This window comes from Copadichromis virginalis, linkage group LG5 (genome assembly GCF_057382275.1).
Source record: "Copadichromis virginalis isolate Kocher_CV1m ecotype Utaka linkage group LG5, C_Virginalis_male_GT1.1, whole genome shotgun sequence".
Taxonomy (NCBI): Eukaryota; Metazoa; Chordata; class Actinopteri; order Cichliformes; family Cichlidae; genus Copadichromis; species Copadichromis virginalis.
Window position 1 is genome coordinate 18,163,117 of NC_140622.1, and position 144,179 is coordinate 18,307,295.

Consider the following 144,179-nt stretch of genomic DNA (forward strand, 5'->3'; position numbering starts at 1 on the left):
AGAATAGGGTCTCTACCAAAACCAAATGTCACAGGGATTTAAGCGTCAAGAGTGAGTTTTCTCCCAGCTGACTAACACAGAAGTTCAATAAAAGCACAAGATTAAACAAAGTTTCAACTTTCCAAAAAAACATCCATCCAGTTTCCATTTTTTCTCCCTGTGGCAACATATCCATGATGCAGAGCTGAGGTTTAAAGAGAAGCTGTAGGGCATGCTGCAAACCTGTGAGGGAGACAGACACGGGTAAAGAGCGGGAAGTAAAAACTGAGAAGGCGGGCAAGCTAAAAGTACAGAAAGGTTAAAAAAAGAAGAAGCATTTTTTATACATCATCAATGCTATAAACCCTAATGAGACTTCAGTCACCTGTATTCATGACGTTCCCACTGCCACACACAGTGCAGATCGTTCACTCAGTGTTTGTTCCACACTCTCTGGCCCACTCTGTTGGTCAGAACGTGTTAATGGACCCCAGTAATGTTTGTTGCTGGGTTTGTGTTTATGAGTTGCAGCTTGTGTTGTCTGGTTTGTTTACTCCTCCTGGTGGCCACTCTCTGTATCACATTTTGAACTGTCTAAAGGCCTTCCATATGGTTCAGCTTCCAACTCGGGACAGGATTAAGATTGTTTAACGATTATGTGACATTAGTCTAGGGTTGCATTTTTGCTACACAAAGACATTAATTTTCTTCATAAAGACACTAAAATAAAACCTGCCAATCGCAAAGGATTAATATGGAAGTGGCAACACGGCGCTCATTTCAATTGAGAGGATCTTGATTGTATTTCAGACGGATAAGATCAGTTTTGAAAAAATGTTTTCATGCAAATATACAGTATAAGAGCTTTCATGTGTGTGTTTGCGTGTGCAGGGTAAACAGTAGAAGAAACTCCATTACATAGTTCAATATTAGTAAAAAAGTTTGGCCAGTTTCTGATCAAATCTGTAGACTTATCTTTTTATGTATAAATCTATCAGTTAGATTTAGCTTGTTTAAATAGTTGGATGCTTTTTTTTAATAAAACATCTGTTATCAGCCTTTCAGCAGTGATGATTTGGTTCAGTTAAACCCTGAGAGACCGAAGAGGTGCCCAACTAACCCATAACATTTCCGATCTAACTCTTATGCATCATCCATACTGTCCAGCCCATCGATATTTTAAGATAACTCAACAGCACTAGAGAAGAAACAAGGATGCAGAATAGGACATTGTAATAAGTATTTTATTGCATTTTATAATGCCATTGTCAATAATTAGTACAGATTACATGCAACTAGACCTACTGTACAGTTTTTTATTGTCTGCATGGACAGACACAAGAAGATTCAGGTTACAAATACACAGATATATGTGTGTGTTTTATACAGCATGAAGGAAAGGGCAGTGACTGGCATTACATGGCTACCCGGGGTGGAGGGTCAGAGGTCTGGGCTCCACTGTCTGTCTAAAGCCACCATCCAGTCCCTGTTCCCACCTCTTCCTCGGGTCACACTTTCAAATAACAAGAAACATTAAAACAAATAAAACAAATAAAACAAAAACAAAGGATAAAGAGAGGTAAACAGGTAAACTGAACTAAGAAACAATACAAAGAGTCACTGCTGAAAATGTACACACATTCCTAAGGTTTAACCAGAGGAGAGCTGAAGTGGTAGTTCCATCAGATTCTGGCTGTCTACTTGATAATACCGTCAGGCAAATGCTCCACTTTGAAAGTCCCTTCCCCTTCGTATGACACCTCAGAACTGTCCAATCACACATTACGATTTGATCTCCCCATGTCCTTTGAGCTAGTCACCAGTCAACCGGATGTGGGCTGCTCCTACAACACCATTACGTGGATGTATGCGAGATAACAGCTATCAGTAAAGGTGATCAGTGAAGTCGATGGAGAGTTTTGGAAGTAGCTTGGTCTTTGTTTGGTTAAAGTTGTGGCATTGGTTTGGTTACAGTTTGGTTAGAGTTCAAGAGTTTGGACTAAGCAATGTTTTGCTTGCAATGCCTTTGGTAGTCAGAGGATGAGCTGCATCTCTGAGAGTCATTCCACATTTTGGTATTGAGACTGCGCAAGAGGACGAGTATCAAAAATGCAACAGTGTCAGTCTTTGATCTGCCTTTGTGGGACTGGGAGATGAGGTTTCTGGCTGGTCACCACCTGCCAGGTGTTTGACTCAGTGACACCCCCACGGCACCTGCAGATGATTGACAGCTCTGCGGGTCGGAGTTCAACACAGGAATGACAGGGGTCAGGGGTCAGAGGGAGGGGGTCAAGGGGAGTAGGGACACATATTGGCACCTGAAAGGACCAACAGCAATACCTTTCTAGAGCTCCGCAGTTTTTAAAGCAAGAGAGGGGCTACATATTCGTAAATTTTTTTTCCTCTTTCTCTTTTTCTTTTCAGAGGTTTTGGTCCTGTCTTTGCGGAAAAAAAGTCCTTCTGAGGTATCAATACATAATGAAGAAACTTTTTAGTTTGTTTTCCATATGTTGTTGTTTTTTTCTTTCCTTAAAAATGCATAAATGCAGTACAGAGACAAAAAAGTATCAAAATAGACCTAGCTAAGATAAATATACAAACAGGTGTTACCTAAACCACTGATCTAACTTTAGTTCTTTTCATTTTTTTCTTTTTTTTAAAGAGATAATACATTTTTAAAAAAAAATCAGCGTCCCAGACGTTTTATGAAGAACCGAAAACAAACAAACCTAAAAAACATTGGAAAAAACCCCAAACTATTAAACCAAGATACCTGCAGCACTTAATATGATAAATACATATACTTCTGCATTAGCAGTACAGTATAGGAATCAGAGCTGAAAGCTTTACAATAGCTAAACAGGTTCAGGAAAAGAAAAAGAAAAGAGAAAGAAATCCCAACAGAGAAAAATCAAAGGACAAAATGGGAAAGAATGCCCTGGAGAGATAAGCCAAGCATCAATATACAAGAATACATCATGTTATGCCAAGGTGGAGAAAGAACAGAAGTGTTACATGGTGACCTGTGAACAATCTACATCTTTATAAAACAGCTTTGTTTACAGGTGTACCTTAAAGCACAAGTCAGAGATCATCTATGTACTGTATGCAGCAGTTCCTCTTAGTTTGGATATTACTAGTAGTGATGTGTTAGTCCTCTCAGTGTCTCTGTGAGTGTTTTGGTGAAAGGGGGTGCTGCAGTGTTGTGGGTCTTTGGATATCTGGATGGTCAGAGCCTCCGTTTGCACTAACCCCTAGCCCTGTTTCTACACTTCTATTATACCCCTCTGTGTGTGCATGTGTGTGTCTATTTGTGTGTGTGGCACTAATATATTCAGCCCATCACTACATCTGACAGCCAGCTCCCTGCAACAACACGCAGCCATTAATGACCAGCTTCTCATTGGCCGAGAGCTGCGCCTGATGATGAATATGCACACGTACAGTCAAAGCACACAGTTGAGAGGCTGTTCACATAGCTCGATGCTAATCGGGTACAGGAGTATGGTCAGTTTGAAGCAGCTGATAGAAAACTGTTCATAGATAATGAGCACTTTACAGCACATTTGGAGACGTAGAGAGTGCTTCAGATGTGGTTTAAGGAGAGGTAGTCATTTTTAAATCTATGGAAAGTGAAACGCCTCTATGTTTTATTTTGTTTTTTTGGGCTCAAGCAGATGTATTAGGGAGTCCAGATCACCAAATACTTTTTTTGTTGCCACTTTTAAAGTAAGCGTTAAAACAATTTTGGCTTTTTTTTTAAGTCATCATTGAGGATGAATGGAGAAAACAATGTTTAAGAGATTTCAGTCTCCCGTTGGCTATGTGTTGAACTGTTTTGAAAAGGAGGTAGTGTTATTTTTGGTTTTTAATCTCACTTCAAGATTTCTGTCTGCCACTTTGTACTTTGTAATAAATCAGTCTCTAATGTGACAGGAAACAGTCCTGTGTGAACGCAAACTCGTCGGAAATGTGATTTTTTTTTTCGTTAAATAACAAAACCCATCTGAAGTGCAAGAGATAGTTTGACATAATAATAATAAAAACAAAACATTAAAATAGGAACCAATCTTTAAAATTACTTAACGTCCCTTGGTTGTTTTCCTCTTACATTGGTATATTTTTGCTGTTTTCCATTGTTCCCTCTTTATTGTATAATCAATAGATATTTGGAATAACTCCTCCCTGCCCAAAGATATCACTTTTTTTTAAAGCAGATTACAGTACACAACTTCTTCCTGTGAATGCTGAACATTTATGTGTAAAGAGCTTTCTCTTATGGATTTAAAACTTCAACAGTATCAATATAAAGTACCTATATAACAGCAGCTGTTTCAAAGATTTTTTTTCCATTTCACCTTTTGTTTTAAATCTCAGACAGAAAGGTAATTGTTGTGTTCAAATGCCTTGTGAGTGTTTATATTATTTTTTATTTTTAGGCCTGCTCACACTGTAGTCGGGCCACTCCCAGGATTGTGTTTGGAACACAGCTGAGCCTGAGTATGAGAGAGAGAGAGAGAGACGGGGCTTCATCTCTAAGTGCTTTTCTCTTTCTTCTGTGTTTCTGAGGAACTGTGCGAGGTTTGTTAATACTAGTTTTTGGCCTCATAAGTAATGTGGGTCATTCCTAACTGTCTCCAAATTGTAGTTTGCTTTACACACTTTGGTTTTTGGAATGGTCAGCACTGTAAGTCAGGTATAATTTTTCAACACAATAGTTATATGAATACAACAATAAGAATTCAAACTCCTGGTTTGTTGACTTTTGGACAGTTCTTAAAAAAATTAAATAAAAGAATTTTAAAAAAAAAACAAAGGGAAAAATGAACTACAGGGTTTTTGGTTTTCTACATATTTCTTTGGTTACCTGTAACAAAAATAAAAACGGGAATAGGCAGATAATAGATTCAAAATAAATGTTAAATTTGGTATGGCACTGTAGAGAACAGTAATGCTTTTCTGCTAATGGAAACAAAGAAATCTCACGTGCTATTCCTTTAACATAAACTCACACAGTGAATTGCAGCTAGCTTCTACACAGTAACTATTACAACCACAGAGCTTTGAATCGAAGCTGAGCAGAGTTGCCACATTTGGTGTCCCCCAGAAAGAATCCCCCCTTATTTCTTTAACGATTTGGACACAGTTCCAGGCAGAACCTCTGTGGGATGAGGTATTCTCTGACTGCAATAATAATATATCTATATATAGTTTTAAAGCATCATGGATATTTCCCAACTAAATACACAACCAAAAACAAGTGAGTGAGAGATAATTAGAAGAAGAAAAAAAAAGATTCAGCTGTTAAATAATCTGTCTGGACAACGGCAACTTTAAGTGCTATCTCCCAATTTCTTGCCTGCTACGCTGGGGACAGAAAGGGAAAGGGGCGGGATTAAAGGATCAGGTAAATTGGGACAATACTGAGCTTTTTTTTGTGTTTTTTGTTTTTTGCCAATACTCATTTGGAATGGTGTGAACAACCAGAGTAAACTAAACAACTTACAATACAAAAAACATAAACAGCATCCATAGAAAAGGTACGTCAAAACGCCACCTTGGAAATATTGATCCTCAAAAATAAACAATGATAACAACAACAAATTAAAAAAAAAAGGAAATGACAAAAAGCTACCACACATTTTTTTTTCTTGTTATATTCCATAATCATGAACAGTTTCATTTTTTTTTTAGTCACAATATTCTGGTAGACACTTTCTCCATCGTTTCTTACAGATTCCCCTCTTTTTTCTTCTCTTTCTCAAACGTGTTCCGTGCACATCACTCCATCTGCAGATGGACGAGAGAAGAAGAACAGCACCAAACGGTCCTATTCCTGCAGTCTTCTGGGGGTGGGGATGTGGAATGGGAGAGGATGCAGGAGGGGCAGGGATGTGTGTTCTTTTTTTCCCCACATAGAATCAAAGAGTTTTAAAGAAGTCCCTCACTAAGTGTCTTGCTGCTGGCAGAAGTTTGGGCAGGGACCAGGGCCGGTCACACGCAGATGTGGATGCGGGTGCCTGCTCTGCAGAAGTGTTAAAGTACTGTTGGAGGTAATCTTTGTAAGTATTCTTCCTTCCTCCTCATCGAGAAGCCCAACAGTTTTAGTCTAATCGGATCAAAGGAAATGGAAAAAGCAAGTGACTGGACTAGGGCGAAGAAGGAGAGGTATACTGCACAGCCCCTGATGACCGCTCCCATCTATATACACATGATCCTCTGCGTGTGTGTGTGTGTGTACGTGTGTGTTCTTTCTAACACACACATCTAGGTGTCCTCTCAACTCACGTAGAGATAAAATGGCTAGCCAGGCAGCCCGAGACAACAGAGAGGAGTGTGTATGCAGGGTGGTAGGCCGAGGAGGAGAGAGTGTGTGCGCGCGCGTGTTTGTGTCTATGTCCACTCCTCTAGAGGTTCTCTACATAGAGGGCAATTTTTCCAGGGAGAATGACAAGACATGGTGTGACAAGTGAATGAGTGTGTGTGCGTGTTTGCGTGAGTGTGTATGCATTAAGTGGTGTCATACCTTTGAGCCAAGTGTTGAGAAAGCAACACATGGAGGTAAAGCAGTGCTCCACAGTCTTATTTTTGTGTCTGAAAGTAACGAAGGTCATCTAACCCTGTTGGTTTTTTTTGTTGTTTTTTTGAAGTTACTCAATGTCATCCTTAGTTGCTTGAATTTTCTTAAAAACAAAAGAACATTCTCTTATTTTTCTCTCTTATCTGTTTTCTCATAAGTGTACTGTTGGTAATTTTTTTCCTCTTCACACGGGCGAGAAGGGCTCGGGGATTGGTCTCAAAAAGTCCCGTCCCTCCGGCTTGTCTGAGATCTGTCCTACTCCAGCTCCTCTGTGGGAAGATCCTCCTCCAGGTCACGCTCATCGCTTGGCAATGGCAGGCTGTGTGTGACACCAGCCAGGAGCGATACTGACCGGCTGTCCTCCTCCACCACTTCAGTGGGCTCTTCCTTCACATGCACTGGGTGGCTGGAAGAGAGAGCGGAAGAACAAATCATCAGATGCTGTCTTTCAGACTTTTTAAGTTTTTGAAATGCTGAAAAGAAGAAAAAATAATCTTTAAATATGCCACAAGGATTTCCTGTTTCCAGAAGTCTTGCCATGGTTTACGATAGCTTCTGGTTGCATTTATACAATTTTATTTAATGAGCTGCAATATTCCTGATACAACAACTTGCACACATTAGCACTGGGAAATGGGATATTTTGTTGCTGCTGGCTGATGTATCCTGTAAAATGTAACCAGTAGATTAGTTACTTCTGTGATTGAGGTCTCGGGAAATTTGCTTAGGTTATAATAGAACTTAAACTCTTCAGTGACACCTGTTCATTTACTTAAAGTCTACTTTTTACTTAAACCCAGGGGACAAGGTTCTCTTTAATATTGCCACTTTAAAAAATTTTTTTTTTATAATTTTAAAATTTAGGCATCTACATAAAGCTCTCCCATACTAAACCAAAAATATATCTGTGTCGATACGCTTAGCATATGGACATAATATTATGGGCATCCTGTTTTTCCTGGCAGCACCTGTATGTTCTGCATGTGGGAGTTTACACGTGCGCCTTTATGTACCACATACCTGTACTGTTGAGGGCTGAGCGTGGGGCTGCAACTGCCATTGCTGTTGACCTGCTCCACAGTGGAGCTGACATCATCGTGGCCCACATGCAGCATGTTGAGGCTGTGCGCAGACTGAGGGGTCACCAGGGATGGGCTGTTCAGCAGGGACAGACTGCTTTCTGCCAGAGCCGCCTGGAAACAAGCGAGCCGTGTGGTCACTTTAAATATACAAGTTATCATGTTTGGAGAAAAAATATGTGGAGTTATAAAAGAAATGTGACAAATAGAAACATCTCTACTGATATATTTAATCTTTAATGATATTAGAGTGTTTTTATAAACCGAGCTGACATGGAGGTCTGCCTAAAATATGTAATTGGATGATAAGGAAGATTTTCCTTTCTGTACCTCTTAAAGCTCTTCTATACAGAGTGCCAGTGAGCACGACAAACCACTAGGGGGCACTTACATACAGTGCTTTCCATATCAAGGTCTGTGCTTTTACATTTAAGTCCCTGTCATAAGTGCGTGTGTGTGTTGACACAAAAGTCTCAGCAGTGTTGTTAAGAGAGACTGAGCTACAACCTCAATCTAAACACACACCGCGCAGCTTCCGCATCTGCAGGAGAGAGAATAGAACTAAAGAGAGCTGCCTCGGCCGCTATTCTAAATCCAGATGTTTGAAGACACAGGTTGGGGCCCTGCTTGGTATACTTACCCCACCTTCCCCTCTCACCAGAAGAAGGGGGGGAAAAAGACAAAAGGAATTCTCAGTGGCTCAGAGGTGAGTTTTCTAGGGCAGGCGATAATTTTATGCAGTAACCTTAATTGACAACTACTTGCTGCTATAAATCATCTCGGTCTCCAAAACCGCACATGCGCATATGTGTGTGTGTCTGTGTGTGTGTGCATTTTTGATTTGTACATCTGCACTAAAACAAGGAGAAGAGGTGGGTCCGGTGTGTGTTTGCATACTTGTGGCGCGCACGCGGTGATGAAGGTGGCGCGTGTGTGAAAAAGCGAGGTGGGAGGTGAGACTGTGTGTTAATGTGGGAGGAAGAAGAGGGGAGGTGGTGTGAACGTCGTTAGGGAATTGGCTAATTATAAGAGGGAATTGATATTAGTGTCCTTGATTATGACTGGCTACTAGGTGTGTGTGTGTGTGTGTGAGTGTGTGTGAAAGAGAGAGTGAAAGGTGGAGACAGAAAAAGAGATTGAGAGAAGTGGGGTGGTAGGGGGAAGGAGCCTTACCTGGTAGCTGGCATTTAGGGATCCAAAGCCGAGTCCTGAAATCATGTTTTTCACCAGAGTGGGACTTCTACAAATAAAGCGCGCGCGCGCACGCACACACACACACACACACACACACACACACACACACACACACACACACACACACACACACAAGCACAAACAAGGAGAAAAAGGAGGTTGAGGATCACAGATTGCATACACATGTGAGAAAGATGTCACATCACCAAAAGCGTTGCAACAAATTCCACAAATGTGTTTGTTACTGAAATATCCACAGACCGTAAACAGACGCTAAAAACATGCACATGAAAGTCTCTGATATCTGGTGTGCAGGTGTGTGTGCATAATTATCCCTGGATTCTCTGGTGGTTGGAAAGAACATCTGTTTACACGTGCTAACAAGGTTTTTTCCTGTCTTGCATCTCACACAGCTGCTTACTAATGGAGTCGACAAACAGGGAAAAACGCACACACACACACACAGTATGTACATTAATGGCCAGCAGCCCCTACTTTGTTTTTTCTTGATTCCCGAGTTGGCCTCTCGGTAATAATAGTGGGTCCATTTAAGCAATCATAGTGCCAGCACCGATAAGCTCACACTCACATCAGCCTCAACCGTGCATCAAGAAAGCAAACGTGCGTGCGCATGTGACAGCGTGTTCACTTGACTCTGTGTATGTGTGTGGTGCTTACCCGGTCATCTTTGGTGGTCTCCTCTTTTGGTATTCAACTTCATCCACAGTCCACACGGCCCCCTTCACATTCTCAACACGAACAAAACACTTGTGCAGACTCAGGTTGTGGCGCACGGCATTCTGAGGAGACGAAGAGTGAAAAGAGGCAAAAAGAGTCACCGAGGATCAATCAGCTACTATTGCATTTTCATTGTTTAATATTTAACTTGACGCTGAGATTTCAGGTTTTATTTTGCTTTAACTTTCCTTGGACTCTCTTTGCAGAAACAATTATTCTTTTTTTTTTTTAATTTAGCATTAAAATTAGTCGGCCTCCTTTCTTGCCTCATAAATGTTCCAAAAGGGATGAAGAACCTCATTTTGCATTAATGCACAGGCTTATTGAAATAACTGTAAAACACTTTCTCAACTTATCCCGCAAAGTGATGAATTTAATAAGTACTACTACTGGTTTAGTAGTACTAATGTTTCCTGATGACTGCTGTTAATTTCATAAGATTTCATCCGTGGTCTTCGGTTTTACCTAAAGTGTAATGCAAAAGTTGTAACAGGAAGTGAAAAGCGTAACCACACTTTTCTACCCTTGCACTAAGTCTGTCACCCAGTTGGAGGCAAGAATACGAGCTTTCCATCAAAAGTTAATAAGTAATGCGACTTTAAGGATAGGAGCCGCAACTTCTTCAGCCATCGCTTTGCACCTCAATGTAGCTCCCTGTGCAGCGCTAACACAAGGCAGCGGTTCTCTAGTACTGTTATTTTATCACAGAATGCTTCTAATCAGTCATCATCAGCACACACACTCTCACAGAAACACACACATCCACAAGCTCTCAGACAGCCAAGCAGGCGGGCACACCGCTATCTTCGTCTCAACCCCCCAGGGACAGGCCTCCCTTTTCATCTGCTATTTGTAGTTTGTTCATGCCCAATTTCATTACCAATTTTAATTCGTCTATAATTAAATCCTGCATATTCTCTCTGACACGCTGTTCTAAGCCGAGAGGGAGGGACAGGCCAGGCATGCATCACTCCTTGCCGTAATTACACACGCAGATACACACATGCGCGCACACACACATACAAACACACAGACACGTAATTACACAAGCCATAATCAGTGGAGGAACCCTTTCTCTCCCCCGCATCCCCTCAACCCCCGAGCCGTGATGCTAAGTTTTGTAAATGAGTCTGACCCCAATCTCTGCCCGCCACCCTGACAGCGCAAACACACACACAAGCACACAGACACACTCCAGACGCCAGTGCTATTGCAGTGCGATTTGCATTCGTCTCCGTGATGAAAGCCTAATTCTCCCAGTTAAAACATTAGCAGTCATTTACAGTGGGTCACACATGTGCCACTCATCTCCACTCCCTTCGGCTGGGAGAAGTGTGTGCGTGTGTGTGTGTGCGTGTGTGTGTGTGTGTGTGTGTGTGTGGGGGGGGGGGGGGGGGGGTTGAAATTTTGGAAGAAAGATCCAATTGTGTACCTCACAAATGAGAGAAAATAAGCATTGAAGGTTCACAGATGTTAATCCGAGTCCTATTGCTATTATATTGCTAATATTTGAACACGTTGATGTTTCTGACTTGATGCATTCAGGGCCAGGCTACCTGCATGTGATGCTACATAAAGTAGATGTAGTGAACAAACAAGCAAGTGCCAGTACAGCCTCTAATTTGGCCCTGATTGCATTTCTTCAACATAAATTTCATTTTTTAAATTTAATAATAAAAGAAAAACACCTACAAAAAAAAGATTATTACTATGAGAATCTACATTAAAAAATAACAGACCCCAGCCCATCGTGCAGCACCTTGAAAAAACACTTAGCACTTATTTCCTCTCTTCTCTCAATCATCTTTTTCTTTCTCTCTCCCATCTCTTCTTCATTTTCTGCCCCTCTCTTTCTCTGATCAATGACTTCCACTCCCTGACACCGCTGCTCTGCTCATGAAATATAACGGCTTATTAAAGGACATATATCTCTACGGCCCCATTTGACTCACTGGGCTGCTATATAAATACATAAGGCCATGCAGAGCTATATTTAAAGGTCTTCTAGGCCAGCGGCACAGGAAGCAGACGCCAGACATTAATAGTTAAAATTCATAAAAGTCAGATGAGGAGGTAAAGATATTCCTGGCTAGCCTGTGTTAACCATTTGCACAACTCTCCCTCTGTCTTCATCTCATTCTTCCCTCCTTGGTTTGGGCTATTAGAAGAAGCCCGTGGTCGTCCCCTTCTCACTCCTTCGCTCCTTTCCTCACATTCCCTCTTTCTGACACCCAAATTAGTGTGAGGTTTCAGTAAAAATGGGTCACCTACAATGGTGAGATCAGGCCAGGTGTGTGTCTGTGTGTGTGTATTAGAGAGAAGGATGAAGAGGGAGAAATGGGCAATATAGTGTGCGATCATGAGCAGTGTGTGTTAGCTCTGTATGTGTTTCTCTGTAATGAGGCTGCATAACAGCTAGAAGTGTCTTTGCTTGACTAAGTGGGGTCGACAATCCATGTGCCGCGTTGCAGGTGAGAAAATTGTTTAGTCCTAAGAAGGAGAGAGAGGGAGCGATAAAGAAAGAGGAATGGAAAGCGTGAAAGAAAGAGAGCAGAGGAAAACTGTCTCATAAAGGACAGAAACAGCCAATAACTGTCAAATCAGTCATATTGGTGGGTGCTGAGCAAAGTCAGCCTAAGAATCTGCGTATGCAGGGGTGTTCAGACCGTGACTGTTATTGTACTCGTATCACTACGTAAGTGTTCAGGTTAGGCCTTTAAACTGACACAGTTGACTGCAAAGTACAGTCATTTTTTTCAGTGTTTCAAATACATCTAATAAGTTTGCATCTTCTTGGGTTAGGGGCTTCAGCAGAGAGCACAGACGAAATTTACATGTGCAATAATCAGCTTTAAACCCAGCCCAGTTGTTGTTTTAGCCAAAATATTATGCTGAATTCCAGACTTTCATTTACTAGATATGGCCCAGCTTGTTTTGCTCTATCATCTAAACAGCTCTAAACTAGTTTGTTAATTGGCTCGTTTTACTTCTGCTCTCGTTTATTTTAGATTCACTGAATACCGTGTTGTACCAAAACCAGAGATTAGTATAACTGCAATACGGAGGGGATTCAAAAGCCATACAAATGGGAAAGTGCAAAGGCGCATGCGGTGTGCCTTTACCTTCCACGTGGCTGTGTTTCTCCTGAAATAGGCAAACTTCCGTGTAAACCAATTGTAAATCTCGTTGAGAGTCAACTGTCTGTCTGGGGACTCCAAAATGGCCTAAAAGAAAGGAGAAATGGAACAAAAAGGTTAGAGGAGGACACAGACGGAGAGATGCTGATAAGAATCATTAGAGAGACTCACATGACGTATAAGAGAGGCGTAGGTAAAGGGAGGCCTGACATCAGCATTCTTGTAGAACTCACAGTTCTGGGCGAGCTCTGAAAGACAGAAGACATTTCAAATGAGCTCATGTGAGCTTATGCAGAGTTTCTGAACTAATAAAACTAACACTATAATATTTTTCAGGTACATGAAATCACTGAGATGCGAGGAAATGCCCTCTTTTTTGGCTTTGGCAAAATAAAATGCAAAAATATATAAATGTAAAGCAGCAGTCAACACCTCAGGTCTTTCTGGACTCCAGAAAGACTATGTTGCATCACTAACAAGTAATGGTATTCTCAGTAAAGTACTGTGAGCATCAGGCGATGGTGAAGATGGATATTTCAGTCTACCTGAGGCGATCGGGGTGCAGTACTTGTCGGAGTTGCGCCTGCGTATGGGCCCAACAGCGTGCGTGTGTGAGTGGGAGTGTGTGTGCAGGCTGGAGGAGCTGATGACTGAAGGCCCCTGGCGCAGTGGGGTGATGGGGGTGGCAGCCGAGGTGGGGGGGTGGGGAAGACCCTCTGGGTAGGCCTCGCTATCCCGCTTTAAGAGAGAGCCGCTGGAAGCCAGGTTCAGCTAGAAAACGATACACACAGAACGGGCAAATTGTTTCAAAGCACAAAAAAAGAGAAAAAGATCCTTTTCATGGTCCTTTCCATGAAGACTGTTATTTAGGTTGGGCTTATAAAACTTCATTGTCTAACTTTATTGTTTATGTACTTAGTGTGTTGAACTTTTTAGTTCTGGAACGTCAAATAGGTTTTCTATTTAATTAAGGCGGACCTTATGTTTACCTTAACCCTTTGTCATCTGTCAAGGTCTGGAGCTGGTTACAAAGAAAGATTATCTTTCTTTCTTTAAAATCATGGCAAGGAGGAGGTGAAAAGACACCTCACCTCAGGCATTTCACCCAGAAAATTCATAATGTTTCAGCTCAGAAGCGGAATACTATTATTAAGTTCCCCTGCTATGCTGTACATAGAGGACAGAAATGCAAACACACACACCGGCAGGCCCACTTCCTTCCTGATGACTGAAAATTATACCAACCATTAATTTGACATTATTTAACCTATCATAATAGGCTGCTTTATTCAGGGGCCACTACTAATGTTAACTCATAAGAAAAGAAAGGCCTTCAACACTCCCTGTGAAAATGTGGTCCTATCATTTGTGCAGAACCGCACACACTCATACACACTTGAGCGCTTGAACACACATGTATACTTATACACACACTGCACTGGCTGCAATTAACCCTGATCTTACAAAAACAAAACCACACGACAGCATGTTTTTAAGAAGGGAACACACACATGCGCTTTGCGGTGGCGAAGTCTTCACGGACCAATTCGGCCCAATTAGGCAGAGCCTTGCACAGATACACACTTGAACGCACACGCGCACACACACACACACACACACACACACAGAACCACTACATCCAGTCTCTCTGGGAGAGCTGTTGTAAGGCTGCTAGTTTAGGACTAATTAAAACCACTAAGTGTGTGTGCATGTGTGTGTTGTCTAGATGTATGCAAAATGTGTTGAATCGCCTCCTCTTTACTCTGCCCCCTCTCTGTACCATTTAAGCTGACTGGAGAGGGCGGGGCTGTTTAACAGGTACTTCATTAAAGCTGCAACCCTGCCCCATCACCACGGCAACAGTCGAACACTGTTAATTGAGGCCAAGCTTTGTTTCCATTCCTGATGCTCCTCCTCTGCCCCTCCTTCTCCAATCCCTGACCCTGAGGCTCTTCTCCAGTGGTGACAGAACACGCCTCTTCCTGATTTCCCATTAGATGAAAATGGCAGCTGATCCCCCTGCGATCAACACATCATCCAGGCAGGCGCACAAGTACGCGCGAGCACACGCGCACACACATTGCCACTCGGCTGCACCCATTTATATCCTCAAATTAAGACACTCTACCTCTAATTGACAATTAATTTCAACATCTTCATATTTTAATAAGACTCCTCGTCAATCTGAATAATGAAATATTCATTAGATACCTAATAACAACCTCGCCAACCAGTGTGGACACACACAGACGCACGCGCCATGTCAAATTTCTATCCTATGTTGTTGGCACACACTGACAATATTGTGAGAGGCTGTTTTAACTGCTCTCTCTCATAGACAGGCTGGGAAATCTTAATTCTCAAATGCAGGATTTGTTTAGAAAAATGAAAGGAAACTCTGACACAGTTTGAATGTGGGGATTTGTTGCAATCTCTAACTTTGCATGTGGAATTAAAACATTGTGAAAGCCTACTCTTCTGGGAAATTCGATGCACTGTATCATTGCAAGTTAAAGACAGAGAAAAGGAGAGTGAGGAAAGAGATGAAAAAAGTGTGGAAATGTGTAGCAAAGTATAAGGAAAATTAAAAAGTAGGCCTTTATGATTCATGAAAAACACATTAACTCTCATTGGTCAATAGGGGGCGTCGATACCAAACTGAACAGTAACAGAGGAAGGTTACTGTACCCAGAAGGGTAGAAATAAAGAAAGTGAGCTATTAAAAGAAGATTGTGGGTGAATAAGAAGGAAGAGCGTTAGGTTTGGGGTCACATGTCATGTGACTGGACTTTGGGTGTGTACTCACAGGTTGGTTAAAAGGCTTTGGCTCTGAGGGGCGCATATGCAGGTGGGTCATCATGGCCTGGAGTCGCTCGCTCTCTTTCGCCAGCTGAAAGACACGAGCGTGGACAGGATTACTTTGATATACATTTAATTTCACAACCCTTTCATTTATAGTGTGGTATTGGCACATCCTACAATTCCAAAACCGGTCAAGCACCACGAAGAACATGAGCGTGAGCCACCTCAGCACCAGGCACCCTCTCGGACGCTCACACGAGTCTGCAGACACAACTGTCCTCATTTGACTTTGATAACCGCTGTTTAAAGGGTGATGTTACAGTCTGAGCTGAATCCCGTGTGTGTGTGTTTGTGCTGGAGTAGCAGCGTACACAAGTGTCGCCTCTAGAAAAACAAAAAAACGGATCCACGCCAAGGCGAACGCGGCGATGTGTGTCCGAATGCAAATATGAGAAATTTAAAACACGCTTCACGCATGTGTGTGTGCGCCGTGTGCGTGTTCGTGCACGCGAGGGGCAGAGCGGTGGGATGCCGATGAAGTGACATGTCGAAGGAGAGAGAGACGGCTGTCCTGATGTGATGTGACACCAGCTGCCTCTCTGTCACTTTGTGTTCCCTGGTGGTGGCTTCAGGGGCTGAGCTAAACGCTGTTTACCACTACTGCCAAACACAAAAGCTAACCCTAATTCTGGACCCCCCACCCCCCCACCAGACACACACAAACACACACAGGGACGTGGCCGCTGTGTTCAGTAAACCGAATGTCCCAATGCGCGCCAAAAGACTCGTCTTTGTATTTGAACTTTGTTTGGAACTTTCTCACATTCGGCGCCGTTTAAGAACAGCATTTCACTTCTCGTTATTTTGCTTCTGCGGGACCATTCAGATGTTTCAAGAGGGTTTGCGTGCATGAACCACTCTGAGAACAAGAGACTCCTTGCAGCCTGGCCCTCCACTCTCTAGCTTCTGTCTCACTCTCTCTTTTCTTTTCCTTTTTCTTTTCTCTTCCCTCCCTCCTCCCCTCCTCTCAGCCTCACTCTCTCTTGCTGGTGACCAGAGAAGCTTTATAATTGGAGCAGCAATGGCAGCTTCCCTGCTGACTGCTCCTTTTAAATTACAAGCTCCACTGCTCTCCATAAACTCTGCCCTGCCTCAGACGAGTTGCGGCCATTGACAGGCTGAAACAGTCTTCATGACTTTGTTTGTGAGCAAACGAAAATGAGGTGTTCTTGCTCACCTGTATCTCCAGCTGCTGAACCACCTGCATCTGGACTCGGCACTGAGCAGTGCTGCGGTCATCTAGGGCATGCTCGTTGTTCAAGTGCCTAGAGGGGATGAGAGAGTATCAGTAATTTACTCATTTTCTGGGAAGTGATTTGATATCTGCTTGCAAATTAAAAAAATTTTTTTAAAGCGCCAAGATCAAAGAGCTGCTAGTCCCCACTCAATTAAGATTTTTAAGTCAATAGGATTATTGTTGAATCAGCTTGCAGGTCCTGGATGATGAAGTAACAAAACTCGGCTCTTTTACATTTATTTAAACTGAGATCTAAGCTGCTTCAGTGCTAGAAAAATAAATCACAATCTTGGAAGTTTATTTTGTCTACTGAAGGACGCGGCAGCTGTATTTTGTGTGTGTGTGTGTGTGTGTGTGTGTGTGTGTGTGTGTGTGTGTATACTTCATTGGTGCTTAGTGAACCATGATCCAAGACAACCACCTGGATATGAGCTCATGTGTTATTGCAACAAAGCCTTATCTTAAGACTTTCTGTTAAACTCCTCTCCACATATTAACGCTGGTGTGCATCTGTGTGGTGTGTGTGTATGTGTATCGGAATGGTGGCGCTATTTGTTTCCTCAAATGTGGGAGGACCTGGGACCTTCTGATCTTTCCCAGATCACCCCTCCCTGTCTCCCTTCCACCTTCCCTTTCTCTCTCTCTCTCTCTCTCTGCACTGTCATCGCCAAGGTTATTCCCAGGTTGCTGCTGTCTGTGCATGAGATTGCGCGGTCATATATATGTCGTTGTGTGAGGGTAGTTAAGCCAGGCTGACTCATTAGATGTCCTGCTGTGTTAACTTTTAATGTTCATAAAGTCACTTGCTTGTTGTGAAAGTGCGGAAAAGTGCGGAAATGCACGTTTGCACGGCACGTACGGCATTGCGCGTCTAGCAGAAAGTAGAAAGTTGGGCAACATCAGGCGAAGACTAGAAATGAAAGAAAAACAATGATGTCATGGCGGGGCTAATCTAGGCAGATAGATGGCTCAACACAAGTGCACGATAATAATAACAAAAACATGATCTCACCCCTCTCACTCGCTCTCTCTCTCCCTGTCCGTCACTTATACTTTTGTCGACTCTCCCCTTCCCACTCCTCTTCCCCCGCAACTCCCCAAATGCCTATGATTCACACTCATTCCAACTGAATCTGCCCCCCAAACCCTCCCCTCTCTCTATAGCTGGGCCATAAACAGTAGCGGGTTTTTTTTTTCTTTCTCGATGTGTCCCGACAATGAGGCTCTGTTTACTCCTCTGAGTGCAGGCAGACAAGGCTTTAACCCACATTACACCCAGCTCCACCAGCCACAGCCAGAGTATTATACCAGAGGACAGGGAGGAGGAGGGAGGGAGGGAAGGTGGGCAGAGACAAGAGGAGAGAAGAAAGACTTGAAATAGTGAAGTGTCTCCTTCCTCTGTTCTTTTGCTCTACCCTTTTCCCTCCTGGGGCGATGACTAAGGCTCGCTGGAAGGGAGCGCACGGTTAGACTGATGGCACTGTGTGTCGCTGCCTCTATTTTTTCATCTTCCTCCCTCTCTCGCTCTCTCTCTTACATACACACACAAACACACTCTTTCACTCTCCTTCCATCTGCCCTGGGGCTACATGAAATGAGACACCAAACAACAGCTTTCCTCTCCAAACTTTCCCAGCCTGCCTGCTAGCTTTGATCTGACTGTCCGATGCCATCACAATCACTATTCACAGTTCTGTGATGGTGTGTGTGCGTGTGTGTGTGTACGAATACGTATTTCATCACCCAGGCTTATTAATATCTCCACTGTCCAAATAGCTAAGAGTTTCACATAGATAATGAGTGTGAGTTTGTTTAAGGCTTCATTAGAGGCTTGTGAAGCCTTCATTATCAGCCACGGTGCCATGGGGAAGTCCACAGTGCTACGTGTGACAGGAGGTGGTAGGAGAATGTCAAGGCCGAATACTGCATCAACATCGCACAGTGTATCCAAACTGGTAAATAACAGAGGGAGGAGTGAAAGTTAAGTAGAAGGACGCAGAGCGAAAAGAAGTGAGAGAGGGGTTTCTTGCTCTCACAGAGACCAAAAATCATAAAAGCCTACCAAATTAAAGAATGGCTTACAGACCAATATTTTTAAAGCACATCAGTGATAATTCTACATAGCTAGACCAGTTGTCTGCCTCTACTCAAGCAACAATGTGATGTATAAAAATGCACGTGCAAACATGGAATTATGGAGATGGAGGATTCTGTTCTTCAAGGAAGACAAAGACTCAGAGAAAAACGAAGTGAATCTGTGTACCAACGTGTGTTTGTACATGTATGCATGCATGTGCCTGGGAGCTAATGTGATGTAACATATTGCAACAAATGAATTAGCCAGGAAACGCAGAAGTGATGTGTACGATTGACATGTACATTATTAGCATTATTAGCTTTTCTTTGTTTTGCCTCACCTTTAGTTCATACAGGTAATCTAAATCAGACATTGTGAGTTTTATTGGCTTAAATTTTAAAAAATGGTTGTTTTGTACTGGTGGTAAAAAAAAAAAAAGAAAGAACTTTTAATGTTTGAATCAAACCTGAACTTTGGTCGAGGATTGCAGAAATATTTAACGTTTACAGTTTTACAGTTTCATTGCCATTTGAAACTGTAAATAATGCCAACTAATTACTGAACAGACTTTGATTATCTTTAACTGTGTGATTTCTTTTTAACAGAGAATTTGAACGCATCTAGAAATATTACTATTATGACCTCTCCAAGGGAAATATATGCATGTCCCTATAACAAACTCTTTAACAACAACAACAATCTTTATTTATAGAGCACATTTAAAAGCCTTGGGCATACCAAAGTGCTTTACATAAAACAATAAAAATAAAACAGTTCACACATAACAGCTGTAAAGGGGATGGAAATGGAAAATGGACAATAACAGAAGTGGGGTCAAAACAGAATCCTTTCCACTTTGACTTTTCTTCTACTTGCACTATTAAATATATACTAGGCATGTGATGTAAGTGGCAATCATAGTACAGCTCAGATTAACAGATATGTCAATCAAATGTAGTGTAGGGTTGTCTGATTTTACGCTGTGGGCCACAATTTGATCTTAAATTCGCCAGACTCCACTTTCTGTCAGTTTAAAGAAGTTAAAGTAAACATTTAATCCCTGAGATACCTTAATAAAAAATTTATACTTTTAAAAGTGTGTCTCGGAAAGAAATTTTATATTTTTCTATTGTACTCTTAGTGGAAAAACCCCCACCCCCGCCCCATATATTTCTTTAGTAGTTTTCTGTCATTTAATCTTTTGTCAGTCACGTATTTGCTTTGGTGTAGTTTGACTGGCCATGGGGGAGGTCATAATAAGTAAGAAAATCTTTAAAACTTATGAAGACACAGTTAAAATTCCAAATTTCCTGCCCTCCTTCACTTGTTCTAACGTCATTCATTGAGCCCAATTTGAGTCTTTGCTGAGCCAATTCTGGCCCCCAGGCCTTCTGTTTGAAACCCCCAGTGCAGTGCAAATATCTTTATTGATTTTTCTGAGTGCTTATTTTTTCAGTGGCTGGTGACTTACTTGATGAACTGTCCTATGTCCTCACACAGTGCTTCACAGCCAGGCCACTTACACTCTCCATGGCCATAGAGGGGATGGGAGCCAGTGTGCTCCTCATGACTGTGGAGAGAAAGACACACACAAACAGAGACAACAGTGACATTATATATTTGTTATCCTCATGAAACAGTAGATAAAGTCAAAGTAAGTGCTTAGAATATTAAGAAGAAAAGCATTAACATGTCACACTTTCACATACATACACATGCAAAAACAAAGAAAACAAAAACCGTGTAGCAGCAATAGCAGCAGCAGCATCAATACAGCCATCTGAGTTTGGTTAGCAGTCATTAGTACAGTTCACGAAGCCAAGTGCAGAGACAGGAGGAACAGAACAGAGTGGGGTCAGTCACAGAAGCCAGGCAAACAGGGGAATTGGTCCAGCAACCTCACATTCTGGAGTCCATGACCTGTGTTTCTGTTCCTGGCGTGTGCTTTGCATGTGTGTGTTGGTTTTGGTGTATGTTCTAATGTTTCAGGAGCTGACACAGAGCCGGCACGGGACCAACCAGCCATGACTGATTGGTGGCGGTTGCCGTCATGTGCTGGTTGTTCTTTTGTGGTGAGCTTATGTGTGTGTTTTTTGAGTGCGTATCTCTTCATATTTATGACAGTGTGTGTATTTATATGTGTGTCTGATGATGAAAGACTAGGCCAGGTTTGGTTTGGACCCAGGGTAAAATAACTGTATCCGTGCATGTGTGTGTGGCAGGTCCAGTAGCAGATGTGGTTCAGACTTGGACCTCTGCCGGCGACTGCTGTCTCCACATATATTTACATGACTGTGTATGTGCGTGTTTGTATGAGTGTGTGCGTGTGCATGTGCGCGTGCGTGCGTGCGAGTGTGTACATATGTGTGTGCGTGGACTGGAATGGGGATTCTCCCAAATCAACATCATAAGGTTGTCTAACAAAAACCATTTGTCTTGCAGATGGAAACATGTCTCTCTCCCTCTCTTTGCTTTTCACCTCTTCCTGATCATATGTGGAGGCTGAGGTTGGAGTGTATGTTGTGTGTATGTGTGTTGGCTGTGGTTGAGTCAACTCAGAAGCAGCTCAGACAGCAGACATGACAAACTGCTGGCAACCGCATTCTCCTCCACATCAGCCATGCATTAGCTTAGCAGGCTAATGCTATCCCCTTTGTGATCTTCTAAGCCAACTCTGTCGGAGTACTGCCAGCACACTGTAGCTTCAGCATGACCATGTGTGATATATTTGATTAACTAATAGAACCTCTCTTAATTAACACTTGTCCAGCCACCCTTACCCCCCTCTGAAATGAAGTCAGGAGTCAGGATCAACAATGCCACTGGTACAAGCAGTAAATCAGTGCTGAAGGACACTTCAAACCACCCACCTCTAGTGTATCTTCTTGTCTTAGACTTGCCCACTTGTGACTGTGTGTGTACGTGCATGTGCTACTCACTGGCTGCTGGGGGGTTGGCTGCCTTTGGAGTAAAGAGGGATATGGTCATCTCCGCTGTCTGCCTTGGTGAAGGAGGATATCCACTCAAACAGTCTGGCTCTTAAAGACGGAGACAAGCCCATGAGCAGCCAACACAGCCATGGGACAACACAGCCCTTACACAGTGTGTGTTAGTGCATCCCCCAGCACATGCATCCCTGGAAATGATCACGCTCGACTGCGGAATTTATCTACTTGAGTAGAATTTATCTACTTCCTGCTACTACCCCTCTCCCGAATCCACTATCGTCTTGTCTTCTTTCCTAACTTTGTGTCCACACCATACTGACATGTGGCTGACACACCTCCTATCAAATGAGCTGAGCGAAGTTTACGCCACACTGATGTGTGATATGCTGAATGTGCATGTTTTATATCTGTTTTTTTCTGTGTGTCCAAAAGAAGGTTCAAATTTAAGAAAAAAATGACACAGTGAGAATGACTAAATAAGAGAGACCGGAAGAGAGTCACACAGAGAACAGACTGTGATAGCCACATTACCTGTGGCTATCATCAGGAAGTCATACTTGTTTCCACACATCACTATACCTGTCTCTCTTTGGGGTGTGGCTCTGTCCATTGGGCAGGCTGTGCAGTGGAAGGTGAGCACTGGCAGCTTTGGGGAAGGCTGAGGTAGAATTGGAGCTGTTGGTGCTCAAGTCAAGGCCCTCGGCCTGTTTCAGGGCCTCCTCGCTGCTCGGCACCCCCGACACATCCTTCCACAGTTGCTGTAGGTCTGACGGACACATCGCTGCAGGCAAGGACACAGATTTAACTTAGCAACTGGTCCCACTTAACCCGTCCATCAACTTCAAATGTTCATGCACAAATGTGATGATAGGATATTTAAGGTAAGCTGATTCTAATAAATGGAAGAAGAAATACGGTTAACTATAAACCAGATAATTGTACCGACGTGCAGACACACACAGAGAAGCAGCGATAGCTGAAACTAATCTTAAATGATAGCAGACATAAAACACACACGTGCTACTTTAACTGTCCCTGTGTTTAAGAGCGGTTTAGAGTGGAAAACAGAACATCTTAAAAACGGACCTTTTTATTGTCCCCCCAGAAAGCCAGTATTCTTAATTAAGTAGCTAAACTTTGTTGCAACTGCTACTGTCCAGCAGCTCCACTGCTCCCGTTGCCACCACTATTTGTGTGAAATGGGTGGGTGCACACTTTAAGCTTTCGAGTCATAGCTTTGTTATTTCTGCTCCAATTTCACAGCGAGAGAGACGCCTAAAACGCCACAGCCCACTCCGGTGGATCTTGTAGCATGCACACACGCGGATACACACACACACATCGACACAAACTCATACGGAGACTTTGCAGCAATCCAAATATTATGTCTGCTTTGTCTGCATTCTTCTGCGGTCCCGCCAAAACAAAAGTTCTCACTCTGGAAGAATGAGGTGCCGTGTGCGTCAATGTCTTTGTATGGGTACGCACATATATGTATTATTGGGACAGCTCCACACAAAAAGCATGGACGTGCTCACAGAGCGAAAGTGTGAGGTAGGTGAAGACCGCTATAGAAAGCGGCTCACAGCACAATCCAGTCACAAAATCGGAATTTGAGAGGAAAATGTAGGCGATTTCTTGGCAAAAGTCTGTGGTTTATTGATGAGCGACAAGGAAATAAAGGAAGGTTAAAAAAACAAACATGAAATGAGATGAAAACTGCTGTTGTAAGTTCCTCCAGCTAGAGCTTAAAGATGCAAAATATTTGAGGAGATCAGAGTGCTCTTGCTAAAAGTTTCTGCCAAACGTGCGCGCCCATATTTGGTCATGAGGGTTCATTTTTCTTTCACATTAATAACCGTAGACAAACACATGCTGGGGAGTTCTAAAATTAAACTGGGCGAATTCAAAATAAGTAACTGATTTGTCTGAAAGTTTCAAAAGCTGCTGAAACGGTTCCTTGCACACTGTTTGGTCTGTCTTATTGCAGTTAAAATTTATTTAGTGCTCTTTCTTCTTCTTCTTCTTTATTTCCTTTTTGGCATGAACTTATTAGGCTTTGTCATAAGGCAGTTATGAGAGGTCTACGCAGCACCTCCATCCTACTGCGGTCAGAGAAATAAACTGAAACCAAAGCAGGACCCCTAATGCCACCACCTTCACAATGAACACAACAGCCCTTTGAGGCGGGGCAATAGTGTGTGCATTTGTGTGTAAAGGTGCGAGTGTTTATGCTCGAGTGTTTGTGTGTTTGCGTGGCATGGCTGGTCAGAGGAATGCTTCTGGCTCACGCCTGGCTGAGCCGTCACAATGGACCAGCTCTTTCACACTGCAGGGAAATTCCAGTCTGATACGGAAGGAGAAAGAAAGAAAAAAGGAGATGCCAAAGCCAAATGTTTGAAACTGCCTGAAAAATTACACTTCTAACAGAAACGTAGCCCCTGTCTTTTTCATTTGCACCTAGTAAGTATCCATTGGCTTTTTCCACTCTGTGTAAACTGGCATATCTATTTGTCCTCACCTCACACAAACAAACACCCTGTCCTCTAGCACATAAAGCACACATGTATACACACGCTTTTTGAGCAATTTGTCCAGTATTAAATTGATTTGAATTTCACTTTTGATTAGTTAAACACAGTTTCTTTGTTGTATGTGAGTGTGTGCGTGTGAGACTGCATGTGACTGTGCATGAGAGAAAAAGAGAGATCAGGGATCAGACAGCCAGAGGGAAGGAAATCGGTCTGTTTGGTCAACTCAGTCAGCGCTTTAGCAATGTTACGGCCACTTTAGAGCCTCTAAAGCATTCTCCGTGAGTGAGATAGTGTGTATGTGTGTGTCGAGGGCTGCTGTGCTAAGAGCACGGAAAACAAATGGACACAGATACACACACAGGACACATATACTCAGGGCGGGCCAGTCACCAGTCAACATTTATCATTCTAAAACTCTGCTGACAAAATGAAGGGACTGTGGGAGAAGTTACACGTAAGAATACACAAAAAAAACCCCACAATCCAGTGGGCACAGCAATAGCAAAACGATGATGTTCTTGTATCTGGCTAATCTCAAGTACACACACATGCGTGCAAACATTCGCCCAAGCACATGCACACATTTCTCTAAGCAGGAGGGCTTAGTGCCATATTTTACCTATTACCCAAATGAGTACTTTCCACAAACCCACCAATCACGTTTCCTTTTATCTTTTATAGGCTGATTAACTTAACGGGCTTCACAGGCAGCACTGGGTACAGGCCCGCCTGTGTGTACGCCCATGTGTGTGCACACGCTTGTTAAGATGTGTTTGTGTCACCGGAGTGCTACAGAGTTACAGTTCTTTTCATGAATGTGTGTGCATGTGCATATACCTTGCTGCAGAGTCTGCATGGCGGCGGTGGGCTGCAGTGGAACCAGGCCCTGTCTCTGGAGGTTGAGGATGTGCTGCTGCTGAAGCTGCTGCATCTGGATCAGCTGCTGCTGGAAGGCCAGCTGCTTACTGCCTAACTGCTGTAAGCCACAAGATAAAAGGCAGAGGGTAAAGCAGTTAGGAAACTCAGTGCTCAGTTTAACTAAGTTGGTGAAGAAGTTTATTCATTCTTATTTTATGCTGTCTCAATTTTTTTATGATCCATATGGAAAGAAGTCACGCCAGCCAAAATTGCCTTATACAATGTCATACTGTAAATGTACTGTGAGCTCTACTAGACAAAAATCTGCTTGTAACTATAATTTACAACAACAAAAAACAACAAATTTGTAAAGGTATCACTCTCAAAATGAATTTTTAAACTATGCTGAATGGCCAAAAAATGTAGTTAAATGAGTTCATTTGGTATACATATCCTATTCCAACATTCAGATAAGATAATAAGATATTTAAAATCACCACACAGAATAAATAAAAGCATGAAGCAAGTAACCCATAAGGGATCGCAAGCTGTGAAGGATGTAGAGAAGGGGTGAAATGTTTGAGGGGAGAGTGCAGGAGACTGCATGTCATTTAGCAATAATGTTAGTGTGTGTTATGGTGATAAATGTCCCCTTTCCTCCTCTCCCAGTTCGGTGCAGACCTATGTTGCAACCCCTGAGAGAGATGGACTTTATCTCCCACAGATAAGTAGTGGAGAAAAAATAAATAAATACAACTCCTCATTGTGTGAGAATGTATGTGTGTGAAAGTGTGTGTGAAAAAGAGTGGCAGTCTGGACCTCTTTGAACAGAAAAGAACTCACAGGAAGGGCAAACAGGTCATTTCCTTTCAGACTTGGTGTCTGGGGAGAAGTAGTGTGGTGGTGGTGTGTGGAGTCTGATGGGGGAGTATATGCATGTGTGTGTGCGTGTGGGCAGGGGAGCATAAGAGAGTAGTTACAATTACCCTTTACATTGATTACACTGATTTAAAAAAAGGAGGAAATACATCTTTCAATGAAACGGTTCAATGGAACTGTATCATATGATGTGCTGAACATCAGAGGCCCGGCTTGACAAACACCACTTGTAAGTGACGTTTAGACACAGATGGTGTCATATCTCACAAATGGCTGCTGTTCTCATGTGTTCAAATGTGTCACTTAGCATGAAAGGGAAATTATTTCATCTTTCAAATCCCTGTGTGCATGTTCAGCAAAATCCGCCACTGATTCCAATTAATTAATGTAAATACATAGTACTCCATTCTAAGGGAATAAATCTATGAAAAACAAAAAAATAACCAATCAAAAAACAAGTGGAGACCTGAGAAACGTATCGATGCTAATTGTGTCTGATTTTTGTGTGTGTGCGTTTATGTCTGTTTATTTGGTAACTACAGACACAAATATAAGTAGTTCAATTATTTGTGACCACAGCTTCCTACACCTTATTTTCTGCTACACCTTCCTCACATTATAATTGTATAGTTTGTTAAAGATGGCACTCGATTGTTGTACTGTACTGCAACTGCAGTGTAACTGTGAAACTAAGCTTTCTCATACACAAGAGGTGTTGTAGTGCCGACAAAGCCTGTGCCATACTTTCATAGTCTGTTTCTTTGAAGCGGATTGCCAAGTTCTCATTAGTTGCAATAAATGGTTTATCAAAATCAGAGTGTCCTGACTGAACTGCCTCCTCCCTCTCTTTCGCTCTCTTTTGACCTCAGTGCCCCCCCTTCTCTACTTGTCTGTCCATTTTCTTTCTTCCAGTCCCTCCTCTATCTCTCATTCTCTCCTGAGATATGGCTATGGTTTTTTTAAAACACACATTGTGTGTGCGTGTGTGTGCGCCTGCGTTCTGTTTACATTAGCTGTGGCTGAGTGGCCAAAGCTAGCGCAGTAACAGGCTGTCAATGTGATTTATGAGCACATCACACACTGTCTGAGCCTGCCAGTCACACCGACATGCACACACACGCACACACACACGAAAAAGGCCATTCAGTAGATGCACACTAGCACTGTGGATGGACACACACAAAGTACGCATGTCTAGTGATGGTCAGAGTCACTTCATTAAGCTGACTCCTGACCAGTCCCCAAATACTCCAGCCGGTGCAAAACACTAGCTTTACACATACGTATGTACACACTCTTTCAATGCATCATTTCCACCGTGAGGAAATTGAAAAGAGGATTGCAGAGAAGATGGAAAGGGGCAAAAAGTCAGTCAAATACACTAGTCCACAAACACTTCAGGCTTCCTTTCTCTATATATAGGCGGCTCAAATTTACAGCCTGGCTAGTTTTATATGTCCGGAAGAAATATGAACTGTTACGGCTACCTGGAAACTTCCAAACAATATGATACTCACAATGGAAAACAGTGACTGTCTCAATACTGTGCACTTATTTTACAGGACAATTGAGGGGAAAACACTTGGTGTTTTGGTTGTGAATGATGCCTTGTAGCACCTGAAATATACAGACTGCCGCAAGTGGCCTATAAGTCACATGAGTTGTATGAATCCCTGTAGGGAGGCATAGTCCCTCAGGTGTGTGTGTGCACGCGTGTGTTTGTGCTTTGAACCGTGACACATCAAGTCTTCCTCTCTCTCTCTGCGTGTCTGTGTCACTGTATGACCAGTGTTGGCACTTGTCTAGTTGTTACAGGACAACAAACCTGAAAACTGGGACAGCAGCAGAGCGGAGGGAGAAAGGGAAAGCGTTTCAGACACCATCGCAACATGCGACTCAACCACAACTGGTTTGCTTTTGTCACGGTCGAGTTGGTTGACCGTGGTTGGTATACCCGCTGGGAGAGGGGGAGAAATCTAGGATGTGTCTCCTCATGCGTTTATCAGAAAAGTCTCATGGGGTTCTTCTCCTTAAGTCTGCCTCCTGCATTGTCCTGGGCATCTTTGGAAGCTTTTTGGCTAATGATCATTCATACAGTACAGTCAAATACAAATAGGCACGCACGCACACCCATAGGTTATGACAGTAATCGTGTCTCATCGATTTCGATTCGCTTTGTTTTGCCGTGATGTGATCCCAGTTGATCCTCTGTTATCCTACTGTAACACAGCTGTGGTTAAACCCGGTACAGTGTGTGTGTTTGTGCAAATCTCTGTGTGTGAGACAGAGTGCGAGAGAAAGAGAGTGAAATGAAGGCAGACTCTTAGTGTTGGTGGGGTTAATTGACAATTAAAGTGTGGCAGACCCCTCCTACAGAGAGATTTCCCTTCAGTCTTAGAGCAGAAGGCATGCAAATGAATACTTTGGCAGGGTAGCAGTTGGTTTAGCACAGCACTCCTTTACTGCCTCAACATAGCATGCGGATGTGAAAAAAGAATGAAAACCCATATTTACTAATTCTTAAGAAAGACAAATATGTGCATGCATCCCTGAAGTTGACAACTGGATGAAAAGGAGAGTGAAAGAAAACAGGAAGGAGAGAGCTATATGTGTCCTGCAGTCTATACATCAGATCCTCCATGTGACTTTTTTTCTTCCCCTTATGGTTTTCTCCCATGTCACCCACTTTTACTGCTTTTAAGAGTACTTGTGTACTTTAGAGTGTACTTGAGCTGAGTGAGTGTGCGCTTGGTTAAGTTCACCTCTTTTGCTGCTTGCTTCCCGGCCTGCTGCTGCTGCTGCTGCTGCTGTTGCTGTTGCTGCTGCTGCTGCTGCTGCTGCTGCTGAGTCAGAAGCTGGAGATGTAACTGCTCCTGCTGCTTCTTATAATACTCCTGTAACTGGAGACAGATGCAGAAAGGGAGGTGGGGTGGGTGGATGGGTGGGGAGAGAAATGTGAAGCAAGTCGGTCACAACACACTTTGTAAAAGCTTCAACAATGCTACAGGTTTCCAACAGTGAAATGACCCAATATCGCCAAAATGCACTAACGTGAATGGCAGTCGCAAGGAATGCAGTTGCTTTGATTCCTCTCCTTGCAGCGAAGGCCGCAGTTTATTGTTGTGGTGGTGTGTGGTTTATTGACAAACCACATGCAACAAGCAAACACAGGCCCGACAAAGCCCACTGAAGTACTGCACTGAGCTGTTAGTATGTGTCAAGCTGTGTAGCGAGGTAATTGTATATGTCAAAGCTAACCGCCGGTGCTGGATTATTCACAGGGTTCAAGTTCGGTTATAGAAAGATCCGACTGACTGACCGTGCAACCAGATACAAGAGCAATGGAACAGAAACACACCTGAATATTGTAAATATAATGCACTAGACATGCATTATACTGCAGTGCAGAAATAAATCAAAAGGTCTGAAATGGCAGTTGGCACACACTAAGACACACACACACACACCAGCACTGCAAGACTGAACAGGACTGTTCTAAACCTGCAGAGAAAAAATGCACAAGCAGATATACTTTGATATACTTTGAGGCAGCACTTAGTCTATTTGGTGATGTGCTGTCATAAAACACCTGCTAGGTTCGTGTGAATACCTACACTGTTCTGCTAAGGGTTATGAGTCACCGAATCTTACATACCCTGTTTTTAGACTGCATGCAGATAGGAGGTATGGCCCTTAGGATACATGTGGTTATTTAAAATGTGTCCATCCATTGCTACTGAGGTTTCTACGAGTCTCCTTCATACTGCAGATTTAAGTGATTGCTCCCCTTTAATACCTTTAGATTTAGTGTGCTGCCTTTGATACAGTCACTCATAGTATCCTCTTACATCACTTACAGACTTTGGTAGGAAACAAAGGCTCGACTTTTAGCTTACCAGTCTCAAACCTCTACAACATAGCTTTTTCTTTCACTCTGGCTAACTTAAATGTCTTCAGTGGCCCCATTGAGTTATGGAGTCCCTCAAGGCTCCGTTCTTTGCCCCCTTCTCTTTTCCACAGGCATGCTGCCTCCTGGCAAGGTTACTCAAAGTCATAATGTGCATTAGCATTTCTACAGCTAAATAGATTGATAAAAAAACAACCCACATGTCCTAGGAGCCTAGCAAACCTCACTACTTGATTCTCTGATATGAAATCCCATTTGTTCTGAAATTTCTTCAGATTTAATATTTTTTATTCTGTCTAGTCGTCCAAATGCCATCAGCTCTACTGGGGATAACCTCTGTAAAATAATATGAAATGGGCTGGGCTCGGACTCTTATTTGTAGTGCCAGCTTTATTAAAAAAAAAGTTGTTTAGTCTAGGTTCTGTCAGCTTAAAATTATCTTTGTAAGTAGGTCATTTCTTAAATTGCTGGCATACAAAAAGGTTTACATGCTTGTACATATGCAAGCTGTTCTCAGCTTGATGAATGGAACTTTGCTGGGACATGAGCAAAACCTCCATTCAGCATTTGCACCAAAGAACAGCACTTCATGTTGGAGCCCCCACACCACTGAACCTTCTGTCGACTGAACTCAGATACAGTTAAGCTGTTTTTATGCATTAACTCTGGACAAATGTAGCACACAACGGGAGATAGTCTGTTTATCGCGTGCTCTTCTTGCTTGAAATCTTCCATTTGGTTTAGGTGAGCAGGGCGTACAGGAGGGACGACACAGGACTATTTCCTGCTCTGTTCGCACATTGGCACTATCAGACATCGCACTCACTTTGTAGCTGTCTGATCCGACTGCTTTGGACAGATCTGTTCTCAAACGCACCTCTGTTGGGAAAGGTTCAGATCCTCTTAAAGCTCCTCTTTTTGTGAAAGCCTTTAAAAAATGTTTGATAGCTTTTTGTTCATACTTTTTCATTTCTATTTGTTTGCTTTTACTCGTTTCACTGTCTATACTTCCCATGTACTCTTTTGTTTCATTCTTTTTTGTAAAGTACTAAGCCCCCTCCCCCCCATACACATACAGAGGATCTGACCGGCCACAGCTTGTCTGTTTGTTTGAGTTTGTAATCATTAATTTACCCAGGAAGCTCCATTAAGATTATAATCTTGCTGAGAGTAGAGCAAGGCTGACAGGAAAACTCACACTGGCCACAGTGTGTGTGAGTCTTTGTTAGTCTGTGTGTGGGTTATCCTCCTGAGAACAGCTTGTACATGTGTCCGTCTGCAGTTTGTCTTTGTTTCATGGTGCATCAAATGTTCAAAGAGGCTTTTCAGCAGAGAATGACTTCACAGCACAGCAGTTGCTTCGGTCTCTCATCCGTCTGACCCTACAGTGAACAGACTACACACCACTGCCCATCCTCACCACACACACTATGAAATGTAATGCTCCTTTTGTGCAAAGCTGTTTTACATTTTCCAGTTTCAATCTTATCCCAGACGTAGCTTCATTTTAGCATAATTTACTGTGCTTGCTACCACGATGTTCCTTCTTGTCCTTAATTTATTTTAAATGCGGGGCTCATTCCTTCTTGCTACTCTCTTTTTTTCTTTTCCATCTGTCTTTCTTCTCTTTTATCGCTCCTTAGGCGGACTTAATCTCTCTTTTCCGCGTCACTAGCCCTGATCGCCTCATAATCACACAGACAAATGCATATGCAAGCGCACGCACGCACGCACGCACACACACACACACACACACACACACACACACACACACACACACACACACTTAGCTGGAGAGTGGTGAGTTGAGGGAATAATTAAGTGATAATTAAGGTCTTTTTAATGATTTGATTCAGTGGCTCTGTACATTAAGTGTATGTGTAAGTGAGGCACTCACCTCTCCAGCCTATTACCATGACCTTGACTTTAGTGAACACACACTAAAGAAAAGCAGAACAACTGTAGCATAAGTAAAGTAAAGGTTGGAGGAAACTTAAAGGTTAAAACACACACACACACAAACACACATAAACATACACGCAAGATCCACAAGTCAGTGCCTGTGCAAACACACAACTGCTGTGTAGCAGTGGGCTGTAAAACTTACTTACACACTCTTACACAATGTACTATTGCCATGGGGATATGAAATTTAATGCTCCAGTGAGTGATATGTTGGTTGACTGTTCTGTGTGTGTGTGTGTGTGCGTGTGTGTGTGTGTGTGTGTGTGTGTGTGTGTGTGTGTGTGTGTAATAGTGCCTGATTTGCAGATATACACTAAGTGCGTAGTCCATACTGTGGTTAATTAAGTGGGAGAGCAATGTTAAACTCAGTGGTTTTATTATTGATGCTGTGAGTGAGTGTGCATTATCAACCCCCCGTCCCACCGCCTCCTTTTTCCTCGTTATAGAAAAGAAAAGAGGAAAAAAAGAGCTGGTGAAGAGGTTCTTAGCCATCTGCATGTCTGTTTATAGAAAGCCACCACATTTCCCATTTCCATTATGATACATGTTGTCAGATCTTCCCGCTGCAATTTATACACGCCTAAAGCTACCACTTCTTATTAAATCTTCTGTCTGCTCTGGCTTTGCCCAAGCCGTGTTTTCTCGATATCCCCTACTAAGCAATTACTTCTGTGTCCCCGCACTGTTAGTGGTCATGTTTGCAGCCTTTAAGAGCGTTTGCCTGTGCAGGTAGCAGGTCATGGGGGTTGGTGTGGCTAAGCATTTGACAAATGTGTTGCAGATGAAGAGTGTTTATTGGTTTGTGTGTCGACATGGCAACTCCTCTATCACCTGCCGGGCATCAACACACTTCTTAATCACCGTGATTCACAGGGCGATGCCAAAAAGCACGTGCGTGCGCGTGCATAGGTGTGTTCGTGTGTTCCCGCGGGCAGAAGCGTGCCCTGTCTCCTAACAACAATGCTAAAGAAGAGGCAGTTGAAATGACAATGTGTGTATGAGTGGAAATGTGGACGTGTGTTTATCTTCAAAGATCTCAGAGCGTTGAATGAGATACAATCGCACCCATTGTGTGTCAGCGGCTACTAAAACAGACACATCCGAACATGTCAGGCTGGGACTGGGTCCAGATAAAGCGTGTGTGTGTGTGTGTGTGTGTGTTGTGTGTGTGTGAGAATCCGCGTCTTACCTGCTGCAGCATGAGAGCCTGCTGTTGCTGCAGCAAGGCCTGAAGCTGAGGAGGGGACAGGATCTGTTGCATCTGCTGTGGAGTGATCATCTGTGGACTCATCATAGCCATAGACACCGGGACCTAAAGACAGAACAGGGGAGCACATACATTATAAATTATTAACACACCTAGATATTGTCAAGCAAAAGTAGGATAAGTCAGCCACTTAAGCTAAGTTAAGCTTTGTGTCAAAAGGCAGAGCCAGCGCAGCAAGCTTTAAGCATGACTGTGCCTGCACCTGAATGCCCCATTGAAAGGAGGTTGTACAGTATGACGGTGCAGACGAGTAAGCTGGAGAGTTATCTTGTCTCTTGTTCTTTGCTTTCAGATACTGTTAAGAAATGCTGGCAACATTAGACAAAAATAGGCATGCTATAAAACATATTGTTGACAAGTTCCTACACAAAGCTGCCACTATTAAAAACTATTTCTGTGGCAAAATCCCAAGATAAAAGGACAGATATGCAATAGGCTTATAAAAAAATAAAAATAAAATCTTATCTGGTTTTATAAACACATGATTACGACTGCCTGCGATTCTCTTTTCCTCACAGTCAAGCCCGGCTAAGAAGAAAGGAAAAACAAAGTGGATATCTGATGAGATGAATATCTCACGAGATAGCGCTGCAGGCTGCTAAAGAAAGTGAAAGTGAGAGGGGGGGGGGTTACAGGGAGAGCGGCATGGTGATTTTTTGTAGATGGCGTTGTGCAAGCAGCTCTTAATGCATATGCACTGTACACAGAGACGTGCAGATACTAATCTGATGACAACTGAAGACAAACTTACCACATAAAATCAGAAACTGAGACAAACATGCACATGCATAAATGCAGACACAACATCTGAAAAACCACTCTGGCAAAATCCTGCTGACAAAGCAATTTTGCATTTATTCACTGTGGCAACAACTACAGTTAATTAGCGCAGCTAATAGATGAGAAACTAAGAGATATTTACGGAGGTGGGAGGAGGGCTATATGGGGTGGGGGTGGGGGCGGTTGTGTTTGAGAACTCTTTTTCTCTGGTTATAGACTGAGTGATAACAACCTCTTCCTTCTCTCCACATAAATAATAAAGTTTGTATTGAGCTGTTTTAATATCTCTGCTCACATATTATGGCTATTTCACAGGAAAATGAAGTAATTGCCCATCTCCCGATTTTCACTTTTTGATATATAAATTATTAATCCATCTCTTGATCAACTGTATGCGTGTGCATGCATTTGTGTGCTAATGTGTGTGTCGTCCCCCCCACCCCACCCTTAGGCTCTTTCCACTCACCACCTAAGTTCAGGTATGGAGGGTGGCAGCAGGTCAGCTGTTAGCGGTACATGAAATTTGTATAGAGTTGATTTGACCTTGTAAACAAGATTGGCCATAAAGAAAAAACAAACCAAAAAACAACACTTCCATGCCATCTGTCCTCTTGCTCTTTTTCTTCTACTCAGTGCTAACAGTGTCCCCAGACTTTGTCTATCCCTTTATGAAACCAGGCTTACCTAATTAAGGACACTTTGAACCACACACAATGATGAAAGGATGGAGGAGGGGTAGGAAGAGGGCAGGGCACAGGTGAATCTGGGTTATGGAAGTAGAAGAGGATTGAGTTGCGATATAAATGTGCTGTTGTGTAAGGGCGGGTGGGTGTGTGAGCTGAGAGGAAGGGAGGAGAAGAAGAAGAAGAAAAGACAGAGTCAGAAGGGGATGAGCAAGGAAAATGGTGGTGTTGTGGCAGTTGGTAAAGGAATAGGCAAAGGAGATGGGGGAGGTGGTGGAACAGCGAGCAAGATGGGGGCGGTGATGGGTGCCGCTTGGCGTCATGCCAGCTTGCCCCCGCCGCTGGGCCTTGTCATTCTAAGCTGCCAAATGAAAAGCTGTAATTAATTGCTCTTGTGCATCCCATTCTTCCTTCCTGACAACTCATACACTCTATTTTATACACACCGCCATCGACATTTTCAAGTCGCAGGCGTAATAATTACTGGAGATATAGCACCTTTCTGTGTGTTGGCTGACGTTCTGACGCCAGAGCCGAATGTGCGTTCCTGTGTACAAGTGCAGATATACTGTACTGTATGTGTGCGTGCAAATGTGGGTGAAGGTGTGTGTGAGTGTGTGTGTGTGCGAACGTGCATGCATTTAAAGCTGAACGTGTGTGTGGCAGGCTGAATGCTGAGTAGTTAAGGTTTGACGCCATTAATTGCCCCTATAATCTAATATCACAAAGCGTGGTGATTATGGGGCATGCGTTGCCACCGCCATACGACACCGCCAGCCTGAGAGCGCCGCCACAAAACAAAAGCCTCGCCATTAGCGATTTGACGGGCCAGGACAAAAGCGCCTCACAATGCAGAATTATATTTTCATTCGGCTTTGTCTCTCCTGGTGAATGATTTCTCCCCTTTCATTGGACTGTGAATAGGGAGAGTCTGAAAAGCCAGGCGATTTGAAGTCAGCCATTTATTAAATGCATTTAATTTTTTTTCCCGTTGTCGTCCATTTTTTTTTCACGTTGCATGTTAATTTAAAAGAGAGAGATGCGCGGCAGATTAGTCGGCGAGAGGTGATTCTGAGGGGAAGTGAGCGGAGGGGCGAGAAGAGAAAGTGGAGGAGGACGGATACCATCCACAAAAGCAAGAAATGGAAGAAGATAGGGAGGAATGAAAAAAGAAGTGGATTATAATGGGTGGAGATGAGAGATGTGTGTGAGGAAGGAACACGACCGGGGAGGTTTGCTTAAAGAGGAAAGTGCGGCCTCGAGCTTCAAGCAGCGACGACGCGTGTGCACGAACGTGCTCACGCGCACACATTTAAAAGTCTGACAGTGAACAATGCCACGATTTCAAAAATCTAAGCTGTCTCTCCTATCATTTCCATGTAAGAATCAGTCATTAGTAGACGCACATGCATGCACGCACGCACCAAGACGCACGCTGTCGAGAGGGCCAGCGGCTGACAGAGGTCAACCCTTGCCATGGATAGAGGGAGCCCGGGGAGATGGGGATCGAGCGAAGAGGAGAGAAACAGGAGACAGCCCTGTCGTTTACAGAGAGTGGAGGAGTAATTAGAGGGGTTGTTTGAAGAGGGAGTTTAACTGATTAACAAAGGAAGAGAGGGAGCAAGGGAGCGCCTGAAAGATGGGAAGGAGAATGGGGAGAAAGGCATAAAGTCCCAAAGGAGTGAAGAGAGAGAAATAGGGGAATGTAACTTGCATTTCAATGAGGCTCCATCCCTCTCTCCTCTCCTCCCTTGATGACTTTTCATTCTAACAAGGAGGAAAGCCTTTCACCGCTTTCCATGATGAAACCTTTAGAAGATGCGAAGGATGGCGATCTGATATTAAACCAGCGTGCAGCCAGAGGGAATAGGCTCTGTGCAGCTCGCTATTATGTTTACACAGAAGAATGCTAGGTAAACGAATGCATCGCCGCTAATTTGGAAGTGAACTTTGGACTTTAGACTTCACCTTCCCAGCTGAGACAGCTGACTGCAATAAATACGGTCAATGCACAGCCTCCTGAGCCATCATATATATTTCTAAAGTATGTTTACGCACCAGAATGATCATCTTTGAAATACACAAATGCAGTCTTTCTGGGCCGTGACACAACTCCTTATTTTCAGAGAAACAAAAAGATCATGTTGACAATTTATAAAAGAATTACTGTGCCCTCAGCACAACACCCCCTCCTGGAGCTTCACAATGAGATAAAAGTACTTCTACAGTTCTCCACCTCATGCTGGCTCAAATATGTGAAGCCACAACATGTATCTAAGTGTGCGAGTGATGGCAGTGAGTGGCGAGAAGAAAGGAGGCTATAATCAGAATCTAAACAGGCTCTCGCTCTAAATGATGCAGCCCCTGCCTCTGGGTCTATGGGGACACACAGGAGAGAAGGATAATTGAAAAAATGACAAGGAGAGAGCAGGAGGAAAGGAGAGAGAGGCTGACACAGACCTCCTCTCCTCCTCCTCTTCACCCCGCCTGTTGGTGGGAGCAAACCCCAGTGCTGTTTATCCTTGTCACTGAGCATTACCACCTCACCCCGCAAAGTGTGTGTGTGTGTGTGTGACATGCACACACACAAACGCACTTATACACACACACCCACACAGATGCAGGTGCATATAGCTTCTGGAATCTGGTTTGTGTGACCGCAACCACACAAAACTTCATAAATAGCAAATAGAAATATGAGAAATATGAGTATGAGAGAGAATAGAACTCACTGAAGCAAATAAAAAAAGATAGCGAATCATTTCAGAAACCAAACTTTTTGTTTGAGGTTCCAACACTGTGCAGCCATTGTTACCAACTTGGTGAGTTTGTCAGCGGCCTTCGTGACTTTTAAGCACCTTTAAAAAGAAAGAAGTAGATCTCTATATAGTTTAGCTTGTCCCAAGCTGAAGGAAAATGTGACTTTGGTTGAGAAAGTTTCTCTTGAGAAAGTAAAAGTCATGCAGTTTCAGGTGATCCTGCAAAAACCCTCCATTGGTCCCCCTCTCTATTGTTCTCCCTCGTGTCACTCTCCCCGAGGCTTTGGCGTAGATCTCCCAAGACGCTCAGTCTGCATCAACACCTCAGGGGCCGGCGGCTGTCCTTGCGAGACGGGCTTCATGGACCCTATAGTCTGGGCCGAACTGTGTCACCCACCACCTTCATTTCAAGTATTTCCACTGTTAAAAGGTGACGTTTAAAAAGGTTCTATGAATGCAGAATGTTTCTAAAGTTAGCGAGTAATCAGGATTGAAAATGGATTTGTAGGGAACGCTCATCGTCCAGCTGTAATTGGCCGCATTCCATTTCTGTTCTTATACTCGTGCTGTTGTCCAACCAGCTTTAAAGATAGGCCTATGGACAGTTGTTTTTTTTCTGTTGATATTTATTTTTGTTTCATTCTGAGTTACTTGAAAAAGTGTTTTTCAATCATTATTCCATGGACACAGGTCGCAAAGAAGTTTGCAAATCACATGACAAAGCATTGTTGTCTTTTTTTTCTTCTTCTGGCACCGGTCAACTGCGTTTGGTTGTGTGTGTTTCAGCACCGTGCAGCGTCCTTACACGTAAAGGTTTTAACAGTGTGAGGCGAGCGCTCTCGTTTCTTGCTGGTTTAGGATTTGTTTATCCTCCAGCTATCATCTCTATTGCTCCCTCCATCTTTCAGCCCCTCCAGGTAAACAGCCTGTCTGTCCTCATCATGCCAAGGACTGAGAGGAGAGCTTGGGGTTGGTGGGGGAGTGGGTGTGTGGGGATTTGCAGGGGTAAGAGGGGAAAAGAGAGAAGCAGAAGAGAAAAGCATTTGAGTGAAGAGAGAAGGAGTGCCTACTGTGCTGAGAGTGTTGTTTGGAACTCAGGGCCAGGGCCTTCACTGAAAGTAAAAGGGCCCCATTGTGTGTGGTGAGTACCCCTCCTCCAGCTAATCTGCAGTGGGGCTAGGGGCCACATTATTCTGAAGGAAACTGATGAGCGAAGCCAGGTGAGGCTGGGGATGATATGGACATGCTCCGTATTTCAAACCTTTTTTTTTTTTGCTGAGTAACGCTTCTGTCGTTGTCTCGATGAACAATGAACATATTTGTTTAAGCGGCTTGTTAAGAAACAGTAAAATGACTTTAACTGGGGACAAAACGTTCTGGATTAAACTAAATAATAAATAGTGTTTTACATACTTGTAAAATGCTATAAAATATTTTAGTTCAAAAAGTGTGTGAATATAATTATTAAGAACGGGTCTTTTAGAGCAAAAAGGGAAGAATTGAAGGGATCTTGAAGCTGGTCCCGTGCTCGCTGGCCATGCACGCTTTGACTCTTATACTCATATACAAACAGTATGTACTGTATGTGGAGGCGTATAAAACATAGCTTTCTCTGACAGGGGCTCGACAAATGAAAAAGAGAGAAAAAAAAGAAAACTTGAGAGAGGACAGTGAAAGACCAGTAAGTTCAAGTGGATAACCCCCCCTTCCACCAAGCTCTCCTCCTCCGCTGCCTCCCTCCATCTAACGCCCCAGTGCTCCAGAATAAAAATGACAACACATTTCCAGAAACACACACACAGACACACACACACACTCCGGGCCCTTCATTGGGAAGTGTGAGAGGCCGTTATCGACCATATTTCATTACTGATTTCACTCATGTTTCAAATCACAAAATAAGAGTTTCACACTTCAGTGGCCAGACCCAAACCTTTCCTTTCCATCCTTCTCGTCTGTCTGTCCACCCCTCTGACCAGAGCCAAGCCCAATCTACTGGCTGCTCAGCCTCCTCTCATACACCCTTCGCAAACTGTCAGGATCCCATACTACCCCCCAAAACACACACACACGCTAAACTGCACACAAATACGTGCACACACAGCCACAATTCCCTCCACATCAAATAAGAGAAACTGCCAACTAAGCACTTTCATTGAGTGGACAAAAGAAGTGCTTTGGGAAAAACACTTTGAAAGGAAATAAAAGAGAATGAAAGAAGGAACTGCTTCAATTCTGCAGACTCTAGGGGGCAAAACACTCATCTTTCCAAGTACTTTTGTTGATTAGTTAAAAGACTTCGAACACCCCCCACCCCTCAATCCTTATGTTTAGTTTTCAACATTTCAACAATATATACGTGGTAGTTTAAAAAAGGCAAGTGGAGGAAATCACTTAGCAATACAAAGACAAACACGGCAGATATTAATATTTTAAAACGGATTAAAAAAAAAAAAAAATCCCGACGTGACGAGCGGCATGACTCAGTTTTCGCCTCGTGCGCCTCCTTCTCTTCCTCATCCCACTGCGCTGGTGTCAGACCTCTCCAGAGAGCAGAGAGCCAAGCTAATTAACATATCTCTAATGAGTCTTTTCGTTTTTTTCCTAATTAAACGAGCTCCTCAATAATACATGAAAACGGGACACCGCACTATTCAATTACATACGTATGGGCCACAGCCAAGCACGTGCGTTAATCTGTATGTGTGCATGCCAAGTACCAGTTTGCTAAGTGTGCCAGGCGCGTGTCTGCCAAAACGGTGCATATGCTTCTGCCCGTGCCCACCCTGGAGTGCAAGTGTCTGCCAAGTGAGTCCATTGTAGAGAAGGTGTGGCAGGTCACGGACGCATCGTATCATGCTGGGTAATCCGCCAATTCCAACACCGTCTGCCAACTTTGCTCACCAATTCTCTCAGTAGCACTTCTGCTGCTCCCAATTAAGGTAACTGTGGTCAATTATGTCCAACGCCAACGACAAACACACATTTAAAGTGTGAAATGAACCAGCTGCCTTTGTGGCAAGATCATAAACACAACTTCCCCAATCTATTTGTCCAATTGTCAGACTGTAATCTAAAGAGCGACAATTCCCAGCCATCGTTATTAAGTATCACTTGTGTTCATTTCTTGAACCAGTTGTTAATACACTGCTATCTAATAAATAATCAATTGTTAAAATATTTTCTTCTTTTTAGTCACTGCCGCTGCAATTGTGTCGCACACAATCGATTTCTTCTTCAATTGCTTGTCTCGAGACTCGAGCTATTGTCGGGTTTTTCCTGAACGTGACATGACAGTGACACACACACGTGTGAGCGCACAGACGCACACACACACACACACACACACACAAAGTGCACTGATACCATCTCGCACATCCAGCCAAACACAGAGACCATCTCTGAGCAACCAATCAAAAGGCAGATACAATCTGAGAGTTTCTTTTGCTCTCTGCTCAGATCCTCCCCTCTATTATAAATAAAGAAAAGAATAGAAATATGATGGGGAAGGCGTGGGGGCATAGGATATGGTGGGTGGGTACGGGAGAGGGGGTGGGTGGCTTGTCAAGCGCAGACCGAGGCTTCTCCAGAGAAGTCAAGACACGAAAGGAAGTCTTCCCGCTCACCCTGTCTGCCTCTGCGGTTCTCCCTCGGAGAGAAGGGAAAAATCTAATTATCGAGCTCCTAAAGATCTCATTATTGTCTCAGGCTCATTTGCATGTGTGAGAGCGAGCCCAGCAGGAGCCAACCTGAGGACAGCCATTTTGTGCCTGATGTGGAGCCACCGTGCCACCGCACAGTCGCTTTCTGCCACCTTTACAAATGACCAGATTAAATGTCTACCTTCGCTCACGCCACCGTTCACGTCACCCTCTGTGGCCAATGGATGATTGCTTCAATTAAAGAAACCGAGCGCAGTCGCCGAGATTTAAAGGCGATCATAGAGCTGGAAATTACAGTAATTAAGAGATGTCTACCTGCCACCCTTACCAGCCTGATTTATTGTAAACAACTTCAGTGCTGAAGCGACACACAGGAACACACAGGAACAACAACCGGCGTATACTTTGTGCTGCTGTGTTTGTGTCTGGAAGGACTCAGGAGCAAACACACACAGACGCAAATGTAAATCCAAGTGTATCTGTGTGTGTGTTGGCAGGATGTGTGGGGCGATGTGAGCTGACAGCTCAGACAACAGAGATGTAGCATTGATGCCCCGGAGAGTAGAGAGGTTAGGCAGGCCACACAGCAACAAACAAGACAAACAAGACAGAGATGGAGAGTCAGGAGAGGAGCAGGGCGGCACAGAGAGAGAGGAAGGAGCAGGCAGTGGAAGGTTACACTTCTTTCTTATAAGTGATGCGCATTTGAAGCAGGTCAAGTGAACGCGCGTTCGACCTGCACTTTATCCCATTCATGTGAAAATGAATGTCAACATTCTCGTCACTCTTCAATGGCTAACATCAGAATTACACTGCGTGTTAACTCCCAGTTTCACTTCCCCCTACATGCTTACGTTCTCTTACTCCCTCCCCACCCCCTCCTCCTATCTCTTTTAGTTCTCTTTTAAGATGAGCCAGGAAGTGAAGAGTTGTAATGTAGCATTTAATTAAATTTCTATCCTTTAAGTAAACTCCTGTTCGCCAAAGCAAAGTTGAGCCCAACACGGATTGACCGCCAGCCTGGATTAAAGCCTCGGAGGTCATTCTGCAAGCCAGAGACCGAGCAACGAACAGTCGAAATAGTAGGAGAAACTAAGAGTTTCAAAACCCAGATATGGTATAAAACAGTATTTATTTTATTTGCTTATGTCATAAAACCTCATTTCTACACCTGCCAGGTTCTATCCAAAGTAAATAGCGACTCAGGCTTTGATTAAAGCGTAAGCTGTAAAATCCCATTTTTGGAATCTTTTTTTTTTCTTTTTTTTGACATCTTGAGTAATAAGCAGTCATTAATTCAGTGGCATTTTTTGCACTTCTCAGAGGTCACTTGGCAATTAAACCGCGTGGCCGACAGTTCAAATTCTTTACTTTTGGGCTTTCTCTTGATGATGCTGTTTCTGATCAGCCACGGAAGATTCTGCTATTCACAGTAAAACACACAGCTCCGAACATCCCTGTGCTGCTGCTGAAAAGCTTTGACATTTAGATGTATTTTCTATATATTTAGGAGTTGAAATGAAAATGCTTTAACAGGAATGTTGCTGCATATATAGATGAAAATTGCAGATCTTTATGCAGAGTGTTATTACCTTGCTTTATAAATCAGTAAGCCCTATTTTCCCCCCCAAAAGTGCCTTACCGGGTTTAGACACCACACAGTAAATCTTACCTCATGCTCGTTTCTGACTCACATCTGTCTTTCTCTCTCTTCCCCTTTTCTGCGTTTCCCATATTGTGATGGTGCGGCCGTGTGTTTATAATGTGGCATGCTAATGAGAAGAGCAGTGCAATAACCGGACTGCTTGCTGCTCTAATAGACCCACGATCCCGCTTTATGGATATGCGACACAGCTACAAATCACGCTTTTGCATGTGGCCTGCATATTATAACCGAAAAGAATTACCAAGAGGAATGTCTTGTGTGATATCTATCAACATACACTGCTAGCTATAAAGCATGTGTTGTAACTCTGTGTGTGTATCTATATCCTCCTCAAGCTGGAGTGCAGGGATCCTGCACTCCAGCTAACCCCGCTCTCTCCACTTACTGCTGAATTCAACTCTGAAAAGAAAAAAGAAAAAACACCGACTCGCTACCCAATCACTACAAAGGCCTCATTCAATCACTCACTAACAATCACGCACACACACACACACTCACTGAAATCGAGGGAGAGATACACACAGATAGAGAGTGAAAAAGGGAAACAAAAGTATGCACCTATATCATTGACTGCAGGTGACGTGGCAGTTGGTGAAAACAAAGTTGCGGCTGGCAGAGGCTTAGTATCATGCAGATTGTGACAAAGCAGCAACTATGTGTGTGCTAGTGTGTGTGAGTGCGTGTGTGTGTGTGCTCTGACCTGCACTGGGCTCTGTTTGACCTCGTTGCTGCCAGGGGAGTTGAGTCCAGAGGCCTGCTGGAGGAGGAATTGTCTGGCTGCCTGGAGGGCCTGCAAGAGAGAATTGGAGATGATCAGATGTTTATCGTGCACGCACAGTCGTACAGTGCAGTATTTTCTGTGTTAAGCAACTCGAAAAAGTCACGCACTTTCAAAGTAATGCTTAACATTTACAAAAAAAAGAAAAGAAAAAAGCCCAATGTGTGCAGTTTCATATCACCATGCACCCATAGCGTCTGAGCGTGCACACTTTCAGTACCTGCTCTCTTCTCCAAATCTGATTTCCTCAATCTGAGGTATGCACCTGGCTGTCAGCCTGCTTGAGTTTTTATATCTGTTGGTGTGTCTGAGTTCTTTCTCAACTCATTCAAAACGTCCTCTTGACTTAAAAAAAAATCTCCGACCGTCTCCTCTGCCCATTCCCTTTTTTTCACCGATGCCCTTTCTTTCCCCCCTCTGTTCACTTTCTTTCTCCTCCTCAGGGGAAAGTGTAAAAGTGTAGAGCGGGTTTTCCACATCCTGTGAGGCAGAAGTGTGTCAGCAACATCTTCATGTGTGTCTTTTGAATGGTGGGTGTTTTGTGTGTGTGTGTGTGTGTGTGTGTGTGTGTGTGTGTGTGTGTGTGTGTCAGAGTGATGTAAGGAACCGTTTGGCTTGGTATTCCCTGAAAAGCTGTGACTAACCCCCACCTAGCTCTTCACTCTCCCTTCTCTTCCCATTTCTATCGTGTCTGCCCTCCAGTGCTGTCCATCTAAACCAGTGTCACCATTGCTCACTAGCTGTTTCCATTCTTTCACTCTGCTTGAGTTTTACTGATTAATCTGGAATCTGCCTCAGCCATCTCTCCTGCCCTCTCAACATAAGGCACCTTTTCTCAATGTCTTTTATCGCCTTTAACTGTATTAATTATATTTGTTTCGTTTTGGTTTTTTTTTTATGTTTTTCTTTCCTTTGTTGTGTTTTTTGTCACAGTGCTAAAGAGCAAAACTCTCTATCACCGAGACAAATCAGTCCCTGAGGAAACAGGCATTTTTGTTGGAATGTTTGAACTACTCAGAAAACAAAACAAGAAAACACCCATCTCAAAACAGAGCCGCCTTGCACTTACCGTAAGCGCACAGACCCACACATACACACACAAACACACATGCAACCACGCACAAGAGCTCATGACAGAGAGTTAGAGAGGGGAGACAGCAGGATGCACATTTGCTTCCTCTGACTCAAAGGGGAAAGGTTCCTTAGTAAATATTGATTTATGAAAGTCCCTGTGTGTGTGTGTGTGTGTGTGTGTGTGTGTGTGTGTGTGTGTGTGTGTGTGTGTGCGCCACAAATTAACGGCCAGAATGAGGGATGTTCTTTACCCTGGAAGCTCTTACTCAACTGCAGCGCACAAGAAATCTAGTGCATCATTTCACAACACACAATACAGTGAAACGTGCAGCACATGCTTACTTTACACTCGTGCTTATTTAATGAATTGTCGAATTAGAAGCTTGGGTGCATTAGGCAACGTTTAATTACAAAAGCAGAGAGGAGAGATTAAACCGAGGCTGAAAAGAAAGAGAAGTTCTCTGTGCAGTCAGAGTGATGAAAACCATCTGTATCGAGCACACTTGCTACTTTTGCTGAGACCGCAATTAAAACGCACACACGGACACGGCTGAGGACGTGCCTGTATACACACACACACACGCACACACGAATTTTAACACTTTGACAAAAATCTTGGGAACCCCCCTCCCATTTACTGGTTTGACCTCAGCTTTTAAGCAGCACAGACACACACACTCATACACACACATAGACACACCAAAAAAAACACAACCGCCCAGTTTGTTGGCATGTGGTGTGAATTACTCCTTGAACACCCTGTCTGCCCAGGAGTGAGTATGTGTGTTTGTCTGTGTGGGTGTGTGTGTGTGTGTATGTGTGTGCATATGGCTGTATGTTGGCAGGAGCTGGGGAGGCATGTCTGGCAACAATAAGGGACAATTCCACCCAAATTACCACCCTGATTACCACTATATTAAAGAGCCATTTATGGCTTTCATAAACGCTACAACCAAGCAGAGGTGATGCCTGTCTCCACTCGTGTGCCTGCATCCATGCATGTGTGAGTGTCTGAGACACAAGAATTAAGTTAAAAATGCAGATATTTATATACATATAAATAATCTGCAAGTTCTGCTGGACAGCAAAGAGGAAAAAATTCCCAGCTAGCTACCATTAGGGCATCTGTGTACACCATAAATACAAAAAATGTTTACCGACTAGAACAGATGGTAATACAAGGCGGCTTAGCGTCGGGTATTTTTTCATTATTGATATTTACAGAATCTATTCTATATCGTCAACATCCAACAAAACCTTTCAGCCTTCCCTAATGTCTAAAGCTGTCTGTTTTTAATTACAACAATCTTGGTAACATTTATTTAAACTTAAACCGTAACAAAAGATGACCGTAATACCATGCTGCTATTCCACTGAAACTCACCGAACAATATTATTAAATTGTTTCCTCTCCCTCGGGTACCTGGACTCACTAAAAGGCAGTCAATCATAAATTTCCTGTATTTTTCCTCATCTTGCTCGGTACAGCAACTAACCATAAGTTTGGAGAGGAAGCTCAAGAAGTAGCTGATTATGTAAACATTACTTCATTCTTCCGTTACAAAGATTGCGGTTCAAGAGTGACAACACAAATCGAGATGTTGGGATTTAGAAAATAATGACCTTAGTAAGTTTAAAAAAAACCCTCCTCCTCTTCTTGTGTATTGTCACTTGGAAGCTTGTCTTTAGTACTATTGGCACCATATGTAATTGTCACTCCTTGCTTCCACCACATGTATGGCTTATATTGTGAGGTTTTACTCACACTGTAATAATTCCCATTACCTTGTGGATGAATAAACGGAACCTTGAACTTTCAACTTTGAACAACACTAGAAAGAGGGCCGCAGGCTTAGTGCGCACGCACACAAATGCCACCAGCAACCGCAGCCAAAGCCTCTCAGGTCTACTTTGTCAAGAAGCACTTCTCTTCTCTGACCCTTCTCTTTCATTTCTACTCTTTATGCTCACTCCTTGCCTTTTTCTCTGTGTGACCTGGGCGAGCTGTAGCATTACAAAGCATGCCTCCTGCCCCCTTAACCCACCCACACACTTACACCAGCTCCTCTAAGACTCCCCCCGCTCCCCCTGTGGCATTCTTGGGGGCGCACTGCACCTTTAAAGAAAATATGAGGGAGGCCTAAGAGGGAGGCCCAACAACAGAGTCTTTGTGCTGCCGCTGAGCACTCACACACACACACAAACGCACACGCGCACGCACACACATATACACACATCAGTGGTGTCAGACAGGTTTTATTAGAGTGAGAGAGGGAGGGAGGGAGGGAGGAGGAGGAAGGGGAAGGAGGGGTGAGGAGGTCACTGCTCAGCTTGGAGGCTCGAGAGCACACTGAGTGCGCAAGTGTGTATGTCAGTTTGGTGTGTGAGTTCTTATGACTTGTCATCGCTCCCCTCTGTAAATCATCGCCTCTGACACAGCCTTTAATAACAGTGCATTTTTTAATTCAGCAGGGTCACACACACACACACACACACGGCTACTTTCGCTCAGATTTCCAAAAAATGCCCAACAACTACGCGTTTAATTGAAATCTGAAAACGACTAGAAGAAAGGAGACGAGAATGGTGATTTTTTTGCTGCAGGTATCTTTACTGCAGTATCTTTATGAACATGTGCACATCTGTATGTCTGAAAATAGCTTCTTCTTCACCTACAGCTGGGATGTCACGAATTAAATGTTAGATGCAAACTAGAAGGTCTCAACAAACATGTAGCAAATCCGAGCCTCCTAAAGTAGACCTGTGTGTGTCTGTATGTGCGCACCCGTGCCTGGCTCAGGTTGCTAAAGCAAACAGGTCTCTGTGTGTGTGATGAATCTGGCCTCTAATCCGCCCAGTGTGTTTGGGTGACAGAGAGAAAGAGAACGCAGGAATAAGCAAAGAAATCTAAACAGAGAGACACAGTGAAGGAAAAAGGGTGGGGGGGGCAGACGCAGGGGAGGGCGAGAGAGAAAGAGACAGGTGGGTACCATATGTTGGAGTAATCCGTCAGCACTGACTGAGGTCCATTGTTGACGGCCGAAACGAAACAAAATCGTCCCCCTTTTACCCTCTCCTCCCCGCATCCCCCCATAGATAAACAGCCCCCGGGGCAGACAGTGGGCTGTCCTTGGGGGAGAAGGAGGAGGAGGAGGAGGAGGAGGAGGCGAGGGAGTTAGGAAGGGCAAGGGGGAGGCAGGTGGTATCAGATTTCTTTGCTCTTAGACCAAGAAGAAGAGTGTACAAAGAAAAGGAGCACAAGTGAGCGCGAGGGAAAAGCTTATTGTTGCATTTAGTGACAAGGGAGCTAAACTAGGCTCTAGCAGCTGGTGATTCACATGTCTGTGCAGCGTCTGAGGCAGTAGATAACTTCAACACCAAACAAATATCCCCAGTCTGCCCCTACTAGCTCAACAGCCTGGGAATGGTGGCTCGTAATGCACCTCGTCTCCAGTGCTCTATCCGCTCCCTTCTCCGGGAAAGAGCAATAGATGGAGACACGGGCAGATAGATTCAGGGTGAAGATGCAGAAAAGAGCATGTCACACCCTGCTGCTTCTCTAAGGTCTGCATGCCTTCTGATTTTGGATCAGCAGGAGAGGCTGGGTTCAGAAAGAAGTGGACCCCCCCCCCCCCCCCCCCCCCCCAAACTCTTCCCTCTCTCTTGCTATCTCCTTTCTGGAGGGCTGTTATTGAAGCTGAAAGCCAAGCTAAAGCTGTGTGGATGCTGCCATCCTCCTGGGTCATCCAGTGATCCCTTGTATCCATGTGCGCTGCTTCTCCTCACTTTGGCACCAAAAACACCCTCAAACTCCACTAAAATCCCCCCTCGACTTTAATTTACTCCCTCTTTCTCTTTGGCTCGTTCTGTGCTACTCCACTAGTTTTCCTGGCTCTAATCTCTCTTATCTTTGATTCCTTCTCTTTCTCTTGCTACTCAGAGGGAATCATGATCAGAGAGAAGATGAAACAAGACTGAACAGATGTAATACAATCTACAAAGCATGTAAATTTGTTAAAAGGATGATGATACACAGTATAGTATCAGCTCACCTGCCTACAGAGATAGGCCCAGTATTTACACACACACACTGTACACAAAGTGAGATTCCTGAAGAGGTGACAGTTAGTGAGATTGCTCTGACTTTGGGGCATATATGAGTGAGGGCTTGGTTACAGCCACAGTGAAATCTCATGTATCAAATGCATCACTGTCAGTCACCACATAAACCAGATTGCTTTCCCAGATCACTTTATTTCTCTCCGTCTACATCACCTGATCTGTCTCCCACCTTCACTCTACCTCGCCATATAATGCACACAAATATTTGCTTGGCACTCCTCCAAGTATTCTGTCTTTCTGAACCCCTGGCCTCTCATCTCTAGAAATCTGTTATCCATACCCTTCTTCACAACAGCAAATTCTGACAGCAGGTACGGGTTAGGCGCAGGCCTAAAATAGATCGTCTGGGTCTTCCAATGGAAGCAAAGTCTTGTGAATGCAGCTGTTGGGCTTAAGAGGGGACCCTCGCCTTCCGCCTTTGACTGACAGACAAAAAACGGCTATAGTGACGACTGAATGAACGGCATTCTCGTGTAAAGTATTTAAAAGTTGTTGTAACAGATATGTATTAACCATTTTGCACAGTTTTATATTGGTAAAGAGCTTTTATGGAACTGTCGTCATCAAGGCTGCAGTCAGGAAGTTTTTATTCCAACCAAACATTACAGCAGCTGATTTCACTGATGCTCATTTTTTCCAGCAGACATTAAATTTAATGGGAATTTTGCAGGATTTTGCAAGGACACAAATATAGGCTCCTTTGTAGCACAGAAAGGAGGAAAAACAGTCTGCTGAGCCACTGCGACGGCGGTGTCTACAGAAGGAATCATCGCGGAGAAAATAAAGGAGTTTTAGGTAGTGTTATTCACCATGCCAGTCATGGCCTTATTGATTTAGCGTACATACAACAATGCGACAAAGGAAACAGGCAATGGCGAGTATATTTAAGACAGATCAGGGGTTTCCACGGGGTAAACATATATGCAGAAGGAATTTGCAGCTTGAACCAAAGCCTTCTAAAGCCTGTCAATTTCACGGTGGGTTACAAATAAACTACCCTCTGCCAAGCCTTCAACCCTTTCCTCCGACTCCTCATCGTGCACGCCTTCTCTTTTTCTGGTATTAATCAGGTCTTTCCGCCCTCCCCTTCACCAGCTTTCCTGTCATTTGTTTTCGCTCCCTCAAACGTGGATTTCAGACCAGTTGTCCACCAATTTAGCGGAGCTTAAGCAACACCGAATGCCTCAGTCTAAACTATCTGGGACACCTTCGGAACCACCGGCCAGCGGCAGGCCCGTTCAGCTATTTAATGTAATGTTTCCGCAATATAAAGGCACCGTTTGAGTGCTGAGGTTTTTTAAATGGCTGAAGCAAGCTTCTCTGGGCCCCAGACTGACCATTAAAGAGAGGAAAGACCGTATTCAAGAGCCAATGCTATAAAAACTCACAAACTCCAAAAGAACTTCAAAATACGTCGTAGTGTTTGAAAACCCTGGCTGATTTTAGATTTTTTTTTTTCACATACTATTTTTCACAGAAGGGACCTGTTCTAAACTCCGGGGACCCTGCCGACTTCCAGATGGTTCTCTTCAGTTCAAAACTGTTTTGTGAAACGAGAAAACCTCTCCCCTTCAACTATGTCCCGACACTCATCTAATGTTTCTATTGATTCACGGGGGTATACCCATGGTCATAAAAAAAAGAGCTGAACGAATACCCAGAACTGTTTTATATCATGACACAATTCATCATCATATACACACATCTTAAATCCAACACGAGAGCTTTTCGGCTATTTTCTGTTAAGTGAAGGGAAAAGGGCACGGAGAAATAGACAATTAAAGATAATGATGAGGTGAGGAGGGACAAAAAGAAAGAGGAACTCCCTTCCTAGGGAATATAAAAGCAGCTCCCTCTGTACTGTAGGCCTCAGCTCAGTCCAGGCGGCTAATTGATGGCAAATAGCTCTACAGCAGTTTCCTTACACACACACGCGCGTGCGCACACTCACACACAAATACACGTCATATATTATATACACATATGCAGTTTCTCTGCGGTTTTCAACACAGCTCGTTTGGCAGGAGAGGAAGGTCTCGCTCCAGACAGACCCAACCCATAGAGGAAAACACACACACACACACACACACACACACACACACACACACACACACACACACACACACTTATAATATTTAGCACTCATCTCGTATAAGGTAGGACAGTTTAGTAGTCGGGTCATGCTCCTGGGAAGATAAGGCCACATAGGTGCAGGTCTTAGCTGGGTGACGTTTCAGCCATTTCTCCTGCCCAAACCATGATGAGGATAGCACTAGCCTGGCAACCAGGCCTCACATATGGAAACCGTTTAACTCTTATTATTAATAACCGAAAAAAAAAAAAACGTGGGGGGAAAAAAAAGCAAACTAATAACACATGCAAGACACTGCCAAGACCCAGCGCGCGAGACAGAGGAAAAACACATACATACATACACAAACAAAGACTGTCTGCCATGTGCACATGCATGCACAAACACGTACACACAAAGAGAAATGCGCACACTCAGAAGTCTATTGGTTAAACAGAAAAGCGCAGTCCTAGTCAGTGGCCTGTAAAAGCATTAGCCCGCCTGCCTGCTTCGATGGAAATAAAACTCTTTCATGTTTTTGGTTCAGAGGGTTTTTACACCTGGTTGTGGCTGTAGAGATCGAGATAGACACACCCTAACACCCACCCTTACCACACACACACACACACACACACACACACACACACACACACACACACACACAGAGCGGAAGTGGGCAGTACAACAAAGGCTGGCTGCTGTACAATAAGTTTAACTAAACAAGCACAAAATCTTTAACTTCCCCAAATGAGGAGCAGGGTTGGGGTGTGCTATTAAAAAAGGGGAAATGGGGAACTATGTGTGCACGCTAGACTGTGTGATTTAGTAAGAAATGTAGTGAGGCACATTTTTAGGTTAAAATAATACAAAACCAGAAACCAGCCAGAAATAAAAGGAAATTTCAGCATGAAAAGTCTGCTCATGGCAGTTTTTATGGCTTTCTTTAGTCTTCATCATTCACAAAACATCTGCTTTAATCCATTTCCCTGCTTAACATATTACTTTTTACTAGATTACACAATTTTTATACTTTTCACTTGCAACACTTACAACTATGGCTATTTGTCATGTGTTTCAGTTATGGAAAACTTAACTAGCAAGACAACAAAGGCATTCTTTCTATCAGGTGAAAGGAGGGTGCCGTGCACGGTTCCAGAGCTCAAGAAGAAGGCAAAAAAAGAAAGGGAAAGAGAAGAGCTACATTCCTCTCGTCCTCCCTGTTGACTCTAATCTCTCCTTTAAAATGGCTCGCACAAAGGACCAGCACAGACTAGCTAATTAGCAACACTTTAGGCCTCTGCAGCTTTTGTGTGTGTAGTGTGTATATGTGTGTGTTCATTGTGTGCATCCTGGGCTCTCAACTGTTTCCAGGGTAACTGCTTGCCCGGCAGCCTTGCAAGCGTTGCACATTTTGTCTTTACTTTCCTGTTGTTCCCCTCTCAGTGTCCATCTAGTTCTGTAGATTTAAGTAGTAAGAAGTAACAGCACAGACCGGGCACTTGGACCGGGATAGGAAATGGTAAATGGCCTTTATTTGTATAGTGCTTTACTAGTCCCTAAGGACCCCAAAGCGCTTTACAAATGCAGTCATCCACCCATTCACACACATATTGGTGATGGCAAGCTACATTGTAGCCACAGCCACCCTGGGGCGCACTGACAGAGGCGAGGCTGCCGGACACTGGCGCCACCGGGCCCTCTGACCACCACCAGTATGTAACGGGTGAAGTGTCTTGCCCAAGGACACAACGACGAGACTGTCCAAACCGGGGGCTCAAACCGGCAACCTTCCGATTACAAGGCGAACTCCCAACTCTTGACCCTTCATCGCCGCGATAGGAGGACCTTATAACACAAGAAGTTCTCCTAGAAGCAAGTCTCATCCTTAGGTACACATCTGGATAGATTATTTTTAGCTAACAAGACCAATCCTGCAACTAAAGACACGGGTTAAGAGTTAACATTTTAATGACTGCACGCATAGCATCAGCAGTCAAATTTGATCAAACTGGAGCAAAACATTTTGTGAATATGCACGACTAAAAGGGTTAAAAAGCTGCTTTCTTTACCAATTACCCTTCTACATATGCAGGCAAGAACTTTTATGATCGTGCAGATTTATTTGCGGCTCAATCCAGAGTGTGGGAGTATCAGTTTTTTGGGATTGTCCCACCAAAGTGCTTGTACAAAATGCCATGCTAAGCCAGGTTATGGATACAGTAACCCAAGAAAAACAATACACATTGCCACATTATTTCTATGATACTAAGTAGATTTGTCTGCCGCCACACACGTGAAACATTCATGAACCTTAACTGTGCGCGGCCACCTGTGCAACAACATATTTAACTTACACGTTTCCTTGTTTGGGTAAATGAGTGGAGTGCATGGTTGCAGACTAAAGCTGTCCTGTCTTGGTGCCTTATTCCAGATGAACTCTGCAACAGAGCACCTGATCTCAAGTCAGTTAAAACCAATTATGTCTGGAGAAGCATCCCCAGACACACGCACACACAAGCTGTTACTAATAATAATGAGGTCTTTCAGCTTTGTTTTGTGACCTGTGACCTTATAACAGCCTTCAGTCACCATGGTGACAGGTTGAGGAGTGGAAGTCCTATTTCACTCAACTTTTTAACCTCCATAAACTGTGTCTGCTGCAGCCCATTCCTCGACGTGTCTTGTGTGCATGTGTGTGTTATTTACCTGACAACACCGCCAGGCCTACCCAGTGTGAGTGCTTTCAAACACTCCCATGGCAACCAAACCCAACCTAACCCCTACAGGTGCCCAGGTATGTGTGAGTATAACACTGTCTCCACAACAGAGACAGGACAAACACACACAAACACACATTTTTTTTGTGTGTTCGTGCTGTCTATTTTCATCTCTGGGTCCCTTGACCGGTTGGATCAATCAACCATGACTATGTCCATGCTAGCTCATCTGGTCTGCTGAACCATGTCTACTCTCCGTCTTTTGCTATAGTCCTGTAGCATACTTATGTGGAAGACCGTATTAAGGAGTTTACAGTTTTACAGTACTGCTCAAGTTGATGTGAAAACTGTGGTGAATATTTCTGCTATAATTTCAGAAATGTGCTAAACTATGGTGGATTTTTCCTCTTTAGCTAGAGAATGAGCATGTATTATGAGGAGGTCACGGGGGAGAAATGCAAAAGAACTGAGAGAACAAAAGTGCGAACAAAAAAACAAACTCCGCATTTCAATAGCTTGGCTGGAGAAAGCATTAAAAATTCTTTTATTGACACAAAAAAATACTATTAGAATTAGGTATGTGGGAAAAAAAGAGAAATTTGAGGAGGGGGGGTCAATTGAACACCTTTGAACACTAAAGCTATATTTTGGGTATTGATGCATATTTGTTCTTTAGGTAGATGTTTGTATGCTAATAAGCAAGCACCCAGAAGCTTTAAAGATTTGCAGTAGAGTGCTTCCGTATATCCGGATCTCAAAAGATAGTCAGTGTCAGGGTCCCTGTGCCTACCCGGTCGGCTCAGTACGGCTACATATGTTTTGTATTCCTTTTTTTATTTTTTTCCTGCTCTCTCCTTTCCCCTCTTTCCCTCCTCCCTCTGCCTGGGCGGAGCTCACCTGCGGGCTCCTGCCCTTGGCCCACGCACCTGTGGCTCATCACGAGTGATCCAGCTCCTTTATAAGACGGCAGCCCTGTGTTTCTCGTCGCTGGACCGTTGCCGACCCTCGTCAGTGTAACCCCAGCTCAATGACTTCAGAAGTGTTTCATAGCGATTTACCTAACTACCCATTCGTGTCTCTGTGTACAGATTCCCTGGACCTACCCCTGTGTTACCCGAGTGAGTGGAGTGTGAGGAGTGGACGGAGAGTGTGCGAGTGTGAAGAGGAGTGGACGGAGAGTATGCGTGTCTTTCCCGTTCGTGTGTGGACCCCCGGAGCCCGGCTTTCCCCTCACTTTTGTAAATAATCACCTGGTGCATCATAATAAAGACTCTTGTGCTTTCAAGACCTAGAGCCTGCGCGTGAGTCCGTTCAGTCCCGTTGTGACAGTCAGGGTAGCCGATTATATTTGTTGTGTGTTCATGTCTTAAATCATCCTGATTATTAAGTATGAAGTACTGGTTAAGACAAAGATTGATTTTCTGAGATCCCAACGAGTAAAGAAAAAGTAAAGAAGTCAAATTCAAGGAAGACACAAAAAGGGTACTGCTATTCCTTTTAAGACTCCTAGAGGAAGTAGTTGCTCTATAGGTCTCTTTGTATCAATGCGGTAATAGCAGTGGGTGTTCTGTGATGGTAGGCAACCCTATTTGCCCCTCCTCTGTCTCAGCATGACCTCTGGTGACCTGTGAACCATACTGACCTCCCACATAAAGACGAAGGCCTGGGCAAGACCGAGGGAAAGCTTTTAGGAGGTGACAGCACTCAGGGAGAAGAGTGGGACTGATTTAGTGACCAGAACACATGACAGACAAACAGTTATGGGTTTATGCATGCATGCATGCAGACAGGCAAGAAAAATGCATTGGTATATAAACTGTTGTGCAGATGCACTAAAAAGGAGCTGAATTTGATTATTCCTAATAATCCAGAAACAGTAACTGAAATGCTCTTTTCCCATCTACCTTCTCTTTTCAAGTCACCCCTTCACCTCAATCTGCTCTGCACTCCTGACCTGAAATTGAACTCTGTTGAGTGCTGGAGGTCAAACAAGACACAACAGTCCCAGTGACCAACATTCACCTTCCATAATTCAGCAAAGCCTTTTCAGCCAAAGCTAGCGAATCCCATATGGCTCAAAACCTCCCCACCTCCATTCATACGGGCCATAATTACCGAGTCTAGCCAATCTAACAGGAAGCCATACGTTATATGAATCATCCAGCATCTCTCATCATCTGTTAACATGCTCACACACACAGCATTCTCATACATCTGTCCGCAAAGCACTCCCAGCATCAAACCCAAATGTTCACTCTTGAACGTGCACACACACACAATGCACACACACACACACACACACACACACAAAACAGCTATCTTTCATCAGTGTTTGTGTATATCTGAGATCTGTATCGGTTCCCCCTGATCTCCAGTCATCACTGCGGCTCCTTAATTACACCCTTCATTAACTCACATCAGCTCTGTGCACGTGTGTAACTTCCTATATGTGTCTGTGTGAGCGTATACGAAAAAGCGAGCGTGACAAAGATCGCTAGTATCCGAGTGTGTGCGAGCGTGCACACGTGCGCAACACGAGGGAAGCACTGAGGAAAAAATAGAACATGACAAATGGGAGTGGGGATCGAAGCTCCAAACCAATTTCTAAAACTGCCTTTTTCTCAACCAATGTTCCTTTTAAACCCTTGGGGGATGGAGACCACTGCTACAGTCTGCTTCTCACTTTCTATTTGCGCGTAAGAGTGAGTTAAGCACAAGAGAGAGGGGAAAAACTCCTGTCTGGCTGGTTTAGGCAACTGATGAGTAGCCCTGCCAAGAGGAAATGGCACCTTTTTGTCACCATCTCACTCTCTTTCCTACTTTCTTCTCCTCTCTTCCTCTCATCACCAGAAGCGATTAATTGACAGCAATGGGAGGGGGGGGGAGACAGAAATGGGTGAGAAGAGAGAGGGGGTGGCAGCAACGTACAGCATAGACTTAAAATCTGCCAAAAACAAGGAAAAAGGTGGTAGGAGAGACTTAAACGGAAGGAGAGAATAGGAGACACCTGGTTCTCGTCAGTGAACCCTCCACCCAGCCACACATACACACACACTTTGAGGTTTGTTAGGATTTATCCTGCTTACATTTCTCTTCTGCTATGCATCATTTCACGTCCACACCCGGCACCTCAACAAACTGCCATACACTCTCCACCGCACTCTCACTTTTCCACCTCGCTCTCCTCTCGCTCTGTAACTCGGCTCATTGTTTTCCCTCCTTGCCCTCCCTTCATCTCTCTCCACGATGATGGGGCAAAACTGGTCTTCACCCCCTTTTCACTTTCTTCCCTCTTTCCTGCTCTGTTCTTTCTGGGGAGGCAGACAGGCCACATTCCACAGGGAGGCCCAGGCGCCCTTTTCTGACACGTCTCAGCATTACACCCCTCCCTCATCCCTCTATTTCTTCTTTCCAGCCCACAAATGCCCCCCACCCCCACCCCCCTTCTCCGTCCCAGTGCTGCCTCTTCACCCGTCCTTTTACCTTCATTCCTGCTGACTGGTAGTCCCATCTTCCAATTTCTCTTCTCTGTTTATCCCTCATCATTTACTTTCCTATCTTTCTGATTTTCTCTACCTATGACAGACAAAAATAAAAAATAAAAAAATTAGACTCCAAAGACAGAGGCCAGTTTAGAGGTTTGATGGCTGGAGATGGCTGTGATTTCTCTCAGGTTCCCAAGAGGCCCAAGGAAAAGATGGCTTTGTGTTCTGACAACACTGAGCTGTCAGGATCCCAGTATGTCAGTGTGTATATCTTTTCTGCTCCAGTGCGCATTGGCAACGCTGGTCTACACTATAGCTTCAGGTGAGAGACTCAAGCGTGGAGATAAAAGGAGGATAGGGAGCAGGAGGTATGTCCATGAGATTTAGGTAGCGTCTTAAGTTAAAAAAAAATGTATGCATGTATATATATATATATATATATATATATATATATATATATATATATATATATATATATATATATATATATATATATATATATATATATATATACACCATTATTTTACAATCAAGTCTGAATATGAAAGGACGAAAATCAAAAGACCAGTACAGACTAAAAAGTTAGAAATCCTAAATTGAAATCTAAAGCTAAGACATTTTCCTTCTAGTTTTTAAAGACTGACTATGAAATAAATAAATCTAATAAAACTTAGTAAAGTCGTATGAAAATGTCTTAAAATAAGTATAATGTTCTCTTTTAACCTCCTAAGACCCAAACTCTTCCACGGCATGCATTTTTAATTTCTCTTTGATATTTGGGCATATTTGGGGCAGATGAATGTAAAAACAAAGAATTACCAGATTATTTTTTTTACCTTATTTTTGTTTTTAAGAAAAATAAGAGCCACATATGAGGATATTCATTTAAAATTTTGATAGAACGGTAGCAGTATAATGTCCTCGTAAGTGGATATCAGGCCCATGTAGAGCAAAATTGAGTATTTTGGTCTAAATGCCCCAAAATGTGATGTCCGCATATGTAGATGGCAGGTCCTAGGAGGTTAAATAACAAAATTCACTCTTAATAAAAGTTAGGATACAACAACAAAAATAACATCTTAACTCCTGCTGCATTTAAACTACATATAGTATATTTTAATATTTTCTAAGATCTTTCATTTAAACATGGATAAAATATTAATAATAACAAAGTTTAAAAAATAAAACAGATGAAAGATAAAAGATAAACTTAAAAAACTCAGCTCCTATCAAAGAAATAAACACTCCAAGGTGCTTTAATCTTATCCAGGGAGTGAGGCAACGAGAGCGGAGAGTTTGGGAGGTGTGTGAAGGGAAACAAAGGCTTGTGATATTTCGAAGGGCTGAAGGTGGCACGCAAGCTTGTAAATGTACGCGTGAATCTTAAGTCAGTGAAAAGACACGGTACAGGTGATTCTAATAGCATTTTAAGCAGACACATGTTTAAGAGTCCTCAACATAATCGCATGTATGCAAAAACTACGCCTCACAATCCAAAATGCATTGCTGTGAAACACCCTTAAATCAAGTAAAAAAGAACACAATGGTTCCAGACGAAAAAAACACAAACATGTATAGCACAGGAAGACCACACCTTTAACTCTTAACAAGTCAACTTCGCGAGAATCGAGTTAAACTAAAAAAAAAAAAGCTGTTCATAAAGAACTACCACAATGCAAATTTACAGTCACATATGTGGATGTAACATTTTTGTGAGGTGAGTGTTGGGATCTGGAGGAAAGGTTGTGCTTGTCTTTCATGGTCCATAGTGGCTGGGGTGGGGGGGTGGGGGGTTAGTACAGCAAAAGAGAGGAAGAGAAAAAGATGGAAAGAGAGAGGGAGCTATGTTTGTGGTTGGTAACCCGCTCGAGAGAGGAAATACCAGGGTTCACGCACACATACACACACCTATATACACACACACACAGGTGCAAAAACATAGAGAGCATAGACACGTCCAAGAGAATAAAGACCTGCTTTGTATGAGCTACAGGTTTGGTGTTTAAATGTGTGCATTTGTGCGTGGCAGTGTGTGTCTCTGTGTGTGTGTGTGTCCTCGGCTGAAGGTTGCTGAGGAAGCAGGGTGAGGATGCAGTCATGGGAAGGAGGAGGGAGGGCAGGACAGGAGTGAAGGGCTTCGAGTGTTCTTCATTCACCTAACGCTCCATCATTATAATTAGGGGGGAATCATTTTAGCAGCAGGGAGGAAACCCTGATTTTTTTGCCCCCCCTGGGTTTCCTCACTAGAAAGAACCCAGAAACCCACACTGACCCTCTGTGACGGGCAAACATACAAAGCATGCATAAAAAAAATAAACAGGAGGACAAAAATGTGTTCTATCTATTAATCTACTCAATAAAGAAAACGCCTCAACATTTACTGAAAAATGTGAATCACTAAGTTTCCACCATTAGATCATTAGACGACAGCATGGCGGACATTTTTGTGTATTTACGGACAAATGACTAGTGTAGAGACCTTTATATGAAAAAAAAGTTGTGAAATTCTGTGTGTGTGTGTGTGTGTTTGTAAGTTTGTAGTACGTGTAAAGGTCCAGGGTCCTTCAGACAATAATCAGTAGAGAGTTATGTGGATTCTGAGGGGAATGAGAAATAAAATTTTCATCCAAGAAGTTCCGGGAAAAGTTTGGAAATTCCATTTGACGCAGTGGCCAGTGTGTGTGTGTGTGTGTGTGTGTGTGTGTGTGTGTGTGTGTGTGTCTGTGTGTGAGAGAGAGAGAGAGAGAGAGAGAGAAAGACAGAAGAAGAATAGCATAACTCCAGACGTTATGGACACACATCCGAGTGCTATATGGAGTGTGTCATAAAAATAAGAATCTGAAATGTACACACACACAGAGCTTACCTACAATAGCTCATTCTTCCCTGTTTTCTTCTTCAGAATTGTGAGGACTGTGTAAATATCCATCACTGGGAATCTCACGAGTAGGAATTAATGCGGGGAACTGTGTCCCAGTGGAATTATTTGGCACATTACGAAGAGTGGCTAATTAAAGCAACGACCAGCCAACCTGTCAGAGCTTTTCACTGTTCGCACACACAAAGCTAACTATTACTGTGTGGCCACTCGAGTGCTGTCACATCTGTACGTTATGCAATGACCTCACGTGTACATGCTGCTCCATACGATGTGCCATATATACAATCACGAGTTGCACAAGGGTTGCAAAACAAGTCTCATGAGTACATATAGACAAATGGAAACAGTGCAAAAAGCATGCATTACACCCATAGGGAGACCCCACAAAGGCCTAAAAACAACATGCGCACACTTATATGCAACACTAAAGCACACACCTGTTGCTGTTGCAGGTGGAGTAAGTCAACTGGGCTGATCTCTCCATTGGTGTCTCCGTTGGACCCACCCTCTCTACCGCCCCCTCCATCCGACTGGCTACTGAGGCTGCTGACTCCGTTCTGGTTGGACGGCGTCGTACGAATGGTCTCAGAGGCTGATTCCACCATCATCACTGGCACCTGAGGACAGAAGGGCGTGTCACAGGTTGAACAAAACTGACCTGGGCAGTTTCAGCTCTTATCTGATAGAACGGATCAAGTTGGGAAACTAAAGTTATGCTGAAGGAGAGAGAGAGAGAACAGTGTGCGTATACGTGCATATACACTTTCCTTTCTAAAAAGGGCTCGCGGTCATGCACAAACCTGCCCAAGAGGCCACAAAGCAACACCTAAAGCAGACACTTTTTTTGTGTGCGTCTCCATGTAAATGTGTGTGTCTCTGAGCATACACAATGGATTAGGATCACATGTGCAGCAAATCTAAACTGACAAGTCTGTTAATACTCTGCTATATAGTTAAATAACACACACATTTCTCCAATAATCAGAGGTGGCATGTGTGCGCTGTGTGTGAGTCATGAGCTGGTTGCTCTTTGAGAAAGATCTGTTTGATGCACCTTCAGAGGGCCTCTCTAATTAGAGCGTGTTCCTTCCACAAAACCCGACAAAACGAGCCGTTCCTGGATGTGTTGTTGTTTTTGAGAAACAACGCCTCGCAAACACACAGGCGCATTTGCCATCGTTAGGAGCTCGAGCGTGGGAGAGAGGAGACACAGAGACACACACTCTGCGTGCGCCGAACACACACAAGCTCAGCTAATACAAAACAAAACAAACCTTCACACAAGCACGCAGGCTGTGAACTCCTAATGACAAGCTCAATCTCGTCTTTCTGCCTCATCCAGTTTTAGAAATTAACACACACAGACACACACAAACATGCAAGTGCACACTTTAAAAGGGGAAAGTTCTCTTTGCTTTTACTTCAGCATTCCGGAGTGGGTACACAAAACGCCATCGAGGCATTCTACCTGCCGTCTGCGTCTGTGTGCGCGCGTGTAACGCATGTGTGTGTTGTTTCAGAGGCGTACAACCCATGCCTTCTGGGGAAACAATAAAAGCTATTTCATGGGAGAATCTAACTTTTCTTTTCCTCTGAGGCAAGAGTAGGTGAACATGAGTGTGTGTGTGCATATTTTTTTTCTCTCTGACAGCAGGTGAGGGTGAGAAATCGCTGGTGGCTTTGTTAATGGAATGCTGCCAAATGTTTGCTGGGGGACAGGGACCTTAGCATGTTTGTGTGCATGTAGGGGGAGGTTACAAGTGTGTGCAGGTGGATGGGCTTGTTAAATGGTCAGTTCTCTCAAATCATACTCCCCCCCCAAAAAAACAAAACAAAACAGGTTTTCTCATTGATGAGGTCTCCAGCCCTGCTGATAGTCTGATTCCACTTTTAAAGGTTTTGCAAAACCCGGATATAAATTTTCCGCTCTTTTGTGTCAGTTCCACTCTATATCACTTTTTTTTCTGGGGATAGAATCAAAAGTATTGGAGGCAAGCGTCTCAAGGCCTTAGAACGTGGAAATAAATCCATGCAAGCTATCAGTGCCACTTAAGCGCACCGGGCGAACGTGGATCATCGAGGAATTCTATGAGAAGGATTCAGAATGTCTTCGTTTATATGAAAACCTCTCTCCGGTTTCAGTCCCAGACGAGCTACTGTTTGGCCACTGTGGCGAGACCATTTTTTGCCATACATATTATTATTTTTTAAAATATTGCGAGCTAAACCTTTAAAAGTACAAGGTGCTTACTGACATATTTCACCAGTTCGAGACTCTTCCCTAACAAGCAGCGCCATTCGAGAGCCACAAATCACACTGCAGTATTTTTCCTCCCCATTAACTCTCCCCTGTCTCCCTCCTGGCACCCATCCGCCTGTGAAGTTAAGAGTGAGAAGTAGAGCGTTATTGTGACATTTAAAGCTAGTCACTTAATCTCCAACCTCACTCCTCTCCTCAGTGTGCTCTCTCGCTCTCTTTTTCATTGTCCCACCCCCACCCCAACCCTCATCTCCTCCCGCCTTCATCCAGACCCCTGCTAGGTCAAACTACTCCCTGAGGTAATATTATGAAGCAAGGCATAGTGCTGAGTGATCAACACATCTCGCCGCACAGTCCACTGACTTTGCACTGCGGTAGAAAACTCCTCACATCATCACACATTTCACTACGCATGAATCACCGGTCTGCTATCTATCCCACACTATATTGTGCCATGCCGTAATGTACTGTAGACCCATCTGCTTTTTACTCTTTCTCATTGACCTTATTAGCAATGAGGGGAAGAGAGATAAAGACAGACAGAGAGATGGAGCTTGCAGGTGGACAAGGACCTAATGGGAAAGTGGGAAGTGTTTAAAGCTGCAAGCACATGCCTTGTCTTTTATACACACACACACACACACACAGGCCAGTGTGATGGTATGCCCATCTAAAGGGTGTGTACTCTGTCATATCCTGTAATGGGTGTATATAAGTTGGTGTAATGGAGGTCGGGAAAAAGGCAGGGGCATAAATCTACCCTGAAGTCTTTGATTAGGGTTATGATACACACACACACAGACACACACGATTTTTACATTTAAGTGTTTCTGGCAGCGAAGAGGAGCTGCCCGTGCAAAGGCCTGCCTCAGCCCGCTACCCCGCTCTCAATCTGCGCCTCTTTCTTGCTCTCTCAATCTCGCTACATGCTCAGACCCTCTCTTGCTGAACCCCTGACCTGAGAGTGTGTGGGGAGAGACATTCCCACTACCCCGAGGGGACTGAGCAAGGGAGGGCGGAGTGCAGATCAGAGAGATAAAGAATGTGTTTGGAAGAGAGGGAAATAAAAGGCCTCTTTTGCCTTTTAATTGGGATGGAGAAGAGAAGGAGGGTAATGGGACTCAACATGTTTCTGATGACTCTGGCGTATACGTGAGTGTTTGTGTGTGTTTGTCTAAGAGGCTGACACCTACCTTTGTACTGTAATGGATTAGCTCACTGCGAACGCTTGGTGCATGTGTTTATGTGTGCGTCTGGTGAGATTGATGAGCCGAGAGGCGTTGGGACGAGTCTTGTTGCAACACGTACTGTAGCTTGTTCAGATGTTCCCAAAAACACAGCATTAATAATAATGATCAGAACAAAAAACTCTCACTCTGTTTCCTCCCATTGCTCTGGGTGTGTGAAGTTCAAACAAGCCGAGCCAAATGCCCAGTAAGCTGGCTCACCGCGGCTGACTCCCAGGCTTTGTCTGTGGTATTTGCTCTGTCAGATTCCTCCTGGTCACTGCTCATCAGGAACTTTGTAAAACCGGACCGGTTTCACTTTCCGCGAATGCATGTGTGTTTGTGCGAGAGGGGGGAGAGATTTGTGTACGGCGTGTATTTATGTGTGCATCTGTGTTTACAGCAGCTTAGTGAGATAATAAGTCTTTATCATGTTATGCCTCATGTGGGAATATTTCCTGCACTCCCAGAACGCCTGTTCTGTTTCCTCCGCCTTGCATCAGCTCACAGGAACGCTGCTTATTAGGCAAAGAACTGAGGGAATAAGAGTGGGAGGGAGAGTGAGTGGAGGAGGGAGGGGGTAAGGGGGAAAAAATGTCTGTACCAGTATCTACACTCCATCATCTATCTACTTTCATCTGACTCTTGAATTAACTCTCCTGCTCTCTTCATGCCGTCTTTCTCCCTCTGGTTATGCCTGGCAACTAGTGGCAGGTTCAACCCTGGAAAACATTAAAGTTTTCACCCTGAAATAGAACCCACATAGGTTATGTCTATGATCTCTGATAGTTCAATCAATATTTGTGAGCAAGTGAGACTGTCTTCTGAAGACAGTATCTGAGGAGCCACAGCTCTAACCCGTTTTGTAATCAGGAATCTCAATTCAGAGTTGACAAAGAGTGGCTCTGTGGATGCACAAAATATCTGGTTAACTGTTACAACTGCGAGGACTTTACTTCATTACAAATGACAGTCTCGGAGGAAGGAATGGGAATCACTGTCGTTATTGTCACTCTGTCCAGAGAACGTCCTATTTACTGTCACTGGGGAAAGCTAAAGGATTTGTCTCCTGAAAACATTACAAAGAGCCTAAGCTGCTCTACATTTGCGCTTTGACAAGGACAGGAACACTGTCATGCAAAGACAGATCATGATTTAGTAAACACTTACACGCCCATATTCTCACACTCTCACCCAACAAGCTGTCAGACTCCGGTGCTAAATAAACTGTGACACTATCCCCGAGGGAATCTGATTTAACCCCAAACGCCAGAACAAATCCAACTATCAGATCTGGCCACTTATGTCTTCATAAATCCATTTGTTGGTTAATGAGTGAGAAACACAACCCGAAACACTGAGTAAATTGTACTTATCTGCCACAATGACATACTCTGCTGTTGGGTGTAAAACAATAGAAAGAAATGAAAAGCAATAAGTAGATATATTTGCTTTAATAAATAAAGCAGTGACTATTGGAGGAGTTCTACAACATCTTGCTATCAAAGCACCTAACGCTTTACCTTTTTACACAAGCAAATGACTATTTAACCAATGAGGCTACCGTGTGCGTGTCAGCACATGCTTAGCAGACTTGTTAAGAACAGTCACTCTAAAGTCAGTTAAACTAATTACTGTCAACAGAGCATGCATTGTTGTGAAGCATATTCATAGTGCTAACTATATTTGCCTTATTTCACTGCTTATTAACAAAATGTTACCAGTTCTCTGTCAAGACACCGAATTGCTTTGTTGCATTCAGTTTAATCCAAAAATATTCACCTAGCCTCTGTGGATGTTTCAGAGATCTTAAGCTGTCTTCTCCTTCTATCCTTGAGAAGAAAGCGAAAGAAGAGAATGAGAGGAAGAGGAATAGGAGGGATATCTGTGTGGCATTTCTGAGCTGACGTGTATTAGTTTCAATAAAAAAAAAAAGAATGAGGTCAAAGGTGAAGTGAGGAAATAACACACTACATTCACACACAGGCACAAAAGAAAAACAAAAAAACGTGTGTGCATAAACCAGACATATACCAGCCAGGTAGACTTCAGCAGAGAGCTAAAGCTAGCAGCTGCTAGCAGCACTGCTCCGGGCTACTTTGGCTGTCAGCCAGCGCTAACAGGTTGGCTAACAGCAAAAGGGCTAATGCTAGATGTCTGCGGCTGCCCTGGCCCTGCTCCAGTGCTAACAGGTGAACTCCATTATCCCAGACAGATAGTCAGTCAGATGTGGGCCAATATCTACTACCGGCTGGCTGGCTGACTGACTGGCTTCAAAGAGCATCATCAACCCAGAAAGAGGAGCTAGCAGCATTGGCCTGTACTCTGACCTCCACTGTGCTGTGCAGCTGGCTAATGAAGAAGCCGGTGCTTTTGTTAGGGAGTGGAGAGAAGAAGAGAGGGGGCTCAGAGTGCAAATGATAAGAAAATCCCTCACTATGAAAACACGAGGAGTTTTTCTATACTTCTGCAGGACTGTCTGCCATATGGTGTTTAGTTTGGGTAAGCATTTAATAGCACTTTTGCGTGTGCATGTGTCTCTGCACATGCATGTGCGCCTTTCTGTGTACTGTTGTAGAGTATGTATGCTAACTTGCAGTATGCTTTTTGCCTCTTCTATCTATTGTGCACGTCTATGTTTGCATGCTGTGTGAATTGTGTGTCTTCTTGCCCTCCTGCAGTTCTCAGAAGACAAAGTCCCTGTTTACAGAGCCCATAAAGATTAGCCTCCCTCGGTCAGGTGGGTTCTGGAGCCATAGGTAAACACACAGCACATTCCGCACCGATGAGATCGCTCCGTATGTGTGTATGACCGGGGCAAACATACACTCCTGCCTTCACCTCGACCCTTCTTTTAGAGTGCAGTAAGTGATTTACCAGCTTGGAGACTGCTGTCTGTTCACAATACTGGAAACAAAGATACACACATACATAAACGCACCACACACACAAATATTTGTAGAAAGCATGGGCTTCATGCACACCTCATTTATCTCAGCCTAAGATCACGGGTTGTACGGTACATTCCTAAAGAGGTAAAACTTGTGCACGTGCATGTTCATGTGCCCATTTGCCAGTTGAAAATCACCCCGTGATCATGAAGGTACAAAATCCCAGATTTTACCTTCATCTCTTCCCTCTGTCTTGAGAGGTAATGGAGGCTGAGGGTCAGGCTAATACGGTTCACACAAATATTACTCAGATTGTACTTAACATGGTGGAACAGAGGTGAAGAGGGCGGTGGAGGAATGCAGGGCAAGGAAAGGAGCTTTTTTGAAAAAGGCGATGTGCCTTTATTTGGATCTGAAACCAGCTAGAGCGCCGCGGAGCAATTAGCAGCTCTGTCCTACGAGAGCTCTTTATTAGAATGACCTTCACTGTGAAGGGGGAGGGAGGGGTGAGGGGTGCAGAGAGGGACAAAGAAAGAGAGAGGCAGAGAAATTTTTTTGAGGAATACGGATGAAGGGTGTCAGCTGGGACACAGTCACATGACATGAAGGTGAAACAGATGAGTAAACTGAGACGTAAGTACCCATATGGAAAAGATATATATAAATCTTATAAAGTTTGTATCTGTCTTGTGTGAAACTTGTATGAAAAGCATATAAGAGTGAAAACAGATATAAGATCCCTTGAAAAATTATATAATGAAACTTGTATGTTTTGGATACTTACTAAAACAATATATGAAAGTAATGAGAAAGTGGCCACTTTCATGAGTAAATCACATATAAGTTTTTACTATTTCTTTTCCATATGGGTATGTTGAAATTTACATATTTGGGCCACAGAAGTGACACGCAAACAATATGCGATGTGGTCAGTGTGACCTAATATGCAACCCTTAATGTTAGAATTCAAATGCACACATTCTAACACAATTTCAGTCTTCAGTCGTTTCAAATTTGATAAGACAAATATGCCCGTACATTCGTGTGCGTGTGTGTGTGTAAAAAGTGGAATTTCATTTGCTTACTATATAGAAAAACCTGACACCGATATCCTCCACTTTCACTGAATAAATTACCAAGTACCTAATTTCAATCAAATGGGACGTTTTATGTTTTATGCCGTGAAAAGGCAAAATTGTGGAGGAAACAGAAAGAGGAAGCGTGACGCGTACGTGTGTCGTAGTAGCCTTTAGGTGAGGCGAAATTTCATTTACAATCAAAAATTTGCATTGAAAGGAAGATAAAGTGAAAAGATTTAATATTAGCGTAAAATGGGGGAAGAGCAACCTACAATAATAAAGGGTTATGATGGATTATTCGAAGAAAAAAAATAGTGGTGTATAAAATATAAATAAATAAATATCAAAGTGGACATGATATAATTTTGTACATCGGCTTTCAAGTCGGGCACTTTGCATTTCCTAGTTAATTAATAGATTGGATCGGAACGAGTTTAATCAAATATAATTGAATAAGTCCACAGTAAAAACAGGCCAGACTTTAAAGGAGACATGCAGAGAAAATGATAGCATGTCCAGTTTTCAAATTAATTGGATTTTAGTACTTTTGAACTTGGTCCAAGCTGCTACAGACTAAATTAACTCACATTCTATCCAAAAGTGCTAAAACAAGATGATATCCCTGAGCATTCAGAGCACTCACACAACTTCTTGTGCCCCCCCTTTTTAGAAAATAAAAATAAAAACCAACAGTGCTGCAAACCAATGAAAGTCTGTAATGTATTGCATGTTATTGTTAGTTTTTCTGTTCTTCTCGCTCTTTTCTCCTCACTTTTGTCTTACAGGCCACAACTAAAATATTAATCATTTCTCAGGCAGTTCTCATTGTATTAAAAAATGTCTCCTTTATAATTTATCAGAGAAAGAAAAATCTTTGTTATAGTGACAAGCATGCTAATTAATAGAAGTAGAAGGAACACTGAGAGAAGTAATACTAATTTGGTACATGCTAATATTAATAGAATAATTTATGGCACAGTATAAATAAATTAATAGAGTAATTCGTTTGAAAAGGGGATGCCTTCAATTCAATTTAGGAGAAAAGAGTAAAAAAAAAGAAGTCTGCCTCTTGGACAAGGACATTAATAGCTGTGCTCTATCACCAGAACAGAAAAGGAAGAGACAAAACTAAACACGCACAGTTCACTTTTAAAACGCATCAATATTTCAGTCAGCTGATGAAAATTGGATGAGCAACACTTGTATTTGCTGCCTTGTTATTTTCATGTTCTGTTTAAGGACTTTTGGAGTTGTGCAGAATCTGCAAAAGGCATCTACATGCATTTAATTGCACCCCCCCCCCCCCCAATTTTTTTTCTTTAAATGAACTCTTCTCATTGGCTTTATGTAAACTAACAGCTGTGTGCCAGGCAGTGGGCAAGAGACGCAGGGAAATAGAGGGAGTAACAAAGACTGAGAGTGAGTGAAGTGGACTGGGTCATTACCATCCTTATTACTCCTCATTAAAATACACCCATCACAAAGACATTCTTCTGAGTGTGTGTGTGTGTTGCGCGTGCGGGCCTACGTGTGCGCCCGCACGCCGCCGTGACCGAGCATACACGCGTGCACGCTCGTTTCTGGCGCTCCTGATGTGCACGTGTGCGTTCGTATGCAAAAGTGACAAAAAAAGAACAATATAATTGGAGAAATGTACGCAGTAATAATAGGTATTCACAAAATGATAATTCATATTAAACAGGGTGCACAAAGTCAGCCTCATTTGCATGTTTTAGATTATATGCATTTCAAAAGTAATTTCCGCAGGGCATATGAATGACATTAATTCCCGGGCGGGTTCTGCTATAGACCTCAAACTATCAAACACTCAAACATTTAACAGATGAAAAAAAAGAGGGAGCTAGTGCCTTGGCAGGGGAGATTTCAAGGTTAAAGTGTTTGAATGTGAATTTTTAAACTTCTGTCTTGGTTTGTTTAAAGTTGCTCTAAAGCTAGACTAAGAATTCCATTAATTCGGAGACTTTGGGGGTTTTTTTTGCTACTCAGCTGTATGCGCGCATAAGTGTGTGTTGGGTGCGTGGGTATGTGTGTGTTTCCAGTAACAACCCGAGAAAGACACCTTCCCTCCTAATCCACCACCATTTCCTCAGCAATAAGCCAGAATTGGTCTGACTCACTTTGTGAGTCATGTGCTTTTTTTCACTCCAGAGGCAGAGTAGCACGATCCAACAGAGAGAAAGAAAGTCAGAGCTGCGATAGCCCACATCAACTGACCCCGACCGATTTGGGGGGGGGGGGGGGGGGGTGGAGGGTGATGAAATGGATGAGAAGAAGGATGTGGCGAGGGAGGGGATAGGGACAATGGGAAGAGCAGGGAGCAGGACAGGGAGACAGAGGGTTCCCTCTCCTCATCTGCTCATGCCGAGAGGAAGACCCCGGGGCAGGAAACAGGCTGGATGAATGTGTGATTCCAGTGGAAAACTCTGGATGCCACGGACAGCATTCTTCTCTTATTAGGGAATCTGGTCTGCAGCCACATTATAGCGCTTGTCTCATTACTGCCTATGAGCATTTCTATCAGACACACTCACTGGGCGCGCACACACAGAAACACACACCATCAAGATGTTCCCCACCTGTTATTCTCACAATGTCTTGGCGAACACACAAAGTCATAACTCGGGAAGAGGGGAAAAGAGTAAAAGGAAGAAAAAAAATGAAAGCGTGTAGGAAAAAAAAAGAAAGCTAAAGGGCTCAGCATGTCTGTGTCTTGTTTGTGGTTTGTCTTCATCTGTAAACAGAGCTGCTGCTGTGAGTATGTTAGCATGTCATTATCTCATTAAGAATTGAGGGCTTCTGTGCGAAGGATTCTACTGTTTTGTTTGTGAGCGTTCAGCGACTGATGTTGTACAAACACAACAACCGCAAAACACACATATCCTACAGTGCAGACACACGGGGACGCGAGGAGACGGTGGCAAAGACTCGCATATAAAAACACACGTAAACACGGCTCCCGTCAATGTGTCTCAATCTGGAAATGTGCAGATTTTAAAGAAATAAAAAAGAGGGGCCAATTTGCGGTGCACTATGACTAGAAAGACTTCATAGAGTAAAGAGGAGGGGGTACATCTAGGGTCAATAAAAGTGGGCTAATTGGGGCCTGGGAAACATGTTTGTTTTTTTCACTTGTTCTCCCCCCTTCTTCTTTCTTTCTTTTCCCTCCAGCCAGTCACGGCAGATCTGTTAATCTGAGAAGGACGAGTGGAGAAAGCAAAGAGGATTACATTCAATAAGACATTAAATGTTGCTCACACATGCACGTATGCGGACCGATTTAACATGCCATAAGGCAGCCGTAGGGTGTATGTATTGACCAAGATCTGTCTGTCTTAACCGATGACCAACGGGATGCAGGGCTCTCCGCTGGTCCACTCTGCTTCATCAATACTCCGCTGCTCAGTCTATTCAGCAGCAAAGAGCTTTCCTACGGCTGCAGTTCAACACAGGATCAATGTTATGAGCAATGCAGACAAACTGCTGCTAAACAGATCGGCCCCTGCCTCGAAAGGCCCGCCACAGGACCAGCTCCCCCTATGCTTAGATCGTTCCACTAATGGAGCTCTCCGCCGGGGCCCCCAAGGGCCCCTAACCACTAAACAGGCCCCCAGGGAATCATCCCCCCCTTCTCTCCCTCCTGTCATCTCCAAATCCCTCAATCATTTCTCCATCCGCATGGTTGTATTGACCTACACCTCTTTAATCAGGACCGCTTACTTGTCCTTCTGCAAAACTGTGTGTTCGCACTCAAATGTGGAGTCTATGTATTTCAACTGCTGAGAGGAAAAGTCAAGCATGACTGTTTCAGGAAGTGAAAAAGAAGGGGGAGGGAAAAATCCCTCTCTCTCTCACTCACTCTCCCCCTTGAATGTTTCTGGGATCCCTCGCTACATGACTCCCGACTAGTCATTCTCCTGCATTTGTCTTCTGTAATAACACTGAAAATAGCAAGAGATGAAAAAAAGAGCAATGGAAAGAACCTGCATATTTGTCATTTCCGATTGTTTACCTTTTTCACGGCAAATTGACTTTTACATCTCCTGTTACTGGAAGCTCTCTGGGCTCGACTGCCAGGGCTGTCTGGCTCTGGCCTCGGCTGCCAAGCCCGTCTCTGGGCTTTATGACCTGGCTCTAGGGAGGACTTTTAAGGCTTTCAACTCAAAAGTCATTCCAGTGATACAATACTGCTTTTGTCCTGACCACCTTTGTTGTTTTCTTTCTGTCTCTGCTGCCTCTCACTCTCTCTTTGGCTCCTTCACTTTTCATCTCTCATTCCCAAATCCTTTTTGTTTTTTCACCCGAGTGTTAGTCACAAAGGCTGGGGCCTGTATCTTGCCCGTTCCTGTTTGTTTGCAGAAAAAAGTGGACTTGTTGCATCATGACTGGTTGACTATCAAACAGAAAGGATGTGCTTTAGAAAACACACATTAAAGCCCTCCAGCTGACTTTTAAGGCTTGCTGTGGGGTGAGCCTGGTCGAAGCAGCTAGAGTTTCCCTGTGGTGGCTAGGCGGTGCGCTGTGGTTCGGATCTTCCTGGATTCTGGTAGGACTGAGGTTTGCCTGCAGGGACCTCCAAGTGAGCCAGGCAGCAGGCCTGAGCTAAACTGAGGCCAGAGCCAGGAATAGTCCTGAGAGCAGAGGACATGGCTAATGGTGTGTTTGTAAGGGCAAACCCAAACAAACAACCTGCAGTTTGAATTGAAGGACCGAGCAGGGCTCAGGCCAGATGCTGCGGAATAGGAGAAACACACACAAACAGATGCAAACGCACACAGAGGCGATGGCTGAAATAGACATGCGGCAAAAGAAGTGCACCATGTGCTTCCAGGCTGAAGTCATGGCATTAGCCTCGGCACTGCGCGCACGCACACACACACAGACCTCTGTGTGTGTTTTGTGTGTTACTCATGCAAACTGAGGTCCTACAATTTCTTTCCATATTCACACTAATGAGAGAAAGCGGCCAGAAGATCTCCTCTGTAATTACTCCCCAAGGAGCAAGGATTCAGCAATGACCATAGCGCATCAACAAATGCACACTCATACACTCACACACACACATCATCCAAATATACAGCATGCTGAAACATCTGAAACAGCATGTGGCTGGCATTTAAATATGTTCACCTGTTGGGTACAGGAGCATTTGTGAGACTGAGCGAGACAGAAACACCAGTAATACCATCGTATCATTAACGAAGGACATCTGCTAATTAGAACGCCGCCAAACAGGTAATTGTGTGTGAGGCTGCGTATGTGCATGTGTGCACGCCGTAAAGGGCATTTTGTAAACAAACGTTAACACCATTCACCTCGCAATTAGACCCTTATCACCGTCGCCTACGCAGAGTAGTTGAACTCGGTCCAATCTGTCGTGATGGCAAATCTGCATGGAGCCATAAAAAGGGTAGTCCTGCAGGAGATGAGGCTGCGTGCTGGAGCACGTGCTTATGCCAGGGAGAGAGAGGAGCAGACGATGGGCTCTACATGAGGTCGGTTTTTTGATGAAATCATTCTTTTTCCTACTTTTTTGAGCCTTTAATTCAGCAGCTTTGAACAACTTTGATAGTTCAATAGTCAAAACACACTGTTTTACACCATAGTTAAAAACCTGCTCGCGCTCAGACAAAGAAGCAGAGGTATACAACAGAATCATTTTGTCTGTCTGAGAGTGAAGAGTTGAGAAAGGAGCCTTTGAGGCGCACACGCACACACGCTGCCTGCCCAGTGTTTGCGGTGGCGGAGCACAGCTGGTAACATCTGGATGTATTTTGTAAGTGTTTACATTTCCAAAATGCAGAAAAACTACACAGAAAGAGAGAAAGAAGAGAGATGGAATTCTGAAAAACACTACAGGTGCCAGAAGAGTAATAAAATAGGAGAGCAAGTCCCAAACGAAGATTGTTTAAAATCTATCACGCTGGAGTTAGCTCACTTACACACACACACACACACACACACACACACACACACACACACACACACACACACACACACACACACACACACACACACAACCGTTGGCCTGTTGTAGTTATTGCCATAATCTTAGTCCAACAATAACTGACATCTGGTGCACTAATTGGCAGACTGCAGCTTCTCCATCTGAGTTTTAACCCATCAGACTTCCCGTACTGCAGCAGCTCAAATGAAAACTGAGACTTGCACACCAGTTTCTCTATATGCACCGCGTCTCTGCTGCTCACCAGCTGACAACCAGTCTTACACACTCGCCGGCGCACACCACAAACCAGTTTTCTCCAACACACACACACGCGCGCACAACACAACAGCTGCATTTCCATTTTACTTCCCCTAAATGACGAAAACACAAAAACAGTTGGACTTCATTCAGTTTAATCAAACCTGACATCGAGAACAGCTCTGCGAGATGACGTCAACAATCAAGACAAACGCACACACACGCACAGAGAGAGAGAGAGAGAGAGAGAGAGAGAGAGAGCAAATAGGATGTAATTTCAGTGATTGGGTGTAATTTACCAGTGTAAGTTGAAACCAGAGAGGGCAACTAGAGTGATCCTTGGAGGATCAAAAACAAACCATACATACCGGGGTGGGGCGCAATGCACACACACACACACACCCACACAAGCATACCCTCTAGGTATGCTCGTCTCGCAGTGACTCATGTTCTTTTGGATAGAAAAGGGCCCGGGGTGTGTGAGATGTTACAAAATGGCACTGTGCTCGGATTTGCAAGAAATTAGTATTTCAATCTGTCCCACGGAAAGCTGTCCTTGGGATCGTTGTAATCCGCTCAGGTATGCCACTTTCCCATGGCCCACCCTAACCTCCACACACACACACACACACACACACACACACACACACACACACACACACACACACACACACACAGGGGAGATTATTAAAGCGACCTCGTGGCACATGGAGGTTTCTGATGGATTTAACATCAAGAATGATTGTTAACTTTTAGGACTAAAAAGACTTGGAGTGACTCCTGAGAAAAACTGAGCTCTTAGCCAGACACATGGATCACATGACAACTGGGCCGCAATAGCAGCGGCAGCAGGGACCCCTGGGAAAACGGCGCAGTGCCATCTCTCAGATCGCACAGACTCAGCAGCCAGGCAGTAATGACGCTGTGCAGATATATCATATTTAGGTATGAATATACCATTCATGTGCAAAAGGCTGAAGCGGATTTTGCTGTGAATATGAACATCACAGTCAAGTGGTTTTAAAAAAAAAAAAAGAAGAAGAAGATAATCACCGTGAAATAAATTAAACCTATTAAGAGGAACGTATGCTCAAGGTGACAGAAGAAATTAATTTGGCTCAACTATTGAGACCCATACCTCCACCCCACTATAGGATTTCAACCAAACTAATTATCACGCTCCACTTTCAGAAATAATAAGGAAAGTACTTAATAGGTTAGGATTCACCCCTGCATTCATATGTCCATTTAACATCCCTGCTTTCATGCCCACACACTCTTGCCTTAATGCAATTTCACATCCATGATTTAAAATAGGGGAAAGAATTATATTTCAAGTGGTGTCAGGATTATTAGAATATACAAGCAGTGATATTAAAATACTGTACGGCCTTCTGTGTGTGTGTGTGTGTGTGTGCTGAGCCTTTCTGAGTGGCTGAAGTGGAGGTAAAGATGTTAAATAATGTTTTTGTCACAGTTTAACACGACGGAGGAATTCTAATAAAACCACAGATCTCTGATTAGTCTTCTTTCGCTGTATATTAATTTTTACCCTCTCTGCTTAATGCTGGCTAGGAGTTAAACTTTTAAACAGAGCACAGATATGAAAAAGACCCCCAAGTGGGTGCTCCTGCGCCAGCAATAGAAGTCTGTTTATCTAGTCAGCCATTCGCTCCATTTATAACAACATCCAAATGCAACTATTGTTTCATTCCAGTCGTTAAAATTGAAATCTTTTTTTGTTGTTTTTTTGTTTTATCCTCCTACGTACACACCACAGAATTAGCATTTTAACACCCCCCCATGAAATAACTCAAAATGCACATTAAACCACTTTTGCTAATTAAGTTCAGCAAAAACTAACTAAATAAAACGATCAAGTCCTCATAGAAGGTTTTTATCAAAATTACACTTTTTTACATAACTTTAAATGAAATTGAACTTTAAATGAGGGTTTTAATCGAGCCCTCTTTTACCAAACCACTTCTGTTCTTTGCCGCCGTGATATGCCTCTGTGCCACTGCGTCTCTGTACCTTTTGTGCCACGTTAAAGCTAACAGGCTGCTAGTCAGTGAGGGCAAAGAAGTCTATATCCCGTTGAAGTCTGAGTGGATTACTGATCTATATGTCAGTTCAGTACAACACGAATCCACAGGCTACGCTACACGTGTACACAGAACCAGCATGACCTGTCCAAGTGGATCAGCTGAGCTTCTGTCAGAAACATCAAGGAAATAAACAAATAATTAAAGAATAAAAAGAGACAGAGAGAGAGAGTCTGTTATTTCTGCAGTTTTGTATTAAACTCTAATGGAGGTGGTGGAGAAAAGGGAAAGAGGAGTTCACATTATCTAAGAGAATTCCAATTAACACTCTCCCCCTCAGTAATTAGCTACTAAAATAGCGAGCGAACAAGCCCAACATCTCAACCCTGACGCCACCGCACTGCCTAATTAATTCCCAACTCAGGAGCATCTGATTCAGAAAATAATCTGATAGGGTAGATGACAGACAGGCCAGTCAGAATAAAACATGAGTAATAGTGTTCAAGAGTAAATAAAAAAAAAAAAAAAAAATTTAAAAAAAATTTAAAAAAAATTTAAAAAAAAAAAAAAAATATATATATATATATATATATATATATATATATATATATATATATATATAGTTTTAAAAAGCTGCCAGCTCTCAGGCTTAACCGTTTTATTCCTTGTCATTTGAACTGCATTCACGTGCTACTTTTCTTTTAGGCCCGTTAAAGTGTCTTTATTTTAGAATAGAAAAAATGCTGTCAGACAAAAGCAAATACCATTACCTCAATGAGGGAAAAAAGTGTTAAATTAGTGAGATAAAAGAAGAGCTGTAGGATAAAAGAAGCTGCTTACTGAGCAATCAAGGTTGAGCAGAACGAGTGAAGAAAAGCTGCGGCAGATATCTTTTAGCAGTCTGCCGCTCATTTGCTCCCTCACTGGTCAGTTCTTCCACTGTTTAACGCAAACAGATGGGGCCTTTTCTCACTCTTTTTCCAGAGCCCTGTCTTTTTAACGGTGGCTTCTTGGCCTTGGCAGTAACGTCAGCGCAGCGACTATTAAAACAGCATGTGGCCCAGACTGCTATACATGCACGGGCGCGAGGCCTCTGCACTTTTTTGGGGTGAACTTTTAACCTTTTTCAATTAGGTGAAATCTGGAGCATGGAGGTTAGGGTATGCCTAAAGGCTTATTACACACATAGTGCAGTGTCCACACATGCAACAGCTATGAGATAAAGCTTATCAGAGGTGGGTATCAGCGTGAGCGATATTAAGATATCATCTATCTGCAGCTGCTATCAGTTTAGTGCTGATGGATAACAAAGCAGCAATAAACGCAATCAGACAACAACTTATGTGGCCATAATGTGGGCTGCAAACCCGTCTCTAAAAGCACCAACCCTAATTCTTCTGTGTTTCAATATGCATAGCATATGGAGGCCTGTTTCAGTTAGACACACATGCTCTCTCTCTCTCACACACACACACACGGCTTGTGGAAAATGCTGCACCACTAAGAGTAACTTTTAATATGCCGAGATACCCATCAATTAGTGATTTCTGCAGCCGACAAATACCCTCACTCACGCACACACAAACTAAATCGCAAACACGTAGACGTAGTGGCACATTATAAAAACATGCTGTCACATGCTGATCTGTATCTGGACAAGTCAAACTGCGATAAAGTCACTCCACAACTACAGCAATCGATGGAAGTAATTTATTTACCTCACTAGGCAATTTCTGCTCTGTCTTTGGATGGAGGGAGGAAGCGAGAGAGAGAGAGAGACAGAGGGAGATTTGGCAAGCCTATGTGAGTGGTGTGTAAATTAATCTAGCGGCAGTGAGATCCAGAGCCATGTATAAGTCCATAAAACAAGAGGAGGTTAAAGCAGCTCACATCACACACACACACACACACACATATACATCAGGCAAAGGTCCAACCCCAAAAACCACTTCTTCCAGAGAGAGACGAGATGTGAAACGTCATCTCTGTTCCATTAATGTGATGTGCTATCCCTAGATGCCACTAAAAAAAAGAGAAAGAAAGAAAGAAAAAGAGGGAAAAAGAACAGTTAAGAGTTTCTCTTCCTTTTTCTTTCTTTCTTGCTTTCTCTCCATTCAAAACCAACGCGCTCTGGAGAGAGGCCTGTCCATGGTCCTTGACTTTAACTCAGTGAAATAAAAGGCACTTAACTAAGCCTCAATGATCGATACAAACACTGCTGCTGCCTGGTTTTTCCACACACACACGTACACACGCATGCGGACACACACTTATCCCACCTCCTCAGATGCTCATGCATATGCATGTCCATAGTGATTTATGCATCCTGGCGGGGATGCGAGCCTATCTGAGAGCAAGGCCAACACACAGGTCAGCTCATTTGTAAATCAGTTGCCTATTTATGGGTGTGTATGTGTTAGTGTTTCCGTGTATATCTGTGGATGTTTGTGCCTATAAATCTGCGAGTGTGTGTGTTATGGTAGAGGTCAGCTTTGGAAACAGGCTCATAATCACCGCAGCGCCTTCATTCATTATATTTATTGAATTCTTTCCAGCTTCTGCTCTTGGCGCGTGTAAATCATACAAGTTCAACACTACGGGTTGCCGTGCATTCACAGTGTGTGTGTGTGTGTGTGTGTGTGTGTGTGCACGCGCGTGTTTATATGGCTTCCAAGTCCTGTCCACTGAGTGCTGACTACTTCTACCAACCAGCGCTCTGACCCTGCACTTTTCAGAAGAAAGTCACCCAACTTTGTGACCCTGTGTGTATTGTTCCCAGGGAAGGTTGGAGAAAAGCCTTCAGAAGAAACACCTTCCATCAGAGTGGCTACCAGTTACTGGCATTGTCTCTAATGTCCTGGATGAGCTCTAGTTGTTCACCAATTTACATAATTTCCTTAGGGATTAAAGTATTCTGATGTCCTATGCACTGGATTATGGGTAAAAATTAAGATTATGAGACAATAATATCTAGGGATAAACATATGTAGCATAATCTGAGACTATAGCCCTGTCTGCACACAAAGTGAACAAAGTGTGCGTTTTTCTTTGTGGGACTCTTGTGGTGTTTCTCCACCCTCCTCCACCTCCTCTGAACAACAGATTTGGGCTTAGAGGGCAGCTGCTTGTCCCCCCTTCCCTAAAACCCCACTATGTTACTCCCCTTGAAACCCTTCCACACCGTCTCGATTCCCAACAAAAGCCCAGGAGGAAGCCTGTTGTTTTCAACTTGTTTTTGACACAACTATGAATGGAAAAGTTCAAACTGTTCACACACACACACATACACACACACACATATACACACACACACACAAAAAAATCTGCATTGTATTTTGTCCAATATTTTCCTGTATCGTTACTCAGCACAAGTTTCCAGAGCCTTTAAAACACAACAATGCAAAGAATAAAAACAGCCACGTGGCCTGTTTGTTTATCCATCTGCGGAGCCGCTCCTTGCCCTTTCCTTTCTGCTTTTTGTACGTTGTCAACAACAGGCAACCATGTACCAGAAATAAACCCTGCATTAGACAAACTGGCAACAAGGGTTTATAACAACACACACCGCAATATAAAAAGAGCCATTAGAAAATACATGACTATATATATTTAAAAGAGGTAAACATTGCAAGCTATTGCAACACAAACACAAAAAAATGACACCAGGGGAAATACTATCGAGACAAATCCACTCAAACACACTCAACCAGTGTCTTGTGGCATGTGTAAATGAGCTCACAGAGATGTTTCAGTGGAGCGAACGCTACTGTACGTGCGTGTCCAGTTACGTAAGACGGCGAGGCCTAACCTCTATGTTCGAGTGTGTCTGAGTGTTTGTTTGTGTGCGAGTAAGTATTTTTGTGTGTGGAGGGTGGTGGGGGGCTGTGTGTAACTGGAGCCAAACTGTAAGCCATATGCCGCTCTGCCTTTGGTCCCACCCCCTTACCAGTCATGCACAACAACACACAGACAAGCACGCACACACACACACACGCTTGCCCCCTCATAAACACACTTGCATGTACACACGTGGGCTTCTCTGCATGAAAAAAGAAAGGCCCTCCACTTCATTAGGAAAGTAAACACAAGTGCTGTCTGAAGTGGCTAATTAGAGACTAATTACTCCCTGCTCGTTACTAATGCAAATTAGATTATGCTGCTTAACTTCGTCGTGTCCACAACGCTGCTGTTAATTGAGGCCTTTTGAAATTAAATTACCCGCTAATTAGCATATCAAAACCATTAATTCTCAGCAAGGCGGGGGGAAAAAAACAACAACAAATGCCAAGTTTTGCTAATGAGTTTTGCTAATTGAATATGTACGCTCAATACAGGGGCTTGTGCCAGGAATACCTATTCAGCTGATCAGCACGCTCGTGCCTCTGTGTGTGTGTCTGGATGTGTGGGTGCGTAAGCAGCCAGACAGAAACACCATGCATCATAAGAGCAGCATATAATTAAAGGAACCATTCCATCTCTCCAAACGCTTTGTCAATATTTCCCTCTGAACGCATGACTCCACTGATGTTCAGCATGCAGGGAGCGAGGGATATAGCAGAGACGCAGAGAGAGGAGTACGAGAGGGGATGGATATTCATCTCATGAGAGGCAAAAGAGCCACTGAATGTGGAGTGTGTGTGTGTGCTGCAGTGGCATGTGAGCACGGTTTGCGTTTGTCCAAGCTGTAAGCCGTCTTTGAAGTAAAGAACTCTGTCTCTCTGATGCTCTCCCAAAGCCCCAGACCCCCTGCCAGCTCTATCTCTGTGCTTCCCCCCGGCCACCTCCCTTTCTTTAACTGGCCCCTCTTCACCTCTGCTACAGTACCTGTCCAATTAGGGAAACACACACACACATACATGTGCACACAAATGGATACACGCAAACACTTTATGGCCACTAGCAGGTGAACAGCGTAACCTTTCCTTCACTTGAAAAAGCTGCATCTGTTTTTTTCCCCTCTCTCTCCAAATTAAATAGATGATTTCAAACTTTGCGGATTAGGCATGGTGTGCATATTCATGGGCGCGCCTACCTGCCTGCCTATGAATAAGAGAGGCTACACACGGAGAAGCCAGGAGCTATTAGCTACTTTAATCTGCTGACGAAATAAAAGAATCCCACATCTAAAGATCCATCTCAGCTTTACATGTAAAACGAGCTGAAATAATGTCATTCTGAGCAACTCGCCTCTCCTTTTCCTAAATATCTATCCAATCAGGGCGCGTGAAAAGCCCCATTCAGGTTGGCCCTTATAAAAGTTTCATCTTATTACACTTTCCAACTCTCTTTTCATTATCCCTATAATGGCAGATGAAAAAAAATTGAATGGTAAAATTGAGAGGTAGCCATACAAAAAAATTAAATAACCATGATAATTAGATGTAAAGATATTATAATTCCTTTAACAGGATGCATAGAAACTGCTGCTCGACAATATTTGCCCTAATTGCTAGAATTATCATATTAACCAGTTACCATTTGGGTAAGTTGATTAAAAAATTGATTATTCGTCTATTTCTTTTAGGAGTTTCTTAATCAAAATCTAACATCCTTGAAAAATTAATTTGAAGCCGTTTCTTATCAGTTAATTAAATCGGGTTGGAAGTCATTTTTTCTGTGCGGCATGATTAGAACGGTTCTGTTCTCTTCTGTTCAGACACCATGACGTTAGAGGGGGAACTTTTCACTGTCTCATCAAACATTCACAACCACAAGAATAGGACTTCTTTGAAGGGCCCGTCGCCTTTTTTTCCCCCTACCAAACCTCTGCCTTTCTGATAAATTGTGCTATACCCAATAGATCTTTCTTTCTCGTTAACACATTCTCATTAACGGACAGAGAAAGCGAAAGGAAAAGGGGAGGGGAAGAGAAAAGGAGAGTGCCGGGGAGAGACAGAGGGGAGCGGGCGGGTGGGTGTGGATGCTGAAGGCGGGTGAGGGGGGGGGATAGAGAAAAAAAAAGAGGTGAAAAAAACAGGGCAGAAAAATCTAAATCAATAGCAGAGATAAAGTCAAAGAGAGAAATGAATACACTGACAGATTTTTAGTGCACACTGATGAAAATTAAATAGTGTAAAGACAACAATGAAATGTTGCCTGGGTGACAGCCTTGAGGTGGCCTGAGCTGAGACTAAACAACTAAAGCAGGAGCTAAAACAACACCTGCTTTTCCTAAAGGAAAAAAAAAAGAAAACCTCTATCCAACCATGCTCGCTTTAAGTCAATAAATTTGAGAAATCCAAGTGTCAGTTTTGACATTTTTGTAAGACAGATAAAAAAAAAGGAGAAAATGCTACAAAGTGAATGGTAGTAAAAAAAATGATTTAGTGATACCTAGAACAGATTTCACTTCAGTTTTTTTTTTTTTAATTCAGATGTGCAGCTTAAAAAATACACATCGGAGGTTGACGTCACTTCAGAAAACTAGTTTTCTATTTCCAGAAGAAGACTAATTATGAAGCTCTGCCCCTGGGAAAGAAAAGCCCCTCTTGAAGGAGAGAGCGAGAGAGGAGAGAGAGAGTCCATTCAGGGCTGGTATCGGTGGAATATAAGTTTGTCTCTCTCTACTTCAGAAAGCAGCAGAGCAGAACGGAACAGATACAGCGGGCTCCTCTCATCTGTCCATCCCAGACTCCTCGGGGAGGTATGGGAGGATTGGAGAAGGGTAGAGGGGTGGAGGGGGTGAGGGGTGGTCAAAAGGAGAATTAAAAGGAGAATCAGTGAGGATACGGAGCAGTGTGGTGAGTCTCTCTGATTGGATGATGAATTGAATGATTATTAGAGCCTGGCTAGTAAAGTTGCACGAAAAAAGAAAAAAGAAACTCAGTTCATCAGCCAATCAGCCAATCAACCAGCTCCCTCATCAACCAATCAAACCCCCACCCAGGAGGGAAATGGTAGAGGTGTGGGTGTTCGTTTTTTTTTCTTCTTCTTTTTACCATCTGCCTCTCTGACCATATTTTTCTCTCTTTTTTCCCCTGTTACAACACATTACACTGTCTTTGGTACAGCTGCCCTCATCTTTCTCTGTGGGAGACGCAGAATTCTCAAAGCCACAATTACCGCACAGAACTATCAATTTCCCCTTCAATTAACCCTGTGGGAAGAGAGGGGACAAAGGAGCGGACGGAGAGGGAAGAGAAGGGGATGAGAAATTCAAATTTGGGATGAAGAGGACCTCCTCCCACTATGGTCCCCCTCAACACACACACACACACACACACATACACCTCAACAACCCCTGATGGTGCAGTCACGTGATTGGGCTAAGAAACTAGAGATCTACGCCTCCTCGGGATGAACTTGACCCCGCGACTGGAGGTCAAACAAGTTACTAACAGCACAGGACCCCTATCCTCATTACCAGTAAATAGTCCCAGCCAGTGCTCTAACAAATCAGAGTGTATGTTAATAACCAGCGCCCAGTCCACAGCACAGATCTGTCAAGAAAATTAAATAAGACAAAAATAAGGGAAAAGATAGACGGAAGTCAGGCGGAGTAGGAAGAAAAAGAATATAAGGAAAGAGAGGGGAGGGTGAAAAGGAAAGAGGAAAAAATGGGGAGGGATTAGGAGGGGGCGTGAGTCAATGGTTGTGTTTCTTAGATCAGCGACTAAGGGCCTGTGCCCCATAACAACGGACAACTGTGATGGCATGCCCGCTCTCTGTGCTCTGCTCCCCTTTCCTTGTCTTTGCATTTTCGCGTCCCTTCCCACCTCCTCCTCCTCCTCCTCCACCTCCACCGTCTCTCTCTCTCTCGCTGAGCGAACCCCTGGGGGAGCTGCTCAAACCAAACCCAGCCTTCAGCAAAGTTTCGCAGGCAAACTTTTCACAAAGCCCCCAGAAGCCGTACGCCTGCCTGACACCACAAAGCATGCCAGGGTTTCATTGCCACTCACCCTCCCTCCTGTCCTCGTTTTTGTACTTTAGTCCTTCGTTCCTCCCTCAGTCCCCTCCCTCGTTTATGCTAACTACTTTCCGAGGCTAATGCGCTGTTCCTGACTGACCTTTAGACAATGGAAACCTGCAGCAGCAGAAGTTACCGATTAGGGCTACAGGTTGCATACGGCAGCACTGACCTTCAGCGGGAAAAATCGGCCTTGTGGCATCTGCTAATCTCACAACCCTACGGCTACTATTCAACCTCTTAATCTTGGACGAAAAAAAAATATTCTAGTGTTCACTCCAGTTCTTAATAAAAAAAACACATCATTCTGGAAATAATAAAGGCAAAATACAAAGCAGAAATCTATTTTTTTCTCCTCTATGTTGTTTTTGTCAGAGAATCATTTCTAAGGTCTGTGTATCTTTACAGTGCGAGGGACAACCTTTTGTCCAGGGACAAGTAGGTGGGCTGACAAAACAATACAATATTTTTTAACAATCCCAAAACGGACTGAATAAAATTTTCAGATGTATTTCAACACACCGACATAATCCATTCAAAGAGTAGAAGCACAGTTGAATAAGTTTGCAGCTAAAAATGATGTGTGCCGTTTTTTTTTTAAATATAGAATAAAGTAATAGTTGCCTGCCTTTCTTGCATAAACTTCCATAAAATGTTTCTTTTAAAAAAATAGATGTAAAAAATAAAAGAAGAAAAGAAAGGCACGGGTTATTATAGCTGTTTTTCTGTAACGTTTTAAATTTGTTGTAAAAGCATTTTAGTCATTTTGAAAAATTCTCACTCACACGCTTGTCATTTCAGTAATCCGGAATAAATTATAGCTATTGAAAAGGGGCCCGAGCAGAGGTAGCAAATGTTGGAGTTAAACTGTGATGACATCTTGGATGTAATGAAGAGGCTGAGGGAACACAGAGCTGTGATAATTAGACACCGGGCTTGACAAGGAGAGGAGGAGAGTACCGGAGAGGGGGGGGGGGGTAAAAAAAAACAAAAAAAACACATGAACAGGAGAAAGTGCAACACAATAAGAGGCAAGAAGGAGAGAAGACAGACAGCAAGTGTTGAGTCCCTCACACTGAGCGACTATTGGAGCTCCAACAGGGAAAAGAACACTTTTCGACCAACCATGGACCCGAAGAGAAGGCAGCCCTAGCAAATGCAGGCACGCATGCTGAGTATACGCGAGTGCCCTTCTGAGTGAAGCAAACCTGATAGATTTGTATAACAGCCTGTTTAAAACACACACACACACACACACACACACACACACACACACAAAAGCAGAGCAGAAGAAATTGACTGTTTACTGCAATCTCTATATATTTTTTTAAAAAAGACCTGATTAAATGTTCTTCTTTTTTTTAATGAGAGACACACGTGTGTCTCATTAAAAGTCAACCGAAACTGTCTGTGAAGGCGGAAAAAGTGTCTGTGTTTAAACATTGTGTTGTCCCTTTGTAGATACAGCGAAACAGTGAGAATGTGACAGAAGTGTATTCGAATGATGTATTCTTCTTTTAATCCAAGAAAATATGATTTTAATTAATTTTTTAAAGCCTAAACTAAAGCTTCTCTCTGTTTTTCATTTTAAATCTGAAGTCGATGTACTGAGCTGGAAGAAGAAGAAAAACTACGGCACATGTAAATTCTTTTTTTTTTAAAGTGTAGGTGCATTTTGTTAAAACAAAAAGACCCAACTTCTTCCAACCAATATCACGTTTCCTGCTTTTCCACTTGTGTTTGCACCTTGTTGTTTTCTCATCGCTCTTTGCTGTCTTCCTCCCCCCCTCCAGACAGTTAACGCTGCTTCACAGGCCAGCGGCTCACAACGCAAACACACCCACCTACATGCTCTTCGTTCCCTCTCCTCAGGAACATGAGAGCGGGCTCTAATTCACAGGCTGGTAAAGCTGTGGTGGACAGCAGCCTTGATCTGGCAGGATTAGGCTACTTTTATTTCCCCGAGAGGGAAGGAGAGGTGGAGGGAGGTGAGTGTGCATGTGTGGGGTGTGCTCAAATCCTCCTACAAATGTCAGACAATGACCGGTGACCAGGAGCCACAGAGACACACACACACACACATGTGCACATACTCAAACTCACACATTCATAAACACTCCTGAGAAGGCCCAATGTGACACCCAGAAAAGAGACTCATCACTCTCCATCTCATCAGTCTGAGGAAGACGAGATGTGGGGGCAAGAAGGGAGCAAAGGAGGAGAAGAAGGAGGAGGAGTGAGCCCGGGGATCGAAGGAGGGAGTAAAAGACAGAGGCAGCGAGGATGGGTGGGGGTGGCGGCGGTGGTGGGGGGATTACACAATTATTCAGATAACAGCTGGGAATAATCTAGTGGCAGATGTCTCTCGGTCAACAATGCCCACCACACACAGGCTTGCATGTGTATGCGCACTAACAGAGTTTCAATGCTCAGCAAGCAGCCAAAGGGTGGAAGAAAAAAAAAAAAAAACGGCCGCTAGTGAAGCTCCAGAAGCTACTCAAGCACACAGCTCGCACAATCTGCCCGGAAAAGTTTTTTTGTTTTTTTCCTTAATTTTAAATCGGTCTTCAGTGCAGATGAAACAGCCTATAAAAATAACGAGAGGTAGCATCGTTATCGGTTAAACACGTTTTGAAAAAACATGTCGGAAAAGTAACGACCTGTTTGCTTTTCTTTCCCTCGGCGAGCTGTCTGAAAAACAAAGCCCGAAACTTGATGAATTCTGGGAGAGAGCCAGAGAAAGGGAGAGAGAACGGGGTGGAGGGTCACCCACTGACTGACAGTTAATTGCAGTTGGATGTGCACGCTTACATGCAGAGAAAATAAGGGTACGCACATGCGGACCACAACTGTGTCCTTTGCATCTATAAGCAATCCCCCATGTAGCGAACCTCTAGCAGTAGCTGTCATCCCCTCCTCTGCCTCTCACTATCTGAAAGCCCACCACAAAAGCCAGAGTCCGCACCCCACTGGGCAAAGCCTGCATAGTCTTCTTCACCTTCAGACCAAAGCAAAAAGTAAGCAGAGTGAAGCGAGAAGTTAAGAGAGAGAGTTGGCATTTGTTGGCCAAATCGTCGTTTTTTCCCCCCTATTTTACATTTTTAAAAATCTCTTTCAGAAGTTTTAAGGAAGTAAAATCAAATCTGTGCGTGAAGTTTAGAAAAGGGAAGGAAGGGGCGGCCCAGTCAAGTGGTGAGAGGCGCCGTCAATCCGTCAACCCAGGCAGCCTATTGTGATTTGGTTTAACACTGGTTAACAGCTCGTCCTGTCAGGGGATGGATCATCCCACGGCGCCTCACATGCTAATAGCTTAAGTAGGCATCCCATGTCCCCCGGAACTAATACCACAAATACTAATACCATAAAAGAGGAGTGCATGCCAGCGATCCAGCCTTACTTTCGCCTGGGTTAGCCAACATCCCGATACTTTACGGATTTGAAATATAATGAGACGCGTTTGAATGGTTATTACCTCCCTGGACCAGGATGGAAAACAACAGGGACAAGGGAAAACTGCTGTAGTGCTTATTTCCTGTCATCGTGTGTTAATCCACAGTCGTTATTGTTGAGGTAATTCAAAGAATCTGATGCAAATCACAAAAGCTAATAAAAAAAAGGTAAAATGCATCACACTAGCGCTAGATCTGAAAAAAAGAAATTATAATGTCGAAAGTAAGTAATAAGTAAAGATTTTAGGAGGGTTTTTTTGTAGGTAATACTTTATGGACTGCGTGCTACTCTGGTGTGAATCTTAGCGTTTCATCAGAGCGTTCACTCATCCGCTCGGCAGATTATACCGCCACAGCACCACGGACAAACGAGCACTCAAGTGCTGTTTAATGCGTCTCTACAGTCAGAGCATTTATGAAATGTGCAAAAATGTGTATGCGCGCATCTATATGATCCTGAGTCTTGTGCTTCACAGCTGTCACCTACCCTTCACAGCCATCCTTTCAATACACATTAAAGCAGTGCTGCAGAAAGTTTAGTCACATTGTTGCTCTGAGTGAAGCTTTCCACTGCTCCGCTCCCTCGGTTACCCGCTCGATTGACGGCTGCCCTGTCAGTTTGTCGCAGTGCTTTAGAAAACACCAACAGCTCTCTGATGAAGTGCTTACAAAAGGTCATAGGGTGGAGGCGATGGAGAGGAGGGGAGCCGACTACTGAGAGAGCGAGGCAGGGGAAAAGGAAAAGGGAGACGGGATAGAGTGAAGGAAAATCTATAACACAAATACAGCTGTCAGAAGCAATGCAGAGTTAGCGGGGGATGCAACCACTGATTTTTTTTTTCTCTTTATGAAGATGCTCCGCATGAACACAATAGCGTTCTCTGAGGGCAATTTTTTTTCTGCTTACACTGACCATCTCAAGTGCTCCACCTGATCAGTGCCACTGACGCCACGATCTTCTGAGATCCTCCCTCTCTGTCTCTGAAATCAAACCTGATAGCGCCACAACTGCCTTACTTCGCGATCTGCTTTCAGTCCTTCGAGCTCCACAGCCACGGCCCTCTCCTTCAGCTCCAACTCTCTGCTTCACATGGCCTCAGGTGCCAAGCGCACTCTGGAGAGGCTGATCTAATGCTTCCTCAGCTATAATAACCCATGCCTATAACCCTCGCGCCGCTGTTTCCTTCACTTCGCAGAGGCTTTCTCTCATATTTTCTATCTCTCTCTCCACACCCCACCACCCTCACTCCCCGCCCATAGGAAACAGTCGCTTCCTCTCTGAGATTTCGGGTCACTCCTTCCCACATCAATCAGCTGTTAATGGGCTGGCGCTCTGTGGAGCTTTAGGAACATCTCCGGAGCCAGCCTGCATCCTAGTCATCCCAAACACAAATAGAAAAACGTATGAAACGTCTCATCATAAATGCACTGACATGTTAATGACCACAGGCTAAACCACCGTGTCAGACAAAATGATTACCTTATCATTCACCGCGGGGGAAAGAGCGCCTAAATTTTAGAGAGGAATCCGGCTCGGCTGTCACCACATAAGCAGTGACAGCTCTTTCAAAAGCCACAAAAGGCAAAGGAAAAAGCAAACAAACAACATCATCTCTCCTGCACAGCTGCTCAACTTGCTAAAGCATCTTCCTTCTTTTCTTTTTACTTTTCCTGAAACTTCACTGTACAACACCTCTTCTGACCTGTCAACACCCCCCCCCCCCCCCCCCAAAAAAAAAAACAAAAAACAAACAAAACACACATCTTATCTTTGAAAAATGTTTTGGACTTATTGCGCGCACACACACACACACACACACACAGATGTTCACGCTTTCATAGAAATTATTCAGCCCTTAACTTCTGCTAAATAACAGGTTCAATTAGAACCACATGTATAATCAGGCCTCAGTCTAAAGCAATGTGCCGGCAGTCACTGTGCACTCACCGACTTTAATTCACAACCAGAACATTAACCCACCATCTGAGCTGTCCATATACAATAACACATACACCTAACACACACATTTGTTCATAAAATTTCAAGAATTTTTTTTTAACAATGTAAAATAATTTATACTGCAATCCCAAATTGTTATTACACTTAATTTCTTTTTAAATCACAGAAAAATGTGAAAAGGGGGAAAAAACATTTCTATGAAAATCTCTGATACACCTAATTCAAATTGAAATTTTAACAAACATTTATAGAATTGCTATGATCAGCAGAATATCTCATATCCTTGTCTTTTCCGCGCTTAAAGCCCGACGCATGTTCACCTCAAATACATGCAGCCCTGCAATAATGTCAGCTTCAGGACCGACACTTGAAATAAGCCCATCTAAAAACACGCTCTCTCTCCCAGCACGGGTTTTCTTCCTTTTTGGGCTTTTTTTTTTTTGCTTTTCTCAAATAAAGGATATCGAAAATTTAACCATTTCAGCTTTTTTTAAGCAGGTAAAGCACTAAGTGCTGCAATAGAAGTAAATCTGTGAATATCTATCACAGGTCAAACCCTACATGTATAGCAGTGTCATATACGGGTGCTCTTCAACATCACTTTGGAGCCAAAAGCCCACTCAGACTTGTGGGTTTCGGATAGCAGGAGGGTTTTAATGAAGAGAGCACGAGAGATGAAGAGACGGACAGGCGAGCCATCAATGCTACCGACGCACAGGACATTTAAAACTTGAAATAATGTCCATTTTCACTCGAGCAGGACAGGTGAATTGAGAAAAAAGCACTCTCGTATACACACACTCCCGCACTCTGATATATACACTCTTTTCACACATACATTCCCATGCGCTCATGTTGGAGGTAAGGACTCTCTGAGCGAGTTTATGGACTAACACAATCATGTTGGTGGCTTTTAATCCTGCTGAAGGGGTTTTAAAGCGCACGAGATTCAAAGCCATTACTACCCGTCTCTAGACGGTCTCGCACATGACTCTTCCAGTCACACCCCGGCACACGATCACATACTTGGGACCAAGCTGAAAAATAAAATATCATCATTTAGGAAAGGTGTCAGAAAGCATAACAGAGACAACTGTGCGTCTGAAAGCGATTAAAAATCAGCAGTATGTGAGAAACAGGACATGGAAAAGACACAGCTGCTGGGAGGGAGGAGAGGAAAAAGAAGAAAAACACCACCAAAGATGGGAAAAAGTGTTGATGCAAGTCAGATGAAAAAAAGGTGGCAATGCCAAGCAAACACACAGACACAGGCAAACAATACCCGACAAAGAGCAGAGAGTCAATCTGCCTTTGACACCTCTGGCTTCCTGCACACGTACACTCTTTTTACAACAAGAAAAAACTAAATAACTACTTCTGCCTCTCAAACACTCTTTTGTTTCACTGTCTCTTATTGTGTTTTCATGAAAAGCCTGTCACTAATGTGATAGCCTATCAATGATAAGCATTACACGAAAATGATAACTTCACGCCGATTTTTTTTCAGGCTTTATGTGGTAGGCAAATGTTTTTTTTAAAGGAGAAGAAGAAATAAAAACAATCCTGTACTCTATTCTTCAGCAGTGTTTCACACTTCTACTTGAGCTCCATGAGGCTTCTTCTTCATAAAGCAGTCACTTGAAACAGAAACTTAAAAACAGCTAAAACTGTGTAGTAACCTGGCATGGGTGCTGAGAAGTCATAGCTCCAACTCCAAAGATCATTCTTAAACTGAGTCAACACAGCTGCTGTGCTTTTACTGCAACAAAAAGAACTTAAGCAGCTGAAAGATCAGGCAGCTGTGAAATACCTAATTTAATAATATTAATAACCTTCACAAATATAAGATTTACATTTTCCATAATTTTAGGAAACATTTTACCATATTTGGCAAAATGGTTAAGCCTGTAAAAAAAAAAGGAAAAAAAAATGTTTATCTGATAGTACTGAGTTACTGCCAGCTTGGTTTGGTCCAGTTATTCAGGATTTTAAAAAATATGCTTATAAAACATCTTATAAAACATGCAGTCAGCCTCTTCTACTACATTTACCAATCAACACACACAGTTTAAATTCCCTTCTAGGATAGATGGCTAAAATGAACAGCAACAGGGTTTGTATCTGCATGAAGGCCACTGTGCATTAACTATTCTAAGGTGCGTTTTCCACAGCTTGTGGCGTGATAGATGAAGATGAAATAATCTTAAAAAAAAATGAAGGAAAGAAAATCGGTATACACTTTACAGCACGGGCTCGGAGCCACCACAAAATACCTGCTTTCCTGTCTGACACCAGAACTGTGACAAGGTCATAAAACGTGATTAAGAGCTTTTTCATTCCCGCTGGATCTTCTATTAAAGTGCAATTAAAAGTATGTCATCAAGTCGCGGAAATGCCACCACAGAGGAGGGTGGGAGGGGGCACAACAGGAGAGAGCGAGCGAGATAGAGGGAGAGAGAGGGAGAGAAAGAGAGAGAGAGGACACAGTAAATAAAATTAATTATGCCAAATGCCCCGGCGCCCATCAATCACGGGGCAATAATGCCCGTGTCAGGGTGAGCACCCACACGGCCTGTACGCTTTTCTCTCGGTGACAGACAACTAACAGCAACGAATTGTCATTTCATTTCTCCCTCTTTTTTTTTCTTGATCTGAAGGTTTCAATCGAGAGTCTCTGTGTGCCCGGCCCGATATCTCATATTTGATAAAGGCAATTTTATTTCATGGAAATGGAAGAAAATCAAAAACCCTCAAAAGACAAAAAGATCAGCAACTTTGTTTCAACGGCCCAAAAGTTGCTTTTGTGTTGCACGCCGTGCACACAAGAAAATCCACATTAAACGTTTTTATCTCTGCAGAATACTTTTCTTATTTTTTTAAAACAAGTCGTAGTTCGCGGAAGAAAAAAGAAATATTTTCCTTTGTGGTGCAGGCCTACTTTTAGTCGGTTTATGAGCGCGAGAAGAAGGGAAAAACATGTGTCACACAGAGGTTGTGTTCAATTTCTTAAAAAAGAAATTTCTATGTCAGTAGATTTATTATATTATAATCTAGAAAGTATATAACGTGCATTCTTTTTAATTAAATCACTTTAAATTACCGATTCTGAAAAAAAAAACCCTTAAACGCGTCAGGGTTATAATGTACGTAAAATCACTGTCCATAATCCTGCTTATGTACATAAAGCGTTCAAAAGTTCACGTTGAAACTGGAACTGGAAGTTTTACAACGCAGGGAGAAGTTTTCCTCCACGTTCAGCTGGTAAAACGTCCCTCTCTAAAGAACAGAGCTGCTATTATTTAAGATATCATTTAGGATATTTAATTCAGCTCAAATAAGGAAACCACAACGGGCACCTCAAACCTCAGTGGTCAGAGAAAAGTCCTAAATCCTAAAGGCACTAACGTCCTCAGACCTTCTAAACGTGTCAATAAGAAAGTTGTTTGTTCTTTTGTTTCTTTTGTTCAGGGATTTTCTGTAAGTAAGAAGTTTAACTGCCTTTCTTTTTTTATTTTCAAACGTTAACGTTTAATTGTAGGAAACTAAAGTTCAATAATAAAAGACACTAAACCCAGCTGTGAGGTAGAGAGGTATGAAGCGATGGCAAAGCAAGTGGTTCTCACACGGCTGCCTGTGACCGTTCGTGTAAAATCGCCACCACATAAGCCACGTCCACGCGTATGATCAAATATAACGAGCGATATCAACAAGTTTATTCCCTACGTTTGAGTCCACTCCCGAAATCTTAGCTCGTCCTAAACCTGCGAGAAATAAACTTTTTTCCCTTTCTCTGGTCTCATAAGCGAAAACCTCGGACAATGACACATTACGCAAAAAATGGTATCCCTCCGAGTCATCCAAAGTAGGCTCTAGAGAATTTACAAACTACACCGTAATATCCAGTTAAATAAACGACGATTAAAAGGAGGCTGGATTTGAACTCTGTGGATATAGGTTGGCGTGAAACTAGTGATGAGGTAGAAAGAAACTTCGATTTTTCATTCTACCGAGAACACTGAAAGGACGAAAACAGCTGCTTTAAATATGTTTTCTTTTTTAGAACAGAAAGTATGAAAATAAAATAAAAAAAGTTTCACTCCAGGAAAAAGTCAGAGTTAGAATGAAACAGAAAAAGTACGGAGGAGGGGGAAAGAAAAAGAGAAAAACAAAAACCTCCCTAGTGTGGCCGCTGGATCGTACCTACTTTAATACTCTATCACATTATTAGGCAGACCTGGAGGAGTTTCACAACGTGCCATGAAAAGTTGAAGTGCGTCGCTTTAAAAGCGTCTAGCAGCGTGTGTGTCGGAGAGTTTCAATGGGAGCACAGAGTGAGGGGAAAGTGAGGAAGATAAGAAGAAGGGGGAAACGTGTAGATAATGCATCAACCTGTTCTCTTGGTTTCTGAAGAAGTCAACTTTCACGCCAGTGGTTGGACCATGTGGGCAGCCCCGCTTCTGCTCCTCAAACCCCGGCGCGTCCACTCTCTCGCGGCGACAAAAGGGGGGACACAAACCGAAGGGACGTAAAATTTAAAAATATATATATATAAAAATAAAAGTGGAAAGAAACAGAGAGCAGAGAGAGACAGAGAAATCTAGGATCTAAGACGGCAGGACCATTACTTTAAACGACCAAAAAAAAAAAAAAAAAAAAAAACGTGCTCGTTAGTCCTTTCCTTTCCCCTTTTGTGTGCGTCCTCTCTCCTCGGAGTGGCCCCTCTGGAGTGAAGTCAGAACAATACTGCCGCTAAAACTCTGGCACTGAGCGCAAGTTGCCGCGGAGAAACAACGCAGCTTCTCGTTTCTGTTTGTTGTTTAGTTGCCTCCGCTTTTTTCTCCTCTCCCCCCAAGCCCCAGCTCTCTCCTCAGCAGGCTCACTCAGCGCGTATAACCTCTCCAACGGTCTTCACTTTTTTGCCATCCCGTCTGTTGCTTGCTCGTTCGCTGGAAATCAGGGTTGAATCACTGGAGCTGTATGTGTGTACGAGTGTGTGTACGAGTGCGGAGTGTGTGTTGCGGGAGGACAGTTTGCTGTGCTACCGTAATGCCTCTAAAGCAGGTGCGCGTTTTCGTCCTATCCATGCAAAGCCCCGGCGCATAATAAAACAGCAGCCAGTGAGAGGCATCTCTCCGTCGCTCCCCGGAGAAGTGTGCGCGCGTGTGTGGGCGTGCATGCGCACGGATGAGGGGAAGGCACTGATCTTTTGACCTCGCTTTTGCATCCTGGTTGAGTTGCGCTATTGTGGCGGCAGAGAGGAACAGATGTTATCCTGCGCAAAGTTTGAGCTCCCAAAAAAAACCAAAAAAAAAAAACCCCACCAGTAACAAAGAACGATCGTTTAAAACAGGACAAAGTCTGCCATGAAATGATCGCTTTCTCTACGTGTCTGCATGTCAGAGTTACGAATGTATCTGTAAATAAAAAAGTAAATCGTAAAAAGAATGAATAAACCTTGCAAACTTAAAAAAAAAAATGGCAAAATTCTCCATATAGCTTCTTTATTGTCTTTTAGATGCTTGTTCCTCTTGACTTTTGTTAATGTAATTTCATTAAAAAAGAGGTTTTTATGCCAAATAATATCCTATATGGATTTATGTCAGAAAGATTTAAAGCCATCCTAAAAAATATAATAATAAAAAACGCTGTATTCCTAAAATAAAAACAGGTATAAAATCCGTTTTAGTAGGTTCACACTTGTTATGCACTTCCCTTCAGAATAGACAGTTATATTGTGATTAGATAAATTTTACTGTCTGCCTACCTCACTGTGTCCTTTATGTATTTTGGAAGCTTGACAACTCCTTTTTGCAGAGTTATTACCAGCTTCCCCCCCCCCCCCCCCCTTGCCACCACATTCATTTACTAATTGACAGGATAATCAGTGTTGAGATTACTGTCTCTGATGAAATTTGGAAATTACATCATACCTGTCGCTGGAGAAAAAAAAAGTGGGGGAGGGAGGAGGAGAAAAAAACGAAGCTATAACTCAAAGAAAGATCAAGGAATAATTTTGCTTTGGCCATTAAATGGGACTCTGCCCTCCTGCCTTTCCTCTATCTATGCTTTTACCTTTGGAAAATGATGGCAGTCCATCACGACACCACCTAACAATCGGCCACCACTGCAGTAAATCACAACACATTCATTAACACAATCAATAGCACTAAAAATATGTGTGTCTCCACATGTGTGTGTGTCGGCGTGCAAATGTTTAGGTGTGTGTTTGTGTGTGTGAGTGTATATGAGCACCCATATATTCCTTTACTTACTCCTCTGAGCCTGACGGATTTTGTCAGGAACACTTTGTCATATGTCTGAAATAAATCTCCCGAGAATTGACGGGCGCTAATGTGAGCAACTGGATGGTGATGAGTGATGCTTTTCTAAGTGGATGTGATTAGGAAGGTGCACCTTTTTTCTTTTCTTTTTTTAAAGTTGGATCTGGAAAAACCCACGCAAGGGCTCTTAAAGAAAGTTTCTAACCCAATCCCAGCAGGGTGAACATGCTTAGTTAACATCAACCTGCATCCTGCATCTGAAAACTATGTGCGAAGCACAGCAGAGAGCAAAGAGGCTGAATCATTCTTGTGCTTGTTGTTGTGTAACTGCTGACATTTTGACTAAAGATTTCAATCACCCCCGCCTGCCTGCAGAATGATGAGTTGTGTGTTGTTGTCTGTTTTGGGCTGCATAAAATCGTAGGATTAAATATAAAACAGGGAAATGAGAGGACTCGGTGCTCTGCACTGCCTGAATAAAGTCAAGCCAGTCCAAGCTGACCTGGACATCTAAATTCGGTACCCTCATTCTTGTTCTTGGTGAAAGGAGGAAAACGATGTTTGGACCTCTAACCCATCTTCCATCCCATTTAGGAACCCTTCTCTCCCTGTTAATCAGGAGGAATAATTATCAAAGTGGACAGGTAATTAAATTAAAACATAAGTGGCTACATGAGCTGGGTTGGCTGTACTACAAGGTTTTCCCTGGCTTAATTAAAGAGAAATATGGGAGCGCTCACCCACAGTGTCACAGAGCTGGTAAAAATGAGGAAAAAAAAGCTCCTGCCTCCAACTTGAATAAGTCCTGATCCATTCAACACAGGATTTGGGATTTATAGAAAAGAGGAGGGGATTCTGGTCCTGGGTGTATACTGTAAGAGGAGGAGAGAGAAAAAAAGAGGAAAGACTGTGTTGTCGGTTTGCATCTAAAAGAAAAAGAAAACATCTGCGTGGTGGCGAGGACGAGTTAAAGGACTGCAGGATGTGTGGTAGACGCATTAGCAAAAAAAAAAAACTGCAGGCTTTATTCAGCCATCTGGGAATAATGTCATAAAATAAAGCTACAATAAAATAAAACTTACTGCTGTTGATGTTTACAAACAACTCCTACAAAATCTCCCACAATGCCTTGAAAGTCGAACCCTGAGAGGGGCCTCACACAAACAGGCGTATACAAATAAACAGAGAGGGAACAGTGCGCAGAGCGCAAATTATCCAAACATTCGCAAACACGCTCATATGTGCATACACCCACTGTCCCACACATGTGAGTGTGCATGTTTACAAATAAAGACAAAGTGGGGAGGCAGCATGCATACACACACACACACACACACACACACATGCCGCCTCTGTGGTTATGCAAAGACAACAGCAGACTGTTGCTCAAATGCACCAATGCTATCTCCCAGCTGGGAATGCAACAATAATAATTGACTTTACAGGGCATCTCTTCATCTGCTCTAGTACAGAAACTGTGGAGACAGGGTGATTGTGCCTATGTGACCTTGGTGCAGACAGTGGCATCTGTATAAATCTCTGAATATACACTGATTGCTGGGAGGATCACAACCAATCACCACCTGCTTTCTATTAGCCACTCATTAACTTGTTTATTGTCACAGCTGCTCAGCATCACACAACCTGACACACACACACAGGCGCACACTTACTGAAGCAAACGGAAAGGGGAAAGACATGCTAAGAAAATGTGTTTATCACCACTCTCTCCTTGTCTCGGCCCTTCGTTGGAAGGGAATAATTAGAGAGGCTCGGCCAAGGCAGTGGCGTACGTGTTAACAAGCTGCTTTAACACACACCCGCACACTTCTTCCAAAACGCAGAGATGGCCAGAGAGACTGAAACTCAAGGACTCACTTTACTTTAAAGCACTTGCGGCCGAGCAGTCGATTCAAGGAATGAGTTCCCGCCAAGCTGCTGTGGAAATCTGACAGGTACAAACTCACGCCGACAAAAAAACACAAGAAAAACTGAGGCTACGCAGAAAAGAGTTAAAGAATACGTTCGAGAAAGCCCATGCCCTCAACCAGCAAAAACATCATTTTCTTTGAAGCAAAGTTTTCAGCATAAAAAATACACACTTTAAGAAAAAGAATTGTGTTTCAAGAGTGAAGGATTAACTGTCCAAGGAGCTGCTGAATCAAAGCTGGAGAAGGATTTTAATTATCATTTATTTGAACTTTCTTAGGGAAAGTTAAAATCTTGGCATTTTGACTATTAAGCACAAGGATTCATTTTGATTATGACAGTTTATACATTTTCTTTTCTTAAACACATTTAAAGTTCAAGTTTAAAGCATAAGATTAGATGGCCCCACAGCCTGAAAATGTGCAGCAGTGTACGTCTACACTGTTTTACGTTTTAAAAGCATCTCTGTGTGGATATTTTCACACACGAGTAAGCATTCATATAGGCACGTATTCCTACCTCATCTTTAATACCAATATGGTGATGAAGCTTATTATGTGTTATGGTGCAAGTGTCACAGTGAAAATTTAAACACACACACATATGTGTATATATCTATATATCTATCTATCTATTAGGGGTGCAACGATATTCGTATCGATATTGAACCGTTCGATACAGTGCTTTCGGTTCGGTACGCATATGTATCGAACAATACAACATTTGTAATTTATTTTATCAATTTTCCTTCTGACGATGCTGTCTGTGTTGAGCGCTCAGTGAATCTGTGTTCGACTACTCCGCCTAGGCTGCACTGTCCAGCGCAGATCCACTGAGCGCTCAACACAGACAGCATAGTCAGAAGGAAGAGCGCAGGGCACCTCCCCCACCCTCATTCAGATCTGGCGTTTGGAATTATTTTGGTTTTCATGTGACGTATGACCCTGAAGGTAAGCGAGTCATGGACTAAAGTAAAACAGTATGTTGGATGTGCCATGCAATGCTCAATTACATTGGTGTGAACTAGTGTGCTAGCGCAGTTAGCTCGTTAACGTGTTGGCCGTCTAGCCCCATGCACGGAGCGATCGGCGGTAGCTCGTTAACGGAGATTTGCCGTGTTGTGGCGTTAAGGTCATTTCAACGAGATTAACCTGAAAGCACTAGCGGGAACACAACGAATATGACTGCACATTTACGCCGACATCATCCTAGTGCAAAGACAAAAACAACAAGCATGCTACTAACTTTAGCCGAGTCATTTAGACAGCTGTTAGCACATGATTCTCCTTATATGTTTAATATGCTGCTGAGAATATAGCCCAGAAGAAGCGGATAGTATAGCTTTTATTTTGGAAAGAGCCATCTCTCTGTAATAAACTCTCTTTTCCAAAGATGAGTGATTCCTCAATCAGATACAGGGCTTGCAATATCGCTAGCCCGACGTCCCGGAGCTAGCGATTTTTTCAGTCGGGCTACCAAAATCTATCTCTGCCCTGCCCGTCGGGCTATTGTAGGAAAAATATATGTCAATGCTTTTGCATTCTTTCAGAAATGTAGCTGGGTAATTATGTCATTGGCATCGGTGAGCCACTGTCAATATGTGACATATTGAAGTCGCGTTTGAATTTGCGCTTGTTTTTTTGCTTTCACTTTGCAATCGTGCGAACTGTGTATAGAGAGCGACAGCACTGATCTGTGAGTGATGATAATTTGTGCACCAATTCCTCTGACATCGTCTTATTAATCGTTAGCTTACTATGCAAACATGACAAGTGAAATCTCCCGCAGCTTAAACATGTGAGAGGTTGATCGCGCAGAGAATCGCTGAGCTTATGTGAGTGCGTGTGTAAAAGCATTTCAGTTCTGCTGAGCCAAATAAGACAGGTCAGGGTGAAGAAGTGACAGCCAAAGAAAAGCTTACCACAAAACGGAGAAGTTATGACAAATCAGACTATAAGGCAAAAAGAAAGTGCAGCTTTATGGTTTCATGGACAAAAGAATTTCTGTGGCTGCGATATGACGAGCTAAATAACCAGGGCTGCACATAAGTGGTCCGCAGGTGCGCATTCGCTGTCAAAATAAAAAACACGCACAAGGGTTAGGGTTAAATTTAAAAACTGTACTTTTGAGTTAAAATATATATTTATAATTTTAATAAATGACAAATTAAAAAGGCATGAACATTTTTTTGTATCGAAAAAATATCGAACCGTGACACCAAAGTATCGAACCGAACCGAACCGTGAATTTTGTGTATCGTTGCACCCCTAATATATACGTATTATATATAGATAGATAGATAGTAGGGGTGCATAGTCCTTCTGACTATGCTGTCTGTGTTGAGCGCTCAGTGGATCTGCGCTGGACAGTGCAGCCTAGGCGGAGTAGTCGAACACAGATTCACTGAGCGCTCAACACAGACAGCATCGTCAGAAGGAAAATTGATAAAATAAATTACAAATGTTGTATTGTTCGATACATATGCGTACCGAACCGAAAGCACTGTATCGAACGGTTCAATATCGATACGAATATCGTTGCACCCCTAGTATATATATATATATATATAGTCCTGTCTCCCTCCCATCACCCCACCTGCCCATTTCAGATGGCTGTCCCTCCCTGAACCTGGTTCTGCTGGAGCTTTCTTCCTGTTAAAAGGGAGTTTTTCCTTCCCACTGTTGCCAAGTGCTTGATCAAAGGGAATTGTTTTATTGTTGGGGTTTTCTCTGTATTAGATCTTTATCTTACAAAATAAAGCACCTTGAGGTGACTGCTGTTCTGATTTGGTCCTATGTAAATACATTTGAATTGAATTAAATAGAAGTGTTCTTGATACTGTTGTAAAACTTCTCTACTCTTCTCAACGCTTTTACATTTTTATAGCCCTTTACAGTTTTACCCCATTTCAGCTTAAAAGGAACTCCACTTCTTTTCCCCAATAAATCTGTATTACAGCTGGAGTTACTGGTTGCCCCTGGCAGCTAGATTCAAATGAGAATTGCACATTAATCAGCAATTAATAATGTAGCATTATATTTAATAGTACATTAGTCCCATTTTACTGTAATATGAGTGCCTTTACTTCGACACATTTCAAGTGCAGGGTGTGTATCTGTAATAGAGTACACTAGCGGAGTATCATTCCCTTAGCCACACACAAGTTCTCAGTGACCACAGGTATGGATTTTGTATACATGCCACAGATCAACAACGCAAAATGTCACTTTTATGTGCCGAGCAATGCATTCAGACAACTTTATGGTAGATAGTGAATAACATAAATTTATAATCCTCACAGGTCAAAGCAATACCTTGATACTGACTGAAAGTAGAGGAAAATGTCAATCTAAACACAAATCTTCAGTGTCAGGGTGTTCGACTGGGGCCTTCACGATGCTGCGTACAGAAGAAATGCCTAGCCGGACTGTGCCAGTCTTCATGTGTGTCTATTTAAGTGTAACTCAATATAAGACATTTAGTAAATACCCCTGAAATATTATCCCTTCATCTGCTCACGTGCTGGGTATACAAACACACTGTCAAAAAAGACGCACACAGACACACAGACACACACACACACACACAGACACGCATTTGCAGAGCCTTCCATTCCCTCCCTCGGTGCGATCTTGTATCAAAGCAAACAAATGACATGCTGTCTTCTCCTCTCTCTCCCCCCACTGTCTTTTTTGATGTGTGGTTGTGTAAAATGACACGCCGTATCTCTCTAGCTGACATTATCACTCGCCAGTGCGCTCACATCTTCCGGCCGCACGCCTTTCCCACAGGACTCCCTACAGCAGGGGTCTTTGTCTCTAAAAGCAGCGCACACACACACACACACACACACACACACACACACACACACACACTCGGAAAGATGTGGAAGCCTCTATGATTTTTACCTCTGCATTGTGTGCTGTCAGCGACTGGTTTAAGAAATGAGAGCGAGAGAGAGAGAAAGAGGCTATAGAGAGATGGAGAGAAAGGATAGGATAGAACTGGCTTTCTTGGGCAACCTTTTTGATGTGCGCGTGTGTTTCTGAAGATGTGGTGTGTGGCTTTTCTATACTGTATTGAAGATTTAGCCCAGCGAGCTCTGCCACACTAGCGTGGCTGTCACTATTAAGCTGACAAATACAACAACCTCAAAACAACAAACTAGACCGGATAAGTTGAAAGGTGTCAGAAAGAAATGCTTGCTTTACAGGAATAAAACAGAAATGAATATTCGTCATCCATCATATATTAAAAGAAAATAAGGTGAAAGTCAAATCTGAATTTTGTGATTGAGAGCTGCACATTTTTATGCAAAACATCAGAATTAATCAGCATGTAAAGGACATGAATCACCAAAGGGGGATAGAAATAATAAAAAAAATGTAAAGAATGAAGTGAGAAAAGCTAATTATAAGCAACACCTAGCCAATGAAGCAAGCACATTCACACTCTGGCTGCAGAACTATTTGCCCTTTGACCCACACTTCAAAGAACCGACAACTGAAACGCACAAAAAAACCACATTTAATTAAATCACTATGATGTTGTTGACATTGAAAATACATAGCCTTCATTTATTGCAAACAAGCCCACTCTCCCCTCACAATCATTCAAGAATGCATCGCAATTTTTTTTGTCCCCTTGTGTCATTAAATGCTCTCTTTAATAAAGTTCACTCATTGGAGATGAATTGGATAAAAAAATAAATAATTAATAAAAATTAATGTCTTGTATTTTCTTTTTCTTTTTTCTTTTTTTTGCAACCTTGGATGTTTTATGCCATTGAATGCAACACGCCTTTTTAATATAAGTTTTGATCTCCAATTCAATGTATCTGGTTATTGACATTTGCTGGGTCTGTTTGTGTATATGTGCTGTGGTTGTGAAAGGCCCAATGATTTCTTTTGACCTACACATCTAAGTTCCCCAGACTATTCATCTGCCCGTCTTTAATTTCTCTTGGCAGCTTAATATTAGTAGTTTAGCTAACAACTGTTTATGAATATTACTCACTGTATTATGCATACACACATATATAAACACACACACACACACACACACACACACACACACACACACACACACACACACACACACACACAAGGTAAAAATGTTCTTGCAAATTTCTGTAAAACAAGAACATCAAACAAATACATGCCACAATAATTTATTCATCCTATTTCTGCTTGTATATAAAGTGTAATATCCAAACAGTGCCTAAATTAATATTTGCAATTTGTGGTCTGGCTGCATCAGATAAGACGGTGGTGGTGAGTCTGAAATTGAAGACTGAACTTAATAATTTAAAAAGAATTTATGCATTTTTACTGTAGGTTTGTGTCACTGGTTAACAATGTCCAAATATTAGGTTTCTGTGAATATTAATAAAAATACAGAGCACATTTTGGCTTTAATATTCATTCTCCTCTGGTTTACAAAAATTGCCTTTTTTATAGAAAAACAGTGAATGTTAATATTTCAAGAATAGGAACTGCCTTTAAGCATCGTGCAGGGTGCAGGAAATACACATTAGATCAGACCTTCATCATAACAGGTCACTCAATACGTGTGCGTATGTGTGTGCGTGCACTGCAGAGAGAAATAGAAAGACAGTGAAGGCCATCAGGGGTCGTCAAATTGCAACAGTGCTTTTTGTCCTGTCAAACGCTCACGTGAGCCAGTCTTCAGTGAATTTCAATAATCATCTTGAAGGACTTTTCTTCTTGGGCCACATTCTACTAAATGTATCTCTCTCCTTCTAATTCCCCTTCACAATACGTCTGGCTCAGGCTACTCATCATGTCATTGGTCCCTTTTCTATTCCCCTGTTTGATTCTGACAAATACATGGATTATCGGCCAGGGGGATTTTTAAATATATGGCTAATGTGAGCTTTCATGCCTGTGCTTTAATCTGCTGAGTATTTAAAACCAATCTTAAGGACGGGAGAAAACGCAGAGGTCAGGCTTTTTCTGCGCCCGGCCCCGAGAAAAGAGAGCGAGTGAGATTGAAAGAGGGGAGATGTCGCAGCGAAAATGGAAGCAAGGAAGGAAAGTAAGAGAAAGACCGTAATTTCCCCGCTATTTGAATTCTAACCAGGATTAACTGTGGAATCGCAGGTATCAGACCTCATCTGGCAGCGCAGCTAAAGAGTAGTCCCTCAAAGAAAGGAAAAGTTGGTCTCCTGTGTGTGTAAGAATGACAGAAAAAGAGCAAAAGACTCTCGGGTGAGGGTGTTTCTCTGCTTTTTCACTTATCACGTGCCCACCTATCCCAAGGAAAATGGGGAAAAAAGTATATCTCTCACTTTCCATTTATTAGGGCAATGACACAGTACGGTGAAGGATGAAAGTTCCATCATGTGTCCGGCTGCTCGGCTGTCAGAATGTCGTCTACTCATTTACAATTCGCTCACTTTCAACTCCTTATTACTGTCTTTCTCCCACCTTTTCCTTTCATCTCCCTTCTTGTTTCTGTTCCTCTCCTGTCCAAAAGTACTTGTCTCCCATCCTCTCTCGTCTGGCTTCTCTTGCTTTTGTCACTTCCCGTGCGCGTGAAATACAGACAGGGCTTCGGCAGTGCAACGAGTCCAGTGTGCGTCTGTGTATCAGGCTAAAGGGCAGCATTGTCTCCACAGCTTTAAACTGCATCCAGCAACTTACAGAGCTTTTCTATTACTTTTTTTTTTTTAATGGCTGTAATGCGTGGGTTTTAACATAACGCTGTCATAAAGTGCAACAGACAAAGGGTCGAGATTCTGGAACACACAGAAACGACGCATATGTATGTAAGTTTGAGGACAGCTGGAGTTGGATAAAGATGTACGTATGAGATGAGGGAAGTTTTTATGGTACAGACTCTTGTGTCTCACCCAGGACAGTTAAGTAGGCCAAGGCTGATATCATCTGATACACTTGTTTGCTTGCCAAATGTACAATCACAGTCCTCCTCTGCTGAGGAAGCATTCAAACTGTTATTTGAGCATCAATGCAGCATGCAAATAACATTCACCACCCCTTTTCACATCAGATAAGATAACCCACAATGCCTCGTCTGGCAGTTCAGAGATGTTTTGCATCCTAAGGCTATGTCGCTGTTGCAAAAACATCAGAAATGAGCCTTCTCAGCAACTTCCCTTGGAAAAATAAGAAGAAAAAGTTAGTGAGTTTCAATGTACAGCACGTGTGCGTTTAAGTATGTGTTTAAGTTTGCCAGCATGTGTGTGTATAAAAGCAGAAAGAGGCTTAATGGTACGAGAGAGGGAGATGGAGCCTGGATTATGGAGGGGAGTGGAAGGGTGAGGTGGCCTTTTAATTTGGAAAGTTTGATGTGAATGACGCACATCTGGCTCCACAAAATGATGGATTCTTCTACACATGCAATATGGGAAAGTGATCCATCTCGCTTTTTTCCCTTCTCCATTGTCTTCCCCCTCTCTCTCCGATCCCGGTTCCTTACCTTCGCATAAAAGCAACTGCTTTTTCCAGTCGCCCATCACTCACGACGCTTCCTCCTCCCTCCCTCAGACTCCCTCTGTTTAGGCATCTACAGTCTTGTATATTTATAAGTTGATAGCAAACCCTGCACTACATCGTTCTATTTTACATCCTCCTTGTTTTGATAACAGCTGGAGAACATATCAAGCAACCATATTTTTACTTTGAAAATCTCCTTTTTGCACATTTTTACATGCATCTGTTTTTTTTTAGATTTGTTTTTGTTGCACAGCTAAATGCTTTTCTCTGATTCATTAGAGAACACTTAATACATGTAGCTTATTTTTACCTTTACTTTAAACTTTAAAAATATGATATATATTTTTTCAAATGTATTAAAATGTGCCTGTAAAGAGGGATCCATCAGCACCTGCAGTCTGTGTGTTTGTCAGTGAACACACTGAATCAGACGATAACTTTCTTTTTGTCATTTGCAAATGTCAATAAAGAAAACTGGTGAAGTAGTTGGACAGGGATGTGTTTTCATTGTCACAATGCCCGGTTTGTGTTCACTAGATGACTATCACTGTGACAACTCGTGCTCACATGTCACAGCGATAGTCATATAGTGACTATCGCTGTGACATGTGAGCACGAGTGTTATTACAGTAGTGTTACTACTGTTAGTTGCTCAGTATCATCTGAACAGACTATATTGTTTTTACAATTTATCAAAACTGATTTTAGGTAAAAATCTGGATGATTAAACAGTGTTTGTAATTTTGCTTCAGCGGGTGACTCCACATGTTTGGCCAAGTTTTAGGATGTATGCTCATTTGTGTCACTGGCTGGAAACAAACCTTTCACTTGCAAAGTGAATGTGTCCATCACCACGTCACTTTTGGCTTCAAAGGATTAAATACTGCTTAGGAATTTCAGAATTTACTATAAAATATCTCACAGAGGACTTGCATAGTTCTGAAAAGAAATTGACACTTGAAACCAAGGTTAGCTTGTACCAGAATCATGGCGAGATAAAAACATGGAGAAGGAAAAGAACAGCTCACGATCCAATTGCCTCCACCATGTTTGACACTGTCTGCTACATATGGTGGAGACATGGGCGTGTAAGGCTGCCAGCGGAACTGAGTCTCTAGTGTTTAGATGATATGACTGCTAACAGAAGTACCAAGATGAATCCTGAAGCATGCACTCTCTGCTCAGAATCAGCCAAGTGCTGAATGACTGATCAGCCAGTACTTTACAGTGAAATGGATAACAATATTCTTCAATGGCCAGATCAGAACTCAACACAATAGAACAACACAAAACTGAAAGGAGAAAGTCCCACAAACAAGCAAGTGGCTGCGGTAAAAGTGGATGCAGAGCATCTCAAGTTGGAAATATGACGTTTACCTCTAGACCTTTCAATGACTACAAAAGCTTTTTATTCAAGCATTAAAAAAAATACTTGGATGCACCTTGACCTCCATCCACATCCCCATGCCACAGCATTGTTTGGTTTGTTTGTGTTGTTGACAAACTGATGTACTTTGTGAGGCCTTTATAACATTTTCAGGTGCTTACTGCAACATGAAAGACGTCCTAATATCTGACATAGATAAGAATCTATGGTACCTACGCATGTGCGCCAGATTTGGTTGCTTAACTGATTTTGTCTGAGTACTTTGTGCGCAAACATACAAACGGGCAGAGATTTTGAGTAAGATGATTTGAGTATGTTTGTCTAGTAGCTTGTGAGCCTGTGAAAATGGGTCACTATGTAGAACAATGACAGTAATTCCTAAACAGTTAATGTAATGTTTTTTGCTAAATCCCTTGAATTAGATCTGAAAGTCTGAACTTTGATCACACATTGATGGTTTGATTTAAAATCCACCGTGGCGAGGGAAAGATTACAAGAATTGTGTCATTGTCCAAATATGTTCATTATGGGGCTAACTGCAGCCCCTGCTTTCTTTGGAAGTCGCTTCAGTTAGTCACCTCAAATTTAAGCTGCGTTTAACTCTCTACCTTGTTACCCTCATTTCCCTCTGTTTCCTCATTTGCATGTTATTTTCACTGTATTTCGGTGGCATGATACCAGTGCTGCAACCATTTGCAGTATATGCACCACTTTGTTTGATTTGTGACTTCACACTTCTACTCTCCTATGGCAAAATCATGATGTCCACATTTAGTTATAGTTTAGTTTAATAATAAACCTCCACGAACATCGGTGACATCTAGTTTTCGCTTTTGAAACTGTGGTAAATAGATTCATTGCATGCAAGCTACGTGGTCTCTAGACGGAACCAAATGTTTGAGCTGAGTGTTTCAGATGTTTATTATGTATCTTGGGTTGGTGTGACAGACAGGATGGCTCATTTTGTACCGTGTAACAAAAGAAATTCATAAAGTGAGCAGAAAGTTAAAAAAACACCAGTAGTATTCAAATTAAGTATGTATTAAGTATAAGATTTAATTACGAAGCACAATTTTGTTTTAAAGATAAATGTTCTTATTTTGACCTAAAACAATATGTGAACCATATACAGTATTACAGAAGTATTATATATGTGGAATCAGTAATCAGGAGTTTCACTTGAATCCGTTGAATAGCAGTACTCAAGTGAAGATGACTCATCTCTGAACTGTTTTGTATCTGTTTACGTACTTTTAAACTGCAGAGGTAAAATTGCTGCAACTATAATAACAAAGTAGAAATCTACATAGTTTCCAGTTTGTAGCAGCCAGACCATCCATTCCCATTTCCAGAAATATAATCCAACAGGTTGTTACTGTTGCAAAACTGTGACAACAGTTCACAGTCACACATAAATCAAAAGTCTGTGCTCTGAGATGCACAAACTCCAGTACACTGGAATTTTCTGCGCACTGGCTGAAATAGAGGTGACTTTATAAACACACTGATGTCGGCCTGTGCGCCAGTAATTGCTATGCATTTTAATTTATTTTATAATTGCTACTGCCATCAGTTAACCGAAAGCAAACTTGCACACACGTTATAAAAGAAAAATGTAAACATGATTTCTCATGCTTGGATGTACATTTAATTTATGTGTGCACAGACTTTCGAGTAACCTGCCAGTGTTGTCATATCGGCGGGAATGCTCGTTCCTAATCAAAAACACACCGGCCTGTATTTGTATCAACGTTGTAAATGCAAATTGGAGCAGACATCTAAAAAATAACTTTGCACATGTGGTGTAATATTTTATATTTGCTTGTATTATTAAACAATCACAAGCAGTTAATAAAAGAATCACTCAGTGGGATTTATGCAGCAGTGTTGGCTGTAATATGTTACTGTAATCACATTACATTTTTTAGTGACACAATAATGAAATGCATTGCTGTACTAAATTCAGTAATCAGATTACAATTATAATAATGCTATTACTTTGCTACAAATGTGCTTCAATTATCTGCACAGTGGTAAGACAGAAAGGAAAGAAAAACCTTTCTGCTGTGCAGTTGCACTACAATCAGCTGATTTCAATTAGTGTGCAGAAAGGAGGTATATGGGGGACTTTATTTTTATTACACAAAAGGACGAGAGTGGTAAAGCACAAACTGCATCCAGGAAAAAAAAAACAGCTGTACTAACCGTAACAAAACATCAACCTCCATTTCCATCTGTACATGTTTCTACAGCAGAATCTCTGTGAAGTCTGTTTTTGCTGTTTTTCAATTTTGCTTTGTTTTGTCATCCTTCTATTTAAACTTAAACATTAAAAGAAAGATTCCTTATGTGTCCTCATTAGGGCTGGGATTTATGTCGGTGAGTGGGAAAGTAGTGTAAGGAAAGAGTAATTATGTAATCCATTACTTCTTTTTTTGGAAAGGTGATTCTTGACACACTTCTTTAAACAGTCCCAACACTGTTTGAAAATCCTTCCTCACCCTTATTAGACCTTATTGATAAAATCAATTATTCTGGTAGTTTGAAAAGATTCATTTGATGTTCCTTAGATGTTAGAAAACGAATCTTCACTCACTCCATGGGACACTTATTTATCTCTGAGCTTTGTACATCTAATTTTAATCAATTAATCAAGATAAATAATCAAGGTGATTTTATTTCTAATGCTTGAAGTTTCTTTTAAGACCTGCCTGACAGTTATCGTAGCGTCTTTACCTTACAATGAAAAGTCTTCTTGTTGTGAATTGACGCTGCGTTAAAAGCTGAATTGATCTGAAGTCATGCCTGTCAGTCTTAATACTGTATAGTTGATAGTTTTACAGGACTAACTACTTGTCAAATATGATCTTTTGGGATTATATAATAATATAAGGATGTAATTGCAGACAGCTTCCAAGCAATACCCATGCTGATGAAAACCCTGACAGCCTAAGGATATTGATTTGTTACAGCGGGCGTTGTCCCCTCTTAAATATGTCCAATTCTTCCCCTAAGGACAATTCTTACCTCACCAGTGTATATTTGACTTTTGTCTCATCATCATCATCATCATCATCATCATCATCATCATCATCATCATCATCATCACAATTTTAATCTTCAAATATAATCCAATGCACTATAGTTTGGAGCAGGTTTCATAATATTAGTTGTCTAACACATAAGATCTCATATACTTCTAAATAAAATGGCATTACGCGATAGTCAAAGGTTTCTAAGGGCAAATCCAGTTCAGATGAGGTGGGTCATACACATAAAATGAACAAATGAGCAAAGCAAATGATAGATACCTAAAAATATTCTTGATGTATAATGCAATATGATGATTTTATTTATTTATTTACTTTTTAAGGCAATGCGAAAACCATTGTTGGGACTTAAATGGCCTGTATTTGTATAGCGCTTTTACTAGTCCCTAAGGACCCCAAAGCGCTTTACACATTCAGTCATCCACCCATTCGCACACACATTCACACACTGGTGATGGCAAGCTACATTGTAGCCACAGCCACCCTGGGGCGCACTGACAGAGGCCAGGCTGCCGGACACTGGCGCTACCGGCCCCTCTGACCACCACCAGATGATGTTGATAATTCCACCCACAAGTAAAAATATCACGTATGGCAAAAACTGAAGATGTCTGCCAAACAAACTTTGACATAGTATCTGTGTGGAAAAGTGATGCCTATGTGTCAGTATGGTTTAGGCCACAGTCACATCAGAGTAAAGATAGGACAGGAACTGCATCCGACTAGCAAAGAAATCAGCAGTTTCTCGGTGACTGCATTAAAATTTTTTTTTTTTAATATTTAGTGAATGATTACAAGTAGCTGATCAATACCCTCAACCTCTGTGCGCCCACTTTTATCACAAGGTGATTGCCTGGTGGGAGGCAACCTGTCTCCAAACAATCGCAATCCCCTGAAATCACTCTCAGACAAATAAGCAAAGGATTGCAAATAACGCGTTTATAAATGAAGACAGATTGCCAACACATTGCAATCAGCTGGAGTGAATCACAGTCTCTGACCTCTGTTTTCCCTACTGTGACTGTCCCATTAGCAGACATGCTGGTCTTCTTTAGCTTCTTTAGCGTGTAGAATGTTTGGACACTGGTTTTCATAAAGTGTGACTCACTGATTGGTCTGCTCTGGGTTATGACAATGAAGAAACGCTGTGTGAATGTGGCCAAAAAAAAAAAAACCTTTTCTGAATGAGTTTGCTAAAGAATAAAATGTTATGTGACCTGTCAAATGCACTGTTTTGTCACATTTGTAACAGAATGCACAATGGGAATGGAAAGGCACTCAACCTTCACAGAATGTCTGCATAAGAAAGTTGCAATCAATAAATGTGCCATGACCTTCTAGCCCTTGGAGAGTTTTTCAATCTTGGCCACAGTGATGCGCAACGCACAAATATGCACACTGAACTATGCTCAGCTGACATCTATGTCCATACATGCGCAGACTGTGTTAGATTTGATACAAGTCTACATTTGGAAGCCTGTAACCTTAAGAAAGGCAGTATTGTGTATGCAGTATAGAGAGCATGCTTGTGAGGTAAATGTTTTTTTGTATATATTGTACATCACCATGATTCATTCCAACACATCTCTTCACAGCTGCTGTGAGGCTGGTGGGTGTATTTGGGCTGTGATCAAGCAATCGCTTAAAAATACACAAGCTTTGTTCACATACAGCTACAGCAGTGAGTGCAGAACAATTTTAGATTATGTTTTTTGATGCATGCTCAATCATCCAGGTAAGAAAACGGCAAAAAGTTGATTCTGTTCATCTGGATGTAATGCAACAGCCAGATGTTGTTTCTCTAAAGCGTCTGTGCCCCAAGGGGAATTAAATTATAAGGTTGTAAAAAGTGCGGAAACAAATAAGCATTCACCAAAGAGTCCATTAAGATTTGGTTGTTGATTGCCATAATCTGAAAATCTCGACGCAGCATCCACCTAGCAGGATTGAGAGACGAGACAAGACATGGATCTGTATTTGTGAACTGTATTAAGCATTTTTTTTAATGATAGCAATTTTTGAGGAACACAATAGCAAGTTTCTCTTATGGCAAATGTAGTTGGTTAAGATATCCATTTACATGTTGTTGCTTTGATTGTGTAAGTCCATCAAAAAAAATGCATAGTTTCTGCTCTTTTATGATATTTTACTGGCTGACACAGGATAAAATCGATCACAAATAACTCCTTATGATTGCTTTGATCACAAGCTGATTGATGGAATCGCCTGTAGTTTGCATTAAAGATGCTAACTTTCTGCAAACACTTGCCAATTTACCCTCTGTGCTGGAGTACAACCTGAAAAAGTGTGATGCCAATCCAGAAATAGGAAATGTTTGCCTTCAGCGTAAAAGTTGTGCCATATCGTCGAAGTCAAGTAGTTTACCAGTTTCCAGCCTTTCATCTACCACCAGCTAAAGCAATCACAAGGAGGTTTTCAATGCACTACCTCACACCTCTTTGCAATCAGTTTCACATGACCAAGGAGCGACCTCCAGAAACCACTCTCCCATCAGTTGCTGAACACACACTTTTCCCTAGCAATGGTTTCCTGGGGTTTACTGATTGGTTTCAAGGATAGGACTAAATGGGGTTTTAGCTGTGTATTTCTTAGTGGATACCAGAAAGCCCTTGCAAACACTCACCACTGATTGGGGAAAACACATGTACCTTATGACTGGTGGTTGCCAGACGCTTGCTAACCAGTCCCTAGGCCTGTGTCACTGGAGTTCATGAAGGCCCACTATTGAGCCATTATCTCAAAAAAAGAAAAGAAAAAAAGAACATGAACAAGTGATGTTACATGCCCCATAAATTAAACTACAACTTTTAAGAGTTGTTTTCTGTTCTAGAAAGAAAATAAAGGATATGCCATCGATGATTATTTTAGACGTATCAAGATATCTTTTTATCTTGTCTATTTTCACCACAGCACCTTTTCTAAATCAGCTAATGATGAGAAGCAGCAGAGCTGTTGACATCTCTCAAGAGTAAATCAGAGTTATAAATGAATTCTATACATTTATAAATGATTTTTATCATGCCTACTGTAACCCCTTGCTTCTCTCCTCATCTTGTCCTAGACAGCTTTACAATGAAGTAAATTGTATGTCGTCCATAAGCTTCTCTGTCAATCTACGGATGCCTGGCCTTGAAGTCAGTGTCCATTTGGCACTGTGTCCACACTGATGGATTTGTAAACAGTAGGACCAACATGTCCACGCGCACCTCTACACACACACACATACAATTTTTCCCTTTGGCAATCGCTCACTCTCACACCTGTGTCCAGATGATTACGGGGCCATGAGGTGCCCTCTGACTCCATCAGCACAAAGGTAATCCTGTCACTTCAGAGAAGAATCACCAGGCCCTTTTCTGCTTTCTTACTCAAACATAATTCTCCCCCATTTGGCATTTTGACATCATATCTTCAGTCCTCTCTTCAGTCACCCTACCACAGTTTTCTTTCTCTCTACCTGGCCAAAACACGACCACAATAACTTCATTTTATTTTTCTCCCTCGCTCCAATGGACAACATTCAACCCTTACCTCTCTATTCTCTTTTTAATGTGTTTTTTGTCCTCCTCTGCCTTTCTTCTTTCTTTTTTTCCTCTATGACTTCCAAGGTCAGACAGGACAAACAATGCCACTGGTGTCTGTCTGAATGTGGCTCACTACCCACCACCACTGCTGCTGTTGCCTTGGCAACGGACTAACCATTAATTTTCAATTAAAGCAGACAAAGAGATGACAGCTCAGGGTCCATGGAAGATGTCAAGAAGCAGTATTAATATACGACAAGTGAGCATAATTGTGTGTCCATTTTCCTCAGCTCTCATCTATGCTATCAGTGAAATGTGAAAGCAGCAGATAATTTGAGGGTGTGGGAGACGCCGGCCACTGTTTTCTTTTAACCAAGACGCCTCTGATGTATCTTTCCCAGAAATATGGCGTTCATCATTACCTTTATGAATATTTTGTCATGGATGTTATTATTTTCATTATCACTCTATCAAAAAGATACTTTTTCACTTACGATTCAAATGCTGACACACAACACGCTCACACACACACCCACACCTGTAGGCTGTGTGCGGTGCAAGGACACGCTACTTCCGCAAGTTGTTATTTGATTTCCATTAGAAACCATTAGTGAGACCTCCAGCTCATGCAAATGTGTGAGCTGCTCTCCATCCCTTTGTCTGGTTATGCAAAACCAAAGATGTACACACAAACGCACAGGTACGGGATCACACGCAAACACTTTCTAATACATGTATGTTCAGACATGCAAGGCCAAGTCAAACCACAGACTTCAGACAGAGCGGGACCTTGGAAAGTATAAAAACATGCAGATATGAGGTGACTGAGTAGTGGGTCAGTGGCAACGCCCCAACATCACACACTCACAGTTAAATGTAATGATGTCTGTGTGTGTTTAGCCTCCACTGTGACCTTCCTACAGCGATGTGCCAAAGGCTTCACCTGAATAAAGGCCTGTAGAGGTTTGCCTACTGCTCGCACAAAGCAACAAATGCATGGTTGTGTAACACAGTGTACAATATCTGAACAGATCACTTTGCTGACACTTGCTGATATACTGTGTGTGAGTTTGTGTGTGGTATTGTACATAAAGATTGCAGAGGAAGTTTGTCTGCTTTAGGAGGGTTGAGAAATATGCCCGGCCAGATAAGGGCCAGCATAGTGTTGGTACTTTGCAACATGAGGTTAAACAATGTCTAATCAAAGCTTTTCTCTATTGTTTTCCATGCGTGTGCTTGGGTTTCGTTTGTCAAAGCTTACGTGTGTGTGGGGAGCACCTTTTATAACTTAAAATACTTTTCACCTCTGCACAATTGCTATTGTTTTGCTAGTGAGTACTGCAGGGTGTGAGCAAAGTTTTTCTACTTTAATGCTTGTAAAAAAATCATCTTGTTTTTGTTTTCTTACAAGACAAGGTGATTTTTTTTAAAGTGTTTTTGTGGATATTTGTAAATGTTCATGTACATTTTTCTAAATCTGCCACAGGTGGGGAGAGCATAGTTAGAGATTAAGTGAAAACATACACACAGGAGACAGGAAAGACATGAGAAAATGAATTTGGCCAGATCGCTCTTTCGCTCCCCGATCCCTGTCTTCTGCATTCACCCTCACATGTTTTTATTTTTCTCCAACAAAAATAACAGAACCCGACTGTCATCCTCAATCTGCAACAATTTTCTTTCATCCCCAACGGGCTCTCCATCCCTCTGTCCCTACCCCTTTTCTCTCTGTCGAGTGTGCCCCGTAAATCACACAGTCTCTAAACTGTCCCATAAAAGATGGCAGGTTCTCCCCTGCCTCCCCTCTCCCCTCCTTCCCTCTGTCTCCACACATTACTGCTTTAATTAAGGTAATTACTTTCAGAGTAGTACTAATCGAATCCTCTTCTCTCCTGGCGTAAACGCATGCACGCATACACACATGGAGTTTACTCATACACACTTTCCTCTCTTCAGCAGTGTATTCACACAGTGCCAGCATAGACGCAATCCTTACCTGTGTAGAGGTGGACCATTGCTGCTGCAAAATTTAAACCGCTGCTTGAATGCTTAAAAGAAAAGCCAAGTAGAAATTCTGTGTAGTCTTTTTTCAGTTTGTAATTATTAATAGTTCTTCACACTGTGAGTCAGATTAATGCTGGCACAAGTGGCATACGATACTCATACAATGTTATTCAGCTTGGATAAAAAAACTGAATTAACAGTAATCACCCATGTGCTGTGAGAGATAGAGAAGATTTATATTTAAAGCCTATTACCTATAACTTTTTAAAATACTGTAACTCTTTTGAAAAGATCATGCTTGAGTTAAACACTGAATCACAGTGATTGTATCGTCTGTAAGCAGATCTTAGCTCACAGCGACACTTTGTTAAGACATTGAACTGTGTTCATTTTTTGAGGGAGGCAGAAATCAAATAGGAAATCCACAGTGGATTTGTTTATTGCCTACTAGTGTCTCTCAGCTGTGAAAAAGAGTTGTATTTTAGATTTGGAAGAAACAGTAATTACTAGCTTTTAATTTGGCTAACACTCTAATTTGATGGAAAAGTAATTTAATTTAATTGCATTTTATTTCTATAGCACCAATTCACAACAGCAGTTGCCTCATGGTGAGTTATATTGTAAGGGAACTATCCTGCATTATAGAAAGAAACCCCAACAATCACATGGCCCCCTATGAGCAAGCACCTGGCAATGGAAGAAACAGGAAGAGATCTGTGGTGGAACCAGACTCATGGAGTGAGGAGAAAGAAAAAAACCTCTTAATAATGGAGCAGCTAATTTAAAAAAAACTGCTGCTGATGAATGTATATAATAGATCTAATCACATAGTTCAATGAATCCTTTGGATCCTGATCTGCCTGCATGCACATATGTTGGGTAAGTTTGGTATGAGTGACTCCTGAGTGGGAGGGCACCAGTAAAATGCCCAGCACTACGGTGGAAAGGGGAAGCAGACACTGAGTGGCAGTTGGCAGTTTAATTCAGCCTGAACTGTGGATGCACAAGTGGCCTGTCACAGGAAACTCGGGAGTCCTCTCCTTCCCCCCCCCCCCCCACAAAGGCACCTTCACTGATAATGAGAGAGGAATTGCAGGTATGGCTCAAACTCAGGGGGGTTTCAATTAACGCCCAGCAGATTAATAAAGAGTAATAAGGTGTATTGCATTTATGTGTGCGTGTGTGCACGTGTTCCTTGAATGTGTGTCCACGCGCGGTGAAAAGACCCCTGTCGCTCAGTGTGATGGAAAGAACAGAATAAGGGAAGAGCTGTGAAAAAGCAGTGGCAGACTGCAGAGTGGAAGACTCAAAGAGCTCAATTCTGATTGGATGTTTGCCCAAGAATTTTAAATTGGTCATCTGCTTCCTGTCACCATAGTAAGATTAACTGCAGGAGCTCAATTGAACTATATGTGCATGACAATACAAACACACATGCACAGAGCAAGCTGGGATAAATGGAAGTGAAAGGCTCCGAAATGTTAAAAGAAAAGGCTTTTTTTAGGTCAATAAGGCTATAATCTTTAAGGACTTCGTGAAGTCCCGCCCACTTTATTGCCATTTATAGCTGACATTTTCTGACATTAACTGTTTAGGAATTACAGCCGTTTATATACACAGTCCCCGATTTTCAGCTGCTCAAAACTAATTGAACGTTTGGCTGACAAGCAGGAGGAGAGGTTGTTTCCCTCATGATTTCATGAAACAAAACATATATTTTTTTATTATTATTAACCTTTATTTAACCAGGAAAAGTCCCATTGAGATTAAAAACCTCTTTTTCAAGGGAGTCCTGGCCAAGAGGCGACAACATGTTGAAATTACAAAGTTACATACATATTATAAATATGTATGTAATATAAAATATAAAATATAAAAGATCTGGAGTTCATGTCTAATGTTAAACTTTGATATATGCGGAGCTTGAAACTTGCATCTTAACACTGGACTCCTCAATATGATATCCACAGAGGTATCAGTGCAAATGAACACTTCCATCACACCTTGAATGTTTGATTTAAAATTCAGTGCTGTGCTGTACAAAGGTCATATTACAAAACGTGTCATTGTCCAAATACTAATGGACATTTAGTGTGTACACTTTGAGTGGAAAGGTCCATCCTTTTCCAACTAAAAAAAAAACAATAACGTATATAAAAAAAAAAAATGCACTGATATCAATTGAGTATCATCAACATCCATGCCTGCCATGGCTGTAGTCGAACCAAGCTTAAAAATAGAGGAATATCTCTATTTCCCTTTTTTAAATAAAGCTCCCGCACAGCGACCCAAAAGTGAACAATTAAAAAAAAATCCAATTAAAAAGCAATTAAAAAAGGATAATGTTAGAGCAAAGACTGGTAAAACATGAATGTCTACAAAACAACAACGCTGTTGGTGAGCTGTCAGATGGAGTTTCAGGCAGCAGGAGGAAAAAACTACACTATAAACACACAGTGCCGCACAGCAGAAATGATCTCAAAAGCTTGGCGTAGTGTCGCAAAATAGCCCACATGGCCTTAACACAATTAGGAAACTATTCAGTTGGAATTTGGTGAACTAAGCCCTTAAATAGCTGCCTGCTGAGAGCTAGGTTATGCTATTTTGTTTGTCTGGTGACACTCCCTATTGCATTTCCCATGGTGGTGCATAGAGTCTAAATAAACACACACAAATAAACACACCCTGGTGCCTGTCACTAAACAATGCTTGTGTTGTTTGTTTTACAGAGTGAGCTCAACCAGTTTCACTCTGACCGAGTCGCTGATTACCTTGGTCTCCCACTCGATTTTTCCACTTCTGCCTTTCTTTTTAAAGGACTACACCTACAGCTATATGTCCGCATCAACACGATTCCCACTTTGTTTAGAAAAAAAAAATCTCAGTATTTTTTTTGCTTCTGTGACAAAAGTGAGCAGCACCTCACACTGACAAACTTCTTCCTCCTTCTTCCTCTTTACCGTAAGAGTTCTGACCCAAGATTTAGGCTGAGCCACAAACAAAGAGTAGAAAAGCTAAAAATTCAAAGAAAGAGAGGCCAGACTATAAAACACAGAACTTATTAGGAAACCATTTGAAAGTGAAACCAATAAAGGCATGTGTGAACCACCACAGACTGTATATAAAAGATGACAGAAGCCACTGTGACATCAATATTACGTCTACCGCGGACAACAGTTTTGAAGCGTCAACGCTTGAATTTGGCTGTTTTTCTTTTCTAAAACCAGATATCATCAATCTTTTCTAAAGTAAATAAGCAATGCAAACAACAGCAACAGCAGCACTCACAAACACACACACACACACACACACACACACACACACACACACACACACACACACACACACACACACACACACACACACACACCTTTCATATCATAAACCTGAACATGGATCAGTTTGCAACATTTCGACAACGATTTCATCCTGTTTCAAAATTCAGGAAATACACAGTGTTCACCAGTGCGCTGTGATTCAGGGGTGCACTCAAAAGCCTACAATTTTGTGAGTGTTTCAGCCTGTACTGTCACCCTGCCACTCCGGCTGCATCTGGTCCTTGAACATAATTTCAGCTGCCAGCTGTTGTAGAAGTCTGACAGTTTGCTTTCACCAAGAGACAAGAATGTCAAAACTATTTTTACAGGATAAATCAGCGGCTGAAAGTTAACAAACTCTCTCCTCAGCATTTTCTGTAATCTCAGATCATGTTTGTTGTGTTTGCAACAGCAGAGTTTTTGCAGGTTTCATTCATCCATTGTTAACCTGGACTGACTGTGCCGTGTCGGTCTTGGAAACTTTTGTCTCAACCACGTAGCTTGTGTTGAATATCTCAAGCTTGCAGTGTAAATATTTACTTTATTAAGGTCTGGATGTGAGGAATGCTGTTATTGGTAGATGAGAAAACATTTGTTGTATTTACTGCATGTGTCTGGGCGTGCGCATTTTTATGTGAATGTCTGTGTGTTGTGTGTAGTTCAGAGCGACTATACAAAGTGCACATGCCTGAAGATCAGAAGTACAGATAACACCTGATGTGTGGCGTGTGCGTGAGAGAGGCTTGTCTGAAAATCGTGATTTATGGTGTAGTGTGGTTTTTTGCGCTGCTTTATGCTGTGAGCGAGCGTTTAGGGCTGAAAAGGACGCTTTCAGGTACCCTGCGGCTTGTACATGTATGTGAAAACAAAGTCCTGGGCCCCTGGGATGAGCAGCTGCAAGAATGATTGAGTGACACGGGGCTCCACCCTGGTGCATTTCACTCTGGCATATACAGGAAAGATATGGGAAAAAGGAATGTATCCATTAAACATCAGCAAATATCATATAGCATTTGATCAAGAAAAGACGCAGGGAATTACGATGTAGTGAAAAGAGAGAGTATAGTTAAAGTGTACCTGTGAGCCAATCCCTCAGATAAATACTGCTCTAAACCTTTGCTTTGCAGCGTTTTTATCTAAGTAGAGCACCTCCACCAATCAGCTCGTGCTCAATCGGACTGAAATCTTTCCACTGCTCTACTTAACAGTACGCTACACTGGCCAAAAACAACATGTTTATTCACAGCACTTCCAAAAAGATTTTTTTAGTTAACAAATTTCAGCCTGAGATGATTACTGATCAGGATAATGCTAAAAGACAAGGCTGTTATGCCTTGTCTTTTAGAGTCATGTTGAAGAGTCGGAAGCCGCAAATTGCCTTATAATAATAAAATGTCTGCATTGTATTGATTGTCAGACCAAATAGCTTGTTAGTGCTGTTTCAGTGAGGATACTGAGCATAAACAATCCGGCTAAGCTATTTATTTTTTGTTATTCTGTCCATTCTCGAAACCTGTTTGATATTTGTGAAGGTTATCGGTGGTAACAGTGAGCTAAAGCTTGATTTACAGTTCTGCCAGGTCTCCATTTGAATAAATCTCAGGCTACACAGAGCGAGGACGTACAGGAATTCAACCAAAACAGAGGCTACTAAGATCAAAGAAGGCAGACAAGAAGCACAAGTTATGACTGCAGCGAGCAGTTTTGTTTTGGTAAATGGACCGGCCCTTATGAAGTTCTTTTCTACTCTAAGGCAGAGCTGAAAGGGCTTTTACTGAGTGTTTAACTGGTTTAACTGCTTTCACTTCACCACCAAGAAGGTTTTTGTTACTATTAATTCTTTCTTCCCTGTGGCTTAGCTAAGTCAAAGGACCAAAAATAGCACAAATATGAGCAAGAGTTCGACTTTGCCCCCACATGGTAACAGACAGTTACCATAAGTTGCATTAGACACTATTTTATTTATAGTTTTATGAACGACTAATGCAGAGCTGCTATAGGGTAAATAAGTCCTCTCTCTCTCTTTCTGCTTTCTTCTTTCCTCTCACCACCAACTGATCGTGGCAGATGGCTGCCCCTTCCTGTTCCGGGTTCTGCCAGAGACTTTTTCCTGTTAAAAGGAAGGTTTTCCTTCCTGTTGTCGTAATTGTGTAATTGTCGGGGTCTCTTTTTATTATTGTAGAGTCTTTACCTTCCAATATAAAGCACCTTGAGGCACATAAATAAGTGCCATATAGATAAAATGGAATTGACTTGAAAATAAGGATTCTTTGGAACTGTGAGTCATGCAAAGCTATTCTACTGGACTCCCAGAATAAATATGCGGAGCTTGAAATGAACACATTGGGTCCACTTTGAGTAAGCAAGTAACAAACAGGAAAAGAGACAGAAATGATCTATAAACAGAAACTCAGTGACAATTGGGACAAGCAATATTTCCAAATTTAAAAATAAACAGAAAAAAAAGATATTCTTGCTCAGGATGTTAAAAACATCTCAGACTCTACAGGATGTTATCAGTAGAATATTAAATGTTAAAATTAATTACAGCACAATTAGAACAAGACTGCACAAATATGGCTTGTTTGGAAAGGTTGTGTTTAATAAAGAATATGGGAGCATGGTTTGTAGAGTTGCCTCTGAATCAACCACAATGTCGTTTGTAGAGACAGGAACAAAGTGGAGATGATTGGCCATAATGCATAGTACTATAGTACAAACTGCCCTCGTTGATCATGAATTCCTCTCAGTACCCAAGTACTCTAGAGACAAATGTGAGTCTGTGTGTCTGATAGCTAAAGCTTGATCAAACCTGGGCAAACGGACTAGAACTACAACAGGATGGCTGAAAAACAAAAGAATTGACTGTCAGGTTAAAGTTCCCAGATCTAAACTCGACTGAACCGATTGCTGTGGTGAGAACTTTAAAGAGCTGTGTGTAAACTTTTTCTCACAAACTTTAATGGACTAAATGCTGTAAAGAGGAGTGGGCCAAAATTCCTCCATGATGACTGCTAAAGTCATACAGAAAATTACTATCTCAAGTTATTGCTGCTAAAGGTGGCTCTAAAGCTATCGAATGATGGGATGTACTTACTTTATTCCATACTACGTCTTTATTTTTGACTTGATTTAAAAGGAACAGATGATATTTTTTAATATTTCCTGATATATAAAAAACCCTTAGAACTGAAAGAAAATGTAATTTGTTTTGTCACATGATTTCCTGGGTGTTTGCTGAAAGGACTAATGGTGTCATTCTTCTTGTGAAAACAGTCAGTCTAATAAACTAGAACCATATTACGACTTGATAAGACCAGACTTCAGCTCTTTGGTGATGTCTACATCACCATAATCACAGAGACAAAGTCATATAAAGACATATGCAGCCACGAAAAGGCACAAAGTGAGGGATGACAGAAAAGAAGACGCACAAGATGGGACAACAAGAACGAGTAAGCAGGATAGGCCACAGTGTGCAGGAGAGACAATCAATCAGTCTTCAAGGGCCCGTTGATTAGACATTCTACAGCCTTCTCCATCTTCGTTAGGCTTTAATTAATTCATAATACTGAAACAAATTACCTTTGCATAGATGAAAATTACACCTAAATGTGGTGTGGCAGTTTGGCATTTAGTGATTAAATTATCTCTGGAGATAGCAGGAGTTTGATAGAGCAGTGTTGTCTTGATGGAGTCCTATAACATTATTAAATCTGAAACAATATTCTTATTTCCTATGTGGAGCAATTTGTAACAGAGAGGAAGCGTGATGTGGCGAGGAGAGGAGTCTATACACAGGACGGTCCCTCCAACAACAGAGAATGTATTGAGTCTTTCTACCAACGTCTGTTACGTTAAAGCTTGTGGGCTCCAGATAATAAGCAAAACCTTTTGTGTTACTTTTATAAAGTCTTTATGGTATTTGGCCTTTATTCTGCTGTCTGCAACTTTGTGAGACTGAATAGATTGTGGCATATACAGTTTTTTAAATCCACTTTTCATTGAGGAGTGACTTATCACTCAGAAAGGGCAGATAGTGCCCCATCAAACTCAAAATGTGCCTTTATCAAACACCTGCCACTGGCTTTGCTCACCAGACTGCCGGTATGGGGAATTCTCCACAGACAATGAAGTATAATAATAAAAAAATACATACAATAAGAATACTTTTTCATGACAATACAATAATACAGCCTCGCAGTAAGAAAGAAAGCAAGAGAGCTCAGCTTTGAAAAATGATAACACAGCTGAAGAAAAGAATGGCCAGGAACCTTTTCATCTTTTTTTGTAGGTTATAGATTATGGTAAGCAGATACCCGCACAGCTTTATCTTTGTCTGAGCTACTCCGTTGCTACTTGACTTAGAGGCTTAGAAGAAGAAATGCAACAACTCCTGCAGAGTCTCACCTTTGTCCAGATTCGGATGCTATGCGGTGATACTGTGCTTCTAATATAGGTGCAGCAAACAGTGTTACACCTATGCTGCTGAGGTGATATATGTCGCACATTCTCTATTAAAGCTTGGATGCACACAATGATGTATAAGAGTGAAATGATTAGGAGAGACTGACCTGTCAAGAAGTATCGCAGCAACAGTTATTTCCCCCCAAAACACATGTATAATGTGACTAAGTGTGGTCACAGTGATATTAACTAGGGAGGATGCTGGGGAGAATGGACAGGTAAGTAAAACTTCAGACTTAAACATGTGAGACTGCAGCTTGCTACCAATCTGTCACATTATCTCCATCCACTACCACCGTCTTTATTACTTCTTCTTTCTATCTATATTCTCATTAAATCCATACTTAATTTTTACTGTAGCCTGATACAAGTTATTTCAGCGCCACCGACAAATGAAATCGTGTAGCTATTTCTTTTTCGTGTTTAGCTAACGTGGCATATTTTACAGCTACCTTCATGTAAGGTGGTCATATTATCTTCCCTTTTGACAAAATGAAACACCTTTAAGATTTTGGCTCATGCAAATATTAAACTTCTTGTGTCAACATAGTCACATAAGCTCTCTCCATTCTCTCAACCAATGTCATAACTTTATGTAATAATTTAAAGACCTCATAGTTATTTTCCTGATTCCACAGGAGGCAACTCCCAGTCTGGGCTCAGGAGCCATGTCAAAATTTAAGATTAAGTTTAAAGATGTCTTTTTTGGGGATAAAGCTTGTAGTTAGAACTGGATCAGGTGACGCTAGGCTATCACTGAGTTTAGCTGCTAAAGACTACGGTGTGCTGAACGTGACTCCTGATGTGTTTGCGTACCATTACTGCAAATCATTAACTGTGTGTGCTCTGTCCCATAGTTTTGTCCTTGTCTCTCTATAATCTTTTGCTCTTGTCTCACAGTAGATCCCTGCCGATCCCTAGGTAGTGGTTCTGCCCGAGTTCTCTTCCTGTTAAAATGGGTTCTTCCTCCCCACCATTGCAAATGCTTAGAGGGGAACATTCTGGGGATTTTCTCTGTAATATTGTCTTTACATCACTTCTCTTCTCTTCTACCTGTTTATTAGTTTTGGGACTTTTCAGATGGGTAGCTTCTTCCTTCCATTGTTCAACAGTTTTTCTTCATCTACATAGCAACTTTCCACGATCCCCAGTTTTTACAAAATCTTATATTTTATGTCTTAAAAACTCAGCGTTATAACACCTAATCTTCAGATGTGAAAGGGTGTAAAACTTTAGTCTTTCATAAGTATTTTCAAAGTCTTTCTATTTATGTTGGACAGTAACAACAAAATCCTTCCTTTAAAACTCAAAGACTAATTTTTTTTTGCATCAGTGATCATAGAATGATTTTTTTTAACAGTACTTTGTGCCAGATAATCTTGTTTCCTGTAAGTAGAAAAATAAATCAATATAAAGCAAAGGTTAAAGTAAAAAAACAAACAAACAAACAAACAAACAAAAAAAACACTTCACTGAACTCATTAACCTGCTTTTCTTAAGGTGCCAAGCCCTAAACTTAAACAACCAGTGCAGATCATACCAACCTCAAGAGCAGGAATAAGCTGCTCAGATATGTGTGTGTGTGTGTGTGAATGTACTATACATGTGTTTGCCTGTGTGCGTGTTTGTTCACAGTGTCTTGTTTGCTCTCTCACTAAAGGCATTGTACAGATAAACCTCCTCCGCAGGCAACAGGAGCCTCCGTGTCAATTATCCTGCCCTGAACCTGCGATCTCCTCTCTTCTCTCCCTCTCTCCTTTCTGCCTCCCATCATCCTCAGCTTCCTAATAGGCCCTCTCTCAGGATGATGAGAGGACATGCTCTCCTCTGATGGCTGCGCAGCACAGCTCACAATGCTCCGTGTCAGGGCAAGATTAAGACAGGGCAGAGGGAAAAACATTCCCATCAGACGTGGAGGGCTCTGTGTGCGCGCACGTGTGTGTGGTTATGTGTGTGTGCGTGCTGACAGGTATTAGAGTATCAGGTATTGTTGGCTTTTCAAAGGGAACATGCCAAACATGGGGGTGAGATACTAATAAACACAGACATGAATACAAGCTTCTTTCCTACAAAGTGAGCATGCACACAGGATGAGCAGAGGAAGCAAGGAAATGCAGGAAAGGCGGTGAGAGAGAGAGAGAGACATAGGAAAAGAGAGGGAAGGAGGGAGAGAGATGTATAAACTGTCAACACTGTCACGGAAAATGGCCCTCAAATTAAGCCGAGCGTGTGGTTCTACAAGGGACTCTGGGAAATTGCCTTTTATCGCTTCCCAAACAATGGACCGTCTGACAGCGCTGCGTATGATAACGCACACACATGCGCACACGTCTGACAGTGCTATGCCCAATAACACAGCCAGTCACTATTTACATTATTCCCTCACCAAGCCTCCCTCTCTTGCACCCTCCCTCTGTCTTCTTCAGCGACTTTTACTGTCCTCGGCAGCCGTATGCTTTCATGTGGTTAATATCATGCAAAATAACAGCTTCTTATTTTCCTGCTGCACCCCCCCCCCCCCCCCCCCCACACCTCCGCATCCCATCTTTAATGGGGGCTAAGCGCTGTAAGCTGGCTGAGCGTGAGGGCCTCTTATACACACACTACTGTGGTTATCTCTCCTCTCTGTTTATCATTGTTATTATTATTAATGTTCTGCTGTAACCGCAGAGCCAAAGATGAGAGCGGAGGAGAGGAGGAAAGGAGAAAGGGATGAAGGCAGGAAGAAGAAGGGACGGGGTGGCGGAGGGTGAAAGCGCTCCTGTGATATGATGCTTGTTAAATAAACTGCTATTTACCACCGTGACAGAGAGATTATTTACAAACACACCGCATTACACCACCCCCGTCCTCGCCTCCAGCTCTCGCGCCCTCCTCCTCTCCTCTGTTCCAGAGTCATCTGTTTGATGCTCCGTGAGGGCCATGCTGGACGGCGGATTATGACGGGTGACAGTGTAATGAAAAGCTCTTGTGCTGTACTGTATAAGGATGATAGAGGCCTGCAAGATGTTGTTATCAGAAGGGATTTGTAATGCACTGAAGTTGGGGATAATGAGGGAAGTGTTCATCAGAGCTAAAAAGCAATTGTAAACTGTAATCCCATACATGCAGCATTACTATAAAGCGGTTTCTTTATGTACTTCCTTTAATTTCTCAATCAAAATGTGCTGCTCATTTTGCTGTTTACCCGGACATAAAACACAGCGTATCTTTGTCATCTTTAATTGCATGTGGTGGTATAAACAGTCTTCTTTTAAACAAGAAAAAATTGTTAAATTGTCACTGAGGGTTAAACAGCTGAATGGAAAGTTTAGTTTATATAAATGGTTTGGAGGGGTTACTGGTTGTCTTATTGATGTTTATTGTACATTTTTCATTTGTCAATGCAGCTAAATGACAATTTAACACCAGAACTTTGAGGGAAGGTCATTTTGATTCTGTCCTGCAACAACAGCAGCAATGGCAAAGAAGTCATTTCTTGAAGAAGTTAAGTTGTTAAGTTTCATCTGCTGACTCTTTATTGACTTGGACTAGCCCTTTGCAATGTGGACTCTGGACTCTCTTTAGCCTCCAACCAGCGATATATGTTGCCCTGCTCTGCCAGCATCACAGCTACAACCTATTCAGAGCTGCAGCTATTATGCAACTATTATCGAACTACGGTCCCCCATATGTTTATCTGTCAATGACATCAGGCTAGCTATTGCTCATGTTATAGCATGTAAAAAATACATGTTGCTATGCAACCAGGCGGGTGTACATATTGAGTGCAGCACGTTATATTGATTTCTATTGAGGTTTTGCAGATGCATGACCATATTTATGTGACGTTAACCTGCCATTGTGGACCTGTGACAATACAGTGACAAGTAGGATCAAGTGAATAAAGTCCTGCGACTGGTCTACAACCAACCACTAATTGTGATGTAGGTATTCACCCACCAGTTGTACTTGCGGGAAGCTGATGGTAGTCACTGGGAATTGCATGCTAAAGGCCCAGTTATACATAACCCCAAATTGGTCTGCACAGTCTCCCATGGCAACCACCGGTCACTAAAGAAAAAAGTGGTCTTCCCCAACTTGTCAAAAACCTCTATAGAATTGCCTTGGTTGCTAGCATATTGCTACAGTAACAGTTTTAATTTTAAATTTGAAAAAGTTAAAAACTTTTAAACATAGAACTTACAAGCTTTTGTTGTCTTTTCTTTATCATGCATGTGGCCAGAATTATGTTGATGATCAGGGGGAGAGTAGAATTTTGTGAAGGTGTAATTTATAAAGGAGCTGTACGTTGTCTATCATATATTATGCACTTCCAAATCCCAAATCACTACAGTTTCTCAGAGTATTGCATGGTCTGATCTTGGGGTTAATTGTCCACTGGTACCTGTTTTGATTGTTACACTTTTGGTGGACTTCAAATTGTCTGCTCAAGTTGATAGATACCAACAGTTGCTTCTTTAAGACCATTGCTGATCTTTTTTCTTTGCCCTAGACTTACAAACTGCAGGTGTATGTTTTTTTATTACCATGAGTGTATAGTTACATTTTAAATTTCATAAATTAGTTTTTTTCTCTCTCCAAAATTCATGTGTACAATATAAGACCATATTAAATGAAATATGCAAACTGTTTATGTGTGTGACTCTTATAAAAAGTCTTATTCATGAATTATACGATGAAGTAGTGAATGTAGTTCAGTTTGTTAGTTTATATAAGAGAAGTCTTTGGAAATATCAGATGCTGCATCTGGATTCGCAGTGAACATTTTCTATATTAATAAATTCATAATAATACTACCTGTTCCCAATAACAGCCACGATTACTATCCTTAAATAACCAGTTTGCTAATACATTTTCCTTGTATATAAGCATAATAATTTCTGGTAGACAGCTTTTTTTAGTTAGATGTTCATCTTTGAAAACTCCACCACAAACAACAGCCTCCTCGCATTCTCTTCAAACTTCTACGATGGTCCTCTACATTCGGGTTTTTAGCGAGAGTGTATGTGTGCGCTGCATGCGTGTGCTTGCCTGTACTTAGAAAGGGAGAGCAAAACAGCTTCAAGGGCCTTTTCTTGACACTGGAGGGGATAAAATGAAGAGACTGAAAGAAAGCGAGCTGAACCAAGTGAAGGGAGGGGTAAAGGGCAGCGTGAAAAAACCCCTGAGTGACTGGATGATGCTGAGAGTTTTATGTTACCTCTTGGGTCAGTTTGGCAAACACAAAAATGAATGCACACTCATACACTCTTATTATTGCTCTAATACACATAAAAGCATTACATATAAACCGAAACACTTACTAGAAGGATATCCCTTCACTCAAAAGAGTTATAAGTGTGTTTGTAATATGAATCCTATGCAAACAGGACTTCTCATAGAGCCAATGGCTTGTAACCTACACCCAATGTGTAACCTAACAAAAGCTAAGATAAAAGGAGAGAAGTCTGATCTACACCTAAACCTCTATAAAGACACACACACAGTCACACACGTACACACACAATAGCTCATTATTCTATGCATGTGTCATCATGGTTTTATGAGCACCATAGTAGTTGTATTCAGGGTATTGAAAGGAAAGCCTGAAGCAGCCTGGTGTACACTTCTTTACACGTCCTCGCTCTCCCTGTTCGTCTTTCCCTCCCTCCCTCTTCTGAGTCCATTAAAGGACCTGCAAGTTTATCAAACTTAATGTAGCGTTAGCATATACAGCTTTTGGCTGTACCACACTCTTTTCTTCCTATCTCTACCACTCACTGTGCATAAACCTCACTAATACTATCTCTTCCATTCACAGTGGATGGGCCCCGCTAACGATGCTAATTAGCAAGCGAACACAATGCACGCTTCATCTCCCCTCCCACCTGTCAGAAGTACATGCGGTGCAGCCTCAAAAACCAGAGAAAATCGCTTCCCTTCTCGTCTCTCCTCCTCCTCCTCACTACCGTCACTCTTTTGCGTTTGCTTCGTTTCATGTTTTGTTTGGCTTTGCTATGAAAACTCCAGTAGAAACTTTGCTACCTGTATCTGTGTGTGTGTGTGTGTGTGTGTGTGTGTGTGTGTGTGTGTGTGTGTGTGTGTGCGCGCGCGTGTGTGTGTGTGCTCCCTTTAGTGGATTTTTTTTTTCATAGGGAAATGGCCTGTAGAGACTAGAGAAGAGAAACATGACCACAAATGAGGATAAAACAAGTACACAGCAAACACAGGAAGGTATGAAACGATCTGCTACTGTTTACAGTTATAACCTCTGTTCTCTGCCTGATGTGGGGTGTTGAGAGTGGAAGGCAAGATTTACTGTAAAAGAGAAAAATGAATGGAATGATCAGGAAACCAATGGTGGAGTCAGCTGGCCACCTAAACCCTACACCAGACCCCTGTAACCATCTTTATTCCTCTGTCCACACCTTGAGGGCATTCCTCAGTTCACCTCTCAGATGAAAAGAGTGAATGTAGCCTTTCTGATGCTAAATAGAGTGGTGTGTTTCTGCTCCCCGGAGGATGCAGAATACTGTTTCATCAATTCAGTCAGCTGCCCACACATGCAAGTGCTTGTTGAGTGTATGTGCGTGGGCTAATGTGTGTGTGTGTGTGTGTGTGTGTGTGTGTGTGTGTGTGTGTGTGTGTGTGTGTGTGTGTGTTTGATAGAAAGAGAGAGAGAGAACAGAACATAATGTGTAAGTGGTAGTTAGAATGCTACAGCAAAAGCTGCTCTCTAAAATGGTACTCATATTCTGAAGGGCCGACAGGGTTTTAGTGGCGCTTGCTAACGAGGCATTCATACTGATCCATTACAGAGTGCCACACACACACACACACACACACACACACACACACACACACACACACACACACACACACACTCATGTGCCCAGGACATTCCATTCATTTCTTGGAGACTTACTTTAATCATAACACCTATTTACTTTACCCTTTACTTTTACACTAACACTCACCCTTAAAAGTGTTTTATGTTATAGGGACTTATTGTTTTCAAAGGAGCTTGCAAAGAAAAGCGTCTGGACTTCTTTAAGTTACTTGAAGACGTTTCACCTCTCATCCGAGAAGCTTCTTCAGTTCTAAGGTCAAATGGTGGAGTCCCAGATAAACCTAGTGGGAGTGACCCCCCACAGAGGGACAAAAGGACCCCCTGATGATCCTCTAATCGCTTGAGCCAAGGTGTGAAACTGGGTGTGGGTCCCAATCAGCCAGAGTTTGGGACTCTCCACCATTTGACCTTAGAACTGAAGAAGCTTCTCGGATGAGAGGTGACGTTTTTCTTTGCAAGCTCCTTTGACTACGATGACCTGGATGACTGAGAACCTTCACAGACGGACTTATTGTTTCTATAAGGTAAACACACTCTGAGATGCGACAAAGCAGATTCATGTCCCTACAACACAATTAATGCCTGAATTTGTGTACCTGTGGCAGTGGTTTTCTTCATCTTGCAAACAAGCATTAAATTGTTTTTACTTGTGTGAGATATTGTTGGGACACAAGGACCACTGCGATCTCGGGATGCTATTCTTATCCTGAAATGATGAATAATTGTCAACTGACAGTTTGGATTTCAAAAACAATATACCAAAATGAAAAGACAAACAGCTTGGTAACAAGAAATGGAATATGAATGATATGCCAAGTCATTTTACATGGTTTTGCTGCATATTTTGCTTTTTGTGTCATTTCTCTCAAACTGTGATACAGCTACTTAGTCCATGCATGTTGCTGATCAACTGAATTTTACCTCTCATGGTCTGAGACTTATTTAGGTGCCTTTTGGCAAACTCCCTGCAGCTGGTATGTGCCTTTCAGTAAGGATTGGCTTTTGTCTGGCAATTTTTCTCTTCAGAACTGCTTCAGAACTAATTCTTCATGGCACAGATTCAACAAGGTGCTGCTCACATTCTTTTGAGATTTTGGTCCGTATTGTCATGATAGCATCACACAGTTGTTGCCGATTTGTTAGCTGCACATCCCTGATGTGAATTTTTCATTCCACCACATCTCAAAGGTGCTCGGTTGAGTTGAGGTCTCGTGACTGTGGAGGTCATTTCAGGATGTTAAAGAAATCAGAAATGAAACCGTTTGAGCTTTGAGACACGTCACATCATCCTACTGGAAGCAGAAATCAGAAGATGGGCACACTGTGGTCATAGAGATGGACATGGTCAGCAACTGTACTCAGGTCGGCTGTGGTGTTTGGTACTAAGGCCCCACTCCATCATGCAACTGCCACCAGCCTAAAGCACTGATAAAAGGCAGGGTGGCTCCGTGCTTTCATATTGTTTAAATCAAATTCTGACCCTACCATCTGAATTTTCAGCAGAAATTAACATCAGAACAGGCAACACTTTTCTGATCTTCCATTGTCCCATTTTGGTGAGCCCGTGTCAACTGTAGCCCCAATTTTGTGTTTGTAGCAGACGAAAGTGGCAGTCATTACGGTTGTCTGCTTCTGTAGACGGTTTGCTCCAAAGTTTGACATGTTGTGTGTTCAGAGACGCTCTTCTGCATTCCTTGGTTATAATAAGTGGTTATTTGTTATCTTTCTATCAGCTGGAAGCAGCCTGGCTATTTTCCTCAGACTTCTGGGATCAACAAGGTATTTTCCCACAGAGAACTGCCGCCCCCTGAATATTCTCTCTTTTGTGGAGCATTTTCTATAAACCCTAGAGATGGTTGTGCGAGAAAATCCCAGCTGATCAACAGTGTCCGTAAAGCACCAACAACACTTAATAGTTATTAAAATTGCCTTTCTTCCCTATTCTAATGCTCAGCAGGGCATACATATGATTGGCTGATAAGATAAAATTTAAAGATGATTTAAAGAACAGTTAAGTGGTATGTCTAATGCAAGAGTGAAAGAAGACTGGTGTGATTATTTTTAATTATGTGTGATGAATAAGGGACAGGTGGACTCCAGATCTCAGAAACAGCTGATATAAAAAGGGGACCAGGGCTTGAGTGGAAATTAACACACCAAAAGAGCTGGTTTTTGGCATTCTCACTGTGGATTACTATGTCCAAATTCATGAAAAAATAAATTCATTTAAAAATGTGTCAGAACATAAGAGAGAAAGCTTCAAAGTGTCTAAAATGTTTTTATAAATTTACTGTATCAAGAATTTTATTTATTAAATTTATCATTAACTGGAAAGCCATTCATTCACAGGATCCTTCTGTTTGATCAGGCTAAAGGATTCTTTAATGTAAATAACTGTTTTTAGGTATTCAGTGTGGTTTCAGAAGGCTGCTGGCAATCAGTAGAGGATTGAGTACCAGTGTCAGTGAAAGGTATTTGCCTTCCTGATTTCTTTCTTTCCGTTTTAACAAAAAATAAATAAATAAATAAATAAATTTAAATTCAGTTTTTAAATCATGATTTCATTTATTAAGGGAAAAACGTTGTTCCAACCTACCTGGCTCTATGTGAAAGAGCAATTGCCATCTAAACCCAATACCTGCTTGTGCCACCCTTGGCAGCAAGAACTACTATATAATCAAGCAGTATGACTATAACAATAACTAGGAATGAGTCTTTCACATTGCTGTGGAGGAATTTTGGCCCACTCGTCTTTGCAAAATATTTAAATTCAGCCATATTTTCAAGGGTTTTGAGCATGAATGAACTGCTTGACTAGGCCACTCCAAAACATTCTTTTTATTTTTATTTTCTTTTTTTAACCATTCAGAGGTGGACTTGATTGTGTATTTTTGGTTACTGTCCTTGATAACCTGCAAGTGTGCTTGTGATGGCCTGAACTTCCCCTTCAGGATTTTTGGTAGAGTGCAGAATTCATGCTTCCATCGATTGTTCGTTCAGGTCCTGAAGCGGGAAAGCAACCACAGAAAATCACATTATCACTGAAAAAGTTTTGGGGGTCGCCAAGATTTTTTATTTTGGCAAATGTGAGCCTTAGGTCAGCAGCGGTTTTTGTGTTGGAACTCTTCCACCGATGCTGTTTTTACCCACTCTCTTTCTTATAGTTCAATAATGAACACTGACTTTAACTAAGACAAACCTAGATGTTGTTCTTGGTTCTTTTGTGACCCCCTGTATGAGCTGTCAATGCTGTTTCATAAGAAAAATCATATTGATGATCTGGAATGTACACAAGTGTGACAGATATAGAAAAAAATTAGACTTTTTCATAACCCTATATGTGACAGAAGGTTGAGATGAAAGTATCTACTACATACACTTTTGCTTTTTGTGCTAACATCCCATGTTAGCTTTTTAATCCCTAACAGGTAATCCATCCAAGTCAAGTCAATAGTACTTTGGTGTTCTGACTCTGACAGAACACCAAATGACACAGCACACTGAAACAGTTATAACTACAGGCAAATATAGCCTGCTTTATCATTTATTTTACTCTGAATGGTATCATGACTTTTAAAATGAACACCATTTAACAATGACGAAAACAACAAACTCAATAGAAAAATGTTTATTCAGGTAATAAATCAAGTGCAAAGCAGGGTAATTTCCTCATTAATCTCTATTAACAGAAATCTACATATGAATTTGCAGAATCTAAAGTAAGTGTGTGATTTTTCATTTCAGGTTTTCCACTTGTTTGTCCAAGTTCTATCAACCAATCACATTTCAGTTTTTCTTTTTCTTCTTTCATTTTTTAAATGCAGGTAAACAGTACGGAAAGAAAAAGAGGGGCAGAATTTGCAAGGAAATCGATTTTGTTTTTCATTGAATGTTATTTGCACTCATCAAGAAGGCTCTGATAACCTGGCTACACCAAGTGGACCTTTATTTATGTTCATTTAAAACAGCGCTGTCAAGAGAACACAGGTGCTCCAGGTGAGGCTTGAACTTACAACCTCAACGTTGCTCTGCAGTGTACTGTCTTATAAGTATCACGTGCTACCCGATTGCGCCCCTGGAACTTGTGCGCAAAGTGTTTAAGTCAAGTCAAGATATCACTACTTTTTTGCCACCAAAGAGTTGCCCTGTGCTGGCTGTTACAGAGATTTCACTGTCTGTAACAGTTTTTAGACCCCAAAACATCGAGAGTAATTAACCTAGCTTCCAGGTTGGAAAAGCTAACACAGAAGTGCTCATGCTTATCACATCACTGCTTTCTTGCAACCACAATGTCAAGAACAGCAGTTCATGCCTAAATGCTTGGTTACAAAGAGCTGGACCACAGTGATTTAAGTTCAGGTGAACCATAAAAAGAACGCCGATGCTCCAGGTGAGGCTTGAACTCACAACCTCAGCATTGCTCTACAATGTACTGTCTTATAAGTACTGCGCGCTTACCGATTGCGCCACTGGAGCTTATGCCGATTATTAGTTAGTCAAGTCAAGACATAATGACTTCTTTTTGCAACCAAAGGAGTTGCTCCGTGCTGGCTGTTAGAGAGATTTCACCACTGGCTTCCGTTTTTAGACCCCAAAACATAGAGAACATCAAGAACACTCCAGGTGAGGCTTGAACTCACAACCATTGCAGAAAAGCCAGTCTTTGTCACATTATTGTTTCTTTTCTTTTTTTGATGACATCAGCAGAAACCGGTTCTGTGATCAAACAGTCAGACAAAACATCGCTTAGCATGTTGAGGACTACATTTCAAAATATACCTCTATATCCAATACCAAATATTTGATGGATGAACATAGAAGATATGTTCCATAGTGCAAAGAAAAGCCAAGTTACTGTATATGTACACTATATGTAAAATAGCTTAGTCCAGTTATGGCTTCCTTACCTATTACTAGATACAGTAACTAACAATCGGGCTGTGTCATCCTTGAGTGCAAAACCCAATGCAGGAGATAAACCTGTGTATTATTACCAAGGACTAAAATTGCAGTCATTTTACCTAATATGTACACAAAAATATTCAAAGAACATTCTCATGTCACAACAACTTTCAGAGGGGACAATGAGACCAGTCGATTTGTGTGGTTCTAAATGCAGTGCTGCAAAATTGTTTCATTCCTTTCTTTACAAGGTCAAGAGCTTTGAGTACAAACAATGGCTTCGGCCTCACAGAAAACTCATAAAGTAGCGCTGCGCGCAGATTCTCCCTCTATGTGCTTCGTGTATGTGTATGTGTGTGAGAGAGAGTGGTCTTTGTGTCTGCATCTTTGTGTCTCTCTCTATCCTGTTAAGACATTGATTTTGCCTCATGACGGGCAGAAGGCTCTAAAAAGGAACAAAGATGGAAAGATGAATGACCGTTGTCCTCAAGAGGGATGCTTGTTTTCTCGTCTCTCTTTGATGAGGTCACAGACAAGACTCTGGGCCACAGGTCATGGAGCCACATAGATTGACATCAAAAAACATACAAAAAATTCACTTTACTCTGTTCAATAGGTCCCCAGCTGCAGGTTTCTATAAATTGTTGTCACTTACCATATCAGCCTTCATAGAAACTGTTATCTACACAAAACTTCTCTAAAACATATGCACATGTATATACAGTGGGGCAAAAAAGTATTTAGTCAGCCACCGATTGTGCAAGTTCCCCCACTTAAAATGATGACAGAGGTCAGTAATTTGCACCAGAGGTACACTTCAACTGTGAGAGACAGAATGTGGAAAAAAAATCCATGAATCCACATGGTAGGATTTGTAAAGAATTTATTCGTAAATTAGGGTGGAAAATAAGTATTTGGTCACCTCAAACAAGGAAAATCTCTGGCTCTCACAGACCTGTAACGTCTTCTGTAAGAAGCTTTTCTGTCCCCCACTCGTTACCTGTATGAATGGCACCTGTTTGAACTCATCATCTGTATAAAAGACACCTGTCCACAGCCTCAAACAGTCAGACTCCAAACTCCGCCATAGCCAAGACCAAAGAGCTTTCGAAGGACACCAGGAAAAGTATTGTAGACCTGCACCAGACTGGGAAGAGTGAATCTACAATAGGCAAGCAGCTTGGTGTGAAAAAATCAACTGTGGGAGCAATCATCAGAAAATGGAAGACATACAAGACCACTGATAATCTCCCTCGATCTGGGGCTCCACGCAAGATCTCATCCCGTGGGGTCAAAATGATCATGAGAACGGTGAGCAAAGATCCCAGAACCACACGGGGGGACCTGGTGAATGACCTGCAGAGAGCTGGGACCAAAGTAACAAAGGTCACCATCAGTAACACACTACAACGGCAGGGAATCAAATCCCGCAGTGCCAGACGTGTTCCGCTGCTGAAGCCAGTGCATGTCCAGGCCCGTCTGAAGTTTGCCAGAGAGCACATGGATGATACAGCAGAGGATTGGGAGAATGTCATGTGGTCAGATGAAACCAAAGTAGAACTTTTTGGTATAAACTCAACTCGTCGTGTTTGGAGGAAGAAGAATACTGAGTTGCATCCCAAGAACACCATACCTACTGTGAAGCATGGGGGTGGAAACATCATGCTATGGGGCTGTTTTTCTGCCAAGGGGACAGGACGACTGATCCGTGTTAAGGACAGAATGAATGGGGCCATGTATCGTGAGATTTTGAGCCAAAACCTCCTTCCATCAGTGAGAACTTTGAAGATGAAACGAGGCTGGGTCTTCCAACATGACAATGATCCAAAACACACCGCCCGGGCAACAAAGGAGTGGCTCCGTAAGAAGCATTTGAAAGTCCTGGAGTGGCCTAGCCAGTCTCCAGACCTCAACCCCATAGAAAATCTGTGGCGGGAGTTGAAAGTCCGTGTTGCTCGGCGACAGCCCCAAAACATCACTGCTCTCGAGAAGATCTGCATGGAGGAATGGGCCAAAATACCAGCTACTGTGTGTGCAAACCTGGTAAAGACCTATAGTAAACGTTTGACCTCTGTTATTGCCAACAAAGGTTATGTTACAAAGTATTGAGTTGTATTTTTGTTATTGACCAAATACTTATTTTCCACCCTGATTTACGAATAAATTCTTTACAAATCCTACCATGTGGATTCATGGATTTTTTTTTCACATTCTGTCTCTCACAGTTGAAGTGTACCTCTGGTGCAAATTACTGACCTCTGTCATCATTTTAGGTGGGGGAACTTGCACAACCGGTGGCTGACTAAATACTTTTTTGCCCCACTGTATACTGTAGAGAAAGGAAAGCACACACAAGCCATGCCTCTGATTGTATGCTTTGACATGAATGCTTTTGCTTGTATGACTGCATGAAAGGCCCAACAACCACCTGGATTCTGCACTCGTAACTTTCCGATAGTTGACTGTGGAAGTCACTCTGTCAGAGCTTTTGTCTGTTTTACCTCTGCTAGCCAGTAAACAGCAGTTGAACAACAGTTCAGATGTTGTTGTTTTTTTTCCAGGCACTGACTTTAAATAGGTTGAGGTATCTTTTGTGATTGTCTCACAAGATGATCACAGTAGAAGGTTACCATTATATTATGTGGCAAGGAGAGAGCCATGTTTGAGTTGAGATAACACTGCCCTGTAAGCACAGCACATAGTGTACCACATTAGAGTGTATTGTACTAATAGAAGTATCAGAGCTCAGACACAGTGCCACTGTATGCATGGACAAACCCAGAAGTAGGTTATTGGGGAATAAAAGCTGGCATTGAGATCATTTCCAGCTCAGTTTCAACTCATGTCCTGTCTGGCTGTGCCTGTTGTTGTTGTGCACTGTATAACCTAGAAATCCCCATATATCACTGTGTGCACATGTGTTTGTGTGTATCTAGAGGCCAAAGGTCATTGAGTGAGGGGCCGGGGAATGCTCATGGAGCACACAACCAAATTCCAGCCAAACAAAGCTGTATTTGTACATTCTACAAAATGAAGGCTTCGGGACACCCTGATAGGTGAAAACGCTGACCTCTGTCTGGATGACTTCAGATGGATGATCTTCTCTTTTTCTCTACTGCGCTTTTTACTTATGACATATGTCTTGGCACACTTTTGTTTCAAAATTAAATCAGTTCTTGTCTCTTTTTTTCCTTCTTTTCTCTTCTTCTTTTAGGTGTTTGCTTATAGCAACGCTTTTAGTGTTTTTAGTCAGGCGTTTATGAGGTGAGACGCTGCATATGTGTGCATGTGTGTATAGTGTCTTTGTGTGTGAAGTGTTTGGGTGCATATGTGTGTGTGGCCCAGCTACGGTGCCTTGCTGTGGAACGCAGAGGTCAAGAGGAGCTGACCTCCCTTGAAGCCTTAATATGGTGCAAAGGGGGAGGGGAGAGGTGAGAGCACTGGACACGCTAAACAAGCAAACGCATACACCTTAAAACAATATCTCCACTTTTTTTTAAACTTTGGATCTTATTTCTGTGGTTTATGCCAGCGTCAGTACAAGGTTACTGCGAGCACAGCAGTAAGAAGTGTTTCCCACGCTTTATCCAAAACCTCTGTTCTGGAAATTCACTTCATAAAGTGATTAGCCATTCTGTCCATCTGGGCGTCATCATCTTCACTCGTAGCATCCCAATTAGTTTTTGGATAATGGCATCATAATCGGGGAATTTTACATCTGTCTGATGAAACATTTTGCTTGCAGCTGCTAACTTCATCTTTAAAGCATTTCGGAGAGTGCTCACTACTTTTCAGTTGGCATTAAAATCGGGAACACAAATTACAACAAAAGGCAAAGCTCGAGCTGTTGAAATGAAACTCTCCATGCTTGCAAAAGTATGTGCAGCATAAAAGACACAAACACATGCACACTTTCATACCTGCTCTCCCTTCCTTTCTCTGTTACTGAATGCTTTAATTCTCTTGGCCTTACTTTTCTTCTGCTGCGCCCCTACACTCATCTTTTAGACTAAACAAACGGAACTTGGCTGGGAAAGGCTCTGGTTCCAGATGCTGTCTCTTTCTCACTCCCTCATCCCTCACTACCCACCACCACCCCCACCCCTACTCCTCTTTGCTGACCTTTGCCCCACCACCCTCCCACCCTCTCTGTCACAGGGAGACCATGAGTGCAGCAACACCTCTCCCCTTTCTCATTCAATAACACTCATTCAATTCCCTCCACACCATGAAAGTTGAGAGATGCTCTTCTTCTCCCTTCAATACACTCTTCTCTTTTAGGGGCTGGTCGTTGCTTAACTGCAGCACAATTTTGATAACTTAGTTGTCCTTATGAAACCACTGGAAAAGAAAGAAGGACACTGAACGTGAGAATATTCCAGCTAAGAGCAATCAGTCTGTCACAACTGTTTTGTCCTCCTGTCTTCCATCAAACACTATTAAGTATTTTGGTCAGTATTATAAAAAATTGCATATAGTAGTGCAAATCATTACAGGTCACAAGGGACCCGGCTATTTTAGCTATTTTGGTTCATTTGCTGTATTTGACTATAAATAAGCAGGTGTAGTGAATAATAATTTCATCATGTTTCCCAACGTATCTCACACATAAAGAACAGAGTACAGAGTAACAGTGCTTGTTTCCAATGTGTGTAGGCAGGGCAGAGCACTGGGACGTCTTGGTGGCATGTCTAGAGTGCTTAGGAACAGGTGCACAAAGGTGTGCGTTCGCAACATCTACCTGCTTTACTAAAGACAACATTCAGACTCGTCATCCAGTAAGATGTAGTGTCAGAAGAAGACAAAGAGTGGAGCAGGCGGTAAAGTAGAACAACAACCTCTTTGCGACTAGGAATTATTGGAATTGAATTCGTTTGCATTCTGCAACTGATTGCAAGGAGCTGCAGCAACCAACTAGTCGGCAACAGGTTGAGCACACCACCCTCAACCTCTGGTTGACCACTTTTGATTACTAGGCACTGCACAGGTGGGAGGCAACCTGTCTCCAAACAATGGCGGTCACACTTGGAGTGATTGCAATCACTGTAAGACAGACTAAGGAAGGTGCAGTGGTCTCCAACCACTGGTGTGTGTGACTGTGGCATTAGTCTTTTTACATTGTTTTAGTGAAAGCATGAAAACACTAGGTGGATGCCTATTTATAAACAAACCATTTAAAGATTTGAGCTAATCCTTTTTGCAGGTGAACCTATAGCTATGGTCAGTCTTGAAAATTAGGCTTTTTGGTCACTCCAAAATGTTTGATCATCTGGATATATTTCATTCTAAAAACTTGTCTGGGACAGATTACAGTAAAACACAGGGTTAACCCATAAAACTAGCAATCTGGTGATTTGTGTGTACAAAGTGGCCTGGGATTTTCTGGCTAGAATTACTGCTACAGTTGTTTGTGTATGTAGTACCATTGATTAGAGTTACATCATAAGAGGCTGTTGTCAGCACAGTTAAGATGGTGGACTATGAAGTCATGGTGAACACGTTTCCAAATCAACATATATCTCCTGCTGTCTTCAAATTATTTTTCATGCAAAGTTGCCATAGACAACAGACAAAATCACTGACAAAATCAGAAGTGACTTATTTAATCCTTAGTGCTGCAGAATGACATTGTACAGGAAACAGTTTGTGCTCTGTGCTCTTTGTACTTGATACGACACAGATGCACAAAGCAAATTTCAAGGCCAATAAATAAACAAACATTACATAACAAGCAAGTCACTGTAGAAAATAATGTAAAGAGCAATTCTTTGAATGTCAAATACTGAGAAACAGACGTGTGCTATGATAACCTCAGCTGATCCTTTTGGTTCAAGCACAAATGTACTGTACTTTGCACACAAATGCAGGACAAACTTTCTTCTTTGACTATGAGCTGAGGTTTTTCAAACAGGGGTGGCCCCACCGCAGGACAGAAAGAGATACATGCATACAGACTGACAGACGGAGAGAACTTTTTAAACCTTGTGGTTATATTTCCCTGGAGCCTACCCCAACTTTACAACTCCATTAACTGCTCCAGTGCAGATTTTAGGCTGCTTCGGCCCAGATTTGTTCAGAAATAAATCAGAAATAGAGGAAAGGTAAGTCCAAAATGTGGGTCCCCGAGCACATTTTGGTATAATTTCTTCTACCGACCAAGGGGACAGAGCTAAATATTAGTACAACTGCATCTCCCACTACACACAGCCTAAAGAGGGCCCACCAAAAGACCAAAGACCGCCCGTCTGACCTTTCTCATTTAGGAACTAAACTTCTTCCTCCTTCCCCGCTCCTTGAATTTAGCAGCACCAACAGTGTGTGTGTGTGTGTGGTTTCCGCATGTTCTGTGCATGTGTGTGTGCGTTCATGGAGAGATCTCCAGTGATTCCCTGAACCCCGCAGCCAGTTTCATTTCAGCGCTTTTCTAAACATCACCTCTCAAAGCTCATTCCCAAATAAAAGACAACATGGAAAGAAAAACAGGACAGCAGCAGAAAAAGGAGGAAATGTTATTTAAAAGGTACCAGACCGCAGCATTTTCCACTGATATTATTACTCCTTGCCCATTCCAAAATATATATGGGCTGCAGGCCAAGAATGTAAAAATAAAACACACAGACTCAACATCTGGAGCAAACTGAACAAAACCCTCATTTAATCTGTACTGAATACTGTATTCTACCATTCTACCACTGGCCTGTCTCAGTTCTTGACACACACACGTACTTATATTCATGCATATACACACATACTTTGTCACAAATGCAAACCCAGCACATACTGTACATATACAGGTCTGCAGACTCCATGAGCACACGGTTCAGAGTGTGCTGTGTTACTTTGGACTGGTGCTTATTTAGCACCTTTCTACTCAGTGGAGCACTCAGTGCGCTTCCTTACTACAAGTCTCATTCACTCAATAACACACACATTCATACAGTACTTTTAACTACACATAAGCACTTTGGAACATTCACATACACACACACACCTGCCCAAGGACACTTTGGTATGTGGACTGGCGTAGTCCACTGACCTTCCACATGGTAGATCCCCTGCTTTGGCACCTGAATTATCCTAATAGTTAATTACACATAATATTACAAAGCACAAGCCTTTTGATTTTGTTTTGACGAATACATACATTTATTTACAACTTGTTAACATATGCTGAAAAAAGTTTTAAAATAAAGCTGGGGGGGGGATACAATAAAGATTGACGAAACTTCAAAACTTGCCTTTAACTTCTCCATTTTTTCAAAGATGTTTAAAATGCTTCTACTGCTACGCAACAAAAAAATAACAAAAAAACCCACAAAGTTGATTGTCAATTCACCAAGCTTCATTTTACAAATTGTAAACTATTACAAAGTAAAATGTCACTTATGTCGCTTGATGGTGCAACTCTGTTTGACATGGTAAACTGAACCTGTTATGCCTCTTTTGTGCATAGGCGAAGGCGGTCCTCTGCAGTGTTTGTTGTCAATAGGGGCAGTGTCAAAAACATGTGATACAACCTGTTTGTGGGCCACTCTTGCTTGTGCTGTTGGTCCATCAGCCAGCTGCAGAGAAGAGCGACGTTACAACACATAAAGAGCTGAAGTGAAACAGAGTGGTAAAAACAATAAGGGCCCACTGGAGCCACTGTCTGTACTTTTCGTCCTGTGTTTTTAATGTGTCAGGATTTTTTTGCTCTTCTCCCGTTCTTCTTCTGTCGCGCCTTTTCTTAATCCAGCCCTTCATCAACCAATCATCAGTAAACCAATGCCTGGGTAATTTATGTCCAGCAACCTGCAGTTGAGATTTTGGGGGACTGCACAGGAGCATGTTTGCGACGGATGACACACTTCTCTGTTTGCTGTCCAAACACTAATGCGTACGCGGATGGACACATTTGCAGGACCGTAAACTACACATCAGTCAGAGATGTTGTGGCATCACTGCTTTGAAAGTGACCAATCACATTAATATCATTCTTTCTTTGAGCTCTGCCCTCTAAACTGTCAAAAGTTAGAGTGATTCACGTTAGCAGAATTCAGCTTTGAGAGCCGAGCTCCCTGCGAGAGTGTGAATCTGCTGCGGGACTCGCCTAGTACACACCCCCACTGAGTGATGGCTTCTTTGTGTGCTCCTGCAGGTTGTTTAATTAACCCATGAGGAGTTTAACTGCATGAGTGGCAATGAACTGAGGTTTTGCAGACACATGACCACAAGCTAAGGGATGTTAACTTGTCCATGGTTTTGGACATGTGACAATTATGGTGACAATCTGGGATCTGGAAGTGAATAAGGCCCCCTGTTACATAGGATTAGAGACTGGTCTGCAGCCTCCTGGCAATCACGGCCATGAGGCAAAAATATGAATTTCCTGACCTGTTGACAGATCTTTGTTGTGATTGCTATGGTTGCTAGCATATTGCTGCAGTTGTAGGAAGTAGAAGATTTGTCAACAAATACTGTCCAGCTAAATGGAGACAGTTTACCTTCAAAGTAAACGTGAACTGCAGCGTGAGGCACAACTTCTACTCTGAAGGCAGAGTAACCTTCTATATTTCTGGTTTTGAGAACATGTTTTACTGCCTCTGGGCTAGTAGTTAGTGATTATTTGCAGACAAACGTGGAAAACTACAGCCAACTGTGGAAATCTGCTAGCAACCAAAGCAATCACAGAGGGTTTTTAGGTGTAGCACCTTCCCAGAGACAGCTAGCAGCCTCCAGGAGTCACTGCCAAGCAGTCAGAGAATACATATTTTTCTCCTAGCAAACGGTTGTTGTTGTCATGTCTGATTTGGTGGACCACTCTTCAGCAATGTGTGCATGACATCACAAGCCTCGAGACCCCAGTAAAACTGAATTATTTGCTTGCAATTATCTTTTATCTTGCGTGCTACTTTTGACACAAACATAATTTTATATAAATGCAAATCCAGATGTACCAGATTTTTGTTTATACACAGATCAGTCTTGCTAACATTAGGCAGGCTATAAGGCCTAAATAAAAGGCTAAAGGTTTTTGTTTCCGTCCTGTCTAGACCAGCAAACCAGAGACACTGCATCTGTTCCAGAATCATAGATCTCTCGTAAAAAAAAATGATTAACCTCTGCACTCTACAGGCATTTCCCTGGGTCCATCATTACAGATGCATGTTGTGCAGCTGAGCTTTGTTTAAAGTCAAAGAATTTTAATTTAAATTCTAGCCAACAGTATGACTTTCCAAAGATACCAGATATGTCAAACACAGTCAGGTTATAAAATGATGCAACAGGGAGCTTGAACTTTTCCATGCAACTATAAGAAACTGGAATTACCGCCCCACACTTGTATGCTTCTGCCAAACATTGAAATTGTAGTGTAAATCCAGCATCGGTCCAGACTCATATGTAGTAAAAGGCCACAGAGACATTTACCTTTGACCACATAACTCCAATCATATCATTCTTAAGTCTCAGAGAATCCTAGTCGCAGCTGTAAAGAGAAATTCCCTCCAATTCTTCCAGAGGTCGTCATCTCACAGTGGAGCTTTGATGACAAAAATCATTTGCATTTCAAGAGGTTTGTATGAAATGAATAGATATTGCATCCATTAGAACTGAGCCTACATTTTGTTTCTTTTCACTTTGCATAATAGAGACATGAAATTTAAGCATATAATAACAATCTTCATCAGTTTGTCTTCAAATCAAGAAAAAGTTTTGTTTATATAAATGTGTGCATGTGTGTGTTTTGTCTCTGAGCATCTGATAACCTGTAACCTGCAAACTCAATCCAGCTCTGCAGTGAGAGCACAGTTTCATACAAAACCAAACATACCTATATGTATTACAGATGAGTTTCAAGGCTTACTATTACTATAACCCAAAGCAGCACCAGGAATTACACAACGCAGTTTCAGGATATATATAAATTCACAGAGCGTTGTCTTCAGACTACAAGACGACTCCTAAAGAACTTCTATCTAAAGTTTTGACTTCATTGTTACCAATGATGTGCAAAAGAACAAAATGAAGCTATGGACTAATCACTCGTGA

The 144,179-nt window shown here is 42.3% G+C and overlaps 1 protein-coding gene and 1 non-coding gene across 2 annotated transcripts; both read right to left on the minus strand.

Moving 5' to 3' along the window:
* Window positions 1-1,202: 1,202 nt before the first annotated feature.
* Window positions 1,203-94,043, minus strand: foxp4 (forkhead box P4). Its single transcript, XM_085456330.1, has 18 exons — window positions 93,348-94,043; window positions 60,357-60,536; window positions 43,492-43,581; window positions 33,164-33,286; window positions 28,865-29,002; window positions 25,203-25,341; window positions 22,411-22,612; window positions 21,823-21,921; window positions 20,355-20,453; window positions 16,747-16,834; window positions 15,514-15,597; window positions 13,253-13,478; window positions 12,879-12,955; window positions 12,693-12,794; window positions 9,511-9,632; window positions 8,812-8,878; window positions 7,580-7,752; window positions 1,203-6,965 (listed from the first exon to the last, which is right to left on the minus strand). The coding sequence occupies exons 2-18, from the start codon at window positions 60,525-60,527 to the stop codon at window positions 6,815-6,817; spliced, it is 2,151 nt and encodes a 716-aa protein (XP_085312456.1). The 5' UTR covers window positions 60,528-60,536; window positions 93,348-94,043; the 3' UTR covers window positions 1,203-6,814.
* Window positions 94,044-133,630: 39,587 nt separating this feature from the next.
* On the minus strand, window positions 133,631-133,724 carry trnai-uau (transfer RNA isoleucine (anticodon UAU)). Its single transcript has 2 exons — window positions 133,687-133,724; window positions 133,631-133,666 (listed from the first exon to the last, which is right to left on the minus strand). It is a non-coding gene; the product is annotated as a tRNA-Ile (tRNA).
* Between the last annotated feature and the right edge of the window lie 10,455 nt (window positions 133,725-144,179).

Bases quoted from the DNA above. Each gene is read 5' to 3' on its own strand.
- foxp4 (XM_085456330.1), bottom strand. From the start codon at position 60,527: ATGATGGTGGAATCAGCCTCTGAGACCATTCGTACGACGCCGTCCAAC. The intron at 21,922-22,410 runs GTATAGTGATGT...TCCGTCTTTAAG, and splicing joins CACACCCCAAAGAGAGACAG to AGCCAGACTGTTTGAGTGGA. The intron at 7,753-8,811 runs GTAAGGCTCCTT...GCTTGTTTCCAG, and splicing joins CCCTAAATGCCAGCTACCAG to GCGGCTCTGGCAGAAAGCAG.